Below are 144,179 nucleotides of genomic sequence, written 5' to 3'. Positions count from 1 at the left end.
GCTTATCAGTTGCCCTGAGCCAAGGTCTTAGATGAGCCCGGGGCGCTCCCTGCAAAATCCATTCTGCTAGGGGCCCCTGAAATTGCAGCGGTTCGGTTCTTGCTGCTCTAAGTGTGCTCCTCTTGGGCACAACAGCTGTGACCTGGAGGGTCAGGGAGACCAGGCACCCACCAGAAGCTGAAAATCACATACTAAAGTCTGAAAGCCAAGCACTACCCCACACGGTGCCATCCCTCCCACTCTGTCCTCTGTGCCATGCCTCTCATGGTCTCTGCCTTTCCCTGCACTTTCCCCAAGGTCTGCTGGGGACCAACTCAGTCACTGCCTCAGCTTCCATTGCTGTTTCCAACTCAGTGTCTTTGGGGACACCCAGGGAGGGGTGGGCAGAGGATGAGGCCGAGATGCACCAACTAGTGTAAATGCTAAAGCAGCTGGCTTCTCTGTTCCACTGGCCCACCCTATCCCCAAAGTCAGCCTTTGTAGATTAAAAAGAAATGTGCAGACACAAATACATTGGAGGGCGACTGAAGACAATGAACCATCAGGAACACCTAGGAGCCTCTTTGATGGCTCATATCCTTGGCTGGCTTGAAGCTAATGTGGGTCAGCCTGCAGCAATTCTATGTTTTGGTTACTTACTAAGTCAAAGAAAAATGGATTCCCTCCACCACCTTCGTTCACAGAAGGCACAGATGGAGGGATGCGTGTGAAAGCGCTTTGTAACCACCAGAGTTAGCAAAGAGCATGGAGGTAGTGGGCCCTTCCTCTTTCCATAAGGGCATGCCCAGGTGGAGGAGTCCTCCTGGGCTTCCTGGCATTCAGGATCTAGACACAATCCACAAGTCTTGAACAACAAGAGATGTGTTAACTGTTCTTTTTTTACCAACTTGGACACTGAGGCCAAGCAGGGGGGTACTCTCTCTCTCTCTCTTTTTTTAATGCTGCTTGAAGCTATAGGTCAGCAGAGAAACTCCATCCAATAGGAAGGACACTCCTCCTATAAATAAGTTGGGAGGAAAAACAGTTGGTAGATATTGGCACAGAGGCTTCTGAGCAAGGGGATCTTCTATTTCGAATCTAGTAGAGAATCATCGACAGCCAGACTGCCTGGGAGTCAAACCCAAGTCTGCTTTTTCCTGCTTGCATGACATCAGGCCTCAGGAGCTGGCTCATCTGTAAACAGGGGTTAGCAATACAACCTACCTCATAGGATTTGGCTGAGCATGAAATGATTTAGAACTGGCTTAGAAGAGTGCCTGGCACATAACAAGTGGCCAATGACTGGTGCCTGGCATATAAGCACTCAATACATGATAGCTATTTTCAAAGACACCCTGGCTCCAAAGGAAGGAATTTCGGTCTTTGCCTTTGCCTGAATTTAGACAAACAAATCTATAGAGGCTACCGCACACTGATGGAGCCATGCGAAGAGATGCTTTGCATTAGGTGTTGTCTAGAAGGGCAGTTTGGAGCCTCGCCTCTCGAGTCAGGGGGCTGTGTGTCAATTTCAGCTCTGCCACTTACCAGCCAGGTGACCTTGAACCAATAGATACTTAATCTGTTTGTGCCTTGGTTTCTTCTTGTGTAGATGATTTTAGAAAGATAGATGTGAATCATTTATTTCAGTGCCTGACATTCGGTAAGAGTTCAATAATGTTCGCTTTTATTCCTTCTTAGTACAAAAACTGCCATTCAGAAGCTCCCAGTATAGGGGGAGATGACATAATTGGTCAATGCACTGGTAACTGCGTTTCATTGCTCCAGGACAAGGACTTTAGGGAGGGGATGAGTTCAAGTCTGAGTTGGGTGGCCTTGCACCAGTCACAGCCCGTTTGAGTCAGCTGCCAGCTCTCCAAGGAGGATAACAGTATCCACTTAGCGGCAGAGACTCCAGAATTTCCCAATAGGAAGGGCCCTGGGGTTTGGGGGCAGCTGGAAGTGTGTCTTCAAGCTATTCTGGCAGAACAGCAGGCTCTAGACTTGGTGTGTTCTTATGATCCACGGGAAGCGAGGCTGTAGGCCATGGTGCTTTAGCTGCCCTTCGCTGCCCGGCCCACTCATAAAGGGCAAAATGCCGTGCATTACAGTCTGACTGAAGGGGGCACTTGCTACTTAGTCCTCATAAAATGCCTGCACGGGCAGCATTCAAATGTGTTAGTGGCGATCAGAGATCCATATTACATTACTTACACCTTATGTGTCACTTACGGTGTACCTTTGAGGCACGAAAAGATTCGCTGGCTTCTGCACCTATGGAGTTGATGTAGAGTTAGAGAGTGTAAAAGGCTTGGCCATGTGCCTAGCACACAGTGCTGGAGAAATGGACGTCCCTATTATTAAGTCAGATCATAAAAGCCTGCAATAAAAGGGCCTAAGCAGGACCTTTTGGGACATATTCGCAAGAAGGCTGGAGGTTTATTTTTAAGCCTTCCCAGAAGAGCTTTTGAAAAGCCTGCGGTGCAACTTTGGTCCATGTCACCGAAGAGCATTCTGAAGCGGAGACACCTTTTCCAGCGGAGATTTTCCTCAGATCTGAGGCTATCTTAGGGGTTCAGTTCGGAAACGGTGAGGCTGGGGTCTCTGGGCGCCGCTGCCCTGCTCCTCGGTGCCCAGACCCTGCGCGCAGGAGGGGAGTGGAGACCTGGGCAGCGGCCGCACCCACAGCTTCTTTCGGCTGCTCTGCGTCTGCGCCCGCGGTTCGTTCTGTCCGTGGTCCCTGTCCCGCGCTGGTGCCCTGCCCAATCACTTCCACGCCCAGCCGGACCCGAGGCGGGGAAGAGCCAGAGGGGTCTCTGGGCTTCGGGCTGCCCCGTCAGGTTGGCAAGGGCCGGCCTCCGCCCCGGCGCCCAGCTGCGGGCTCCTCCCTGCGACCTTTCCCTCTGACCCGTGTGGAAAGGCTGATGGCAGGAGGGGGGACCTTCCGCTGCGCTCCGAAGCAGGGTAAGGCCCCGCTTTCTGTAGGGGACAGCCACCAGGACAAGCTGTTTAGGCTCATCAGGTCAGCTATCGCATCCGTTCTAGGTGGGAGACCTCGTTATTACCCACATTTTACAGAGAAGGGAACTGAGGCACAGGCACTAATTTTTTTTGTGGTCCTCCAGTTAACCAAAGGGTGGAACACGGATTTGGACCTGAACAGCTCGAGTCTCTAGCCGTGCCTCCGTGTGGCTCCCGGCTGCTCCCTGGGGCCCACAGGTTGCCTACCCTCTGGTGGGCGTCACTGGTGTTTGTGGGAAGAGGGAGGTGCTTTATCCTCATGTCCTCAATGCTGAGCGGATGGAACTGCTGGCCAGCCCCGCAGGGAGGGAACCGGGCCGCGTTGGGGTGACTTCTCCCCCGAGACCCAGGTGACCTGGGTGGTGGCTAGCGCGGTGGCAGGCCGCTGGCTAGATACCCCCTCTGCTTGAATACCCGGGGGTTGGGGTCCCAAGCAGAGCACGAGAGTCTGTGAATGAGGGCTCTCGCCTCCAGGGCATAAAACGCTGATTTGGTTTTATTTCCTGAGCGCTCCCGTCGGAATGTCACCCCATCACCACCGACTCGCCGTCCTTCCCCAAACAACCCCACAAACAACGCGCCCATCCAGGGTGCCGGAGGCTAAGGCGCGCGAGCTGGGAGTGCGCGGACGAGGGGGGCTGAGTGGGGGGGACCCGGCGGCAGCCCTGGTCCGGCCCGCGGCCCCCTGCGCCCGGGCGGAGGACTCGGTAGGAATCCAGTCGGGCGGTGGCTGGGGTGCCCGGCGCGGGTGGGTGGGTGGGAGGGTGGTCGCAGGCCCGGTGTGGGCTGGATGGGAGGGGGTGCCGGGTGCAGCCTAGGCCCTCGAGGGGGTCACCTGGCCGAGGCGCCCCAGCCAAGCAGTGCCCCTGCCCTGCCCCTTCTATTTCCCCTTCTATTTCCAGGAGTCGCCCGCCTCTGCCCTCCAGGCTGGGCGCGCTCTCCCTGCTGCGGGAACCCCAGCAATCCCAGTGTGCTCGGGAGCAGGCGGAGGGGAGTCGGTTCAAGGACATGGGAGCCGGATCACTGAATCTTCCCAAACCTTAGCAGCGCCGCGCCCTGCTGGACGCCACCCGGTGCTGGGAGAGCCCGCCCGCCTTGGCGCCCCACCCCTCCGTAGGCTGCAGGTCCTACTGTCAGACAGGCTCATCATGCCCCCCTCCTGCGAAGCTACAGAGGGGCGAAGGCGCTTTCCTAAAGGAAAAGGCTGCGGGCGGTGCCAGGGCCCAGCAAACCTCCAGCTTCAGCGCGCGGAAACCTTGTGCTCGTTTCAGTGGGGCCAGGGTGGGGCCCGGGAGCCCCGTTTCCACCCTCGGGTGGTCCTGGTGCGCGTGGTGCAGGGACCTCACAGGGAGACGCCGGGAGCCGCGGGCCGGGTGGGCAGGGGAGTGGAGTCTGGCCTTGGCTGGATCAGCCTGTGTGTGAGGGGCACCGGGACGCAGGGGCGGCCAAGAGCTGCGCCGGGGAGGTGACAGGTTAGCGGTGGAGAACCAGGCCTGAGACCCGCACTTCCTCCAGCGAGGCTGCCCGGCGATGAAGCCCGCAGCGTCCACGCACCGCCTCGGGCTCCAGTTCCCCGCGTCGCTTTGGCCTCTCGGTAGCTTTCGCCCCGTCGAGTCTCACGGTGCACGCCGTGCTGGGTCCCAGGCAGCCCCTGGAGCCCCAGATCCCCGCAGGGGAGACAGCGGCCACGCGCGGTGGCTTTGCTGGGGCTCCGAGCGATTGGCGAGCGTCCTTGCAGACACCCACTCCAGCGATGAGGCCTCTGCCAGCTTCGGGGTGGGTGGGTGGGTAGTGGGTGGGTGGGACGCGGTTCCACAGCTGGACAGTGTGGGGGGTCGAACTGATCCTAACTCGGGTCTTGCAGCGGTTTGCCCCGAAGCCCAGGAGCAAACTGGGCCCCCGAAATCTCCCCGGGAAAAGGGGCGTCGCTTCCTGCCAGCTTTGGCGGGGGTCAAGTCAGGCTGCCCGAGCAGGCGGTCTGCGCCGGCCTCGCTGCCAAGGAGAGCCACCTGCGGAGGCCGCTGGCGAGGACCAAGCTGCACCCCCACCTGGAACTTGCCCCTCCCCAGTTCTCCTCCCCAAACCCTTCCCTGCGCGGTTTGAAATGGAGCGAGAGGCTCAGCCCCTCCCTGGGGTAGTAGGCAATGAAGTTGTCAGGGATCCACAAACGGACAGTGTTTGCTTGCCTTTGCCTATCCAGGTGAATTATTTGCGGTGACTTCTAATTTCCTTCCCCCAAAGAAAACCCTGTCCTTCCATCTCTCCACCTCCGGCTTCCCCCTCCCCCCCCTTTAGCTTAAATGCCTAAGAAAAATTGATGGAAAAAACATCTTCAACGGCCTTTGGGTTCTCCTAGAAAAACAACACAAACCCGGACCTCACTAGTAAAAGCAAAAACTTTAAAACCCGGCTCTTTATGCCAGGCTCCCCCAGTTCTCAAATTGACAATTCAAACATGTTTGGACTTCAAACTTGATATCTGGCTGTTGTACAAAGATGGCTTGGCTGAGAAATAACTGAAAATGTAAAATGGCAATTCCCACTGATTCAGAATGCTCCGTTTTCCTTTGCTAAGCCAACTATCACCTTGCTGAGTGACCATGCTGTGATTGAAAGTTTTGTGTCAATATATTAGCAGTTTATTGGGGAGGGGGGAGGGTGTAGAGGGCAGAATATTGAGCTAATGAAATGGAACAAGAATACCATTAGAATTTTCCCTTATTCGTCATTCCCCCTTGGTTTCTTTTACGTGGAATTTTATATAAAATATAAACTATTTATATAAAAGTTTGCAGAGTGTTACATTAACCAAAAATACAGGGAATGAAACAATTAAGCAGCACATATAGGCATATTAATTACCCCACCTTGCACATGAGGCTACATGTTGAACATAGCATTTTTCATTACTACATGAGCTGTTAAATGTATAAAGTAGGTACATTTGTGGGCACATTAACACACTATGAGAACTTGAACTTGTTCATTTCCTGGCTTTTATGGGCCTAGTTGGGCTGCATGGGCTTGCTATACACAGGCTCACATGCCCTGAACTCCCAATGACTTCTAGAGTCCTTACCTCCGGGGATGGAGGGAAGCAAGGAGAAATGGTGCAGTGAAGTGTACACTGGCCACATCTGCGTTGTCCTATATGCCTGACATTAACTGCATTCTACAGTGACCCTGGCCCAGGACAGAGGGAAGCTCCTGACTCCTTGTGCCTTTCTTCAACCAGTCTTTCCAGAGACCACACGGCAAGTCCGTCATTACATGGGAGGTATATTTTTGCCATGGGACTGTCCTCCTAACTTAGTCTTCCAAATATGAAACCTAAATTAAAGCTGTCCTGCTCCCTTAACCAGAGCACCCAATTCTCTCCTTAGTGCAAAGAAGTTTGAAATCATTCTCACCCACACAGTCAGCCACCTGAGGCTTTTCTCTTGGATTTCTATATGCCTTTATTCTTAATCATAAAGTTGGAAATAATTTTAATAGGATCATTAGATTCCTAGAAATGGGTATCTTGGTAAAGGAGGGGTAGATTGGCATAGCAATAAATAATCCTGAGTCCTGATGGGTGTTGCAATGTAAAAGAATTAATTTATATCACTTATATTGAAAAATTGCTTATGTATTCAAGAGAAGTGGGAAAAAAACTGTACGTCCGCTTTCCATATATATTTTCCTTAGCTTCTTTTTTATTTTAAAGATTAATTATCCAGCAAAAAAGTAACTTGTTTGAGTCTGTAATTAGAATAAAGAGCAAGGCTTGAGAGTTCTACTTGCCAGTGGACTATTTTGAAAAAAAAAAAAAATTAAAGTCAGCTTCAGGATAAATCTTGAAATAAATGTTTAAAATATGTTTTCCTTCTTATGCCATGTGCATAAGAAGGAAAATATCACAAAGCAAAGGACTTTGAAGAAAAGTAAAAAATGCCACTTGTCACTTGATGTCCTGTTTACAGGAACAGATGTCCAGATATTTTGGAGGAAAAAAAACCCCTGACTTCTTTGGGGGGGGGGGGGATGCAGTTAGGGAGAATGTTATATGAATGGTTCAGATGTTCACATTTTACCTAGTGAGTATAGGCAGTCAATGGTAGATCAACTGACATTTAAACTGAACATTGATAAAGCTTCGAAAGATGTAACCAGCCATTTTGATCTAAAACTATTTCATTTATTTTTTTTTTAAATTGTCAAATCAAACATGGAGATAATAGCTACCATTACTGAGGGCTTCTCACAATCTAGGCACCATGCCACATGGCTGGCAAACATTATTTCATTTGCTGCTATGAAAATCTTTGATGTTATCTTCACTAAAATTGAGGCTTCCAGAGTCTAAGCAACTTCATTACGGCCAAATAGATAGTAAAGAGTAGAACCGCGATCCATGGGCTTGAATATCCAAATGTTAACCATCACTCTAAGCTGTATCCCTCTATTGACATAATAGCCACATTTCACCGAACAGACATGAATTAACAGAACCTTGAATAAAAAAAAAAATGTTTACTAAATTAAATGGTTCAAGTTGAAATGGAAGAATTGGCTATGAACTTAGACTTTGAGAAAAATTACCTGGCACTCAAGAAGGTGGTCTTACTTGCTAGTCCTAAAATGTTTTACTTTACTGTTCTGTTTTGAAATGTTATGTTTTGGCACAAAACCAGTGGTGAGGTTCAGAAATGGAAATGCCAATATAAAGGGTGAAATGCTGGCACTCATTCAAGCTATAAACCCGAGGGAGCCCAGTGGGGGGAGTTCATGTTATCTCAAGTCTATATCAGACAATTTGGTACGTCTGAGACATTTCATGAGGCCTTTTTCTGTTAAAAACATTTCTCTTTAACATTTGTTTGCTAAAAAGTGTAAGTCCAAGGGGCAAATTCCCTGGCTTGTGTACTGAGGAGCTTCAGCATTTTGAGTGTTAAGAAGAGCTGCAAATTAATCCCCAGGAAAAATTCCTTCCATTTCCAAGTCTGCCAATGCAGGATTTGCAGAAAGGATAGTTGACCAAGGAAATTAAACTCCCTTTTACTATGCAGATGTCAAGAAAGAGCATGCTCTTCAAAGCAAAGCTATGAAACAGGAATTTTTTCTTCACTTGGAAACACATTTTCTTCTTGGTGTTGGTATCTAAATAAGCTTGAGTTTCCTATGAATGTTTTAGTCCCTTTATTCTTTGTTACTGTGTGGTACTAATGTTTAATAACCCAGGAGACAGCATTATGTAAAGGAAATTTTAAAGTTCAATTACAATCTCCAATTCCCTAAAATTGGGAAAAAAAGTAAACTGAAATTAACATACATGTCATTTTTGAAGGGTGGAATTTTAAATGTGGTCGTAAGAGTCCCGATACTTAGAAATAGCAGGATTATTCCGTGGCTGAAGATTCTTTATTGAATAGTATTTATAGAATGCAGTGCATACTGCTTGAGCAGGTTAATGGGCTGCCTTTTTAATAGGCAGCTATTGCTACTGGCTTACCTTCCATAAGGCTTGCACTTGGAGTTGTTTTTCAGTGCTGTGAGTGCTAATGAAGGCCAATTTAAAGCAATTTTCTTGCAGATTGCTATTCAGGCCTGGCTGACTTGTAATTCTGATACTCATGTCAGGCAGGAGGGTGTAGCGGAAGGTTGGTAAATACAATTATATTAATATTGGTGTTATTTTAGTTACTTAGAGTTTGATTATCTTGAAGGCAAGCAGTGAATGAATGTAGGCCTGATATATCCAATGCATGTATTAGACCAATAAACCTAGTGTGTAAACAGACATTGAAACTAAGTGTGGGAGAAAGGGTGAGCATGGAAGCATTCACGTTTAGCCTGAGCTTGCTCTGGACTGCTGAATGAGGGTGAGAGATCCTCCCCTTTAATGCTAAAGTGTAGTAGGCGAGTCACTGGCATGTGTTATCTTAGCTATATCACTGCTGTGTTTACCATAACATTATTATCGTGTCATTTTTTGGAGAAGGGGAATTATTTTCCTCTGTTATAGATAGTATGTCTATGTTTTTGGAGCAGGGTGTACTCTTTCAGAATACAGACTCACACAGACTCCAGGAGCTCGAGGTAGATGTCGTGAATATACAGAATTCAGATAGAAGCTGGTTCAGTGATCTCTACAGTGAAAACTCAGTAGGGTTCCTCTCATTCAGTGACTTCGTTATTAGGAAAATAAAAAGGGAGAAAAGATGGCTTTTACATTTTTCGGTCATTTTGTAGCCTTTCAGCCATTTTCAGGTTTCACTTTTCATTTTAAAAACAAAATTTCATAGGCTCCCTTCCAAACTATTTAATTCACTTCTGGCAACTAAAAAGAAAAATGAGGCATAAATTGCTTTTGAAAACTTAGAAAGGAACCTGTGTTACTGAATATAACATTGCGTGGGACTTAATTTGGTATAATACAATATTTTATAGCTTTAATTCCCTTGAGACCAAAATGAAAAAAATGTTCTCTTCAGGGCAAAAGATGAAAATTATTTCAAATACAGTAACTAAAAGGTAATTATACAAAGTAGGGTAGGGTGTTTTTTTTTTTGCTCTCTATTATTTTTTAATTATGTCATCTTGTCTAAGAGAGGATAAGAATTTTCAAAGTGTTAGGATATTAAATTTGTAGGTTGATATTTGTAAATTATTTTGCAACTTTTGACTGGCAAAATGGAGATTATTTGATTTATGAAAGACATTTTGTGGGACTTCAAATGAAAAGAAGATGGATGATGAACACTACATTAATTTTGACATTTGAAAAAAAAATTGCTTAACCTCTTTCTTCTCCAACTCTCAACTTATACCAACATTTTTCAGTGTGCCTTTTTTATGAATGCCACAATTATAGAGACAATTTAAGTGAAATCTGAAATGGGGCCATTTGAATTTTCAAGTTTAAGTCAGTAATTTGCATTTTGTTAGCAATTTAATTTTTCATATTTGAATAATGGCAAGGTAAATCAGGAAGAACTGTCCACGTTGGGCCTTTCCCCACAGTTTGCATTTTGACTTGCATACAAAACAAATGCATTCTAAAAATTAAGACTTTGGGATTGGCCTTCAAAGCTTTTTCTTCTTCTTCTTCTTTTTTAAAAATTCTTTATTCTTTAAGGTATTACATATAGTATTACATATGTCTCATTTTTTCTTCATTGGCCAACCCCACCCAAAGCTTCTTTAAATACTAAGAAATATTAGATATTTTGCAAATGTCATGAGCATTTTTCTGGTGTTTGCTTGAAAAGAATGTCAGGCTCATATTGATAACAAACAATTTGAGGAGATTTCATTGACGTGTGGCCCTTCTAACGTTGTGAGAACACATCTACCATCTCAGAGTTTCTCTTTGTCTTTCCGTTTACATGGAGAATGAGGAAGTGTGTATAATTTATTACTATTAAGGAACTTTATGAACGGTCCTTCTCATATTTCCCCCTTGGAAGCCATTAGATAATCTGTTTTTGTAATACTGAGTCAAACACTTGGTTTAATATTCTTTTTCAGAACAGACCACATAATCATGGGATTATTAGACATCTCGTAATTTTTAGAGGTGTCTTAAACCCATGCACGTTTAGCCCTGTACTGCGTTTCCTAAAGTTACAATCTTTAATTCTTGCTCTCAAAAGCAAACAAACAAGAAAATGTTACCCAAGATGCATATAAAACATGCATTAAAGGCGTTTCCTACTCTATGTTTTTTTATTATCCCTCTCCCTTACCACCCACCAGTGTGTGGATTTAAGAGAGTCGACATAATTGAGTAAGTAAATTATCCAAAACCGAGGCAGCTGCTGCAGACACCTAGCAATTGGCGTTCCTTGGTTCTAATGTTCTCGTATTAGCACATTAAAACAGGCAGAAAGGGGGCTCTTAATTACGCCTTGCTTTATGGGAGCACAATAAATTCCTTTTGTTGACCTTGCTGCAAACTCAATGGTGTTTTTGTGCAGGGTTGAATTAAGAGATATCAAAAGTCGTAGATTGAAGGATTATTCTGAGTCTTTAAGGAATGTGTAAGTAGGTAGTAATGAACCCCCCAATACAACTGAGTCTGCTCCTCTGAATGCGAAAGGTCCAGTTATTCCACATTTCAAACTGACAGCTTGTAAATGTAAATTTTATTAAATGCACAGCAGTAAAAATTTGTAGGTTTCTGTCACTTTGAATTTTAGTGGCTCAAAATGAGGCCTCTAGCCTTTTAAATCACAGCAGGTAAAAGCAGAGCTCTCAAGCATTCAACATTTTTAAAACGAGCCCTTTTTAGGTTTCACTCTGTGCATTTACTCGCATAATATCCTTTGCAGGATTCAAGAATGGATGTGTTATGTCACTTAACAGGCCTGTATTTTCCATCACCTCCATATCACAGTTCACAAAGTGTTTCTCTTACAATCCTAGAGGAGAGAGAGGGAGAAAGAGGAGGGAATGAGAGAAACGGAGATCAAAAAGGAACTAAATAAATGAAAGAGATAAAAAACAACAACACTGGAAACAACCTAAGTGTCCAACGTAAGTGGATGAATGAATAAAGAAGTGGTATATATAATGGAATATTATTCAGCCATAAAAGAAGCAAGGAAATCCAACCATTTATGACAACATGGATAGCCCTCAAAGGCATTATGCTAAGTGAAATAAATCATAGAAAGACAAATACTGGATGATCTCACTTATATGTGGAATCTTAAAAACAACAACAACAACAACACAACAACAAACAAACTTATAGAAAACACACACACACACACACACACACACACAAACACACACACACACAAACAGGTGAGACTTGTGGTTACCAGAAGTGGAGTTGGGGAGAGATGGGAAATTAGAGGAAGGGTTCAAAAAGTACAAACTTCCAGTTATAAGATAAATAAGAACTAGGGATGTCATGTACAACGTGACAACTATAGCTGCATGATATAAAAAATTGGTTAAGAGAGATAATCCTATGAGTTCTCAAGGAGAAAATTTTCCCTTTTTTTTTTTTCCTTTTTACTGTATCTATATGTGAAGACACACATTAGCTGAACTTATTGCAGTAATCCTTCACATTATAGGTAAATCAAACTATCATGCTGTGTCCCAAACTGATATTAATATATATCTAACATATATGTTAAATATTTCTCAATAAAACTAGACGTTTTTTAAATAAGGAAAAAAATAAAAATTTAATTAAAAATAAATGAAGAAATAAGAAAGTATTATATAATACTTCGTAATATGAATTGATATTGAAAATGCATTTTTAAACTAGTCAGGCTTATTCTCATGGAGATTATGTAGTATATCAAATTGAAGTCATATAAAATAAGCATATGGTGAGAATATATTGTGGGGAATAGAATTTTGGTAAGGATTTCCTAAAATTTCTAAAATATGGAAGGAAAATTAAGAACATGTATATATCCAGGCTCAGTTTATTGGACAAAATGATCATTGGTTTTTCATTTAAGGAAAACCCAACGCTAGATTTAAATAGCAATTGTTGCCTGTGCCCTAAGCTTGCTGAACCACAGAAGCATTTCCTTTCTCTATTTATTGTCCTAGAGAGAAGCAGTTTCAATAGATACCTGACAAATGTCAGGGTTGAAACATCGTAATTGAATATGCAGTTTGTCAGGTAATATTACTTTACCTCAGTGAATATTGTTGCTATAAATGACTTTTCTGATGAGACTTAGGAGAAAGCAGTTGGCCACCTGCAGCTATTAAATGTCCCCCTGGCACTTTTTCTAAGAGTTGAAGTATTGCCTTGTGTTTTGGCCACATTCCAGCGTGGGCTAATGGCATTCGTTCTTTCGAAGTTTCCTTTGCAGATTTAATTGGGTCTGACCCTTTTCTTCACTTTCAGGAGCCTTATCCCCTAAACATTCCCATTCTGGCAGAAGGAGACAGTCATTCCTTCTTTGGCTGGATTTCTGGAGAGTGTTACAACGTTCTGTACATGAGCAAAGTGGTTAAGGGTGAGTTTCAACACTGTGCCTGCATAAGTGTTAGAGGCCTTTAGCCTTTATAAGTTATAAATATTATTTGGTGCATGCATAGAATCTTTCTTCAAAATATTCCACTGTTAGGGTACATTAGGGGTGACATGCAACACTTACTTTAACTGCAGTGTTTTAACAGCTTATTTTTTAAATGGTGGCAATCAAGAATGCCTTACGACAAGAATTTACACATATTTAAAGATTATTATTATTATTACCAAGTTAGTCGTCGCATTTTGGGGGCTAACTTTCCTTTTTGTATTAAAAGTCAAAGTTCTTTTCTCCGTGACCTGTGTGGATCAGCTAACATGCATTTGAAGCTGTTCCAGTCTTAATACCTCTTGCTACTGCTACAGCCATCGAATCCAAACCAGAGTTAAGTTTAGAGGACATATCAGTCAAGTGGTTTTTAAGGTTTCTTTAGCTAATACGTCTAAGTTTGAGAAGCAGCCACTGTTAAGATTATTTCTATTTCTGGTTTCTCACCTCCCCTCTATCACTTCTGGCTAGATCTGCTGCCAAGGTCAACTCCTGTCCTGTTAGGGTTGTTAGGATTACTGGTATTTTGGTGGGTGGCTGTCCAAGGGAGGGAGGGAGAAGAAAAATAGCACAGTGGCCTTAAAATTTCAGACCTGGAATCTCAGAGCTCACATTTAGTCACCTTATATTAATCTACTTCATACTTTTTTCTTTTAATTTCAAACTCCAAAACTAATATGTGACTATTAAAAATACATGTTATATAACATAAAATAATTCACTGTCCTTCCTTCCGTAGTCTGCTCTTCCTCAATTCTAGAACCTTCACAGTGGTGATCACTGATGCTACTTTGGTGTTGACCCTTCCACGCATTTTTGTACATAATTTTGTTCTGTGTGATTTATTTCAAACATACCTCTCAAGCAACCTGCTTTCCCCTTCTCCTGCCTTCTGATGTTACTTACAGAGCTTTCCAAACTAGTATGTATAGATATACTTAACTATTTTAAGTTCGGGCTTGTAAATCAATATTATTAAGCACCTCTCAAGTGTTGAATGTTTCATTATTATTATTTTCTTAATCTTCACCTGAGGATATTTTTTCCATTATTTTTAGGGAGAGTGGAAGGGAGAGGGAGAGACAGAGAGAAACACGGATGTGAGAGAGACATGTTGATTGGTTGCTTCCCATATGCACCCTACCAGGGCCTGAAGCCTGCTACTGAGGTACGTGCCCTTGATAGGAATTGCACCTGGGACCTTTCAGTCAGCAGGCCAAGGTTCTATCCACTGAGCCAAACCAGCTAGGGCGAATGTTTCATTATTATAACCACCTTCCTTGTCCCTCTTTATGTGTATGTGGGATTATTGCTCCAGAGCAAATGCCTGTGAACTATGCTGCAATCCTCTTATGTTATAATTGAGGCCACCATGGTCCATAGAGATAAAGCAATCTGTCAAAGGACACACAGTTTTGGCAAAGCCAGGACCAAAGCCCTGGCTTTTAGGTTACTGACCTTCCTGCGATACCATATACAGTGACTGTTCTGATGCTCTGCCAGATCCTGTCTTCATGGTAAATGTTCTCATCCTCAGAGGCTGGGCATCAGCTTCCAACAGCTCACAACTACATCCTCCACTGAGAGCTGCCCTTGGCTGCAGGAAACTGCTTTGGCTAAGGCTATGCCCCCTCTCCCAGAGTGTCTCATGGTTAATGATTGGCTGATGCAGGGACACAAAGACCCAGGTCCCATGTTTCAATCTGGGACAACTCTGAAGAGCCACCCCAGCAAACCTGCTGCACGCAATTCTCCTGCTCAGAGTCTCTTACCAGGGAATCCAGTTCAAGACACCATATGTTTTCCCATTATCTTCCCCAAATGTGAAGTTAGAGGCTGAGAGGCAGGGCAAGAAATGAAGTTCAGAAATGAGTATCAAATGGATCCATAATTCCTGTAGGCAACAGGACTAAGTCTGAGCATTTAAGGCTAGCCTTGCACATAATCCTACTGGAGGCAAAGGTACAGAAAGGGAAGAAGGAGTGAAGATGAAGGTGAGAGATGGGGAGAGCTGCCTCCAACTGTCTTTGAGAAGAGAGAGGATAAACATCAAGGATAAATAAATAAACAGATGTCTTAGGATGGGGAAATTTTAGTCACCCAAATTTCTTTTAGGTATAGGACCATCTTTTAGGGGTGAAGAAATGATACGTGTGATGCTGCCCCCTTTCCCAGCCTCCTCACCCTCCCTGCCACACTCGACCCTAACATGCTGACATAGGCTGGCACCAAGAACACAGAGCACAGAGGGAGGGGAATCTAAAGTTCTAGGGAAATCAGGGAGAAGCAAACAGAAGCCAGGGTAGCTGGATGTTACCTAGAAGAAAGAGACAAAAGGGGGAGAACCAGGGGAAAAAGAGGCAGGATGGATTTTGAAACATTAATTAATTTAAGTTCAGTGAGCATGTACTGTAGATACATTTCTTTAATCTTGGACAGAGGTGTTTTGCCTTAGCGAAAAATTTATACTTATAACATTCAAAGTTATCTGGCCCTAGCCAGTTTGGCTCAGTGGATAGTGCGTTGACCTGTGGACTCAAGGGTCCCAGGTTTGATTCTAGTCAAGGGCACATGCCAGGGTTGTGGGCTTCATCCCCAGTAGGAGGCGTGCAGGAGGCAGCCAATCAATGATTCTCTTTCATCATTGATGTTTCTATTTCTCTCTCCCTCTCCTTTCCTCTCTGAAATCAATAAAAATATATTTAAAAAACAAAACAGAAACAAAGTTATCTGCACTCTAGTCTTAAATCTGTTCTTAATTCACGCTGACCTCACTCCTTTGTAACATTAAACAAGTACAGTACACAATGCCCAAATCCCATATGCACATAGAAAGTGTTCTGTTTGTTGATGTTATTTATTTATTTATTTAAATTAAAAATTTTGGGGTGACAATGCTTAATAAAATCATATAGGTTTCAAGTGTACAGTTCTATGATACATAATCTGTATATTGCATTGTATACCCACCATCCAAAGTTAAATCTTCTTTCATCACCATATATTTTATCCTCTTTACCCTCTACTAACCCCACAACACCTTTCCCTCTGGTAACCACCATGTTGCTGTCTGTGTCTGATTTTTGTTTGCTTATTTTTCATGTTGATTTGTTGCTTTTAGTTTTATATCCTATATACGAATGAAATCATATGGCTCTTAACTTCTTCTGACTGATTTATTTCACTTAGCATGATATTCTCAAGATCCATCTATGTTGTCATAAATGGCAATATTTCATCTTCTTTTATGGTTGAGTAGTATTCTATTGTATATATGTATCACATCTTCTTTATCTAATTGTCTATTGAAGGACACTTTAAAAAGTATTTTTATTTATTTTAGTGAGGAAGGGAGAGAGAAATATTAATGACTAGTGGCCTGGTACATGAAATTCGTGCACTGGGGGGCGGGTGTCCCTCAGCCCAGCCTGCACCCTCTCCAATCTGGGACCCCTGTGGGATCGGGCCTAAACCGGCAGTCGGACATCCCTCTCACAATCTAAGACTGCTGGCTCCCAACTGCTCACCTGCCTGCCTGCCTGATTGCCCATAACCGCTTCTGCCTGCCATCCTGATCACCCCCTAACCACTCCCCTGGCAGCCTGATTGGCACCTAACTGCTCCCCTGCCAGCCCAATGGCCCCCAACTGCTCTCCCCTGCTGGCTCGGTTGCCCCCAACTGCCCTCCCCTGCTGGTCTGGTTGCCCCTAACTGCAATCCCCTGCTGGCCTGGTCCCCCACAACTGCCCTCCCCTGCCGGCCATCTTGTGGCTATGGGCACCACCATCTTTGAGGGTGTGGCAGTCAATTAGCATATTCCCTCCTTATTGGCTGTGGGCACCGCCATCTCTGAGAGTGTGGCAGTCAATTAGCATATTCCATTTTTATTGGCTGTGGGCACCGCCATCTTTGCAGCCTGCTGCTCAGTCATTTGTTCATCCCTCACTAACCCCCTGCCAGCCTGGTCACCCCACGCAGCCTGCTGTTCAGTTGGTCATCCCTCACTAACACCCCCTGCCGGCCTGGTCATCCCACACAGCCTGTTTGGTCGTCTGTTTGGTTGTGATGGTCATTTAGGCTTTTATATATATAGATGGGAGAATCATTGATTGGCTGCCTCCTGCCTGCCCCATACTTGGGATTGAGCCTGAAACCCAGGGTTGTGCCCTGACCAGGAATTGAACTGTGACCTCCTGGTTCATAGGTTGATGCTCAACTACTGAGCCATGCCAGCCAAGCTGAAGGACACTGATTGTTTCCATCTCTTTATTTATTTATTTATTTAAAATCTTTATTGTTCAGATTATTACAGTTGTTCCTCTTTTTTACCCCCGTAGCTCTTCTCTACCTGGTTCCCACCCCACTCTCCGCCCTCACCCCCCCACCACTGTCCTCATCCATAGGTGCACGATTATTGTCCAGTCTCTTCCCGCATCCCCCACACCCCTTTCCCCTGCAAGAATAGTCAGTCCACTCCCTTTCTATGCCCCTGATTCTATTATAATCACCAGTTTATTCTGTTCATCAGATTATTTATTCACTTGATTTTTCAATTCACTTGTTGATAAATGTGTATTTGTTGTTCATAATTTGTATCTTTACCTTTTTCTTCTTCTTCCTCTTCTTAAAGGATACCTTTCAGCATTTCATATAATACTGGTTTAGTGGTGATGAACCCCTTTAGCTTTTCCTTATCTGTGAAGCTCTTTATCTGACCTTCCTTTCTGAATGATAGCTTTGCTGGATAAAGTAATCTTGGTTGTAGGTTCTTGGCATTCATCACTTTGAATATTTCTTGCCACTCCCTTCTGGCCTGCAAAGTTTCTGTTGAGAAATCAGCTGACAGTGGTATGGATACTCCCTTGTAGGTAAGTAACTGTCTTTCTCTTGCTGCTTTTAAGATTCTCTCTTTGTCTTTTGCTCTTGGCATTTTAATTATGATGTGTCTTGGTGTGGTCCTCTTTGGATTCCTTTTGTTTGGGGTTCTCTGTGCTTCCTGGACTTGTAAGTCTACTTCTTTCACCAGGAAGGGAAGTTTTCTGTCATTATTTCTTCAAATATGTTTTCAATATTTTGCTCTATCTCTTCTTCTGGCACCCCCATAATTCGGATGTTGGTATGCTTGAAGCTGTCCCAGAGGCTCCTTACACTATCTTCGTATTTTTGGATTCTTTTTTCATTTTGCTTTTCCAGTTGGGTGTTTTTGCCTCTTCATATTTCAAATCTTTGACTTGATTCTTGCGATCCTCTGGTCTGCTGTTGGGAGTCTGCATAATATTCGTTATTTCAGTCCGTGTATGCTTAATTTCTAGTTGGTCCTTTATCACAACATTGAGGGTCTCACTAGATTTCTTGAGGGTCTCATTAAGTTTATCGGCGGTTTCTAGAAAATTCTTGAAAAACCTTGAAAGTCTGGTTTTGAACTCTATATCCAGTAGTTTGCCTTCCTCCATTTTTGTCATTTGTGTCCTGTTTCTTTGTCTCGGCATTTTTTATGCTTTGCTGTGTCGATAGAGTGGCTTTGTGTGCTAGGTGTCCTATAGGGCCCAGTGGCTCAGCCTCCACAATTACCTGAGGTAAACACTCTTGGTGAACCCCCTTGTGGGCTTTGTGCACAGTCTTGTTGTAATTAAGCCTTGATTGTTGTAGGTATCACTGGGAGGAATTGACCTCCAGGCCAATTGTCTGTGAGAATCAGCTGTGTCTACAGTGTGAGAACTTCTGTGCTGAAGACACCCTTATGGGGCAAGACTTGCTTCAGTGGGGCTTTGGTGCTCACCGAGTCTTCCCCCCCTGAGTGTGTCCCTTATGGATCTGAGGACTTGTAATTGGATGGTCCCACTCTGACCACTGGGTACACTGGCTCTTGGATCTAAGGAGGTGCTAATCTAGCCTCTTCCTGAGGCTACCCAGGAGAAGCCAGCTGTAAAGCAATGCAAGTTGCCATGGGGCCTTGGGCCAGCTGCAGTTTGTTAAGTAATTTTCAGATTACAAAGGGCCTGGCCTTTCATATGCAAAAGCCTCTCTGCACGGCTTGGGCAGGGGGGGGGCCCAGGGGATCAACAGGGCAAGCAGTATGGCTGCTCTCAGTTCTGCCCTCAGAGGCCCCGGCAATTGCTGTGAGCACCTCCGAGAGAAAGCTGCCCTTGCGTTCCGACTGATGCCAGACAGTCCTGTTTCTCCTGTATGAGTCTGGGTCCCCAGAGACTCACCCGGAACTGGAGCTCAGAGCTTGAGACTCCCTCCTGATTGAAAAAGACAATCGTGTTCTCAGCCGCCAGCCCTCTCCGCATGCACCTCAGCACCTTTGTATTTTACTTCTGCACCCCACCTCCTCTGAGTCTCGGTATGCTTTTCTCTTTCCTTCTAGTTGTAGAATGTCCACTCAGCCAGCCTTCCTGTGGTTCTGGATGATGTCTGTTCCGTCTTTTAGTTGTATTTTTGAAGTGGTTGTGTGAGGCAGCAATCTCCGGTGTTTACCTATGCCTCCATCTTGGTTTCTCCTTGTTTCCATCTCTTGGCCTTCGTGAATAATGCTGCAATGTAATTTGCAAGTAAATGTTTTCAAATTTTATGGGACGATACCGAGAGGAGGAGTTGCTGGGTCATATGATAAGTCTATTCTTAATTTTTTGAAGAACTTCAATACTGTCTTCCATAGTGGATTGAATAATGAAGATTTCTCCAACGTGGGATAGGAAAGTAGCTTGATTTTGTTACTTAAAGCCATACAGACTTGACTAGTCATGATTAGAATAGAAAGAAGAAACTTGTTAAGGAAAGACCATTTAACAAAAACCCAAGGAGACCCATAGAGGTAAGAAGTGGACATGTAAAGAAATTATTCCTGTATTCATCAGGTTAAAGTGAATTGATAACAATATTTTTGTCTTCAGATGAAGAAAATGTTATGAAGAAATAAAGCTAATTTTACATTTAAATATGATGAAATATGAGCACATATAAATGAAAAAAGCAAATTGTAGAATGGTGTAAAAAAAAATAGAGGGATTGTGTATTAGTTTCTCAGGGTTGCCATAGCAAAGTACCACAAACTGAGTGGCTTAAAACTCCAAACATTTATTTTCTCATGGTTCTGGAGGAGAAAATTAAAGAATTAAGGTGTCTTCAGAGCCACATTCCCTCTGAAGGGTCGAGGGAAGAATCCTTCCTTGCCTTCTCTGGCTCCTGGTGGCTCTAGGTATTATTTGGCTTGTGGCAGCATCACTCCAATCTCTGCCACCATCTCCATATGGGACTTCTTCTCTGTGTGTCTCTGTGCCTTCACATGGCATTTTCCTCTCTTTCTCATTCTCCTCTTCTTTAAGAGTACCGGTTACATTGGAAAGTTTCACCACAATGACTTCATCTTCACCTGATTAACATGCGAAGACCATATTTTCAAATAAAGTCACATTCATGGGTGCCAGGGGTTAGGACTTTAACATAGCCTTTTGGGGATATAATTCAACCCAAAACAGATTGCATGTAAATACATGTTTCATAAGTCAATAGAGAAATGCTTTTCAAACTGTGGATGTAGTAGATCTTATTTTCAAAGAGGGATGCAACAATGTCTCTCACCCAAGGTACTCTTCTGCAATATGACCTTGTCTCTTTCCATGGACAGATGGAGTATTAATTCCCTTCCTGTGGAATCCAGGCCAGCTTTAGTGGCTTGCTATAACCAAAAGAATACAGCAGAAGTGACGCTCACGTGACTTACAGGCTCCAGCAAAAGAAGCTCTACAGCTTCTGCCTACGTCTTGGATGCTGCATTCTTTCTGTCACCCCTTCTCTGGATGCTCTCTTGGGGAACACAGCCATGATACTGTGAGAAGCCCAAGACACACTGAGAGGCTACAGGTTGGTGTTTCTGTTTATAATCCCTGCTGAGCTAAGTCTTCAAGTCATCCTGGTGCAGGATACAGACATTGAGTGAGGGAGCCTCCAGATTATTCCAGACTGAATGCATGTGCATCATTCCATCATTGAGTCTCTCCATCTGTGGTCCAGACATTGCACAACAGAGACATGCCACCCTGCTGAGCTCTGCCTAAATTCCTGACCTACAGAATCCCTGAACATAGTAAAGTGGTTGCTGTTTATGCCACTGGTTTGTGGTGATTTGTTATGCAGTAACAGTTGTTGCAACAGTGGGTCCTAACTCAGTGGGTTGTAAAATGAACATAGTGGGGCACTAAAAATTTAACTGAACATTAAAGTGTCTTGTATTCTATATCTTACAATTTTGTGGAAAAGTATAAATAAGATACATTTGTTATTAGAAATGATCACCCTGTCAATGAGGTTTGGAAGGTTTTGCTCAAAAGACTGGGCCTAGTTTGAATCTCTACTCCCCTGATTATATCTGGGGAACCCTAGAAAAATTATATCATTAATCTAAAATTTAATATTTTTATGTGTAAACTAGGGATAATAGTACCTACTTCAGAGTAGGTTAAGTTGTTAAGACATTAAATAAGCCTAGGTACATCACCTCTTAAAAAGGTCTAGTACATAATATGCGCTAAAATATCTAATCTAATAAGAGAGAAACATGCAAATTGACCGCACTTCTGCTACGCCCAAGCCACGCCCACCAGCCAATCAGAGCGACTATATGCAAATTAACCCAACTAAGATGGCGGCCGGCAGCCATGGAGCTGGAACAAGCAGGAGGCTTGGTTGCCCCAGCGATGGAGGAAGCCAATCTTCCTGCCTGCCCTGGCCGGCTGAGGCCTCCACTCAAGACAACAAAGTTTAAATTATAGAAGCTAAATAATTCCCAGATACCTGCTTCTAGCCAGCCTCCACTGGGAGCTTGGGTGGTTGGGGGCCATGACCAGCCTGCAAACAGCCATCAGCCCCTCACCCAGGCTGGCCAGGCACCCCAGCGGGACCCCCACCCTGATCCAGGACACCCTTCAGGGCAAACTAGCCGGCCCCCACCCATGCACCAGGCCTCTATCCTATATAATAAAAGGGTAATATGCAAATTGACCCTAACAGCAGAAAGACTGGGAATGACTGGTCACTATGACACACACTGACCACCAGGGGGCAGACGCTCAATGCAGGAGCTGCCCCCTGTGGTCAGTGCACTCCCACAGGGGGAGCTCTGCTCAGCCACAAGCCAGGCTGCCAGCTGCCAGTACAGCAGTGGTGGTGGGAGCCTCTCCCACCTCCTCATCAGCGCTAAGGATGTCCAACTGCAGCTTAGGCCTGCTCCCTGCTGGCAAGTGGACATCCCCTGAGGGCTCCTGGGCTGCCAGAAGGATGTCTGATTGCCAGCTTAGGCCCAATCCTCCGGGGAGCGGGCCTAAGCTAGCAGGTGGTCATCCCCTGAGGAGTGTCAGACTGCGAGAGGGCACAGGCTGGGCTGAGGGACTCCCCCAAGTGCACAAATTTTTGTGCACTGGGGCTCTAATAGATAAATAAAATGCAGAACACTCAGCATTCTAGCTTAATTCTAAATAATTGGGGCGAATTAGTTAGTGTGGTAGGCAGATTTATACAATGGTCCCTATGATTTCTACCCCTTGGTATACTCACCCTTTATGTAACTGTGATAGGCGAATCACTCCAATGATGAGGCTAGGCTATATGTAGTGCAGTTGACTTTAAGAATAGATTTTCCTGGGTAGAACTGGCCTAATTAGATGAACCCTTAAACCTGACTGGGCTCTTCCTAATGAAAGAGATTTGAAACACAAGAAAGATTTGGTCAAGAGACATACTTGGTTATTGGTTTTGAAGATGGAAGGAGCCACATGACAAAGAATGCACATGGCCTCTGGGATTTAATTTATCAATGGTTCTTTTAGATTTTCAATGTACACAATTATATCAACTTCAGATAATGACAGTTTTGTTTCCTCATCTTTGGTTATTATAATTACTTAATTCTCTTAAGTTATGGTGTTAATACATCAATGAATAGTTATCAGTGATAGTGGGAATCCTCTTCCCAACCTCAGACGGGAAACTGCCAACATTTTAACACTGTGGATAATATTTGCTGTAGGTTCTTTGTAAATTTCTTTCTTTCTTTTTCTTAAATACTCACTGGGTATATATTTTTTAATCATTTTTTTTATTTGTACGTTTCTTTATCAGATCAGGAAATTTCTTTCAATTTCTAGTTCACTGAAAGGATTTCTTTAAAACATGAAAAAATGTGGAATTTTATTGAATTATTATTATTTTTTCTTCTATCTACTCAGGTGGTCATAATTCTTACTCTTTAAGTGTAGTATAATGCATTATTTAATTTTATAGTGTCAAACCAATCTTACATTCCTGGGATAAGCCCTGCTTCATCATGACTTTAAGCCATTCTACTCAATTTATACTTTCCTTTCTCCGAAATCTATTTTATTATTGTTATGTATTTTAATTTTACTCTTTTAAACACCACAGAATATTATTATCTTATATATTCTTATATGTTTTTGTTTACCCACATATTTATCACTTTCTTTGCTTGTCTTATGTGTCAGTATATATGGGATCATTTTTCCTGCCTAAATTGTGTTCTTTAACATTGTCTTTGAGTAGATCTAATGGTGCCAAATCATTTTGTTACCCTGAAAATAATCTGTAGTATCTCTCCTATCTTGGGCACTATTTTCTGTGTATATGGAAATCTTTTTCCTGAAATTAAGGTAAAATTGGAGTCATAATAGTCTCATGGAAAGGTATGTTTCTTATTAGAGGCATTCATAGCAGGGAAGCTAACATGGTCTCTTGGCAAAAACACAAATCAACTTCAGAGCTGACATGACATTATTGACAGTACCAAATGCTGAAGGACTGCACTTCCACATCGAACATGAGGACATGTTTGTTATTGTCCTAGAAGAATTGGGGGGGGGGGATAAACCTAAAATAATTACAGAAGAGTCTGAAAACTTTATGTCCAGCATGTGCTCTGGTACAAATTTTGTGCATTTTGTGTGTGTGTGTGTGTGTGTGTGTGTGTGTGTTAAAGTGCCATTGTTTATAGTATTTAAGGTGTAGCCTTTTCTAATTTTTCATATATTATTTTTCTTAGTCTGAGATATAACTTTGTATTTATAAATATTTCCCTCTAGAATGGTTTTATCTGCAAAGTCGGAAACAGATATGGTGCCACTAACTGTCAAAAGATGCCTACTCAGTAGCTCAGAAATTTAGCGAATTTTCTAAGTAGAAAATGACTTTCAAGATTTCTAGGATGGGTATTAAATTGCCATTACTCTCTGAAAGCAGGCATCCCCTTTACCCATGGGGAGTCACCTTCACATGCATTCTCACCAGGAAGAATATTTTCTCATTGACTAACCATAAAGTTGATATTGGTGGTGAGGGTTGTGGAGGGCAGGTGCAGGCATCTCTCAGGTGAGCACATCATATGGTGGAGCTCAGAGACAGGTATTTTCCCCTTCGGTGCTCAGCTGTGACCTGAACTACAGGAGTTCAGCTTCAACCTAATTGCAGCACAGCAAGGAGTCCCTTCTGGAAACCAGCTGCTTGATCAAGGATTCATTTATCAGGAGGATTGTGACTACACACATTTTCCTAGACTGTGGTGGCCATTTAAAGGGGGAAAAAAGAGAGGAGTCTGGGGAACTAATTAGGAAGGAGTGGCTCCCTCCGAGCCTTGACCTTAACCCCACTGAGAAAGTATGGGATTTACTTTACCGAAGTAAGGAAAGAACAAAAATAGTTGGCAGCGTGCTTCGTGGTAGGAGTTCTAGCACGTAATGAATTGGCCTGATAGAAAGAGAAAGAGAGAAAAACAAAACACACAAAAAACACTCCAAATGCTTTAAAAACAACAATTAAATGTATCCTATAGCAGGTTATTATTTTGCACTTTCCTGATTATAAGAAAAGACATTAATTTCAGTCTGTGATTATCATATACAATATATGATATAGAGAACATAGTTTTGTTGGTCATTGGCAGGTTATGAAGTGTTCCCACAATGAATCTAGATGTGACTTTCTATTAATTTACTTAGAAAACTGTGCTTTCTCTGTCTTTTCGTTCCTTTCATTAGTTTAAAAAATCGTTCAGATTTACCTCGTAGAATACCGCTTCTTCTGCAGCTTATCTTGCCTCTATTCCTCCAACTCTAGTTGTATGCTACACTTTCTCATATTATTCTCCATGTTTCTTAATTCCTCTCATTAAAAAAATCTCCTGATATATAGGGGGTCCCCCAAAAATGTACGCACACACTTTGAATAATTACAAAGGCAGTGTTTATTAAAATACATATCACTTTAAAAATTCATCTATCAGCTGTTACTGTACATATTGTTGTTTTTTTTTTGACAACCCGTATTTGTGTTGTGTTCTGGGTAATTTCATTTTACCTATCTTGCATTACTAAACTTTTTCAAATGTACTATTTAATCCATTCACAGAGACTTTAATTTCAATGATTATAATTTTCATTTATTTTTTTAAGATATATTTTTATTTATTTCAGACGGATGAGGAGAGGAAGAGAAAGAAACATCAATGATGAGAGAGAATCATTGGTCGGCTGCCTCCTGCATGCCCCACAGTGGGAGTTAATCCAGCAACCCAGGCATATGCCCCGACCAGGAATGGAACTATAACCTTCTGGGCCATGCCGACTGGGCTGTAATTTTCATTGCTAAAAGTTCCATTTACAAAATCAGAGTATTAGTTTTTGAAAGTCTTTAGTTTTATGTTGGGAGACCTTTATATAGTTTACAAAACTGCTAGTATCAGAAATTTAGTCTTTTTTCAAGTCTATCTGCTATAATAAGTAAACTGTAGGACAAAAGAAAAGGTAATATCTAGGAAGATCAAATTAGCAAAAGCAACAAGTACTTGCACATTATTGTATAGTTTCCAGAATTCTTTAAAATAATGGTATTTAATTTGATCTTCACAGTACTCTTGTGAGTTGCTTACTCTTATTTCAGTTTTCTAGGTAATGAAACTGAGGCTAAGAGACTTACTGAAGTCCTCCAAGTAATAATTAGAGCTGAAATTAAACCCATGTTTTATGAATCTCATTGTACTCCACACTTTTCCCAGTATCCATCCTTAAGTAATTTTCATGTATATGCTACAGGATAGTGGAGGGCTGAGTCATCAGGGAAAGGTGTGCTTCATTTCACTATGTCAAAATTAAGCTTTCTTTGGAAAAATAAAACTACCTAGGTTTAGCCCAAGATAACTCAAAATGTTTTCTGAGTAAATGTTAATGGATTTTCAGAGTGTTTATCTTTTTTTTTTTTCTGCTTATTTTTTTTCATTTTCACATTTTCTTTACTTTCTGCTTTTTAAAATATTTATCTTTATTGTTGAAAGTACTACAAATGTCCCCCGCCCCCCGCTTTTAAAAAAAATACTTTTACCTCCCTTTTTAAAAGGGTGTTCTGTTCTGTAAAGCAATGCATAAATTGTTATTTATAATAATTTAAGATCTACTTTTTAAATTGTTGGTTCATTCTGAGGATGAAATTAGATAATGTATATCCAAGTTATTCACAAAGTGTCTGGTTCATAATGGGCATTCAAAAAAAAAGAGGAATTGGTAAATTCTTTTTATTTGCAAAGATAGCATAAATACTGGTCCAACAGAGTCATAATTCATCTTTTTATCTCTCACAGTATATATAAGGGTTCTCCAGAGAAACAGAAACACTAGCTGTGTGTGTGCATGTGTGAATGTGTGTGTGTGTGTGTATGTGTGTGTGTGTCTATGTGTGTAGAGAGAGAGAGAGAGAGGGGGAAAGAAACAGGGAGACAGAGTGAAACTGGTTTTATTGAACTGGCTCCCATGGTTATGGGAGACCAGTGCCTTTGAAATTTTTTAGGGTAGACCAGCTGGCTGGAAACTCAGACAGGTTTCTATGTTGCCATCTTGAGGTAGAATTTCTTCTTCTCCAGGAAACTTCAGTTTTTGAAAATTAACCATCACACAGCCTGTAGTATTAATCCATGGGTTTGTATATGCAGGGTTTATATCAAATGTTTTATTGAATTCAGTATTTTTTAATATATTTTTATTGATTTCAGAGAGGAAGGAAGAGGGAGAGAGAGATAGAAACATCCATGATGAGAGAGAACCATGGATCGGCTGCCTCCTGCAAGTCCCCCACTGGGAATCAAGCCCACAACCCAGGCATGTGCCCTTGACCAGAATCGAACCTGGGACATTTGAGTTCCCAGGCTGACGCTTTATCCACTGAGCCAAACCGGCTAGGGTTCAGTATTTTTTTTAAGGAAAATATTTCTCACACATCACACCAAATTTTAATTTATCCATTTAGTCAGAAAGCTTACTCTCTTTCCCTTCACTTACCTTCCAGAAAAGATATTTCAAAAATACTTGCATAACTGGCTTAACTGTATAGCTTGCCATGGTGACTGCTTTATAGGCAAAATTCATTGGAATATTTATATTCTAATGTGCTTAGTTGATATGAAAATGAGGCACTTTAATAATAAGCTCTAACATAGATTTGGTGTTGTACCAAGCACTGTGTATGTATTATTGATAAGAACCATAACCCTGTGGAGATTATATTACTATAATCTCTATTTTGTAGATTAAGAAACTAAAACTCAGAATTTAAATTACTCATCTAAGGCCATAAACATGACTATAAATGAAAATTACATTTACTTGAATTAGGCCGCTGCTTCAAGTAAAACTGCTTGAGCAGCTCTTCATGTTCTTATGATACTAACATATTTTAGTAATGATGACAAAGGCTCTGAGAAAGCTTCAAATACATTCTGAGTCAAAACACTTGTGGATTATAAACTTGAACTCTCCATTTATGGAGGGAGAAATTGAGACCTTTTGCATATGAACCTTTCTATAATGAGGAGTGAAGTATTGGAAATCTGTTCCTTAACTACTTTGAAGATTTCTTTTGTTCCTGGAATGCTTTAGTTTTGAAGTAGGGTTTCGGAAATAATGTTTCATGCAACATTAGTTCTATAGGAGGTCAGTAAATATTACTTTGGTTAAAGCAGTTTGGGAAATTTTGGGTTAAAAACGTCCAAAGAGATTGTTTACTGCCCCAGAGTGTGATATGCTCAAGTGCATTGTCACTTTCCAAAAGCGGGGGACCTATACCTGTTTCCAAGCTTTCTTTGAACAGCAATTCATGGGAGTAGTGTCCCAAAGAACTGTGTCTGGGGAATGCTATCCCAAAGTTAACACTTTATTATAACATCCCACTTGTCTGAATGTCTTAAACTTAACTTTAACAACATAGATGAACTGGAAACCCAAGTGACACAGCTAAGGTCCACCACAGGCAAAGCAGTTATGCTATAGAGGAGGGTTGTGTAAAATAAGGTTTTAGAGGGATCAAAGTAAAGGATAATATGTCTTGGAGAACATTTATGCCACTGCCAGGCCATAGAATCTGGAAATCCATAGTTTTCTTAAAATCACTGAGTTCTCTATGCTGGTTCTTAATGGTCAGGGAAATTCACATCCCAAAAGTGCCATTATCAAGTTTCAAATAATATTTTGCATTTGTACCATTACTTCCATTTTTCTCCCAAAACATTTCTTCTTACCTTATTTAACCATGCCAGACTCACTGGTAAGTTGTGATAGGTCTGGTTTTCACAGCTGTTGAGGTGATTTGAGAACTCTCCTGCTTTACAAATTTTTGGTTTTGTCTGGAGCTATGCTTTAGGAATCAATGAAACACATCCCCAAGCAATGAGGCAGAACTGTGGGCAGCTGGGAAATTGCAGCTCACGCACCAGCCTGGGGTTCTGTTACAAGTAAGTTGCTTCCCCCCCCCCCTTTTCAAAGAAAGGTTTCTATATGATTGTGAAACTAACAGGTTTTCTATATTTGTGGAGTCTACTTATCCCACGACAAAGTTCTCATCTGCCCACTATAAAAAGAACTTTAGGTAGCCATTTAGTCTTTTGTTGTTATTAATGTGCTTTTCATGTTTTACTTCCTGATTAAAACACACATTCACTCTCACTGTAAAAACTTTATACAATATAGAAATATATAACATGGAAAGTGATAGTTCTCTATAATCTCATTGCTATTAATGGCTATTAATAATGTGGCTTATATTCTTCTAGATTTAATTTTATTATGCATTTTTCTATCAACCATGTATGTAAATATTTATAATTTTACTTTAGGAATAACATACAGAAAATTGCACTAATCTCAACGCTATACCTTAGGAAAGTGGACATACTATGTGACCACCACCCAAGTAATAACATAGCATAATACCTATACTCTGAAAGCTTCTCTTGTGGCTTGTTCTTCATCACTATCCTCTTCGTCCTCTTCAGAGGTAACATCATTTTGAGTTCTAATACTAGAGGGTTTTGGGGAGGAACTTTATATAAATGGAATCGTAGAAGATATACTCATTTGTGTCTGGCTTCTTTCATTCCACATTTTATTGATGAGATCCTTCCATATTGTAACATGTAGTAATTCATTCATTTTCATTGCTGCTTAATACCCCATTGTGTGAATATACCACAATTCAACTGCTGATGGACATTTGGATTGATCTCAGTCTTGAAGAGTTATGAATAATGCTGCTGGGAACATTCTTGTACATGTCTTTGATTATATCTTGGTTGGCCATATACTAAGAAATAAAATTATTAGACTACAGAGCATTTATCCAGCTCCAGTAGATGATGCCAAACAGGTTGCTGAGGTGGTTACCGAAATGTATACTCCTACCAGCAGTGCATGGAAAGTTTACTGGCTCCACATCTCCAGTACTTGGCAATGTCAGTCTTTGTAGTTTTAGCCACTCTGGTGGGAATGTAGTGGTATCTCATTATAGTTTTCCTTTGCATTAACTTAATTCCTAATGGAATTAAGAACTTTTTAATATTATTGGCTATTTTGTGAAATGTCCATTCAAGCCTCATGTCCAATATTCTATTAGGTTGTGTTTGTTTTTTATTTAAATAGGTACATTTTCCAATTCTAAATACAAGTCCCTTGTGAATTATATGTATTGAAAGTAACTTCTTCCACTGTGAGGATTTTATTTTCTTAAAGATATCTTTTGATAAGAAGAACTTTAAAATTTTATTGCAACTCATTTAACCAACTTTAACCTTAAAGGTTGGTTTCTTTTGTGTCTTTCTTTAAGAAATCTTCACCTGGCCCTGGCTGGGTAGTTCAGTTGGTTGGAGTGTGGTTCCAATGTGCCAAGGTTGTGGGTTTAATCCCCAGTCAGGGCACATCAAGAATCAATCAATGAATGCATAACAAGTAGAACAACAAATTGATGTCTCACCTCTCTCTCTCTCAAGTCAATGAAAAATTCTTTTGAAGGAATCCTTATATCTATTCCAGTGTCTGTTCCACAGTTTTAATTACAGTCACTTAATAATATTTTAAAAAATATGGAAATTCTAATCCCTTTTTCAATACTTAAAAAATTAGGCAAGTACACTTATTTTTCTTTTAGATATTGCTATGGACTGAATTGTGCTCAAAATCTGTTTTAGTTAGTTTGGGCTGTCATAACGAAATACTGGGTAGTTTAAATAACAAATGTTATAATAATCCCCAACCTTCTCTCTCTGTGTGGTATCTTTTGGTGGAGTAGTTTTTAACTTCAATGCAATTTTTAAATATATATTTTTATTGATTTCAGAGAGGAAGAGAGAGGGGAAGAGAGATTGAAACATTAATGATGAGAGAGGATCATTGATTGGCTGCCTCTTGCACATCCCCTATTGGGGATCAAGCCCGCAACCCGGGCATGTGCCCTTGACCAGAATCGAACCTAGGACCCTTCAGTCTGCAGGCCGACGCTCTAGCCATTGAGCCAAACCGGATAATATAATTTTTTATGTTATCTTTTATGATTAATTCTTTGTATTTTTTTCAAGAAATCTTTGTGTATCCCAAGATAAGAAAAATAGTCATCATAAGTCATTTAAATTTTTTTACATTTAGATTTGTAATTAAAAGATCCGTAATTCCACTGGAAATTTTTCTTGCATGTGTGTATGTATGTATGCGTGCATGTGTGTGTGATCAAATGTAGAATTCCAATTTCATTTCTTTTTTCTATGTGGTTTCTAGCTATGCTTCTTTTCCCCTTTTATTTACTATCATCTATGCTCTGTTGTACACCAAAGTTCCATGTATATGGGAGTCCATTTCATGGCTCTCTATTTTGTTATAATGGTTCATTTGTGTCTATTCCTGAAACAATAAATACACTATATCTTAATTATTATAACTTTATGCAAAGTCTTGATATCTGGTCAAGCAAGTTCTTTGCCCTTCTTTTCCTGGAATATCTTCAATATTCTTGGATCTTTGCCTTCTGTATGCATTATTTCAAATTTCATGAAAAATTTTATTAGAATTGCATTGACTTCATAGATTTTTTGATAGAATTGCTACATTTTACAATACTATGTTTCTACGTATGGACATGAGATATTTCTCCATTTATTTAGTGTTTGAACAAAAACGTTCAGGTATCTTTAGTGCTTATCCCATCTATCATCTGTTGTTTTTTTCAATCTGAAATCTGTATGTTTGATTTATAAAATTTCTGTTTCTTCTTGTATTAGTTTCCTGTGGCCATTGTAACAAATTACCATAAACTTGGTGGATTAAGAGAACATACATTTATTCTTTCACAGTTTTGGAGGGCAGAAGCCCTAAATCAGTGTTCATGAGACTGAAGTCTAGATGTTGACAGGGCTGTGCTCTTCCTAGAGGCTCCAGGGGACAAATTCCTTCCTGACTCTTCCAGTTTCTAGTGGCTGGCAGCATTCTTTGGCTTGTGGTTGCATCACACCAGTCTCTGCCTTTGTGGTCACATTGGTTCAAATCTCCTCCTCTCTCTCTAAGGCAGTGGTTGAGAACCACTGCTCTAAGGATACATATGTTTGCATTTAGGGCCTACCCTGATAATTCAGGATAATCTCTCCATCTCAAGAACCTGAATTTAATCACACCTGAAGGGTGCTTTTCCCAAATAAGGTAACATTTACAGGTTCCAGGAATTAGGACCTGATACCTTTGGGCAATCATTGTTCAGTCTACTACACACCTCTTCACCAGATTGTTAAGTTCCATGGGAGCAGAGCCTCATATGCTTTGCTCACTTGTGTGTGTGTCCTCATTACTCAGAAGAATTGTACAAGAATTCTTGGCACACGGTAGGCATTCACTTAATATTTGTCAAATCAATCATTAATATAATGAACCATTTTGGAGACCTTCTTTTAGAATGGGGGGCGGGTGGTTCTGTTTTACTCCAGAAGACACAGCCAATACTATTAGTTGAAATTTACAGTGGGAGACTTCAGCTAATCTCCGAAAGAATATTCTAATAACCAGGCCATCTTCGAAGTTGCTTCATGAGGGAATAAACTCCTTGAATCTGGAGGTATTCCAACAAAAATTGGATTTTCATATGATACCGATGCCAGAGAGGTATTTTAAAATTAGGTGGGAAGTTGGTTTTACAGATAGCAGTCAGGTTTATCTAAAGAACCCTGATCTCTTGTTTCTAGAATTCTTCTCTAAACATTTTGTTAAGTTACTAGTTTTAAGAATATGGGAAAAGATTCCCCTAGTTTATGGCCCTGCCTGGGCATTTTACAGAGGATCTACAGACACGCCTTTGTTTTCTGTGGATCAGTTCTGTTTCTCTTTAGCATGGTAAAGCAGCATACCGGAAGCTTTCAATGCCAGCCAGCAAGGTACTCCAAACAGAGGAATATTTATTTCTTTTTAATTTACAAATATGGCTCCAAGTTTTCAAATCTAATTTTCACCCTGGAATCTTGCCATAGATATGTAAAATGTGGTCACTAACTTGATGCAATTGGCTTTTTATTTCATGTCACAGGGATGAAGGCAGTTGTTTAGAAAATTAATGACTGGAAAATGCAAAGTTTTCCTCTAGATCTCCCTTCACATTAAACTACACATGAAAATCAGTCCTATGACTTTAGCTAAATCTAGTTTTTGGCCAAAATAGTTTTGCCAGTTGGGAATTTTTTTGTCTTCAAGTAATGGAATACATCACTAAGTGCCTTATTATTATTCCCCATATGAAGCCTAAGACTGAGCAGTTCCAAACATGTCCTCATTCAAATATTGAGCAAAGGAAGGGAGGTGGAGATCTTTCCTTCTGCATCTCTCCTTTTTCTCCTCCTTTTCTTCTTCCTTTTCCGATCAGAGAGGAAAATCTTTCCCAGGTTTCTCCCAAAGGACACCCTCTTCCAGCTCATTGGTCAGTAATGGGCCACACAACCATCTTCATTAAGGAAGAGTGGAAAAGCAAGTTTCTGCCACATTAACTCCCCTTGTGGACAAAAAGGGGTTAAATCTATCCTTATTAGATACGGATTCCCAAAGCTAACATTTACCAAGCATTTTGCAGACCCTTTCACATGCATTTTTTCTTCTAATTTTCATGAACACACCTAGTGATGCAGAAAGGTAGTGGTGGGGAGTAGAGGAAGACTGGAAATATTAACTAGGTAGCTGTTATTATGGACCACCCCGATCTACAGAGGAAGCGGTAGCCTAGAAAGCAGAGGTGTTTTACCTCAGGACAGATGCTGAGGGTGGTAATCACATTGGTTAATAATGAGTGCTTACTATATGCCAGGCGTTGTGCTCTGTGACTTTACATTGATTATTACATTGAATTCTCAACCCTGTGAAGGAGGTAGGGCCATACCTCTATTTTATAAATAAGGAAACTGTGGCTCAAGTAAGTGCAGTCTGTGATCAGAATTCCAGGGCTGCCTCCAGGCTGGGCACTTCTTACACTGTACCGCTTTCGCTTTCCCATCCAAATCTCATTCTATGAAGGACATGGCCTCTGAGCTCAGCTTATTGTGACTTAAGCTTCTTCATCTGTAAAATGGGATAATTCTACCTATTCTTTTTGGGGTTCCCATGAGGAGTGAACATGTCAAATAATTAACAATGAGACAAACATAGTAGGCCGGAATTATTATTGTGGATTTTATCTCATTTAAAAAAAATATATATTTTATTGATTTTTTACAGAGAGGAAGGGAGAGGGATAGAGAGAAACATCGATGAGAGAGAACATTGATCAGCTGCCTCCTGCACACTCCCTGCTGGGGATGTGCCCGCAACCAAGGTACATGCCCTTGATGGGAATCGAACCTGGGACCCTGAGTCCGCAGGCCAACGCTCTATCCACTGAGCCAAACCGGTTAGGGCGATTTTATCTCATTTTATAAAAAAAAAAAAAAAAAAAAAAAAAAATTGTGATGTCTTTTACCTACCCTACTGGAGAGCAGTTCCCCAAATTTTGGGCTCAGGGCCCCTGACACTCTTAAGGATTACTGTGAACCCCAAAGAAAGTTTGTTTATTTAAGTTTAGCTATCACTACGGCCTTGATATTAACACTAAGAAATGTTTGAAACAGAATAATAAGCACAGGCTCCCTTAGCTGCCAGAGTGATGTCATACACCTCATCCATCCTCTGGAAACTCTGTATACCTGCGAGACAATGAACATGAAAAAGGCAAAAAAAAAAAAAAAAGGTGTATTACTATGAAAATAGTTTTGATTTTATCTGCCCCCCCTCTCCTCCCAGGGTTCCCCGGACCATGCTTTGACAACTGCTACTTTAGGGTTTGGGACTGATCAATGAACCATCCGATTCTGGGGTTCCAGCTCCAGGGCCTCGCCCCTGCGCACTCCCCCAGACAAGACGTGTCCGGGGCGCCCCGACACAGGCTCCGTCCCTCCGCCTGGCTCCCATGGCAACCGCGGCGCGCAGCCCAGGCGTCACCCCTCCCTCGGGCCAAACCATTCGTCTCGGGGGTCTTCTCCGGGGGTGATGGCTACAAGAGAATTTGCTAGAACATCTGCCAGGTACTCGGTACCCATTTTCCTGCCTCGTTTGAGTGATACACTCCCCCCCATCGCCTACGGTCCCTGCGAGGGTAAGGCCGCGGTCTGGCTGCTCGCCTCGAACGTCGCGCCCGTCCCAGGCCCGCGAATGGGCCGGCTCGGCCGGGGGGCTCGGCGGGCGCAGGTCGGCGCTGACGCTGGGGGGGGCGCGTCGACGTCACGCGGAGGGGGCGTGGCCGCGCCGAGGGGGCGGCAGGGCGGGCAAGATGGCGCCCGGCGAGTGATTTGCGCGGATTTCTCCGGTGGTGGCTCAGGCACCCGGGCGGGGGGTTCTGCTCCCACTGCCGTCCTTCCTCCTCTCCCCGCCCCCGGAGCCCCCTCCTGCCCTTCCTCCCTCGGCCTCGGGGGGTGGGGGGAGGCAGGCCTGGTTCCCGGGACAGCATGTCGGACTCTGAGGAGGAGAGCCAGGACCGGCAACTGAAAATCGTCGTGCTGGGGGACGGCACCTCCGGGAAGGTCAGTCCGGGGCGGGCTCGCCGTCCTCGCCTGCAGGCCCCTGGCGCGGCCCTGGACCCCGCAGCCTCCTCCCCGCCGCCCTGGGGCCTCGGGCCCGGGCCCGCCAGGTCGTGGCCTGGGGCCGGGCGCGACGCCGGCGCTTGGTAATGGCTGGCGAGAGCGTTCCACCCTCCCCTGAAATGATACCTATTTAAAAAGGTCACTTCTCAGCTCCCCGATGCAGCGCGAACTCCTGCTTGTCCTTCCAGTCTCCGCCGGCCTCGCCTCCCAGGAAGCTGTCCAGCCTCCGTCTGGTGATGGGCAGGGATCTGGCCAGAGCCGCGCATCTCGTTCCTCAGTTCAGGCCACACTTCGCTCCCCCTCCCCCTCCCCGTGCCCGATGCCTCCACTTACTTCCCTGGGGGCTCCCACGAGCGTGGCTCTGGAATACGACCCCCCAGAATCACTTACTGGTCAGGTCCTCGGAGGGCACATAGCTCACCTGGTCCTGCTTCCTCTGTGAGGGCGGCGCGCGCGGCGGGGGCGGGGTGTGCACAGGGGTCGCCTCCCAGCCCGAAGCGTGCAAGTGCACACTCCACGTGAACAGCCACAACTAGCTCCCAGCACGCAGCGTGCACCCCATCAGCGTTCGTTGCTGTTTCCCAGCATCATGCCCGCTCCTCTCTCTTTCCAGGACAGCACCTGTCAGCTCAAGCATTCATCCCCCAAATCCCTGCTGAGCTCCTTCCTATGAGGGGCTGGATGCTGGGGGGAGAGCTGTTAGCGTGACCCGGGGGGGGGAGGGGGCGGTGGTCCTTGCCCGGAAGTCGAGCCTTCCGCGAGGCTCGGTGGAATGAATGGGAGCCAGGGCGTGGGAATATTCGGCGGCGGCCGGTCCCCAGACTGACGCCCGCCCAAGGCCAGGCCGGGGGTTTGTAATCCAACGCTGTGGAGCTGCTGAAATGGAATAAACATCGCCCCGTGTTTGCTCTTCGGAGAGCTCCAAGGTGCTGTGACCGCCCCCCCCCCCCCCCCCCCCCCCTTTCTCTGCCGGGTGCCATCGCACCTGTCGCTTCTGCCCGAGGCGCCGACACTGTTGCTGGGAATACCGCTCGAGCTTGTCTCCTTTCTCCTCCCCTCCCGTCCCCCAGCCAGAGCCTTCAGGTTATCAGCACCAGCTTCCCATGTTCGTCCTCGCTGTTCCGTGCTCCCGGCATGGTTTGGACCCTGCTGTCCGTGTCTTTGGTTCTGTGCTTTGGGTTCCCAGGGCCTTTGGGAAACGTGTCATTCATGTGCAGAATTTGGAGAATTCTGTTAATTTCTTTCTTGCCTTCTGTATTTTGTTACTGATTTTTACTGCCGAGGAAAACCCACTAAATATGCTGTTGCCTTAAGCATTTTGGGGATGAGAAGAACTTGGGATCACTTTTCGTTATAAAGTATTAATGATAGGAGTTTTTGTACACTTCAATCAACTTTTTGAATGTATGAATTGAAACCACTTAGCATTGTTTCTAACACCGTTATTCAATAAAAATCTAGGTTACATTTTAGTTTTCTCATTCTTCATATTTTCTTTTGAAAGCCTTGTAATTTTTCATTTTACATTTTTTACAGTCAAATAATTTATTTCCTGCTTAAAATTGTAATGACAATCTATAACACTAATACACTTGTAAAGACAAAAAATTGCCCATTATCCTACATTCTATCATAATTCTTTAAACTTTTATTTATTTCTCCCAGTATTTATCTATTATCATAAGTGTATTATTCAGTTGCAATTTGTTCATAATTCTGTATTTAGGTTTTTCATTTAGCCTGTTATACATGTGTTCCTCTTGTTAATTTAGTGTGAATAATTATGGTTTTTCATCTCTGTCTAAAATTTTGTGTAGGACAAAGCATATTTTCTCCCTTCTGTATTGTGGAAGGCCTATCATTCTGCTTCAAAGGATAACAGTGATATTCATTATGGTGTTTTGACTTAGTTTTCAACATCTTGAATCATCTGTTTTTAAACTGTAAGAGTGTTTTGGTCCAAAGTTTTCAGATACAAGCATCAGAAACCTGACCTTTTATCATTATTCATGTATCAAGTTTTTTTCTTCATACCCTATTCAGTTCTCAAATTATTGGCAGCTACCAACATTGCCATTTTACTTCCTTTTCTTTTATGAACTCAGCCTCTCTTTCATTCTAATTTGTATCCTGCTTTAACTCCTGGCCATTTTTTCTAGCATGAGTGTATCTGCTAGTTGTAACTCAGAGCATTTTGATACAAACGGAGAGAATAGATTGAGATCACCACCCACAGTCTCTCCAAGAGAAATTTAGCTCCTCCCCCTAGTAACACACGTTTCTACCTCTTTCCTGTTTGGATTCTCACTTTTGATTTCATTGCATATTTTTAAAGATTTTTTTAAGGCAAAACATTCTTTATGGTGTCTTTTCAGTATTAATAAGTGTAGTGTGGTTAAAAATTGTTGGCAAAATGTTCACCAAACCATAACACAAACAAAATCCCCACAGAATGAGATGAAATATTTCAGATATGGTAGATGGTTGCTCACTTTATACTTGTTTAAGACCCATATTTATACAACGATGTGTGAGAAATTATTGGATCTGAAAAATAGTAGAAAGACTACATAATTGAGGAGGAAGTGCCTCCCATTGATTTGGTTGATCCTGTTTAATTTTATAGTAATTATAATAAAGTGTCCGGAGATGAAACAAGAATCCATTCTAATATTTTGTGTGCCCAATGACCGGTACTCTTGATAGATTATACTTCATTTCACTTGAAACCCTAATTTTGCCTCAAAAGTGTGGGTAGAAGTTTCCAAGAAAAGAACCTTAGAATTGTTCTGAATATTCATTAGTATAAAAACATTGAACTTTGAGAATCTTAAAGTGAAAAATTACCTTAAAAGACATTATGCTGATGTTACATATGCTCTGAGTTTCTTTTTGACTTAAAATATTTCAGCCATCCATGTATTAAACATTTTGAAATATCTGTAGCAGTAGTGATGATAGTTATATCTTTTTCTTTAGAACTCTGAGCTTCTTCACAGATGAGTTGTGTTCTGAATTAAGTTCAATGGCATAAATAAGTCTAAAGTTTTGAAAAAAGGTCTAAAAAGGAGTACTTTACCTTTTTAATTCTGATTTCTCAGTTTTTATGGTATTGTTATATGCTTCAGGGAAGCCAAATAACTTTTCATTTTGGTGTAGTGAGTTTATTTCTCATTATCTAGCAGAACATCTTTCTCGTAGTGCTCAGTAAATATTTGACCAAGTGTCTTCGAAATTTATTATGAATGCTGAGTATTTAACTATTATAAAGGAATTGGAGCTAGGCATGCAAGTTGCCATTTCTGTGAGAAATATGTTTCTTGTGTCAAAAGGAGTTTTAGGTTGTTTTGTTTAAAGGAATTGAAATTGATTAGAATTTCTTTTGCACTGCTATACTTATGTCATAATTATAATGCGCTATCTAGGAAATTTTATCTTAATTTTAAATATTTAGGAGTTGACATCTAGTTTTAACTTTTCAAACCAAAGTGCCATTTTTCCTTAACTTTGGGAGTCTTGAAGTACATAAAATCTTCATGAAACTGTCTTTCTCTTCTGTTTGGGAAAGTTTACAAATAAATGGTGCATTTTAAGATGTTTAAGAAGCTTGTAAGCTGACTTATTTTACTTGTTACCAGAATGATTAATTATTCTTTTGCTTTGATAAGAAATGGTAAAACCTTAGAATTTTGAATACAACTTTTGAGCTTTTAAAATAATGTAGATACTGTATATATTTGTTCTGGTTATAATATTCTTATGACTTTTAAGGTTCATGGGTGGAAAACATTTATTTTTACCTGCTTAATATTAATTTAAAACTATCAACTTTTTCATTTAAGGACTATATATTATCAGAGTTATTCTATAGAATTATTTTTATTTAACAGCTTTAATATAGAGACAAATTAGATATTTAATGATACTTTTCTTGTGGGGAGGGGGAGAAGAAAAGAAATTATATAAACAGTCTTTTCCCTCCTTAATCATTTTTTATTATTGGCTGAGGGCACAAACTACTCAAATTATTTAACCTCAAAAATGAAACTTAAGAGTTTTCTGAAATTTGAATTGAACTGATATATATGGATATATAAGATTCAGATCTTTTATCATGATGCTTTAGTTTTCTCTGTTGATACATTTCAAATTCTAATTTCCAGCTAGGAAAAGGAGCTTGACATTGCAGATTTAAAGAGATCTAGCAGTTTGTTGTCTCCACTGATAGCTGTTGGCAAGTGAAGTTTACCTGGTGGCGTGTTAAGTTCCTCTTCCTCTTGAAACTGATTAGAACAGCTTAAAGTTGTTGGATTAATGGGAGCATGAATATTAATATTACTTAATAAGTTTTAGTAGTGATGTGATGTTAAATTTCTAAAACAAAGACATTAATTTTGATATTATGTGCATTAATTTTTTAGACCTCCTTAGCTACGTGTTTTGCTCAAGAAACTTTTGGGAAACAATACAAACAAACTATAGGACTGGATTTCTTTTTGAGAAGGATAACATTGCCAGGTAAGAGACTAAAAGTTTAATATAGAAAATTGTGCATATTTTATAATAAGAGACATAGGCAGAAATGTGTAAAATAAATTTTGGGGCTGCTTCTACATGAAAATATGAGTAATCAGTCTGTTTATTTAGGGAGATTAATTTTCATCAGCATCTACCATGAAGACATTGTCCATGGTGTGAGAATAAAGTTTATATATGAATAGTTATCTACTCTCCTACTATTTTTGACTACTACAGATTTTTCGAGGATAAACAATAGTTGCTTATAAAATTCTAAAACATTTTAAAAAAAATCAAACGCTATACTATTATCAACAGATACCGTATAAAGTAAATGGAAAAGACTGGAAAGGATTATTTTTTTAAAATATTATTTTGATTAGCCTCTGCTTCAGTTTTTTGTTTGAGAGAAAGTTGGACCAGAAGTATAATGTAGCTATGGAACTTCTGTGCTCTAATATGTGAATGCTGTTTTATGCAAGGCAGCATGAAATTGCTGGCATTTAATAGACCACTAAAATTTAGGGTCCCTAGGCACTCATAAAAATACAGTTTGAGCATTCAAGATGTTTCAGTTCACCATGCAAAGAAACTATTTAGATGCCAGTTGCAGCACATTTTGTGGGAAATACAGGGAAATAATAACAAAAAAAGAGTGGTTTCTGTTTTAAGTTAGTTACTGAACAATTGGGGCTTTAAAATTTTCTGTCCATTCACTGTGATGGTTAAATTATATGTTTAAAGTATTTTATTAAAAGCAGTTTATCTTGATTAGCCTTATAAACTAGTGTATCTCTCTTCTCTCTGAGGAAACCCATTTGAATAAAAACAGTTGCAAGTGTAGTGTCAGAATCCTATGCTGGGATATGAGTGATAGTGGAAAGGGTTTAGTAAAATCTAATATTATGAAAATATTTTAACCTCTCAAGCACCCCATCTCTCAGCTCTCCATGAGAGTTCTGGAACAGCTAATGAAAACTCTTGGTAATTTAAGGTATTCTGCAAATCTTACTAGTAATAGGCTCTTATATTTTGTGGTGGTCTGTATTTAGAAAAAGAAATTAGAGGACATAGTATGAGAAAAGAATTCTAATATTCTATTATGGAGTTATTTTTCAACAAGAGGTTTAAATGAGAAACATATGCATATTTAGTTTCACTTGTATTTTCTTTTAATGTATTCAAAACCAAAAATCTCATTTTATTTTCATCATTCCCACTCTTATGGGTAGGTTACTGCTACATTCATAATATTTACAGCAGTCACTAGCGGAATACATGCATTATCACATAATATACATGCTGAAAACATACTTTTAGAGCATTTTTTTCAGAAGTGCCAGTCGTACACAGGGAATCCCAGAATGTACTTAGTTATTGACTATGTTCTTTTGATGCTAATTAGCAAAAACACCATCTTTCTGTATCATTAATATTGTTTAATTTTTCTGATTTTTTAGTTCAGAGGTTTAAATAAAGGAGCAAGTACCTACTCAAACATTAAAAACATTTTAAGACTAATTTTGGACATTTTATATATTTGATAGATGTGATGGTTTCTGATCTGTTGCACAATACTAACCAATTTTTAAATTTTGATTACTTTGCAAAAAATATTTGGTATTTTTGAAATTCAAATTTATAGTTTAATATTTTAGAGTTAGAAAGTACTTAGGTTAAAAAATGATGTTAGGAAATGTATATTCAATGAATGTATATTTTAATTTTCCTGATTCAGTTTTATTTTGATGGGCAGAGTTCCAGAAATTTCCTTTTTTTTGAAAAGGCAATTGGATTTATGTCTATTAAGTAGACATTATGGTAGAAATTTCAGTCGGAAAAAATAGTTTTAATGTATCTTGATTTTATATAATTAATAGGTAAATTAAGAAATAATTTACCTATTAAGGTGAGTAAATTACAAAGTCATAGTATATCCTTAATATACATTTCCTTAATTTTAATTCATTGTAACTGTTAAATATAGTATGATCAATATTTGTATGCTTTGCTAAAACATTGCAGGTAGCATTATGGGATTTATAGTAAAGAAATTTATAGTAAAGAAGCATAGTAATCAAATCTAGAATTTATTAGTATTCCAGTAACTCTTATGTCCATTCAGATTGTTAGCGGTGTAATACCGCCTGTCCAGCTATTCACATTCTCTTCATGCACGTTTTCAAAGTCATTACTTTGCAAATACTCATCCATTTTAGTGTATTTCATGATCTGGTATGCTGTATAGTCTGGATGCAACCACTGTGCAGATTTTACTGCTTAAAATAGTCTATCTGTTAGTCAGAGATTCTGCTGATAGAGCTTCTTAAGAGCCTTAGTCAAAATACTTTCAGGAAGCTTGTGGGTACAGTCCAGTAAACAGCGTTCTACTGTGAAAAGGATTTCTAAGTCTTTAGTACAAGAAGTGGGCAGACTTGTGTTTTTAGTTCCATCTTGACTATGCAGCACTTTAAGTAAGGTTAACCAAGGCACCAAGTGTACTTTTATAAGGTCACTGTTGAATCCTCTTTGTGGCTTTGATTCATACCAAAAGAAACTTACCTGTATTTTGTCACCTCATTTATTTATTTTTTTTCTCTAGTTACATGTCTTTTCTTACAAAGGAGCAGGAATTTTGTACAATTTTGCATTTGGGATTAGATTGCTGGCAATTTTCTTAATGCTTTTTTTATTAGGAAATTAGATTCTTGATTTTTAAAAATTTTGCAATATTATTTAAATATTAGTTATTTATATAGCTTCATAAGTATGCTATTTTGAAAACATACTGGGAGACTTCATGTCTATGTGTGCAGAAACTAAAGTGATGTTGATTTGAATTCCATGTTTATGTGATTTCATTTTTATTTTTATGTGTTAATCTCAGATTCAAATGTGGCAATTAAAATTATATTTCTAGATATATGAAATAACTAAAAGTTAATATTTGTTGAGGTTATGGTAGTAGAAATTTTCTTTTTTGCTTTGTTCTTTTGCTAGCATTGCATATTAATGGGTTATCAGTAATGCATAGCAGTTTTTATTTCTGAAGCACTAGAATATGTATGTTAAATAAACAAGCCAACCACAAAAGAGTGCTTATTCGGAAAGGTATGGATTTAAAAAATACCCTCAACACATAAATACAGTATAAACCTCTTGGAGACAGTTGAATAAATGATTTAGAGTCTTCAGGTGATTGTCCTCAGAATTTGAAACATGTCATGAAGATCATGTTCCTAAAGTTATAGTTGAAGTATTCACAACACTTAATTCAGATAGGACCTGAATATCAGAACTTAAAGGAAAAAGGCTTAGTATATCTTCATATGAAGTTAAGTGATAGGTTTTACTGTCCTTGAAAAAAATGGGAGTAGATGTATTTTATTAAGTGTTGCCAAAAACCCTACTGTAAAAATATTAATATTTTTAGATACTGATTGTAAAGAGTTTTTCCAAATAAAATGAGTGGAATACTGCCTGTTTACCTAAGGGCTTCTGAAATTATTTGATATAATTCTAATGATGGCTAGCCCTGCCTGCTTAATTTGAGACAGCAGTATAGGGGAATGAGTTCAGCTTCGAATTTTGAAAAATTTAGATTTTTTAGAAATTATGTTTTTACAAGTTGTTGGACAAGTCTTAGTCTGTGACATTTTGGTTTTCGTATTCATAGAGCTTAAAAACATTTCTGTCATTACTCTGTGGACGTCGAAAGTGAGTGTATGTGGGAATGATGACAGGTGATAAACTTCAGTAGCTCTCATTAATGCTAATGGAGGTTCCTCATGTAAATCCTCTGCATGTTGGCAGATGAACAGACCTACATCCAAATAATGGAAAGATTGTAATGCATACCCAACACCCAACAAAACTCAGAGTTAAGGGCAAAACTTGGCTGGTTAGTCCAGTGTTGTGCTTTCCTTTCAGTTGTAAAGTTGAATGGTTTGACTAACATTTTCCGATTTTAATGTTTTACATTGGTATAAAAATTCATATATTTTATAGCCCTTTTCTGTTATTTTTTTTTGTGTGTTTGAAGTGACACCATTTTTTTAGTTTCTAAGTTTTTATTTTGAGTTTTTCTGATTTGCAAATTTTTCAGGAAGATACATTATTGGTGAGGGAACTCATTTTGAAGATACTGAAATTTTGCCTACCTTTGGAGAAAACGGCATAATTTTATTAGAAGAAATAGTTTGAAATGTTAAACTACAAAGCATATTGAACATGGTCTTTTTCTAGTCATTAATTGTATTGATTAGAGAGAGTAGCTTATCAATAATTTGCAAAATCAACTACAAAATTTTAAAGATTGATTTGTATTTTTATAATGTTTGTGCATGGAAGAAACATTATAAAGCCGATTTTATGAAGGCTTTGAAGCACATATAATTTGTTTCAATGGAAATGCTTTGAACAGGTATAAATGCATCATATTTAGTGATACATACGGTATATACCCTACCTCACTTCTGAAGAGGGTAATTGATTGTGTTTGTATTTTATAAGTTAAATTGGAAAACGTGTTTTTTTTTTTTTTTATTATGTTTACTATTGCATATAATAGCTGACATTCAAATTTAAAAAATTTATTCGAGTTGAAACTGTGGATTCATTTTGTTGTCTATTATCATTCTGTGGGCTTTAGAACCTTTAGGGTGTGGAACTTAACAGTAAAATTCATTATGTGCAACAGGGTAGGTTAGTATATAAAATTCAATTTTTATTTTTAAAGTATCTTTCTTGTTCCAGGTACAAATACTATATTCTACTTCCTGTTCAAGAAAAATTTTTTAAGATTTAAGAAATTTGCCCTAGCCAGTTTGGCTCAGTGAGTAGAGCGTTGGCCTGCGGACTGAAGGGTCCCAGGTTCGATTCTGGCCAAGGGCACATGCCTGGTTTTGGGCTCTATCCCCAGTGTGGGGCGTGCATGAGCCAGCCAATCAGTGATTCTCTCTCAACATTGATGTTTCTATCTCTCTCTTCCTGTCCCTTCCTCTCTGAAATCAAGAAAAATATATTTTAAAAAAAGATTTAAGAAATTTATGAATTAATGCTTTATTTTCTTTTGTTTTAAAGGTAATTATAAATGTGGTTCCATGGAAATGGGGTAAAAGTATAAGCCTAAATTTCCACTATGATTTCTTTTGATAACATTACTTTATACTTTCTTTTTTTTTTTTTTTTTTTTTTTTAATATATTTTATTGAGTTTTTACAGAGAGGAAAGGAGAGAGATAGAGAGTTAGAAACATCGATGAGAGAGAAACATCGACCAGCTGCCTCCTGCACACTCCCCACTGGGGATGTGCCCGCAACCAAGGTACATGCCCTTGACCAGAATCGAACCTGGGACCCTTCAGTCCGCAGGCCGACGCTCTATCCACTGAGCCAAACCGGTCTCGGCAACTTTATACTTTCGAATATCTGACTACATGAGTCTGTATAATAAAAGGCAAATTAGGTTCAGAGTTTATGATTGTGATTTAATGTTCTGTGAAACTGGATTCAGTTGTTACATTGTTACTTAACTTTTTTGTATTCTTTTATTTTCCTTTTTTTGTTTTCCTTATTTTAGGAAACTTGAATGTTACACTTCAAGTTTGGGATATAGGAGGGCAGACAATAGGAGGCAAGATGTTGGATAAATATATCTATGGAGCCCAGGTATGACATGAATTCTGTGATTATTCTGATGCTGAAAATACTCTTCTCACAAACACACTTAACTGGGTACACACACACACACACACACACACACACTTTTTTTGGACATGATTTCTATTTGATATGTAGAGAAACTAAATTTATATTTGTGCTAATCCTTTGGTTTCATCCTTCCCAAATTGTTCAGAATGATTTGGATCAAGGAACTGCTGTGACTCTAATAGCTTTCATATGCTACTTATATTACATGATATTATTATCAGCAGTTGAATAAATGTAGTGATAATTGTTACCGTGATATTTATTAGCTGACTTCAGAATAGTGAAAACTTTTAAAATATATAAGCTGAATGAATGAAAAATATAGAAAAGGAAAATTTCATTTCATTTAAATTATGAGGACAAAAAGCATATTTGTATGTCTATATTTTTGTTATATGAACTAGTCTGCTAAATATTTATAGTTCTACAGATTTAATAGATATATCACTATATTATATCAGAAAACTAAGTATGACTAATTATATATATGAAGCACATACAATATTTTAACATGATAATGATGTCTTTTCAGAAGAAAATGTGTTTATTATATAACAAAAATTATTTGGCAACATGAGCTTATATAGACATGTTTTTAAATTAAAATATTGTACAAATAGGGAATGTGCATGGTAGTAGTATACTTTAAAAAGTTAATTATGGACATGCTATTAATTTTTGCTTTTTCTTCCACTTTTAATTAGCGTGTCTCCTTCACATCATCTTGGGCACTGGGAGGAGTCTGATGTTTTTAGTGGGATAATAAGAACTTGGTTATGTAGAACTATGTTGCCTATAAGAAATGAATCTAGAATATGAAGACAGATAATGTTAAGCACTCTTCTTCATGAAGTTTGATGATTGTTAAATACCATTACTTTAATTTTTGATGAAAAAGAGATTCTCTGAATTATTTTTAACATAAATGAGGCTTGTATGGTTCTGATCATGTATAAAGGCCCTACTTTTGCTTTTTATATGATTGATACATTGATTGGGTTCTTAGAGCTCTTTCTTCTTTGCCTGTTCTTCTACACTAGAGGCCCGGTGCATGGATTTGTGCACCGGTGGGGTCCCTCCTGTGGGGATCAGGCCGAAACTGGCAGTCCAACATCCCCTGAGGGATGAAGTAGTGTGCGAAGTGGCAGCCGACTGGGGAGGAGCCCAAACCCAGGCTGGGCACTGTGCCGCTATTGCTCATCCTGGCCCTGCTGTGTCTGCTGCCTGCTGCCGCTGCTGCTGCTGCCGCTGAGTAGGCTTGCTGCTGCTTCGCTGCGGTCTCTGCTTGCCTGTCCTAGGGAGATACCGGTGTGCCCATGACCGAGAAGCGGCCACGGCCTTGCACCCAGTCAGTCCTGATGCTGGTCCCAATCCCAGTCCTGGTCCAGATAGGGGAAGGGCATGCAGCGGGAGTGTCCATGGGAGAGGCTCGCACCACTGCAGCAGCACTAGCCAACTGTGAGCCCGGCATCTGGCGCCCATCTGTGGGGTGCACTGACCACCAGAGGGCAGCTCCTGCATTGAGCGTCTGCCCCCTGGTGGTCAGTGCACATCATTATGACTGGTTGAACGGTCGAACAGTCGCTTAGGGTTTTATATATATAGATAGATTGTTCTTTGTCTCCTGAAAAGCCTTCCTGCTCACTTAACGTTTTCTCTTGTGACCATATGACTTGATACTTTATGCATGTTTTTTTTTCCCTTAAAAGGTACATCTCAGGTTTTGGTTTCTGTCTTTATTGTTGTTTAATTTTTTGTTTTAAACTGATTATGTTTAAAGTAGATATTAATCTAAAGAAAAATTGCTGAACAGAGATTTGTGGAAATCAACAGTCCTTGTTTCACATAGTTGGTAAAATGGGATTTGAAAATAAAAATCTCTATCCTCTTTGCTCCATTAAGATCTATCTTCAAGGACACATATTGGATTAAAAAGAAGAAAAGAAAATTAGATTAGTCAAGCTTCTTATGATATTTGATTCTGAGTGTCAAATAAAATCTTTATGTTTTATAGATGTAGCTAGAGTTAGTGGAGAACAGGAAGATTTTATGCATCTCAGTGAAAATAATATAAAATTTAATTAATTAATTAATTTAAAACTTAGGGAAATATTACACTCATGTATTGGAATCTTTTAATTTTACCATATGTAAAGTCATTAAAAATTATTATTTGATATACTTAAATTATTTAAAGTTTGTTAATGTTATAAAATTATGGTATTATATAAAAATTAGCCCTAACTGGTTTGGCTCAGTGGATAGAGCGTCGGCCTGCGGACTCAAGGGTCCCGGGTTCGATTTTGGTCAAGGGCATGTACCTTGGTTGTGGGCAAATCCCCAGTAGGGGGTGTGCAAGAGGCAGCTGATCGATGTTTCTAACTCTCTATCTCTCTCCCTTCCTCTCTGTAAAAAATCAATAAAAAATATATTTAAAAAAAATTAATATTGTGAAATTCACGTAATATACAATGAATCATTTTAAAGTATATAATTAGTGGCATTTTGTACATTCATAATGTATGACATCCCCTCACATCATCTTTTGTACAGTGTATGTTTTATACTATTACATACCTGCTTATAATTAGTAGGTATCATGGGCAAATTTGTAGAAATTTCAGAAATTTCCACCTTTTTTGAGAGTACTTGAGGTTAGTAAAATTTCTCTATTCTCTTCTAATTCACCTCATATCTTGGGAGGAAGAGAATGCTATATATTTTTTAGAACTTGTTATGTAAGATTTCTATTTTGAAGGTGGTCTTTTTTCTCTTTGATGGTGTCTTATTTATATTTTACAATTTCTGTGAATGTTGTAAGCATATACCATGTTTTATTAAACAACAATATAATGCAGTACTTCTGAGAGGTCCATTAACATTTGCATGATAGTGTCTCAGGAAACTAGTAATTCTGAGATGATAAAATGAATTGTCATAAATTAATGATAATATAATAAATTTTCTCTTCTTTCCAGAGATTTTAAATTAAATGCTATGTAAAATGTATGAAGTGCGTTTACTAGTAGTTTCTTGTTAAAATATGTGTAAATTTTTTATCCAGGTCAGAGAAGCTCTAACTACAATTCACTACCATAAATTAGGGGAAATGTTACTTTTCAAGAACAATACTTTCAAATAATTCTAGTAGCATTTAAATATACTTAACTTTATATTATATCATATAATTATTCTTCAAAGTGGATCAATATTTTTTCTAGAGTTGTTGATGCTATCTGTTACCTATCTCATGAATACTTTATATTTTAGCACGCACGTTACAGGATAGAACTCTTCATAAATAATGTTTTGATGAACTGTTTTGAGGACATCAATTTAATGTATTATTAGGATTTTATTTTAAATTCTCTACTTTATATATTGGGTATAAAAATAATTATCTTAAAACCATCAGAGCTATTAAGTTAGTGAATCTTTTTTTAAAAGCTTTTTAAAACATCCATGAAGAAGCTTATTTGTTGTTTGGAAATTGATTTAGTTTCAAATAAAACTGATTATTTTATCCTCTTCACTCCCCTCCCCCCCCAGTAGCATTAAACTTTAGTATTAAATAGTCTGTTGAATAGTATTGTGTGAAACAAAATTGAATTGACACCCAAGAAAGAATTAGTGGGATATTTTGACAAGAACTGTTCTAAGAATTGAAGTATATCCCAGTTAAATTCCCAGATTTAGAATTGCCTTAAATTTTTCTAGGAGTCTTCAGAAAGATGTTATAGACTATTTTTCATAGTGGTTACAAGCAAACACACAGTGCATAGTGTTTAGTCCTTGTAACCTGTGGCTAACAGAGGCTAATAACAAACCTCAGAGAAGAACTGCATGTTTCATTTTTGTAGCTCTTTCCATCCTGGAATCTAAGTGGTTAGCAAACACTGCCCTACTGAGCATAAGCTCAATGAAGCATAGTCATTTGTGAGTTAGAACATAACTACTATTGTGTGCCAGTGCCCCCCACAGATGAGCCAGCCTGTTAACCACCAACAAAAGGATTTGGTGTTGGTATGACAACTGAGGAGAGATCACATCTGAAAGTGGGATTCCCTGAGCCCCTCTGCTATCTTTTATTACGAAATTTTTAGTTGGATTTTTGCCAACTTATATCTAATTATATTTGCAGACCTCTCTTGCTTTGCTATTTCTTCTTACAGACTGTAGTTATTTCAAAGTATATGTTGTTATGACCATTGTATATCTATATGATTTATTTCTATATATAATTAAAAACTAAAGTACATTATTTGTCATACAAATCAGGGAGAAAAATCACCTGCATTTTGAGAATAGGGAACTTTTCATTTTAGGGAAGGTTAAATTGTATGTGTACAGTGCCTTATAAAATTTAGAAATAAATCTATGAAATACCTTCTAAGACTGTTGTGTTCCCACCAGTGTTTGTTTCTTCAAGACTCCTACCAGTTATTCCTTTGCAAATGGTATCCATTTGACTTACTGACTCATCATGCTTATTAGATATGGTGATAAGTGAAATAGATGAAAACAATATACTATATGAAGTAATTTTATATAATATTTACTAAACGTCTTGAGGTTTACAAAGAGAAGGGAATTGCAGGGGAGAAAGAGATGTTAAGATATAGAAAATGGAGGAAATTAGTGTTGAAGAATTTGAAAATATAGCAGGATTTATTAAACTTGAAATCTGATTTCCAAAAGTCATGGCAGAAATATTTGGGAAGAAGTGGGGCACTGGTAGGGCAAATTGGGAAGAGGAAGCACAGGGTAGTAAGGGGATAAAGACAGGAAAAGGATGAATAGTGGGTAGATGGGTGGTAAAAGAGGGTACCAGGGACATGACACACGGTGATGGGTTTAGATATCTACAAGATAACCAAGAAAATTATTTCCAGTATCCCCAGTTGATTCTTTTCAGATTTTAGTTGTTACCAAGATGTGTTGGATTTGTGAGGGAGTTGTATTTTATTTTGGCTGAGAAGATTCTGATAGAATTCTGGAAGGAGTCAGAAGAGGTCTGGATTGATCCATGTGGTGAGAGACTTAGGGCTTTGAGGTGCTTGTATAGACTCCCAAAGAGATGAGTACTTAGAGGTCTGGCTTTGGTGTGCTGAAGCTGGTGGGCAGAGGCCCTGGGAGTCAGTGTCTGCTTTTATGATTTTGGTAGTTTGTGTCTTTTAAAGAATTGGTCCATTTCATTTAAGTTGTCAAATTTTAGCCATAGAGTTGCTTATAGTCCTTTATTATCCTTTTAAGGTCTGTGGGATCAGTAGTGATACACTTTATTAATTTGTCTCTTTTCTATACCTCCCTTTTTGGTTAACTTGGCTAGAGAGTTACCAGCTTTTGGTTTTATTCATTTTATTTATTGTTTTCCTCTTTTCAGTTTTATTGATTTCTAGGTAATTTATTATTATTATTATTATTAGCTAAGGTATTACAAATGTGTCCTCATCCCCCCTATTAACCCCCAACCTCCCCCCCACCCCGCCCTGCACACTCATGCTCCCATCCCCCTGTTGTCCATGTCCATTGGTTTGGCTTATATACATGTATACAAGTCCTTCGGTTGATCTCTTCCCCTTACCCCCGCCCTCCCCTACTTTCCTTCTGGGGATTGATAGCCTGATCGCTGTTTCTCAGTCTTTGGATCTGTCCCTTTTCATCAGTCTATGTTGTTCTCTATAATCCACAAATGAGTGAGATCATGTGGTATTTATCTTTCTCTGACTGGCTTATTTCACTTAGCGTAATGCTCTCCAGTTCCATCCATGCTGTTGCAAAAGGCAAGAGCTCCTTTTGTTTTTACCGCAGCATAGTATTCCATTGTGTAGATGTACCACAGTTTTCTAATCCACTCATCTGCTGATGGGCACTTAGGCTGTTTCCAAATCTTAGCTATGGTGAATTGTGCTGCTATGAACATAGGGGTGCATATATCCTTTCTGATTGGCGTTTCTGGTTTCTTGGGATATATTCCTAGTAGTGGGATCACTGGGTCAAATGGGAGATCCATTTTTAGTTTTTTGAGGTAGCTCCATACTGTTCTCCACAGTAGCTTCACCAGTCTGCATTCCCACCGGCAGTGCAGAAGGGTTCCTTGATCTCTAGGTAATTTTTATTATTTAGTTTTTCTGCTTGCATTAGGCTTAAGTTGCTCTTCTTCCTTAGTTTCTAAAGTGGAAGCTCAAGCTATTGATATTTCTTCTTTTCTAATATATACATTCAGTGCTACACACTTTCCTATAAGCACTATTATTGCTCTATTTCAAAAGTTTTGATAGGTTGTGATTTTATTAGCTTAAGGTATTTTTTAACTTCTCTTGATACTTTTTTTTTGACCCATGTGTTATTTTGAAGTATGTCGTTTAATCTCCAAATATTTTGAGTTTTCCAGCTATCTTTCTATTGCTGATTTCTAATTTAATTCCATTGTAGTCTATCTGCTAACATGCTTTGTATGATTTCTATTCTTATAAATTTGCTGAGGTATATTTTATGGCCCACAGTGTAGTCCAAGCATGTCAAACAAGGCCCACAATAAATATTTTTGTGGCCCAGCCAATATAATGGTATGTAAGAAACGTTTTAATAAAAATTTCATAACTTAATTTTTACAATATCCTGTTATACATAATTATTAATAATGAACTACAACGTTTGCTAGTGACTGATTATAATAATTGTATTGCATTCATTTCCCTTATGCGCCTTACTTGCAGGTGCATCATTTCTCTCCACTAATGCTAGCAGCAAATATTTTAGCAGCCGATTGCCATGTCATTAGTCTTGTACTGACTTGTTTGGTGTGCGCAACAGAAAATATTTCACTTTTGGAGAACAAGAAAAACTGGTTTATTTGCGTTACACTTATTAATTTGTGCAGTTATTCAGTGTCTGATAAGTTAATGTTCAAGAAAAATATTAATTTTTATTAAAATGTTCTATTATTTTATGTTAACAACTAGAGGCCTGTTGCACAAAAAGATTTGTGCAATAGGCCTTCCCTTCCCCTGGCTGCCGGCACCGGTTTGCCTCTGGTACCTGGGACCCAGGCCTTCGCTCTGGCTGGAGCCACCTTCAAGCCTTCGCTGCCCCACCCGGCCGCCCTGGGTTGGGTCGCACACGGGACACGCATTTCCCCGGGTTGCAGATAGCAGGCCGGGCTGGTGGCAGGGCAGGCGGGATGGCGCTGTCCCGCCCCACTGCCCCGGGTGGCAAATAGCAGGCCCGGATGGCGGCCAGGCAGGTGGGATGGTGATGTCCTGCCCTGCCTGCAGTATGCAAATTAGCCACCATCTCTGTTGGTGGTTAATTTGCATATCGTGCTGATTAGCCAGTGGGAGGCGTAGCAAAGGTATGGTCAATTACTATGTTTGTCTATTATTAGATAGGATTACCCATTTATTTCAGCATGTCTTGGTGAGTGTCTCATGTGAACTTGAGAAGAGTGTAAATTCTAATGTTGTTGGACAAACTGTTCTGAAAATGTCAATTAGATGACACTGATTGTTAGTGCTGTTCCGTTCAACTTACTGGTTTTCTGCTTGATGTATCAATTAATGAAAAAGGAGTGTTGAAATCTCCAATTATATTACTGGATCTGAGGATTTGGAATTTCTTATAGTTCTATCAGTTTGGGCTCATGTATTTTGATACTCTGTTATTAGGTATATGTACATGAAAGATTGTTATGTTTTCTTGGAAAATTGACCACTTTATTATGATACCAATTTTTATACTTTAAACTAGAGGCCTGGTGCACGGAATTCATGCACGGGAGTGAGGGGTGTTTGTCCCTCAGCCCGGCCTGCACCCTCTCCAATCTGGGACCCCTTGGGGAATGTTCGACTGCCGGTTTAGGCCTGATCCCACTTGGCCAGGGCTCCTTTTTTTTTTTTTTTTTTTATTCTTTAGAGTTTCCATCTCTTTGCTTATGTTAGTCACCTATGTTGTCTTACCTTTTTATTAGAATTTTTAACATATTAATCATAGTTATTTTAATCTTGGTCTGACGTCCTAGTTGGTTTGGCCCAGTGGGTAGAGTGTCAGCCTGCATGTGGACTGAAGGGTCACAGGTTCCATTCTGGTCAAGGGCACATGCTTGGGTTGCAGGCTTGATTCCCAGTAGGGGGTGTGCAGGTGACATCTGATCAGTGATTCTCTCTCATTATTGATGTTTCTTTCTCTCTCTCTCTCTCTCCCTCTCCCTCTCCCCTCCTCTCTGAAATTAATACAAATATATTTTAAAAACAAACAAAAATTCTTGGTCTGATAATTCCAACTCTATTATATCTGAGTTTGATTCTAATGATTGCTTTTTCTTTTCAAACAGCCTTTTAGTGTTCTAATTTTTTGTTGAAAGCTAGACATGATGTATTGAGTAATAAGAACTCAGTCAAATAGGCCTTTATTGTGAGGTTTTATGTTAACATGGCCAGGAGTTAGTCTGAATTTAATGTTAACTGAAGCTGTAGGTGCCAGAGACATCAAATTCCTCTATGTCTTTGAGTTTTTCTCTCCTTTTTTTCTGGGTGTCTTAAAGAATTCTTTCTTAGTTGGAGTTTGTGTCTTGTAGCTTTTTCAGCTATAATCCACTACTATTATACTGCAGCTGTGTTGGTGTTTGGTAAAGTATGAGGGAGGGGAAACATTCTGTACTCTTATGATTAAGTCATGGCCTTTTGGTGGCCTGTGACCCTGGGCTGTGACCTTCACAGGTGTTTCTTAGCTCTTCCCACTTAGGTGATACAGGGTGATAGAAGGGGCTGTAATTAGGAACTGCCCTTCCTCCATGTCATCAGGTAAGACTCTGATTAAGCCTTTTCTCTTGGTGAGAATATCTCTTTTTATGGATAAATGCTCTGTGCATATTTTACAATGGTTACTTTCTCCCTTCCCATGCCAGAGCCAGGAAGGAATCTTTCTTGATTCTTTACGAGGATCTGGTGGGCTTCTTGGAAATAAAATTCACTCCCCCAGGAATTTTCAAGCTAGACCATACTCAACCTTCAGCATTTTATCAAATTTATCATTTAAATGTTTCTACCATGTACTGGCTCTGATGGTTTCTGCTCTAGGTAAGCAGATTTGGGTTATGACTCTCTGAATTTACTTCTCTTCCCAGATTTCAGGGTGGAAATTACCTGCCAAACTCAGCTCTGTTATATCCAAGAAAAGTAATTTATTTTCCGTTTGTTTAGCTTTCTTTTCTGATTGTAGGACAAATGTGACAACTTCCAAGCTCTTTACATGTTGGAGGTGAAACCGAAAGCTCTGGAATTTTTTTTTCCCCCTTTATTTTTTAAAAAATTACTTTTCAATTACAGTTGATATACAGTATTACAGTAGTTTCAGGTGTACAACATAGTGGTTAGACATTTATATACTTAATGAAGTGATCACCTGATTAATATAGTACCCTTCTGTCCTGGAATTTCTTTTGTATTTTAGTGTTTTTGGTTTTCTTGTTTTCCCTTCTCAATTTTTCACCATAGAGGTGAAGGTCAAAACTGGTACAAAATTGTCATCTTAGGAGCAGAGATAAAATCGTAGTTTTTACATGAATGCTGTTGAGAATTGGTATATGAACAGATAGATTATTGAGTTGATAGATAGCTAGTTTAATGAAAAAGGCTTATCCTTCTATCTTTCTTGAGTCCTGGAAGATATATAGGTATCGCTGACTGGGAAATACAGGACATATTGGTCTATATCAGGAATTGGTAAACTTTCCCTTAAAGAGCCAGATAGAAACTATTTTAGATTCTGTAGGCCCTACTGTCTCTGCTGCAGCTACTCAACTTTGTGGTTGTAGTGCAAAAGCAGTTATTGGTAACAATGAATATGAGTATATTTCATTAGAAGTTTATTTAAAAATATGGGGCCCTAGCTGGTTTGGCTCAGTGGATAGAATGACGGCCTGCGGACTGAAGGGTCCCAGGTTCAATTCCAGTCAAGGGCACATGCCTGGGTTGCAGGCTCAGTCACCAGTGGAGGGTGTGCAGGAGGCAGCTGATTAGTGATTCTCATCATTGATGTTTCTATCTCTCTCTGAAATCAATAAAAATATATTTAAAAAACAAATAAATAAATGAAAATATGGGATGTGGACTGTATTTGACCTGTGGGCCATAGAACCCTGGTCTAGATCAATGGTATTTAATTGTTATTACTTAACTCTGTCTAGTACTGATTATTAAGAGATTGTAGCCATGTTTTATTTGCATGTGTTCTATCATGTTCAAATATTGACCCATGTTGAGATGAAGTTTTGCATATATTAATTAGAATGGTTCCTCAAATCTTAAGGTTTAAGAGTCATCCTAGGTCAAGGCTCAATTTATGAGTGTAAAAACTACCTTTAAGTTGCTTTCAAACTGTGATTCTTTTTCACTCAGAATAATAAAAATAATTTCCAGCAATTGTGTGTGTTAGTTTTAAAATAAGTCTATTTTTTATTACTTCACTTAGTCACTTAGGCATGGCAAGTATTATGAAGGTGGTGATAGAAGCATTGCCCCAAAGCAGTAGATAGTAGGGCCAGGACTGCAACCCAACAATAATTTGACTTCCAGGACAGAGCTCTTTTACCACATGTGTTATCACTCATGACAACTGGAGGCGGAGTTAGTAGATTGAAGATTAGCTTTCTTCAGAGGTTAGTTCTGGGTTTTATTCTTAATAAGAAAAGTGGGATTCTGCTCATTATTTCAAACTAGAGGCCCAGTGCACAACATTCATCTACTGGGAGGGTGGAGGGGAGGGGTGGTCCCTCAGCTCAACCTGCTCCCTCTTGCAGTCCGGGAGCCCTCAGGGGATGTTCTGCTGAGGCTGTCTCCCGCCACTGCCACTTTGCTCACCCACGGCCAGCTTCTGGCTGAGTGGTGCTCCCCTTGTGAGAGTGCACTGACCACCAGGGGGAAGACAGCTCCTGTGTTGAGCGTCTTCCCCCTGGTGGTCAGTGCACGCCATAGTGACCGGTCATTCCGCCATTTGGTCAATTTGTATATTAGCCTTTTTTATATAGGATAATTCTGTGTTGGGCATTATTTCAGTGCATTTGGGAAGACAGAAATAGATGTCTAAGTTACTAAAATGAATCAGGCAAGTGATATTGCATAATAATTATAGAATATTTAAACTGGAAAGGATTTAACTCAGTTATCTAATTTCAGAGGCAAATAACCCAAGATTCAGAGAGAATTAGTGACTTGGAGGCGAGTGTAGTTTAATAAAAGAGCATGATACTGGAAGACCATAACAGCAGTATGCTAGAACCAGTTTGGAAGAGTTATTGTTAAGTTCAGGAATTTTTGTGAGCCAGTTGAATACATTTATGGTTAAAAATTATATAAACTTACAAATTATATAAAAAACAAATATATGCTCACTTACTAATTATTTTGCTATATATATACACACACACATATATATATATTTAAATATATTTTTATTGATTTCAGAGGAAGGGAGAGGGAGAGAGAGAGAAACATCAGTGATGAGAGAGAATCATTGATTGGCTGCCTCCTGCACGCCCCTACTGGGGACCGAGCCTGCAACCCAGGCATGTGCCCTTGACCGAAATCCAACCCAGGACCTTTCAGTCTGCAGGCCAATGCTCTATCCACTGAGCCAAACCAGCTAGGGTTATTTTGCTATATATTTTTGTTATCTATGCTTTTGAGATTATTTATGTTTAGTGTACCTGTGTGGTAGAGGTGCTATATAGTGATGTCCTACCACACTCTGTGATCAGTGAAGTTACTTTGATAACTTGAAAATGGCCACACAGTATTTACACCACAGAAATGGGCAAATGCTACAAACTACACTCTTCCGATCCCCACCCGTACCATTCCCTGAGCCAATTGGTAAATATTTACCAAGATATCACTGTCCGTGACTCCTGTGTTGGTATACTTGTCTGTTTTTGTGCTTGGCTTTGATGCAAGACTGTGATTTCCTGGAGGTTTGGAATTTATATACCTAGCACCCAGCACAGTGCTAGGCATATAGTTGGCAGACAAATGTTTGTGGAATGAATGAGTGAACTTTATATTTGTTCAATCTTTGATTCAAATTCTGGCTCAATTACTTAACTAGCTGTGTGACCTTGGTTATTTTAACCTCTGTTTATTAGTAAAATGAGAATAATAACACCAGCTTTGCATGCTTGTTCTGATGATTAATGAAAAGATCTAGAGATGTCTAGTATATTATCGGTGCAAAAAAAGTAGTCAACATTTATGATTATAACTTAAGAAGGAGACATAAATGCTATTAGGGTCCAGACTTATATTGTATGCAGAGCTTTGTATTAAGTATTTGACCACAAACTGGATAAGAATCAAGAATCTGGCACTGTTATTTTTGTGTGTACATACTTCTCCTTCCCCCACAAAATAATGGGATATATTAAAAGGAATATGATATATAAGAGGCAGGAAGCAATCCCTCTGTTATATTTGGCTTTGTTCATGCTCTTATTACAGTATCATATCTAGTTTTACATTGCTCATTTTAAAGAGGATGTCAAAAAATTGTATGGAGAGTGTCCTGGGAAGAACCAACAACTATGATTAAAGGGGTAGAAAATAGGTCCTTTGAGGCAAGTTTAGGGAATTGAGTTTGTTTATTCTGGAAAGGAGACAGTAAAGGAGTTTCTTAACTATCTTCAAGTACATGAAGGGTTATTACAAGGAGGATACTCACATGTTGCTCTCCAAATGCACAGAGGACCAAAAGAGGAAATCGATTTATTTCATTTAAAGAAAATTGTGTTAAAACACTGAAATGGCCTATCAAGGGATGTCATGGAATCTCCATTTAAAAAATATTTAAAAAGAGCAGCAGCAGATGGTTTTTTTATTGAAAGGTTTAAATATTTGACCTCATGAAAGTAACAGACAGGATTGTAGGCCTTGCAGCTTTTTTCTACCTCTGTCATATTTTCTGACATTGATTATAACTTTCCAAGCATATCCCAGATATCTTACTAGAAAACCACTTATAACTTGATAAAATTATTATTTAGCTTGCTTTACTTGGTTTGGGTTTATCTTGAATGAAAAGATTCAGTATTATCTGTCTGCTAATAGCTTAAGTCAAAGTAAGTTTATATATAGAATAGCCCTCATTTGTATTTTTACATGATTCTAGGCATACCTGAAGCATTACTTAGAGTATTTAGTATTAATATTATTTTCAAGTAGTGTATTACAAATATTCTGTAACTCTTTTGTGACAGGGAATCCTCTTGGTATATGACATTACAAATTATCAAAGCTTCGAGAATTTAGAAGACTGGTATACTGTGGTGAAGAAAGTGAGCGAGGAGTCGGAAACTCAGCCACTGATTGCCTTGGTGGGCAATAAAAGTAAGTTATTAATGTTTATCAATATATAGTAAACTTTATTTGCCTATCCTATTGTTTTTATTTCTAAAAATGCCAATGTTTGGAAACATGAATAGATACAGCTTTCCTGGAGTAAGCAAATTGCTTGAAGAGGAAATTCCTAAAGATGTGTACAGTCTTTTCAATAACAGTTTTGATGCTGATCTATCTTAACTGCTGTGCTGCTTTGGCCAATTCCTGTTAAGGTAAGTTCTGCTCTGACTGTGTGTTTTGGCTTCCTGAGGTCTAAGGAAACAGCGCGGCCTATTAAGAACAGCAACACAGCTGCAGATTTTATGATATTGCTCTACAGTTTCTCTCTGCCCCAGAGATTTTGGGAGATACATTTCATTAAATGATCCCCTATTCTAGGGAAGGAAGCAGTGTCTTTGTGGAATTTTGTGTGCATTGTTTCTTGCTCCCATAAAGTTCCTTTCTGAATCTTTTAGGCTCTGAAATAGAAGTATATATATATTTTTTGAGAAAGCGTGTTATAATGGGGAAAGAGTAGTGCTTGGTAAAAATGATGGGTAAGTAGTTTTTGAGATTTGTCTTTTGGGCTACGACATATAGCATATAAAAATTATAAGACAATGCAGCACAAGACTATTACTTGGTTCATCATCCTCCAATGCAGTTACTTGGAAAAGGAGTCCTTACTAAGGATTTTCAAGTATATAAAATACTATGATATGACCTAATCTTTTACAACTTATTTGAGGACAGAAAAAGAGAAAATGAATAAAAATTATACAATGAAAGACTTCGGTCAGAAACTATTTCCTGACTATAAGCATTGCTAAATCAATATCCAGGTATACTTAGGAAGAGAATTATCTTTGCCAAAAGTCTTTAATAGTAGAGTGCATTTATTTTGTCTGTGATTGTTTAGGATATAGCACTTCCTGAAAGATTAAACCAAGATTTCTTCATTTTGTGGCTCTGCACACTTAGATGAACATGTAATAAATCCAAGCCTTATTTTAAAACCATTACAAAACAAGTGTGACTATCATTTCTCTGAAGAGTTAAAAATACAAATTTTATATTGTTTGTAGGAAACAGTATTACATATCACAAAATGTATGGGTTGGATAAAAGATAGAGTTTTTTAAAGCTTTAGTAAAATTTGCTCATCTGTTTTGTATATAATTATAATTGAGTGAATTAGATACTTTTCAACCCATTGAAATCCCCCTTTACAAATCATGAGTTTTGATGAGCTAAGATTCTATTTCTACGTTGGACTTTCATTTTAGGAGATCATTTCTTGGTTACTATGTTACCAAAGCATTGGCTTATTTTATGGTAATGTGTGCTTTGAGGTTTTCCATCACCTTTTGGGAAATTGTAGAGTAGGGAAGGGATAAGGATTCTGATTTGTTTTCATTTCTTTCACGATATCATCTAACCACCATCTGGAGTAATGGCGTAGTGGTACATAATTATATACATTATGTGTTTATGCTGTCCTGTGAGGCATCCAGAGTTGGTCGCTGTCAGAGGCAGGATATCAGACTAGATAGGCTATTGAACTGTGCTTGGTTGTGCCATTCCTAGTTATATAAATTTATGCAAAAAATGATTACAGTATTTGAGATTTCATAGCATAAAAGTCAAAGAATTTTTTCACTTTTGGCTTAGCTCTAACCCTTTTCTTGTATTTATAATACTCTCAGAATGAGATCATATAATAGAGTGTGCAGTCACACAGAATGTTATATATGTAAAATGAAGAGATTATAGATGAACATTTTCCTGAATATTATTTCATATGATCATGTAATGAAAGAGCTTATAATTTGTGTTTCTAAATTGATGTTACATTTGTATGGTAATATGCATTCATTTTCTTTTTTGGACATAAAATTACATTAAAAAGTAAAGACTTCACCTACTGGTTAAAAGCAAAGAGAAAGAAACATGATGGGAAGGCATTTGAAACTGTACTATTCCAATTATCTACACAAGTCATCTTCTGCCTAAATGTGCAATTTAAAATTCATCATTGTGTCCTATTCTTTGCAACTTTAATAGAAAGCATATGTTGAAGATAAATAGGTGTAGGCCCTGAATATATTGGCAGCAGTAGCCAGCTTTTAGCCAAAGTTCAGTAGAAGGATAGAAAATTTCAACACAGGGTGTGTTTGTTTGTGCGTGTGTGCGCATGCACAGGCATGTGTGAATTTGTTCCATAGTAAGACCTTATGATTAGAAAGATATAAAATCATTTGCTTTTTATTAAAATACTAGAGGCCCGGTGCACAAAAATTGTGCACTCGCAGGGTGGGGGAGTTCCCTCAGCCCGGCCTGTGCCCTCTCGCAGTCTGGGACCCCTCGGGGGATGACCACCTCCTGGCTTAGGCCTGCTCCCCGGGGGATTGGGCCTAAGCTGGCAATCAGACATCCCTCTGGCAGCCCGGCAGCCCTCGGGGGATGTCCACTTGCCAGCGGGGAGCAGACCTAAGCTGCAGTTGGACATCCTTAGCACTGCTGAGGAGGCAGGAGAGGCTCCCACCACCACCGCTGTACTGGCATCCATCAGCCTGGCTTGTGGCTGAGCAGAGCTCCCCCTGTGGGAGTGCACTGACCACCAGAGGGCAGCTCCTGCATTGAGCGTCTGCCCCCTGTTAGTCAGTGTGTGTCATAGTGACCAGTCATTCCCAGTCTTTCTGCTGTTAGGGTCAGTTTGCATATTACCCTTTTACTATATAGGATAGAGGACTGGTGCACTGGTGGGGGCAGGCTGGTTTGCCCTGAAGGGTGTCCCGGATCAGAGTGGGGGTCCCCACTGGGGGCCTGGCCAGCCTGTGTGAGGGGCTGATGGCTGTTTGCAGCTAATCACACCCCCTTCAGGGTGGGGGTCCCCACTAGTGTGCCTGGCCAGCCTGGGTGAGGGGCTGATGGTGATTTGCAGCTATTCACACCCCCTTCAGGGTGGGGGTCCCCACTAGGGTGCCTGGCCAGTCTGGGCGAGGGGCTGAGGGAGGTTTTCAGGCTGGCCAGCGACTGAAGCTCCAGCCTCTCCTTTTTTTCTTTCTTTTTTTATTCTGGGATTTATTTCCTTCTATAATTGAAACTTTGTTGCTTTCGGAGCTGTTGCTTTCAGAGCTCAGAGCCGGGCCGCGGCAGGCGGGGAACCTTGGCTTCCTCCATCTCGGAGCAAGCAAGCCTCCTGCTCGCTTCAGCTGCGTGGCTGCCCGCTGCCATCTTTGTTGGCGGTTAATTTGCATATCGCCCTAATTAGCCAATGGAAAGCGTAGCGAATGTACGGTAAATTACCCTTTTTGTCTTTTATTAGCTAGGATATAGTAAACTCAGGAATTTGGGCTGAGGATTGAAGATAGTCTTAGGTAAGGGTGAATTATGGGTTTATTTTTGTAAAAAAATTGAGTTTTATTATGTTTAAATATAAAGAGTAACAAGAGTAGGTTAATAAAGTAGCCAGCAGAGGAAGGGACTTGCTTTAATGACATAGACAGAATTGGTAATTAGTAAGTTATTTCAGTATATGATACTTAAAAGTATATAATGTTTAAAGAAAATTTATTGAATTTATTTCATTCTATATTCTGAAAAGCTTTAAGAGATTAGTGTTCTTTATACTAATTAAGATTTTAAGTGAAGTATTGAGTGTGGTTGAGATCACAGGAATTTGATTTTGACAGATTTTTGTTTTCAAGCCCAATTTATTCCCTTTACAGCACTGTGCCAATCAGAGAAGCTACTTTATATTTCTAAGCCTCCATTTCCTCTTCTGGAAATAAGGGTAATGGTTTCTGTCTGATAAAATTGGTTTAAAGATTAAACGAGATATTCCATGAAAAACACTTAGCATGTGGTCTTATCCAATGAAAGTGCTCAATATTATTATTATTCTTAAGCATAGTAGCTTTTAAAAGCATTAACTATGTTGACATATTGAAAGGCATCCAAATTGGAAAAGAAAAAGTAAAATTGTCATTATTCACAGATGACATGATATTGTACATAGAAAACCCTAAAGATTCCATAAAAAAACTACTAGACTTAATAAATGAATTTGGCAATGTAGCAGGATACAAAATTAACACTCAAAGTCCATGGCTTTTTTATACACCAATAATAAATTCACAGAAAGAGAAATGAAAAAAATAATCCCATTTACCATTGCAACAAAAAGGTTAAGATACCTAGGAATAAATTTAACCAAGGAGGTAAAGGACCTATAATCAGACAATTACAGGACGTTAAAAAAAAGATAGAGGAACACATAAACAAATGGAAGACTATGCCATGTTCTTGGATTGGTAGAGTCAAGATCATTAAAATGTCCATACTATCCAAAGCAATCTATAAATTCGTGCAATCCCCATTAAAATACCAAAGGCATACTTCAGAGACCTAGAACAAACTGCAAAAATTCATCTGGAATACAAAAAGATCCCGAATAGCTGCAGCAACCTTGAGAAAGAAGAACAAAGTTGGAGGGATCACAATACCAGATATCAAGCTATACTACAAAGCCACTGTTCTCAAAACTGCCTGGTACTATCACAAGAACAGACATATAGACCAATGGAATAGAACAGAGAACCCAGAAATTGACAGAAGCCATTATGCTCACTTAATATTTGACCAAGGAGGCGAGAGCATAAAACGGAGTCAAGACAGTCAGTCTCTTCAATAAATGTTGGGAAAATTGGACAGACACATGCAAAAAAAATTACCAACTTACACCATACACAAAAATAAACTCAAAATGAATAAAGGAATTAAATAGAAGATGGGAAACTATAAAAATTTTAGAAGAAGCCATAGGCATCAAAATAGCAGACATTTGTCATAGCAATATCTTTACTGATACAGCTCCTAGGGCAATGTAAACTAAGGAGAAAATAAACAAATGGTACTACATCAAAATAAAAAGCTTTTTCACAGCAAAAGAAACCATCAACAGCACAAGAAAGCCCACTGCATGGGAGAACATACTTGCCAATGTTATCTCCGATAAGGGTTTAATCTCCAACATTTACAGGGAGCTCATACAACTTAACAAAAGGAAGACAAACAACCCAATAAAAAAATGGGCAAAGGAGCTAAATAGACACTTTTTGAAAGAGGACATTCAGAAAGCCAAGAGACACATGAAAACATGCTCAAAGTCACTAATCACCTGAAAGATGCAAATCAAAACAACATTGAGCTACCATCTTATACCTGTCAGAATGGCTATCATCAACAAATCAACAAATGACAAGTGCTGGAGAGGATGCAGAGAAAAAGGAACCCTCTTGCACTGCTGGTGGGAATGCAGACTGGTGCAGCCACTGTGGAAAACAGTATGGCATTTCCTCAAAAAATTAAAAATGGAACTGCCATTTGATCCAGTAATACTACTTCTAGGAATATATCACAAGAAACCAGAAACACCAATCAGAAAGGATATATGCACCCCTTTGTTCATAGCAGCATAATTTATAATAGCTGAGATTTGGAAACAGCCTAAATGCCCATCAGCAGATGAGTGGATTAGAAAACTGGTACATATACACAGTGGATACTATGCTGCTGTAAAAAAGAAGGAATTCTTACCGTTTGCAACAGCATGTATGGAACTGGAGAGCATTATGCTAAGCAAAACAAGCCAGTCAGAGAAAGATAAATATCACATGATTTCACTCATTTGTGGAATATAAAGAGCATCATAAACTGATGAACTAAAGTAGATGCAGAGACAAAGAAGCATCAAACGGACTGTCAAACTACAGTGGGATCACAGGGGAGAATTGGCGGAGCGGTGGGGGGGGGGGGTTTAAGAGATCAACCATATGACTGGTATGCATGCATATACTGGTAAGCATAACCAATGGACACAGACACTGGGGGTGGGGGTGAGAGCATGTGCTGGGGGGTAGGGGAGGCCGGGGAGAGGTCAATGGGGGAAAAAGGAGACATATGTATTACTACTTGTAATATTTTAAACAATAAAAATAAAAGTTGGTCCGCAAAAAACAACAAAATAAAACAAAAAATAAAATTAAATAAAAGCATTAACTATAGCTTCAATTTGAACAATCATAAATTATAAATTAGTAGAGCTGAAATAGAAGTTTCATAAAAGTGGCCTGGAGGAAATGGTTCCTAGAGAATTCCTTTGTTACCATCTTATTCCTTGTTTTTGTTTCAGGTTGACAGTTCTCAGATTGTGTGTTGGGTAGGGAACTCATTCAGCAAATATTCTCCAGTGCCAGCTATGTGTATTCAGCTAGTCATTGCGAATTTGCACAAAGGTTGAGCCGGAGAGAGTGCTTAAGGAATGATTTGACTTGCTAATGTAGGTCTTAATTTAAATCTTTTTTTTTTTTTTTTTTCTTTCCGAAACCGGTTTGGCTCAGTGGGTAGAGCATCGGCCTGCGGACTGAGAGGTCCCAGGTTCGATTCCGGTCAAGGGCATGTACCTGGGTTGCTGGCATATCCCCAGTGGGAGATGTGCAGGAGGCAGCTGATCGATGATTCTCTCTCATCGATGTTTCTAACTCTCTATCTCTCTCCCTTCCTCTCTGTAAAAAAATCAATAAAATATATTAAAAAAAAACCAAAACAAACAAACAAACAAAAAATAAATCTTTTTTTTTTACTGCCATATTTAAGTTTTCTAAAAATGTTGACTGCCCTTTTGCTCTGTTTGGTAGTTGATATTAATAAATCAGTTTTGTCCAAATCTTCACTGAAGCTCCCACTTTCCCCTAGTGAGATAAAAATAAATATTTGGTAGGTAAGTTTCAAAATGAGAAAGAGTGTATCATTTACTTATTCTGTATATTTTATGGTAAGGTCATTGAAGTTGGATGATGACTACAGCCCATGTGTGCCGGGAGCCAGTCCATGCTTGATGTTTCAAGGGACCTGGCATATATGGCATACTGTTCTTAATATGTTTGCTCACCTTCTTGGCACTATGTGTTTTAACCAAGGTCTCTGAGAAAGGTTGTTTCCCCAGGTAGGGATTTTCCCCTGAAGTCAGGGAGGGGATGAAACTCCTTAACTAAGTGCCAGGCGGGTAGTTAATCACTACAAACAATCATGCTTAAACTACATAATCTTTACTCCCTGGAATGAAGATAAGAAACGCCCTAACCTTTGTAATAGAGATTGATAGGATTGAATCAACTGGTATAAATACAGATGTAATAAGACAGCAAGACACAGAACTTAGAATACAGAACTCAGAACACAGAACTAAGAGAGACGGAACCTAGGCACAGAACCTACACAGAACGTTCTCTAGAGACAGAAGAACTTCGCTGGAGAGAACATGGCAAAAGATCCTGGACAGAAACTGGCCTCAGAACCTAGAGACAGAACCTAGCGAGAGAACATGGCAAAAGATCCTGGACTGAACCTGACTACAGAAACTGGCAAGAGAACCTGACTAGAACCTGGTAACTGAACCTGGCTGGAGAACCTGGACAGAACCTGGCTGGAGAATCTAGCAAGGGAACATGGCTACAGAACCTGGCTGGAGAACCTAACAAGAGAACATGGACACAGACCCTGGCAGGAGATCCTAAGCAGAACCTCTCTGGAGATCCAGACCAGAACTTGGCTGGAGATCCTGGCTGGAGATCCTGGCTAGGCTGCTGATCGGCTGAACGCTGTCTCTGTGTCATTCCTTCTTCGCCGACTCCATCCACACCTTTGGGGACCCCTGGACCTGCTGGGGTTGGACCCCGGCACATGTGGAATGAGATGTCTGACAGGCTACAGATACATTCACATAAGCACCCAGAAACAAGTATATTACCAACTGGGGTAACTACTGCAATCCAGAGATCCAAGGCCACCAGACCTAATACTTGGTTTCCTGGCCTTGAAGATCTTGCTCTCCTAGCCTCGGGCCACTCTCGTTTGATCAGAGCCTATACTGAAGAGCCTAGGATTTTCAGTTTATATGCACTTAGGGGCTTATTACAGGTGGACCCTGGCCATGGCCTAACATACCACCACCACCTCTCATGTGAACTGCTGCAGTAGTTAGCCCATTATTGGTCTTCCTGCTCCTAACTTTGCTCTTCTACAATCCAGTTCCTAAGTGGGAAATCATAATATATGACTCTGCAGCTTAAAATCCTCTAGTGCTTTCTCATGCTTAGAATGAAATCCAAGCTCCTTTTCCAGTTTTGTCAATCACTAGGTGGTCTCAAACCTCACCTTCTATGACGTGTTCCCTTGCCCACTGTATGCATAAGGCACATTGTCTGTATGTCCATTTCGAACACACTCCAAGTTAATTTGCACCTTAGGGTTTGCTCTGCATGAAAGACGTTTTCTTCTGGTCTTTGCCTGGCTGGCTCCATTTGATCATTTGGATCTCATTTTAAATGTCTTCTCTTCAGAGTTGCCTTCCTCACCCACTCAGTCTAAAGGAGCCATCTAGTCCCTTTCTGTCAGGACATTCTGATTGTGTTATCTGTGCAGTCTCATTGCCATCTGATACTGTTTCTTGTTTGTTTCTTGTCTCTTTCCCCACTAAAATCTAAGCTCTGTGAGAGCTAAGGACCTCATCACTTAGAACAGTGCCTGAATGAATGAATAAAAGCCTTTTCATGAAGACTGTTGAAATTCGAAGTGTTTATGGCCTGGGATGTGTTAATCAGGGAAAATGGTTTTCTTAATGAGGAAAAATACGTATATAGATACAGGGAATCTGTTAGATGGTCTTCAGAACCAATTGGGCTACTGAATTCCATCCTGGTGCATAATGTCAGAGAGAGTTTCTTTGGAAATGCATCGAAGTTATACAATACTGGACCATGTTTGAGATAATGTCATAGGTTTTATGTCATGATTTTAGGGTAAATAAACATAAAAGAATTAAGAATTTTGCTTCTTTTTCCTAGCATGTGACTTCACATAATGGTAGAACCCTACACTTTTGCCTTTTTATTTATAAATTTTTTATTTTTGCATTTATTTAAAAAATCATAATCTGTATTAACATACAGTTTTAATCCCATCCCTCCTCCCAGTGTTTCAGGAAAGTTTCAAATTGAAATGAAATGAACATTTAGGAATTTTTTTTAAAGAATAATTTTAATTTTAACCCATGTTTTATAATCCCATGACTCTTTAATTTGTCATTTCGTTATTTTCTATCTTTAAGCTGTTATGTTTTTCTACTATCTGATCCATCAGCTAGTTTCTCCCCTGACTAGCTAACATTCTCAGTTGGATAGATTGTAAACAGAAATTAACAGGGGTTGCATAGGAGCTGCCCTCTTCCTGATTTATAGGTTCTTAGTTAGTGGAGGGGTGGTGGTTATCCATAGCTTGTATTGGGGATAGGAATTATCATGCTCAAGGACAGAGTGGATGGATGAATGATTTCTACTCTTAAAGATATTAACCAGATCCTTTCCCAAATAAAGACTAATAACTCAGATTTTTAAACAATCTTCATGACAGATGAGGGCATAGAGAAGAGTGCATCAACACTAATTAACAATGTTGAGTGTATATTCTTCTTAACAGTGATTGATTGTTCTTGGAGTACTATCTCTGCTCAGGAAGTGATGTTTTACACTGCCAGGTTCAAAGGTCACATTTTAATGTACCCTGTAAATTGTGTTCTCTGAACTCAGTGGAAATGTATTAGTAAAACAAGTAAATTTCAAGTTGAAAATTTTACTGATGCACTCAATAAAATTATCACAAAGCTTTTAAAAAGTCTTTTCTTTTTGTCTGTAATAGAGGAGTATAAGAGGTGGGCATACATCCATTTTGAAAAACCTAATGGGAATTTACATGAAAGTCCTTGCCTATAGTATGACTCTTTTGAGTCTTCAAAATTCTTATTTTATATGGAGAGTAGAAATGTGAAACTTGGATTTTTATTTTGAAGGATTCAAATTAACTTCTACAATATTATAACAAAGTGAATGAGTGAGTCATTATCAGTTTACTTAAGAGAATTTAAAATTTATAAGGCATAAACAAAAACTTTTGAGGATTTGAAAAGTTCATTTTGTTTATACATTCTAAATTAAAACATTCTGCTCCTTGTCCATTTGTTTTAATACTTTGGTTCTTTTTCCTGGGAATAGTATCCCAAAGTATCATATCCAAGTGTCTTTTTCAGATGGACCTAACATTTTGGTTTTGATTGCTTTCTTGTTTTTGCTTTTTAATTTCTTTACATGTAAATTTGACAAATACAGCTATGTTAATTTACTTACTGGAAGATGCTGATATTCTTATACTAAAAGCATCAGTATTCTGTACACTGAGTGAGAGAGTATTTTAATGTATGCACTCAAAGCTGTTCTCTTGTATCATACCTCAACTCCTACTGTACTTTTAGAGCATTTTGATATAATTCCAAGTTTAATTGGTTTAGTAGTTTTCTCAAATTAAAATTAGATATAAAGAGGGACAGACCTAGGAAGAAGATGGATCAGGAAGAGCTTTGTAGGCCATTGTAAGGGCTTTGACGTTTACTCTGTGTGATGGAAAGCCACTGAGGGCCTTGATCAGAGTGAAGTGGGTTAGCTTGAAAGGATCACTGCAATTTTGTTTTTTGAGAATATACCATAGTGGGTAATTCAGGTGAGAAATAATGGGGGCATGGAGCAGGGTGGTAGCAGTGGAAATAGTGAGAAGAGGTTGGCTTCTGGATATATTTTGAAGGCAGGGGTGATGCATTTTTTCATAGAATAGTTGCAGAGTAGAGGAGAGAAGATAAAGCCAAGATTTTTTGCATAAGCATCTTGAATGTTGAAGTCCAATTTACTGAGATGAAGAAGAATGTGGAATTAAAAGTTTGATTTTGAGAGAGAGAGAAAGCGAGAGAGGAAGTAGATAGAGATAGATATTCAATTTGTTATTCCAATTATTGATGCATTCATTGGTTGATTCTTGCATGTGCCCTGACCGGGGATTGAACCTAAAACCTGGGCATATCTGGATAACCCTCTAATCAACTGAGCTACCTGACCAGGGCTATTGTTACATTTTAATATCTTTTATATAGAATAACAGTATAAGCACAGACTTCTGATTAAGACAACTTAGGTTCAGATATGGGCTCACTTATAAGATACTTGTCCTCTTTATAACTCAGTTTTCTCATCTATAAAGTAGGAATAATAATAGCTCCTACCTTACAGGAAGGTTGTTGTAAGAATTAAATAGATATAAAGCTCCTAGAACCATGTCAAGTATATATAATAGGTGCTATATGTGTTAGTTGTAATTGTGTTCCTCATTCTGTCTTCAAATCCTGTGTTCTAGTTATGGGTAATCAGAGGAGGTACTGCTAAGTCAGCCAATCTATTTTTAATTAAAAGATTTAAAAATAAAAAAAAACATTGACAGTGTTTTGAAATGTCTTTGAAATATATAAATATTGATTAAAATGGTTATAATTAATGTTTGGAAGCCAACCTTCACTTCACTTGTAATTTAGAAGTATATTTTTCTGAAAAGTTATTTAAATTTAATTGATGGAGTTGATATAGTTTTAATATTCAATCTGAATGGTGAAAGCTGGTATACAGTTGCCATGAATTTTTATCTCAAGTTTATTTTGCTCTGTAGACATGTGCCTAATAAAAAAAAAGATGCTGCATAAACCATCATTTGAGTTTGAATGTGCTTCTGTTTTTGGTTGAGGTATAAATGTTATTTCTGGCTGTGTCCTTCATACTTAGCTCTTCTTACAACAAATGGAAAGGCCTTAATTGTACCTAAGGGAATAGTTAATTCACAGTGGACATACATATGGTGGACAAAAGCCGAGTCTAGTAAATGAAATAAAATTATAAATGATAAACATATGAATGCTTACAAAGTCTGTCTGGCAGCTATGAAAGATAGAGTGTTGTTTGAGATTAGCAAATTTTGTGTGTAGCATAATAATAATAATTCTTTTCTTGGCATGTTTGTTATGTATATATAAATTTGATTACAAGACAAACTCTCAACTTATGTAAAGCATATTTGTCTTCTTTTATTGTTCACTAAGCTTTGTGATGTGGCTTTGATGTCAACAATAGAGGCTGATGATCTCACATTTTTGGAAAGTTACTGCTCTTTTGATTGGGAGCAGTTAATTAGCATTAACCCAGAACAGCTCTTGGGCTTTATGGATATGTGGTTACACTGCTCCAGCAAAAGGTTAAGTATTAATGGAAAATGGTCACAGCCCTTTTACTTAAAGAAAACATGTTACTTGTAAGTTTTCTTTTGATTTTACTTTTACAGTTACATTGAATGTCTTCATTCATTTAGCCATCCATAAAGCAAATATTGTTGCACATGCAGTGGATAATACGTCTTTTTAGGACTACTTGTGTGGTATGTCACAGATCATTAACTGCAAGTAACCACCTGACTTGAGGGAAGCCTGGAAGCATCATTATAGTGAACTAAGCTTTTATTTAGGTATCACTGCAGCACATTGATTTATTGAAATGTCACCAATTGCTACTATGAAAATATATTCTCATTATCATTCAAGGAATGGGAGAGATTAACTGTTGTATACAGTAAAAGAGATAAATATTGTTAATAATGGGAAAACATAATAAATGTGGTCTGTATTTTATCTAACAATTACTTTTAAAGAATTGACTTGGTGATTAATTAACCTTAATTAGGTGATTCTTTAGGATGTTTTCAAATTTACCTGTGATTCTGTATGTGTTAAAGGTATGTTCAGAATTCTCCCTAATTTGAAATACCTTAAAATTAAGCAGCATAGAAAGGCAATAGTAAACTTAATATAATTATTTAATCCATAAAGTAATACATTCTTTCTGTTAGCACATGGCTACATGCTAGGTACATATATTATGAACCCAGTCTTGAGGAAATGTGTTGTTTCGTTGTGGAAGTAAGATTAACATAGTGGACAAAAAGTACAGAAGAAAGTCAATATGTAATTTAGTTATATCAATGGGAGGGGAAAATTGTCAGCTGAGGATTAAGAAGAATGTGGAACTCAAATTTAGTATTTGAAAGTAAGGTTTGGATATATAATGGAAGGACTGAATTTCTGGTAAAATGTAACATATTAAGATAAAATGTATTTTGAGACATTGACAAAAATCTTGAATCTTTAAGTATTTGATTCATTAAATAGAGTCTATGCCAAGTATTTACTATATTTTCAAAGCCAAAGGAAGGGTGAAAGTGAGTTGATTTACAGAAATACAGTATTACATATAACTTTTGGGAGCATACCTAACAAAATGAATTCTCTTTTTTTTTACTGAGTGTGGTAGGTTTAATTCCAAAAGCTTATTTTACCTCTTTTTGAACTAATTGACTTTTTTTCTATTGAATTTTCTTAAATTTAGTAAATATGCACATATGGAACTATCAACTTTAAATTATTTTTGGAAAATGATGAGGTACAAATGAACTACCTGATAATCTATTGGACACATATAAAAAGTAACTTTTTTTGGGGGGGGGGGTTATTCTACAGTATAATTTTATTTTATTTTATTTTTAATAAGGGGCTTTACTTAGTATTGTTATAACCCATCAGTCTCTGTATCATCAAGGATTTTATATTGATATCTTTTTTTCAAGAGGAATGTCAAAAAATTTTCAGGTGCAATATAGTAGTCATGTCGCAGTTGATGTGATTAGTTGGTCTCTGTATTACAAATCATTTAATAATAATAAAGTAAATATATGATAAATATGTACTTTAATGTGAGTTACATATCTACATATCTATATATATCTAGCCATATATACAAGGGTGGGCAAAAGTAGTTTAAGATTGTATGTGTAACAGTTTGTTCTTGTATTATTTATTAATCATTGTATTATTTATTTGTATTAAAACTGTAAACCTACTTTTGGTCACCCATATATATATATACATTACTTTGTATTTTGATATGCTTTCTAAAGAGGGAGAGAAATTGATAGAGATACAGTTATATAGTCAGTGCGTGGGGAATTGTACATATATAATTGTGTTTGAGGCCATTATTTATTGTGTGTTGTATTGCAGAAAAATTTATTCTAGTGTTGGGAAGATATAAAAATTTTGTATGCATGATGTAAAGTTTTGTTGTCCATGAATTAATTTAGATTGGTAAGATAGTAATCAGAATATTTCCTATCATCACAAGAGACTTACCACTTTTAAAATTTTATGATATTACTAGTAGCCCGGTGCACAAAATTCATGCACATTAAAAGGGAATTAATTGCCCTAATTGGTTTGTCTCAGTGGATAGAGCATTGGCCTGCGGACTCAAGGGTCCCAGGTTCGATTCCGGTCAAGGGCATGTACCTTGGTTGCGGGCACATCCCCAGTGGGGAGTGTGCAGGAGGCAGCTGATTGATGTTTCTAACTCTATCCCTCTCCCTTCCTCTCTGTAAAAAAAATCAATAAAATATATATATTTTTTAAAAAAATGGAATTAATTAGCAAACTGGCCACCTGTCGATTCCATGAGGAAAGGGTCTCCCTCCTCCCCTCTGTCAGGGTCCGGGGTGCAGGAGAATGGGGTTCCTGGCTGGTAGGCCACTGACAGCAAGCTATCCAACAGTGGATTCTGTGAGGAATGGGGCTCCCTCCTTTCTACTGTCAGGGCCTGGTTTGAAGGTCGGCCATGCCCCCTGTTGGGCCAGACCCAGAGTTCTACCATGCCGTGGTCTCCACCTCAGCAACCCAGGACTGACTGCTGCTGGGTGCTCCTAGTGCTCTGAGGGTGGGTTCTTCCCTCAGGCCAAACGGGAAACAGCTGGGGAGGATGCAGCTCTTGGCAAAACGACTCAGGATTCAGTGGGTCCATTCTCCAAGGGCGGGTTCCTGCCTCAAACCCCGCCCTCACCGGAAACAGTTCCAGGAGACAGCTTGGGGGAGGGCGCAGCCATTGCCAAGACAACCCATGCAGGACTGAATACCTTCTGCTTAGTCATGCTTCTAGCTTGATGTTACACCCAAACAGCTCTGGGAAACAGCTCGGGGAGGGTGCAGCCCTTGGCAAAGCGACCCAGGATTCAATGGGTCCATGCTCTGAGGGCAGGTTTCTGCCTCAAACCCTGCCCTCACCAGAAACAGCTCTGGGAAACAGCTTGGGGGAGGGCACAGCCGTTGCCAAGACAGCCCCTGCAGGACTGACTTCCTTCCACTTGGTTGCGGTGGTTCAAGTCGGATAAACACCACCCATGGTTTTTATATAAGTAGATAGTTATGGGATCTTTTTATCAGGATATACTTTACATAGCATAAAATTCACCATTTTAAAGTATACCCACTAGGTTGTGTAACTGTCTAATTCTAGAACATTTTCATTACCCCCCAAAGAATCCCTATACCCATTAGCAGTCATTACCCCTTTCCCTTCTTTCTCCTCCTCCGTAGCCCCTGGTAAGTACTAAACTACTTTCTGTCTCTATGGGTCTGCTTATTGACATTTCATATAAATGGAATAAAGAAATATATGGTCTTTTGTTTCTGTCTTCTTTCACTTATGTTTTCAAGGTTCATTCTTGCTGTAACAGGTATCAGTACTTCATTTATTTTTATGGCTAAATAATATTCCATTGTATGGATATGTCATCACATTCTGTTTATTCATCAGTTGATGGATATTTGGGTTGTTTTCAATTTTTGGCTATTATGAATAGTGCTGTTATAAACATTTGTGTACAGGTTTTTTCTTGGACATAGGTTTATTTATTTTGGGAAGATAACTAGGAATGGAATTGCTGGGTCATAAGGTAATCCTGAGTTGTCCAGACTATTGTCCAGAGCAGCTACACCACCCAACATTTCTATCAGCAGTGTGTGAGGGCTGCAATTTCTCTACATTCCCCCCAGCCATTGTTTTACTTTTTAAAAATTATATTCATCCTAGTGTGTGTGAAGTGATATCTTATTGTGGTTTTGATTTGCATTTTCCTAACAGTTAATGATGTTGAGTATCTTTTTATGTACTTAATGCCTATTGTATATTTTCTTTGTAGAAGTGAACATTCAAATCATTTGTCCATTTTTAAATTGGATTGTCTTTTTATTGTTGAGTTGTAAGTGTTCTTTTTTAAAAAAACATCTATTTTTATTTCAGAGAGGAAGAGAGAGGGAGAGAGAGATTGAAATAGCAATGATGAGAGAGAATCATTGATCGGCTGCCTCCTGCATGCCTCCCACTGGGGATCAAACCCGCAGCCTGGGCATGTGCCCTGAGTGGAATTGAAACCGGGACCCTTCAGTCCTCAGGCCGATGCTCTATCCACTGAGCAAAACTGGCTAGGGCTGTAAGTGTTCTTGTTTATCAGATAGATGATTTGTAAACGTTTTCTTTGATTCTGCAGGTTGCCTTTTCATTTTCTTGGTAGTAATGTCATTTGATACATAAAAGTTTTTAACTTTGATGAAATCCAATTTATCTTTTTTTCTTTGTTTTGCTTATGCTTTTGGTATTGTATCTAAGAAATTGTTGCTTATCCAAGGTCATGAAGATTTACAACTATGTTTCAAGAGTTTTATGGTTTTAACTCTTAGGTTTAGGTCTTCAATTCATATTGAGTAAATTTTTTATATGGTGTCATTAAGAGTCAAAATTCATTCTTTTCATGTGGATATCCTGTTGTCCTAGCACAATTTGTTGAGAGACTATTCTTTTCCCATTGAACGATCTTGTCATTCTTGTCAGAAATCAGTTAGCTATAGATGTATAGGTTTATTTTTGGACTCTTCACTTATTTTCATTGATCTGCATAACTATCCAGTACCACACTGTCTTATTAATGTAGCTTTGTAGTAAGTTTTGAAATAAGGAATTGTGATTCCTCCTGTCTTGTTCTTTTCCTAGATTGTTTTGACTATTCTGTATTTCTTTCATTTCCACATGAAATTTAGGATCAGCTTATCCTTCTGAAAACAAGTTAGCTGGGAATTTGATGGGCACTGTGTTGAATCTGTAGATCAATCTGTGGAACATTGCCATCTTATAATATTGAGTCTTTCAATCCATGAACATGGGGAGTCTTTCCATTTAATTCATTTTACTTTATTTCAACAAAGTAGGTTATAGTGGTATGTTGTTTTAATTTCCATTTCCCTGCTAACATGTTTGGAACATCTTTTCACATATGTATATCTTGCCATCTGTATATCTTCTTTGGTGAGGTGTCTGCTAAGGTCTTTGACCCATTTTTCAACTGGGTTGTTTATTTTCTCAATGTTCAGTTTTAAGAGTTTTTATATATATATATATTTTTTGGATGACACTACTTTATCAGATGTGTCTTTTGCAAATATTTTTGGCCAGTCTGGGTCTTGTCTTCTCATTTTCTTGACATTGTTTTTAGCAGAGCAGTGTTTAATTTTAATGTCCAGCCAGAGCGGGAAGAGATTGGAGACATGGCGATGGGGTGCTTGCCTTTATTTTCTTTGTCCTTCATTTCATTATTGACTATTTTCTTGAGGGTCAACAGGTCTGTAGCCTTACATTCATGTTTTTGATTCTTTAAGATTTAAAGACTCTTGCTTATTCCTATTTAAATATTAAGATAGGATTGAATAGTATTGGTAGCTGACCTGGTTTTTAAAATTTAGGATGAAGGTCATTATTCGATTTTGTTAGCAGTTTTTACTTTGAATGTGTGCACAAACTTCAGGAATTGCAATATATTTCACCCCAGCCATAGAGTATTGATGGCGTGTTGATAGGCTTTTAATATGGGTACATATATAGACAGTAACTGAGATCCCCTATCCATTGTAGAAGTTTGGAAGGGTTACTTTGGAGTGATGTTGAGAATTTGATCACTCTGTACAGCTATCCTTCCTTCCTTTATACCTTTGGCACAGTTTGAGGTTATGTGAAGGCACTGACCTGTTTCTGTGGAGGCATTGTGCTATGTCAACTTGGCTAAACTGGAAATATGTTTCCTAAAAATTCCTTCCCTGTATTGTTCTCATTAACAGTGGTCACAGGAGACATTTTGACTATGTTTTAAGGAGGAAATGAAGTATCAGGCATGCATTTTGACTCTTGAGGGTCAGAGCTGAGTCAGGCACCGTGACAGCTCTTACACTGTGCCATTGGTTTGCTCCTCACCTTCTAGGTGTGCTTCTAGGATAGCTCCTGCCACATTTCCCCCTTCACCTTCTCTGAATTTTTCCGTGTATGTACAGCTCCCTAGTGAGGGGTGCAAGTTTCTCTCATAGGTCACCCTTGGCATTGTGTTTGGAGTTGGTGAGAGACAGATGTTCCAGTTTGTCACTGCCATTTCCTGTTGTCCTCACAGATTAAAGTTTGTTCTTGTGTATTTCCATTGTTTTTATGAGTTACCACTCATCTTCACAAGTTACAGTTTGTCCTTGCTCTTTTCTTCATCCAGTTCTCTTTTTAACTGCTAGTCTGGCTGACCTATAGTGATTGCAGGCTTAAAACGAGATGCGAAAACAGGGCCTACATCTGCCATTCTAACTGCACTCATAGTTATGTCAAGTCTAACCCCTACAATAAATCATTCCGCCTTATCACCCATCCTGGTTCTTCTGCTTGATCGAACCATAATTGATCTATACTACCTATTCCAGGGTTCATAGTCAAAACTTTTAATATTAGATCTGTATTTAGAGAGTTGTTCCTACCAGCTCATTAAAATATGTATATATATATATATTTTTTTTTTCACACAAGGTTTTTAGCCCACATATTTTTTTTGTTTTGCAGATTTTATATATATATATATATATATATATATATATATATATATATATATATATATATATATATTATTGATTTCAGAGAGGAAGGGAGAGGGAGAGAGAGAGAAACATCAATGCCCCACACTGGGGATCTAGCCCACAACCCAGGCGTGTGCTTTGACCAGAATTGAACCCTGACATCCTGGTTCACAGGTCGATGCTCTGCCATCTCATTTAAGTTTGCTGTTTGTCTTCTGCTCTTGGCCCTTTTCCTTATTATTATTTTTTCTTTAGTGTTGGTTTGTATTCTCATTTTTAATATTTCATCTGGCATACTGGTGTTATTTTGAACCTTAAGTAATAGTTTTGATTAAAACATCTTTTATTGTGCTTAGATGTTAGTTTTAAAAACATTTAAACAGACATAACAATCTTTTAAAACCAGTTGAAGTCAGAAACTAAGATGGCGGCATAGATAAACACCGGGAAATTGCTGCTTCCCACAACAATCGATAAATGCATCAAAAACACAAGGTGGACATCATCCAGAACTACAGGAGGGCTGGCTGAGTGTAAATTCTACAACTAGAAGGAAAGAAAAGCACACTGAGAGCCAGAGGAGCTGCGGAAGTAAAGTGCAGAGGTACGGGGGCTCGAGCACGCGGAAAGGGTCTGGCACCTGAGGACGCGGCTGTCTTTTTGAATCCAGAGGGAGACACAAGCTCCCGACGGCTCTGAAATCCGGTTCCGGGAAGTCTCTGGGGACCCAGGGCTCATACGGGGAGAAACTGGACTGTCTGGCAACCGGCGAGCTTGAGGGCGGCTTTCCCTCAGAGGTGCTTGCAGCCATTGCCGGGACACTGGGACTCACGACTCCTTAGGGCGGGGCTGAGGCTCCGCCATAGCTGCTTTCTCCACCCTTTGATTCCTTGAGACCCCGCCCCGCCCAGGCTGCGGCAGAGGCTTTTGCATATGAATGCCCCGGCCATTTGCAACCTGTAATTACCTAACCGCAGCCGGGCCAGATAGACCCAGAGCTTCCAAGAGAAGGCCCAAGGCCCCACAGCGGCTTGCATTGCTACACAGCTGAGCATCATCAGGGCACTTCCAAACTCCAAAAAAAAGAAGGGGAATCTGCAGTTCTCTTTGTAGTTCCTGCTGTGTAACCTCAGGCAGAGACTAAATTAGCACCTCCTTAGATCCAAGAGCCACTGTACCCAGTGGTCAGAGGGGGACCATCCAGATCACAACTCCTCAGATCCATAAGGGACACACTCAGGGTGCAGTCTCAGTGAGCACCAAAGCCCCACTGAAGCAAGTCTTGCCCCAGAAGGGTGTCTCCAGCACAGAAGTTCTCCCACTGCAGACACAGCTGATTCTCACTGCCAATTGCCCTGGAGGTCAATTCCTCCCAGTGATCCTACAACAACCAAGGCATAGCTACAACAAGACTGTGCACAAAGCCCATGAGGGGGTGCACCAAGAGTGTCTACCTCAGGTAACTGGGGAGGCTGAGCCACTGGGCCCTACAGGACACCTAGCACACAAAGCCACTCTATCAACACAGGGAAGCAGCCAAAATGCGGAGACAAAGAAACAGGTCACAAATGGCAGAAATGGAGGAAAGCAAACGACTGGATATAGAGTTCAAGGCCACGTTTATAAGGTTTTTCAAGAATTTTATGGAAACCGCCGATAAATTTAATGAGTCCCTCAATAAGTATAGTGAGACCATGGAGGACATGAAAAAGGACCAACTAGAAATTAAGCATACACTGACTGAAATAAAGAATAATCTATGGAGATCCAACAGCAGACAAGAGGATCCCAAGAATCAAGTCAAAGATTTGAAATACAAAGAAACAAAAAATACCCAACTGAAAAAGAAAAAAGAAAAGAGATTCCAAAAATATGAAGATAGTGTAAGGAGCCTCTGGGACAACTTCAAGCGTACCAACATCAGAATTATAGGGGTACCAGAAGAAGAGAGAGGGCAAGATATTGAAAACCTATTTGAAGAAATAATGACAGAAAACTTCCCCTACCTGGTGAAAGAAATAGACTTCCAAGTCCAGGAAGCGCAGAGAACCCCAAACAAAAGGAATCCAAAGAGGACCACACCAAGACACATCATAATTAAAATGCCAAGAGCAAAAGACAAAGAGAGAATCTTAAAAGCAGCAAGAGAAAGACAGTCAGTTACCTACAAGGGAGTACCCATACGACTGTCAGCTGATTTCTCAACAGAAACCATGCAGGCCAGAAGGGAGTGGCAAGAAATATTCAAAGTGATGAATAGCATGAACCTGCAACCAAGATTACTTTATCCAGCAAAGCTATCATTCAGAATAGAAGGTCAGAGAAAGAGCTTCACGAATAAGAAAAAGCTAAAGGAGTTCATCACCACCAAACCAGCATTATATGAAATGCTGAAAGGTATTCTTTAAGAAGAGGAAGAAGAAAAAGGAACTCTTACCATTTGCCACAGCATGGATGGAACTGGAGAGCGGATAAATACCACATGATCTCACTCATTTGTGGAATATAATGAACAACATAAACTGATGAACAAGGACTGATCCAGAGATGGAGAGGCATTGATTGGACTGTCGGGCTTTGGAGGGAGGGTAGGGGAGGGGGGGGTAAGGGGGAAAGATCAACCAAAGGACTTATATGCAGGCATATAGGCCTAACCAATGGACACGGACAACGGGGGTGGGGGGGTGGGGGGTGAGGGCATGAGCGGGGGGCGGGGTAGAGGGTAACGTGGGGACAAGGACACATATGTAATATCTTAATCAATAAAAATATATTTAAAAAAAAATAAAACCAGTTGAAGTCTTTTTACCACAAAACCTGTGTAACAAAACAGTGAGGTGGAGAGTGTACCAAAAACCCAAGGACGTTCTTACATTTAGATGGTATAGAGTGAAACAGAAGGTGAAGGGATTAAGAAAACACACACACAAAAACCACAGACAACAGTATGGTGATTACCAAAGGGAAGGGGTTTGGGGGAGGTGGAAGAGGGTAAAGGAGATAAATGATGACAGAAAGACACTTGACTTTGGGTGGTGAACACACAGTACAGTATACAGATGATGTGTTATGGAATTATACATTTGAAACCTATATAATTTTATTAACCAGTGTTACCCCAATAAATTTAATAAAAATAAAAAAATAAGAATTCAGCTGTTACAAATCAGATGACAGTGAGGAGAAAAATATGCTCAGAAGGAATATAAATAAATGTGCATCAGTAATTTTATATGTACTTTACAAATAAAATATCTCTGAAGAGTAACAAAAACTCCAGAGGCATCATTTTAAATCAGTACAATGGCAAAGGGGTGGTGAGAAGTGTTTGACAAACAACAGGCAGGCGTATTTTCACATTATGCTGTCGATGTATCATGCAATGGGGTGTGATCAATTATAAAATAAGGTCTCAAACTTTTCTTTTTGGCAACTTTAAAGTTTGTTCAGCTGTTTCAATGACATGCGATTCTTTATTAGTATTGGTTTCTGTGTCTTTTTTTCAGCATGCTTATTTAATATCAGAGATAGTATATTTTGATACTTGGGATTGACTTTTCTGTTGGCAATAAACAGAATTGGTCCCAAATGAGGTTTTACTGCAGTGCTTTATTTTCTTCTGAGACACTTATCTGTAAAAGACAATGTGCCAAAACCGGTTTGGCTCAGTGGATAGAGCGTCAGCCTGCAGACTGAAAGGTCCCAGGTTCGATTCCGGTCAAGGGCATGTACCTGGGCTGCGGGCACATCCCCAGTAGGAGATGTGCAGGAGGCGGCTGATCGATGTTTCTCTCTCATCGATGTTTCTAACTCTCTATCTCTCTCCCTTCCTCTCTGTAAAAAATCAATAAAATATATTTAAAAAAAAAAAAAGACAATGTAATACAAATTGTTAACGAATTAATTCCTAATGGGGAAGATAAAAAAAATTACTAAATTTTAACAAAATATATTGTTAAATATTAGTGGAGTAACTTTATAACGTCTTAGAGTATAAGATACTATTGCTATACTTGTTTTAAAAACATTTCTTTTATTTCCATATATTTATCTCATATTGGAGTATTAGCTTAGTGAATTTTTAAAAATATATCATTTGTGTCCGGCTGTTGTATCTCAGTGGTTGAGTGTCGACCTATGGACCAGGAAGGCACGGTTTGATTCCTGGTCAAGTCACATGCTTCAGTCCCAGTGTGGGGTGTGCAGGAGTCAGCCAATCAATGATTCTCATTATTTCTATGTCCCTCTTCTTTCCTCTCTGAAATCAATAAAAAAATATTTTAAAAAATCACTTGTGTAATGCATTCTAACACATTATAGTGGGAGTTATTCTATAATTAGATAGTGGACATTTTTAAGGGTTTAAAATAAAGAATGATCATTATATACTCAATTTAGAAAATATGAAAAATGCAGAAATCTTATGAAGAAAAAAACACTAATAGTTCTACCTCACAGAACCAACCATATTGTTAATATGTATATGTATTCTTTCAATCTTTTTCCACACATAAGTTTTTTCACACAAGGTTTTTAGCCCACATATTTTTGTTTTTGTTTTGCAGATATTTTAGAAGCTTTGTTTTTAAAAACTACCTAAAACATACTGATTGGATGCTCAATAGTCTACTCATTTTCTTTTTATTTTTGACTAGAGACCCAGCGCATAAAATTCTGCATGGGTAAGGTCTGTAGGCCTGGCTGGCAATCAGAGCCAATCAGGTTCCCCACCTCCCCACCTCCCCGCCTCCTCCTTCCCTCCCTCAGCGCCCAGCCACCTCTGCTGGTCACCCGCCATGTTCCACACTGCCCCCTGGTGGTCAGTGCATGTCATAGTGAGCGGTCGAACTCCCATTCTCCCAGTCGAACTCCTGAGGGGAACACTGCATATTAGCCTTTTATATATACAGGTGATTTCTTTGTGATTATTTCTGACTTTAAAAATACATGATTTTACAGTGTATTATAAAGAGGGAAAAATGAACCAGGAGTCAAACTTAAATGAATAATAGATCCCAGTAAGTTGAGAAAGTAATAGATTTGCCAGATAAAAACAAGAGTGGAAAATTCTTATTAGTGTCTAACCTGAAAAGCTATAATGCTTATTCATTCTAAATTTTCATGGTGTAGTCTTCATCTGTTCTTCAAATAGTGAGTATTCTAGAAGAAGGCCAATCAGAGTTTAGGAATTTCCCTTTTCATTGTTTTCCCATAATTACAATATTTATTAAGAAATCTCAGAATTTTATTCATAAATGCTAATTGTATTTTTGACATGGGAAGAAACAGTGTCAGTTTCTGATTAAAATTTTTTTCTTGGAGTATTCAATAAAATAAGTATTTTTGGCAATCTCAGAATCAGGTGATTCATTAACATAACAGTTATCTACCTATGAATTGTAGTCTTCAAGTGGATTTTCTGTAGTCTCTTGAAATATATGAAATATATTGTCATATAGACTGACAGCTTTCTTCTGCCTCTTTTGGGTATAAACTCATGTGTTTATTGTTTTAGCTTTACAGAACATATTGCACCCATCAGATATACTTCCGAGGTTTAATTTTGAATTAGGAGCACCATGTGCAGTATTTGAGTGCACTTCAAAGTTAAAGTGTATCATCTAGTAACACCCCCCCTATAAAAGACCACTAGTTGTAAGTCAAATATTCTTAGATTTGGGATTTTGGCTATGTGCATTTGTTTTCTCCTAAGCTAGAAAATTTTCAGTTTATCTTCTGACACCAGCTATTTACTTTTCAGATGTATGGTTTTACATGTTCATTAAGAAACAGATTTTTTTATACAAGAAAGATGAATCTTTTGAAAATGAAAGCCTCTTTTTGGAGTTTTAAAAATCTTGTCAAGAGTGGTTATTAAATCCCATTTTAGAATTTTCTGTAGTTTGGGATTAGCCAAAAAGTACAGAGTGGTCAGTTCAGTTTAACAAAAACAAAACAAAATGTCAGGTATCTGAAAACAAATAAAAAACTAGTTAGTGTTAAAACTTATCAGCTGAATTTTGTTTTAGTTTCTGTAAAGAAACATTTTTTGGTTTAAAACTGGACACCAAAGATGGTTGTATAATTTTGTTTCCTTCTTTATCCCAGCTCTTTTCCCAACACTGCCATTTATATCCATAGAGTTATAATTTGATATGCTAATATATTGAGACCGAACTAAATTCTTTGTGAGTGGACATAAATGTTTTCTAGGCCTCTTCAGGATCTCATCTTTTTTAGGTATGAAAGACTACTGATCACTATTCTGTATTTTAATATAAATTGATAAAATTGATTAAATTTTACATTTAAGTCTTAGGTTTAGGAATGAAGTTTTCCTCTCAAAAGTTGTCTATTAGGAATCATCTGTACTTATGCCTTTAAATTGATCCATTATTATTCTTTTTTAGAGGAAGCATTTTTTTTGACAGTTGTCTTACTATTTATTTCTTGGCTTATTGACATATTGGGCTAACACCATCTTCGCAGAGTTTGTTACATCAAAGTTTACTATCAAAGTCTAAGGGACATTTTATAATTAAGAAAATGCTTTCTGTTTTATGAGAAATGTTTTACTTTTCTAAAATCAGTTTGGTTAAAATGCATATTGATGGCCATGTAAACATAACTACATGTGAGAATTTACTGTTATTAATATTCTTGTGAACATTTGCCAACATTCAATTTTCTCTTATGTTTTAAAGTATTCATTCATTCATTCATTCATTCATTCGTTCATTCGTTCATTTGTTCATTCATGGCTTTGTTGTACCAAGCACAATGATAGGAGGGACAGGACAGTATGATAGTATTATTCTAGCAGAAGTAAATGCTTAAACAGAATCTTAAGGGGTATGCGGGAATGTGCCCTACAGAGAAGGGCAAGAAAGAGTAGACCAGGAAGAAGTAAAAGAATGAATAAATCCACATAAGTTAGGAGATAGTCTGAAATAAAGGGAAATTTAAAACATTTTGTCACAGTTGGAGTATAGGCATACTCCATCATAGTGATTTGAGCAGTAGTGTAGAGCAAGGGTCAGCAAACTAGGCCCATGGCCTCTTTTTGTATGTCTTGCTATCTAAGAATGGTTTTAACATTTTTAAATTGTTGGAAGGAAATCAGTTGTCCCCCCACTTCACCCCCCCCCAGCCCTCCTCCCTTTTGTTATTATAAATCATGTTCTGTCATTCCCCTCTCCCAATATATCTAATTTATGGTTATTGTGGGCAATTGGAAAATAGAGGAAAGTATAAAGAAGAATTAAATAGCCAGAATAAAATTGCCACTTGAAGCAGTTCTTACTATGGCTTCTGTTCATTGCCAAATCCCAGGATATGCTGGTGTCTAGGCAAGACAAATACTTTTTTTCATGCAAGTCTGTGTTTGAAAGGCATAAGTCACCTTGAACCTTATTATATTTGTCACGCAGAACGTTGCAAATAAACCTATATAGGACTATACCAATATAAAATTCTTAATAAGAAAGCCCAAAACATGATATAAAGTAAGGAAGGCAGTTTATTAATTTTCCAGTTTCTTTATGCTTTTGGCATGTGGGAAAATGCTAATCTTTATGATTTATGCACAAATGTTATAGAAAGCAATAGAGTTTGCAGATAGTCACAAATGTAGATAGATTTACTTACTCTCTAGTCCTCATTTAAACCAATTATTTCATTTTAGCCTGAAGTTAGAGGACAAGTAATTATCTATTATCCATGACCAGAGGAAATTTACATAATCTAATTAATTATAACTAAATAAATCAAAGAAATAATATGATTCTTACATACTGCCCTCCTGTCCTTTTGATACTGACTATTGTTTGTGTCTAGTGACTCTACAGAGTTAACAATATTTATCATTATTGCTTCAGAATCCTTACAGGTCATTTTGTGGATATATATGACTGAATAGAAATACAATGCAAATTGATTAGGCAAATCTTGTAGCGTGGAGAATCTATGAAATTGTTGGAAAGTTACCAAAAACAAAGTAGCAAATGAGGATCTGGCAGTCAGGTGATAAATAATTGAAGTGAAAATCCACAAGGTTCATTACATATACAAATAGGTCAAAAGAGTATGATTTGATAAGATCTCACTCATTTGTGGAATATAATGAACAATATAAACTGATGAACAAAAACGGATCCAGAGACAGAGAAGCATTTATCAGATCGTCAAACCTCAGAGGGAAGGCAGAAGAGGGTGGGGGAAGGGAGAGAGATCAACCAAAGGACTTGTATGCATGCATATAAGCATAATCAATGAACACAGACACTAGGGATGTGAGGGCATGAGCGGGGGTGCGGGTAAGGGGACAATGGGGGGATAAAGACACATGTAATACCTTAATAAATAAAAAAATATATGTGTAGAGCAGTAAGAAATAAAAAGTATACCCAGTGTAAAAAAAAAGAATAGAGATCCTTGGGAAAAATTACAAAAACCATGAATATTTTTCCAACTGTGACCCTTCTTTATGATGATATGAAAAAAATTAGGTTTGAAGAGAAGACTGTCAAGTTATTATAATAATTTTAATAGGAATTTTTAATACAGTGAGATATATACAGAAGACTATGTAAAAATCTATGTGTAATTTAAAGGATATTCCTTGGTCAGGAAGTAGAGCATTGTCAAGCACCCAGAGGCCTTCTACCTGGTGCCTTTATCAATCCTTTCTCTTTAGAGGTAACTTATCTTGTGTCCTGATCTTTTCCTCACAGTTTTTTTAGTTTCATCATCTCTGTATGCTTCACTAAGTAATTTATAATTAGTCATTTTTAATTTGCAAGCATTCTTTTGTGTCTTGCTGCTATTATTTAACACATGTTTGTGATATTCTCATTGTGGTGTGAGACTCTAGTTCAGTGATGGCGAACCTATGACACGCGTGTCAGAGGTGACACGAGAACTCATTTTTTGGGTTGATTTTTCTTTGTTAAATGGCATTTAAATATATAAAATAAATATCAAAAATATAAGTTTGTTTTACTATGGTTTCAAATATCAAAAAATTTCTATATGTGACACGGCACCAGAGTTAAGTTAGGGTTTTTCAAAATGCTGACACGCCGAGCTCAAAAGGCTCGCCATCACTGCTCTAGTTCATTAATTTCAGTCCTGTGTTGTATTCCTGAGAAATGAAGGAGTATATATTATTTTTGACACAGTTGATATTTTGTATTTTTTCCAAAAACCTAAAAATATTTTTCTTTATCCAGCAAACTAGAGGCCTGGTGCACAAAATTTGTGCACAGGCAGGGGGTGGGGGTCCCCTCAGCCCAGCCTGCACCCTCTCCAATCTGGGACCCCTTGGGGGATGTCCGACTGTCTCTGGGATCGGGCCTAAACCAGCAGCTGGACATCCCTCTCATAATCCTAGACCGCTGGCTCCTAATCGCTCACCTGCCTGCCTGCCTGGTGGCCCCTTCCCCCCCCCCCCCCCCAGCCTGATTGCCCCTCGCTGTCTCTGTATGCTGGCCTGATCGCCCCTAACTGCCCCCCGCTGCCGGCTAGGTCGGTCCCAACTGCCCCCTCCCTGCTGACCTGCCCCGCCCTGCAAACCTAGTCACCCCTTACTGCCCCGCCCTGCAAACCTAGTCACCCCTTACTGCCCCCCCCATACCAGCCTGGTCGCTCCCAACTGCCTCTGCCCCCCCTGCCGACCTGGTCGCCTCTTACTGCCCCCCCCCTCTGCTGGCCTGGTTGCCCCTAACTGCCCCCCCCACTGGCCTGGTCGCCTCTTACTGCCCCCCATGCCGGCCTGGTCGCCCCCATCTTCCCCCCTCTGCCGGCCTGGTTGCCCCATGCAGCCTGCTGTTTGGTCATTTGGTCATCCTTCACTAATCCCCCCCTGCCGGCCTGGTCGCCCCACACAGCCTGCTTGTTCAGTCATTTGGTTGTCCGTCACTAACCCCCCTGCCGGCCTGGTTGCCCCACCCTGCCTGCTTGTTCATTCGTTTGGTTGTCCCTCATTAACCCCCTGCCAGCCTGGTCATAGGTAGCCATTTTTTGAGGGTGAGGGCGTGAGGGTTAATTTGCATATCACCTCCTTATTATATAGGATAGTTTGTAAGTGGCTGTTGTTCTATGTGCTTTTTTTCTTTTTTTTTTCAGCTGCATGTGACAGAAGAACCAAATAAGCAAAGCTTAAACCAGCGGTTCTCAACCTGTGAGTCGCGACCCCTTTGGTGGTCGAACGACCCTTTCACAAGGGTCGCCGAAGACCATCTGCATATCAGATATTTACATTACGATTCATAACAGTAGCAACATTACAGTTATGAAGTAGGAACAAAAATAATTTTATGGTTGGGTCACAACATGAGGAACTGTATTTAAAGGGCCAGAAGGTTGAGAACCACTGGCTTAAACGATAATGAACTTAGTATCTTAGTGATTTCATTTCATACAGTCTTAATTTCTGTCTCTTACATATAATGAAACTTAAAAGGAAAATTCTAACCAGAGGGGAAGATTCAGAACAAATATGGCAAATGTCCTTACCTCTACACATGATAACATAAACACTTAAAACAGTATAAAATGATAAAAGATAGGAAGAGACATTTCACAAAGAAATAGAAAAACTAGTATGCAAGAAAAATGTTAAATTGCATAGAGATTTTAACATTTGCACTAGAATTAAAGTCGTTTCTTTTATGACACCTTTTTTTTTTTTAAAATCTCTTTGTGGAACCCAGTAATTTCCAAGCAGTTATTTTTTAAGAAGGTTGGTTCAAAAATCTACAAAGTCAAAGTCAAGTTCTGGTAATTTTTAATTTTCTTGCATTAGCAATCCTTCTAGTACAGTATGATTTACTATGTCATCATACAAAGACAGCATTAGAGAGTGTACATGGCAGGGTAAAATTAAACACATGCTCACAATCAAATTAATGTATTTCATCTGTCTTCAACTAATAACAATCTGTCATGTTATCTATCTGAGTAGGGGCATAAACAGTTTATTTTGTGTTTGGAGTAACTTCCTGGAGGTAGTTAATGTGACAAGTAGTTTGTTTGAATTGAGTATAACCAGATCAACACTCTAGATGTTTCCTTGATAACCTAAAAATTACTGTGAAAATCTGTGCAAGTGCTATATTTGTATTTTGTTTTTACTTTTTTAAGTTAGACAGTGACATATTTTATAATCATTTCACTGAGAATATTCTGTTTCTGACATCATACGTGGACTGAGGAGCACAAATAGTTACTTATCATGTTTTTTTCCATTGACAGAATAGACAGTGAAATAATTAATTAGCACCATTTTTTTAAAAAAAGTGTGAAGTAATGCAATCTGGTGTGAATAAAAAACTCATATTCATTATAGAATATGTTCTTATAGCATGTTGAAAATTAATATTTAGGAAGATAGGAATGTTATAAAGTTCAGGCCAATATAAAAAGTGGTATCAGCCCTAACCGGTTTGGCTCAGTGGATAGAGTGTTGGCCTGCAGACTGGAAGGTCCCAGGTTCGATTCCGGTCAAGAGCATGTGCCTTGGTTGCAGGCACATCCCCAATAGGTGGTGTGCAGGAGGCAGCTGATCGATGTTTCTCTCCCATCGATGTTTCTAACTCTCTATCCCTCTCCCTTCCTCTCTGTAAAAAATCAATAAAATATATATTAAAAAAGTAATATCAATATTATTGTGAAGTTTTTAAGAATTTTAAATTTTACTCAAAATTTTACATCAGTCTGATAAGTAGCCCTGATTATTGTATACTTGATATATCTAGTTTTTAAGCTATTTGTTACAGTTGGTACTGTATTTTTAAAGACTATTCTGTTTACTATATCTAAGGGTGGGGAATCTTTTTTCTGCCTAGGTTCATTTGGATATTTATAACATTATTTGTGGGCCATAAAGAATTATCAACTTAAAAATTAGCCTGCTATATTTGGTCAGTCATTTAATTAACTCTCCCCTTATGCTTTGGCAGGGCCAGACCAAATGATTTCAAGGGCCTTATCCAGCCCACCTGCTGTACATTCCCCACCCTTACTATGGATAGATGCAATGAAGATGCCTGAATGCCAGTAAACAAATAGGCCTTAAAAAGAGAAGCTTTCATAGGAAACCATCAACAAAAGAAAAAGACAACTTACTGAGTGGGAGAAGATATTTGCCATGATACATTGATAAAAGGGGTTAATATCCAAAATTTATAAAGAACTCAGACAGCTTAACACCAAATAAACCAAACGATTAAAAAATGGGCAAATAACCTGAATAGACACTTCTCCAAAAAGGACATGCAGATGGCCAATAGACATATGAAAAGATGCTCAATGTCACTAATCATCAGAGAAATGCAAATTAAAACCACAATGAGATACCATCTCACAGCTGCCAGAATGGCTATCACCAATAAATCAACAAACAGCAAATGTTGATTTGGAGAAAAGGGAATCCTTGTGCACTCTTGGTGGGAATGCAGACTAGTGCAGCCACAATGGAAACTGGATGTTCCTCAAAAAAAAAAAATGGAACCGACTTATGATCTAGTGATTCCACTTCTGGTATATTTCTAAAGAAACCCAAAACACTAATTGGAAAGAATATATACACTTCTATGTTCACTGCAGTATCCTATATAATAAAGAGCTTATATGCTAATTAGACTGAACAGCAGAATGACCTTTCGAAAGCCGGGGCTGCGAGGGGTTGTGAGGGCCGGCCGAGGCAGCCGGGGCTGCAAGGGCCGAGCCCCTTGCATGAATTTCATGCATTGGGTCTCTATTCCTATATAATAAAAGCCTAATATGCTAAGTGTCCGTTCAGCCAATCAAAGTGTTATATGCTAATGATATGCTAAGGCTGCTCAACCGCTCGCTATGACATGCACTGACCACCAGGGGGCAGACAGTCCACTGGTCAACCAGTTGCTATGACGTGCACTGACCACCAGGGAGCAGTCGCTCTGACTGATAGGTTAGCTTGCTGCTGAGGTCTGGCCGATCAGATTGAGCGAGATGGGCCAGACACACCCTGGAGTCCTCCTGCGGTCCCTCCCCAGCTGACCAACTTCCTGCGTCCCTCCCTGGCCCCAATCGTGCACCGGTGGGGTCCCTTGGGTTTGCCTGTGCCCTCTTGCAATCCAGGACTCCTCAAGGGATGTCGGAGAGCCGGTTTCAGCCTGATCCTGAAGGCCAGGCCTAGGGACCCCACTGGTGCATGAATTTGTTATTTATAATAGCCAAGATATGGAGACAACCCAAGTGCCCATCAATAGACAAACGGATAAAAAATAGTGGTACATTATACAATGGAATAGTACTTGGCCATAAAAAGAATGAAATCTTACTATTTGAGACAGTATGGATGGATCTAGAAGGTATTTTGCTAAGTTAAATAAGCCAGACAAAGACAAATATATGATTTCACTTACGTGTGGAATCTAAAGAACAAGATGAACAAACAAAACAGAAACAGACTCATAGACAGGAAGAACAGACTGATGGTTGCCAGAAGGGAGAAGAATGGGGGTTGGGTGAAGAAGTACCAATTGGTAGTTACAAAATAGTCATAGAGATGTAAAATAAAGTGCAGGGAATACAGTCTAACTGTGTATACAGTGCCAGGCAGGTACCTGAAATACTGGCATTTAATACTGGCATTTGTGAAGTACATGATTGCCTAATTGCTGTGCTGTACACCTGCATCAAATACAAAATAATGTTGAATGCAAACTGTAATTGAAAAATAAAAATTGTCATAGACTTGCATGATTAGCATGTGTGTGTTTTAGAAGTGAAAATATATACATAATTTTAACACGTAAATTAAATTTAATAAATTATTAAAGTTATTAAGCTCATTATTGATATTTCTATCTCTCCCTCTCCCTTCTTTTCTCTGAAATTAAAAAAATAAAAAAAAGATTCAAATAATCTGTGAGTGGGGATATGGATGAAATAAGATTGGTCATGTTTGGATAATTGTTCAGGCATCTTTCCTTGTATTTTCCAACAAAACGTTTTGACAAGGGAAAATGTATTTCAGTTTTCAGACTGTTTTCTATGTATTACTTGAGCCTTTTAATGACAGAAAAAATATTTCTACAATTGTAAATTTAAAACATTTTCCCTAGTAAGTAAAAATACAAAATATTCTTCTCAGTTTATAATTAAGTTTAATGTAATTTTGTGACTATTAGATTGAGTATTGCATAACCCAAATTACAGAGACAACTATACTATAATGCTTAGGTTTTTATTACCTTTCTAATTATAATTTCAAGTTATCATTAGTGAATAACTCAAGACTTGGTATATAAGAGGAAGAGATTCATTTTTTAACAAGTAGATGTAGATCTGTATTTTAAATTGTTTTTCTGTTAGTTAAGGTAATGCTAGATGCTAGACAAACAGTCCCTAAAATTTCAATATCTTAGTGCCTAGTAGTGATGCACGTTAGTTCTTCATTGCATTGGTCAGAAGTTTGTCTCATGGTCACACCTAATTGCAAACTAATCTGGGAAGTGTAGTGTTGCTAACCAATCTGCCCATCTTATCATTATATGTCTACTAGAGGCCCGGTGCATGCATAGGTGGAGTCCCTCCTGGCTGATCAGGACTGTCTTGCTCAGTCCCGATTGGGGCCGATTGGGGCTGGGGGGAGGGACTGTGGGAAGTTGGCTGGCCGGGGGAGAGACTGCAGGAGGTTGGCCAGCTGTGGGAGGTTGGCTGTGGGAGCTCACTGACCACCAGGGGACAGCTCCTGCATTGAGTGTCTGCCCCCTGGTGGTTAGTGCACATCATAGCTACCAGCTAGTTGTCTAGTTGTCTGGTCATCAGGTCATAATGGTCACTTAGGCTTTTATATATATAGATTTTTCTCTTTTTGTTAGAACAGCAAAGGATCTTAGGTTTCACCCTGCTTGAAGAGAACAAATTAGCTTACTACCTCCATGGATACTGGCAGAATGTATGAGACTCCTGGGTCAGAGATGAAAGACTTTATTACTCAAAGCAAGCAGGATGAGTTCCATATTTGCATTGGTTCTCTTTGCACCCCAAGTTTCACCTGGGCAATGTGACCTCCATAGATGATGTGCATGCAGTGATCTGTATTACAACTGAGGAACCCAGAGTTAAGGGAACCTAAATCTTTTATAATAGGTCAGAAGTCAACCTCTGACCTTTGCTCTCAAGGGAGATATTATTATTATTATTTAATGATCTTAAATATAATATTGCATGCAAGATGGGAGATACTGTTTTTATTATACCAGTCAATAAAGAGACTTGCAGTTTGTGTCTGAGGGAGACATTAGCTGTATGTATGCTGCTTGCCATGCAAACATCTTTGAAAGGATAGTTTAAAATTCTAGTATATTTTTCTGTCATTTACACATATATATGCATATATAATATGCTTACAAAGTAAGAATTTTACCATATGCATAATTGTGTACTCTACATTTTAACATCCTAAAGTATTGTGTATTTTACCTAGTATTCTTTTTCCAGCTTTGTTATGTACTAGAGGCCCAGTGCATGAAATTTGTGCAAGGGCCTTGGCCCTGGCCCCCACCCGCTGTGGCTTTGTCCGGAAGGATGGATGTCCGGGAGAATGTCTGATCTAATTAGCATATTATGCTTTTATTATTATAGATAATATAATTGACATATAACATTGTGTAAGTTTAAGGTACACAGTGTGTTGATTTGATATGCTTATGTACTGCAAAATGATTACTCCAAATGGTTAGCTAACATCTGCACCATATCACAGAATTGCCAGGGCTCAACTTTCTTCTTAATCAACTTAGATTCCTTTCTTCATAAATGTAATTACTACATTGCATTTACTGTCTTCAACTTCCCTGTCCTTTTCATTTATTTTAAGTGGTTGAGAAAACCTTAGTTCTACTTTAATGCAAATCTCTATCCACCCATGCAGCTAAATGAATGTGGCTGCAAAAAATCCACCAATACACTGTGTCTCATTTTAAATCTAGGGGTAACTATTTTCAAATGACTTTTCGGTATTTTTCAAATCTCATATTAAATCCATTAGCGTATTCTATTTACTTTTTATCCTGAACATATTTTGAGAGTCTGCCCCACTTTTTACTATTTCTGTTGCTACCACTCTTGTCCTAAGTAACATTCTCTCTCACTTAGATTATAGCCCCCTCAGTGGCTTCTCTGCTTTACATTTGACCCTCTATAGTTTATTCCAAAAGAAAGAGCCCAGAGTCTTTTAAAATGTGAGTCAGATTATAACTTTTTCCCCTCACAACCCTCCAGTAACTTCCCATCTCTCTTAGAGTGGCCGACACACACTGCACAATATGGCCCTGGCTTTTTGAACTTCATTTCACGCTATTTCCCTTTCCTGCCAACTGATTTTAGCCACTCTGGCCTCTTGGCTTTTCCTTGAATATGCTAAGAATAATCTTCATTAGGACCTTTGCACTTCATTTTCCTCTGCTTGGAAGACTTTCTCCCAGATATTCTTGGTCCTTAGCCTTCTTAAGATTTTTTACCTAGCTGTTTAAAATACCCCTACCCCTTATGTACCCTTTATCTTTCTTCATAAAATCTATTATCAGCATTTGTCATACTATAGAATATACTTGTTGGTCCTTTCCCCTTCATTAAAATGTAAGCTCATTGTTAAATCTGCAGCATCCAGGACAGTGCCTGACACTCAGATATTTGTTGAATGAATGAATGAATCATCAGTAAAGTTATACGTTGAAATTGTTAAGCAGGATGTAATATGGTTGAGGTAAAAGAAATGGCATATACACTGAGTGGCCAGATTATTATGACCACCTGACGTTTGTAGACAAATTAGCTATAATTTTGTGCTGAAGTTGCCAGAGGACCAGACCATTATAAATAGGGAAGCAGGTTGTTTACCACGACAGTAGAAGTGATTTTTTTCTGAAGATATGGGTAAACAATGTAATTTAACAGCCTTTGAATGTGGGATGGATATATATATATATATTTATTACAACCTGCTTCCCTATTTATAATGGTCTGGCCCTCTAGCAACTTCAGCTCGAAATTACAGCTAATTTGTCTACAAACGTCAGGTGGTCATAATAATCTGGCCACTCAGTGTATACAATATTAATGCCTTTGTCCTTCATATTGTTTAGATGTTGGAAGGATATATGCCAAAATGTTAATAGTAGTTGTCTTTAGTTAATGGCATTTTAAATTTCATTTTCATAATTGTTTTTCTGAATATTTGGGAAATGAGCATATATTACTGTTATTAGGGTGGCTTGGTTGGTTGGAGTGTCATCCTGTACACCAAAAGATTGTGGGTTTGATTCCTGGTCTGGGCTCCTGCAAGAGGCAACCGAGCAAGAGGGCTGCGGGAGGGAGCTTCAGTTATTCGGGGGGTTGGAGGGGTGGTCTTCTTTCTTTCTGTCTGTCGGGATTCTGCTTCCGTCCGTGACCTCCTTCCTTCCTTCCTTCGGCCTTCCTTCCGTCCTTCCTTCTTCCTGCCGTCGTCCTTCTTTTCCTTCCAGGTGCTGGCGGCAGGCTTACTTTTCTTTCGTTTTTCTTTTTCTTTAGTGGCTTTCTCGTGAGTGGTCTTTCTTTTTCTTTCTTCGGGACTTTTTCTTCTTTCTTCCTTCTTCTTTCCTCCTCCTCCTCCTCCTCCTCCTCCTCCTCCTCCTCCTCCTCCTCCCCCTCCTCCCCTCCTCCCCCTCTCTCCCCCCCTCCTCCTCCTCCCCCTCCTCCTCCCCCCTCCCTTCCTCCCTCTCCAGTCCCTTCCTTTCTCTCTAAAATCAATAAAAAAACAACATATCCTCAGGTGAGGATAAAAAAAAAATATATGTATATACACATATTAACACCTTGAAAAATGATGTGCTTTACTGAAGGACATAAAGGAAATTAAATCATGTAGCAGTAAGTGTTATCACATGTATGATAGGTAGATACTGGATAATAATTTTAAGAATATTCTTAAAAATAGAAGAAAAGAAAGATTTTATTAGTACTCTAGTAAATGAACTCTCTTAATGTTAAATTCTAAGACAACAAAAGGAAACTTTGTAGTGAAGTTGTGTGTTTTTTTAATCTCTGCTGTCTCATTTGTCAGAATCTCAGTCATTTAAAATAACTTTGATATCCTTAATGGTCTTTTATATTCATATACTGGGGATGACTTTTTGAGAAATGATTGTATCTTTTTCATCTGTGGGTTCTTACTACCTAGCACAGTACTTGGTATATAATAGGTACTCAATAAACGCTCTCCCCCACCCCCCCACAATTGATCAGTGACATACTGGTCTTTTATTGCTATCTTCATTAGGAAAACTTTGGCTTGGATAGTAAATTACCCAATGCTATAGATAACTTATGTGATAGTTGGGGAGTTGTAGGGAAGGGTGGAGGGAGAGAAAAAAAGAGAAAGAAAAACGTTGAACAGTGATAGATGGTTCCATTTGAAAAAATAAGTACACACACACACAAAATGACAAACTTGCTTTTTAAAAAAATTGGTAGTTACTCATGGGGGATTTTTCCTAATGTCAGGATTTGTTCTTACTCTTGTTGAATTAGGAAAGTATTTTAGCTTTAATATTATGATAACCTAGATATATAAATGTCAGTGCTAATAGCTTAGTATTTTAGTCTTGTATAAATCGATGCCTGTGGTATCTGTACATTTTTTGGCCTTTTCTTGTAAATAAGGTCTTAGTGATGTTTAAGGAATAGCAACTTGTGGTCATAAAAGAAAAACTCCAATTATTCAAGCTAAGCAATATAAATGGGACTCAGAATCCCTGACTAAATAAAAAATCTCCTAGAGAAAAATCTCTTGAGCCTACAAACTAAAGACCTTCAATATAATTTTAAATAAAACCTTTTATGTAAAATGAGAGCACTTTTTAGTTGATAATCAATTGACACTATTATGTAGGCTCACTAGATTTGCAAATTTACAAGTTTTTACAAGTCAGTTGGGTCCCTTCCTCAGGAAATCAGTTTAACTTTTTCCCTCCTATATTGACTCAAAGAACCCAGTTGTCCTTAAATCCTGTGAATATATTTGCCTTATAATTTGACGGCATTGAGTCAACACCCTTATAGGGTTTCTAGTGTTGTAAAGAGAGAAACTGTTCAATAAAGGGTCACATTTGAAAAAACAGACTGTGCCAGATGAAACCAGTATTGGATATGAATACTGTGCTTTGCTTTAAAGAACCTACAAGTATTCAAGGAAATAAATGCTTACCCCTTACTTTCGAAATGCATACTTTAGGTTTGGAAAGTAGCTGAGCTGTCTCCTTGTAAAATTAAACCATGGCTTTAAATAAATTAAATACACTATGAAATATTGATATCTTTTAGCAGAAAATTAATTACATATTTGTTGAATGTTAATATTTATAAAACTTGCAGAACTATTCTAATTATTAAAGTAATTAAACTGTTTCAATTAAATATGAATCTTTCAATTAATCTCTGTTTAAAAATATTATATGAAGGAAATCTTTTTGAGCATCATCACTGTTCCAGAAGCTATATAGATAATAAGAATGATAGCTTTCATTTTTTGAGCACTTATCAGGTACTGGACATTTGCACTATACATGGATTAATTCTCAAACACTCCATATAAGGTAGGTATATGTGTTATTCTTAGTTTTTAGGTTTAGAGACCGAGGCATAAAAAAATTAAGGAAATTGCCTAAGATTACGCAGTTAGTGCCCAAGCTGGGATATAATACTGGGAGATAAGTCAAACTTAAACATGTTAAAGTATATTGATTGACTCTGATATTTTTTCTCTGTTTCTGTTCACCTTTCTAGTTGATTTGGAGCATATGCGGACAGTAAAACCTGAAAAACACTTGAGGTTTTGCCAGGAAAATGGTTTTAGTAGCCACTTTGTCTCAGCAAAGACAGGAGACTCTGTAAGTAACAATGAAAATGGATCTTATGAGTGAGGTTTTACGTTTATTTATTAATATTCATAGGAAGTGATTTCCATTATTTTTTGCAACAAATTAATGCTTATTGAAGATATAAAATAGACTAGATTAGATGTAACATGTTTATTCTGTTTATATTACTTTTGTAATTCATTTAACATAAGTTTATGGTTGTTTAAGAGTTTAAAAAGAATATAAATCCCCATAATTTCAGCATTCAGAGATGACTGCTAATCTCATATGATGATTCATTCCTTCTAGTCTTCTTTTCCTGATCCTCACAAATATTAGTGCTCCTGCCAGCAGTTTGCATTTGCTGAGTGCCCACTTTGTGTATTTCTTTTTCTAAACTTTTTTCCTTAGTGACCTCATCTAGTCTCGTGGCTTTGATCAGACTCAGTGTTCAACTGTCCACCTAAGACCTCTGCTGAGATGTCTGATAGGCAGTCCAAGTTTAATTCAGGTCCATTCTGAGCTGTTGGTATTCCTTCTTCAAATCTCTCACAGTCTTCCCACTTCAGTAAATGGCAGTTCTATCAATTACTAAATCCAAAATTATATTGGAGTTATCCTTGAACCCTCCTTTCTTTACACCTCAAGTCCTCTTGGCTCTACTTTCAAAATATGTCCAGAACCCGGTGGTTATTTCTTATATTTGCACTGCTACCACTTTGTTTCATGCCCTCATCATCTCTGACATTATTATCTTCGCTGATTTCTTTTTTGTACCCTTGATCTTCTCTAGTGAGTACTTAGTACAGCAGCCGGGTTGAACCTATCAAAATAGAAATTACAACAAGCCACTGTCCCAGGGTTTCCATTTTACTCAGAGTAAAAGCCACAGCCCTTCTAATAGCCTCCCAGATCTTACATGATTTGTAATCTCTGCTTATTTTCTTGTACAATCCATCTCTTCCTCTCCATTCTACCACACTAACGTTCCTGTTTTTCCTTAAACATTGGCTATCAGTGAACTATAATATATATTACTTTTTGAGGTGCAAATGACATAAGCCTTTTGGAGTATGTATCTCTTTTTGATTAGAAATCAAAATTAGATTAATAAAATTGTGATAAATATTCAGTAAGTAATCATGAGGTAAGTAGGGATAAGAAAATGATAGTACACTTATGAAGCAAAGACAAGTTATACCTTACAGGTGAACTCTGGATTGGAGTGCTAGAAATCATAACATAAGCTAACAGTGTATGAAAAGTCTGTTTATAGAGAAGTGTTTGTAGACTTTTGCGTATTGATAATGGAGTATACTGCTCCTTCACTCTGAATTGATAAAATACAGTAGGGATTTCTAAGTTGTTCTGCTCAAAAGATGTGGAGAGTTTATTGACTTGAGAGCAGCAAAGATTTTTAAGGTATAAACTAAAGCCAGGTCAAAAGACCAATTTAAAGTTGGCAGTGAAAAACCCAGGTAGCATACTATATTCTCATTTTCTTCAGCACCTGTAGGTGTTTGTTTTGCTAGTATTTTTTGAATGTGGTCACTGTAATCGTCTTATGTTAAAATCTTTAAAATGTAAGTTTTTAGGGATTTATGTTTAGATCAATTTACTGAATTTTATGAATTTGTTCAATTTATGGGTTTAATGACTTAAAAGTTTATTACATTTAAAATTTTGTTGTCTGTGACAAATAAAGCTATTTTTGGAATAACCTGGTGCATCATATTTTGTAATTCTTGCTATTTATCATTGTTTAGAAAGTTCAGTTTATTTGAAGGTAACTTAAGCATGCCTGTTTTAAATCATTTAAACCTATTTTTGGTATGTAGGTATTCCTGTGTTTTCAGAAAGTTGCTGCTGAAATCCTTGGAATCAAATTAAACAAAGCAGAAATAGAACAGTCACAGGTGATTACATTGAACTTTATATTTAAAGAGTAATTTATTTCTTTTTAGTAGTTGGAATAATTAAGTTCTAGTCTCTTCGTGGGTTTGATGATTATTCACTGTACTGCACATTATATCTCTGGCTTTACTACTCTAGTGTAAGTTTGTACCCTTAACCGTATCTACCCTGTCCTCCCGCCCCTCATTCCCAGGTAACACCATTTTATTCTCTGTTTTTACAAGTTTGGCTTTTTAAAGTTTCACATATAAGTGATATCCTGCGGTATTTATCTTTCTCTGTGTGACTTACTTCACTTAGCATAATATACTTAAGTTCATTCATGCTGTTGCAAGTGGCTGAATGTCCTCCTTTCTCATGGCTGAATAATATTCCTCTGTGTGTGTGTGTGTGTGTGTGTGTGTGTGTGTGTGTGTGTGTGTACACACCACATTTTATTTATCCATTTATTTGTTGTGGGATAGTTAGGTTGTTTCCATATCTTGGCTGTTGTAAAAAACACTGTGATGAACATTGTGGTACATATATCTTTTTGAATTAGTGTTTTCTTTTTTTTTTTGGACAAATATCCAGGAATGGAACTGTTGGATCATATGATAGTTCAATTTTTAGAGGAACCTCCATAGTGTTTTTTATAGTGGCTGTACCATTTACATTCTTACCAACAGTGCACAAGGGTTCTCTTTTCCGCACATCCTCGCCAGGACATCTCTTGAGTTCCTGATGATAGCCATTGTGTGAAGTGATAGCTCATTGTGGTGTCAATTTACATTTCCCCGATGATTAGTGATGTTGAACATCTTTTTCATGTGTTTGTTGGCCATTTGGATGTAAAGGACTAGGGGGGAAAAAGACAAAGAAGTTCAGGTTTTATATTTTTTGTTTATGTATACAAGGTGTATATTAAAACCAAAAATATATATGGAAAAAGAGGAAGGAAGGAAAGGAGGGAGGGAGGGAGGGAGGGAAGGAGAGAGGGAGGAAGGAAAAGGAGGAGAGAGAAAGAGGGAGAGAATGGAGGGAGGGTGGGCAGGCGGGGGAGAGAGAGAGAAAAGGAGAGAGAGAGAGGGAGATGTGAATGGTTTCTGTGGGTTTTATGCCATTTAAAAGATACCTGAGGGGATTTGGTGTAATGTTTGAAAGTGTTTTTATTCATTTTATAGGAGATGGTAGACTCACCGAGTCACGTGGAAATTGATGCTACAGTAATTTAGTTTGTGACAAATATTTGTAATAAGGCTGTAGTCTTAATTCCATTCACTGATTTATTGAAAGAGATTCTGTTATTTTAGTTCTAACCGAGATCATTACTGTTTGGGAGTCATAAAATGACTTAACACATTGTGCAAGTTTTATAAGGAAGAGATAGGGGAAGAAAGAAATGGAATGTAGTTTCTGAATACAGCCAACATGTTTTGAGGGTCTACTTTGTGCCAGGGACCACAGAGATGAATAAGTCCTTGTCCTCAAGGAACTCCCAGCACAAATGGGCAGACAGGTATTTAAACAATTAAGTACACTCTAGTTGCATTTCTCACAATTCCCAATTTAGTTGATAGTTTCATTTTCATTGTTTATTTGTTCTCTTTTCTCCCCTGCCCCAACCATTCTCCTCTAAGATAGTATAAAAGTTGGGAAGGGTTGTTAACAAATGTCCTAGTTTCTGAGATTGTTCAGAATTTTTTGTTTACAAAGTAGTCAAACCTTTACGAGAAAAAATAAATTTACTACTGCTGTTCTCTCGGAAGTTTAAAATTTAGCTCCTTAATAATGCATTAGGTAGTCTGAAACGAAAATGTACTATCTTGTATGTTATCTCTCTCTGTCTGAATTGCAAGGATGTTTTGCCTTCTATACTTGGTGTTCAGAGTTCTTAATACATTCTTAATACATTTTAAATCATGACAGTTTCACTTGCCAGTTAATAAACTATGAATTTCTGTTTGGTTTAAATTAAGTATGCATTAGTTTTTTCTAAACAAAAATTTCATATCTGAGATACTCACTAAACTTGCTAAAAATATATATTCTTTATGTGACCTCTGAATACGTTCATACTCTATATAAAAGTTTCTAGCATAGGGCATATAGTAGGCATGTTTAAGATTTTAATTCTGCTTTACTTAGTGTATAACTATAAACACAAATGCCTTTTAACCCCTGATACTTCTCTTTTCTGTTTTATCTGAATACTGACCTTCCTTAAGGAGCCATAAGGAACTTAGATTCTTCTTACCTAGATGTTAATATTTTTGTATCATTTTGTCAAATAAGTTTACAAAGACTGCACTAGTGTTTATTTTTTATCCTAAACATCACCTGTCTTCCTTATAAGAACATATTTACCCACTTTGTTCATACTAATCTAAACCTCAGATATTGAACATTGCTTAATGAATTTCTATATCATATCTTTCTCTAATCACCTTTTAAATTTATTTTTTCATATAGTTTCAAAACTAGATGGGACCTTAGAGACCATGTAGATAAACCTTTTTTTTTTTTTAATAGCGTAGTCCATCATGAAGAACAAAGAGGTGAGTAACTTGCCTAAAGCGATGAATGTTAGTGGCAGCACATTTTGTGGAAGAACAGGAAGAGTAGCTGTCTTTAAGTTCCTACAGTGTACAGAGTACCATAGTTTTAAATTGCTATATCCATGCTTTAAATGGTAATCTATAATCTTGTTATACTTTATATTATGGATGTATAGCAGACATATATTCTTTAATAGTTTACACATCTGTTTTCCATGCTGGACTCTTACGCGTCTCAAAAACAGAGATCGTGTATTATATTATTTATCTGAATGTCTTCAGTACCTAGAATAGTGATTGTCTTTGAATGAATGATAGTGGCAAGTGTTTTTAGCCTTCAAGGTATGTTTACTCTATATCCTGAGCGTGACAAACTATGACTTTTCAGTGATAAACATGTAACTACTATCTGTATTAAGACACAGTTGCAGAGTAGACCAAATTTATTTTTTGTGTCTTCCCAAGAGTCCATCTCTACTCCTTATACCTTACTTCCCCAGCTCCAGGGTTGCTTTCTTGCTTTCCGTCTAGATAGCTACCACTTCCACCTCCAGGACCCACCGCAGTTATTCTCTACATAATAAGGGCTAAGCTGGTGTTCAAATAAAAGTTGATGTTTTGTAGGTAACATTTTCTCTGAAAACAAACATAATGACTTGTAAACGGACTGACTCCTGTGAAATCACGTACCATGAAGTTTATGGCCTGGCTATTCTGTTTTGCTACTCCTAAAAAGCAAAGCCTTGGTTCTGGCTGCTAGTTCAGAAACTTTGTATAAAGCTTTATGTCAAACAACGAAGGCCCCAAAGAAAGAAAGATGTTGCCTTTTTAGTTCTTCATTAATTGGATGAAAATTAATGCTGAATATCCAAGCCATTTATATTAGTCAGTACATTGACCAAATATTTTGACCGTAGGTCAGTAACCTGGTTGTGTTTATAGGATAGGGTTTAAACCAACATTTTGGAGGATTGATGAGTTGCTTACTGATTATGAAAATCCCTTTTCTTTATTGTAACCCACAGTTTGTCATGAAACAATTAGGTTCGGTGGAGGGCAGATAATGGTGTTCAGTGTTTTACTGACATACTCCTCTTGCAGCACCTCACATTGCGGTTAGCAATGCTTCTGCCCAGTAAATCGCAGTCTTGTCCAGCAGTTAAGCTGCTGCTGGGAATTGGGGCAGAGCCTGCTTAGGCCAATATACTGTACCACCCTACTCATTTACTCCTAGTTCATTCAGTCTTTATACGTGCCATTGCAACCAGCAGCCTTATTAACATGGTTTTCTCTATTTGTTAATTATTAAATGCTGTTATGAAATAAGAGTTTTCTGAAATAAGATATTTGAAATTATGAAAGAAAAAAAAAGCCAGGATAATTTAAAGTTGAACAATTTAGAGAGCATGTTATCTCTGTCATACTTGTCACATATAGTCTTTTTAAGGGTTATTGCAAACAAAAACCTAACACAGTAGTTTTGATTCTTTAGTTTAGCAAAACTCTTAGTTGAGAAAATAGCTGTTTGCTTAAATACTGTATGTCATTTTTTTAAATGACAGAAAAGTGCATTTTGAACTTGTTTTAATTTTATATGAAATACTAGAGGCCCGGTACACAAAATTCATGCACTGGGATGGGGGGGGGGTGTCCCTCAGCCTAGCCTGCACACTCTCCAATCTGGGACCCCTCGGGGGATGTCTGACTGCTGGGGATCGGGCCAAAACCGGCAGTCGGACATCCCTCTCACAATCTGGGACTACTGGCTCCCAACCGCTCGCCTGCCCGCCTGCCCGATTGCCCCGAACTGCCCTCCCCTGCAGGCCCGGTCACCCCCAACTGCCCTCCCCTGCTGGCGCAGTCACCCCAACTGCCCTCCCCTACTGGCCTGGCCACCCCAACTGCCCTCCCCTGCTGGCCTGATTGACCACAACTGCCCTCCCCTGCTAGCCATCTTGTGGTGGCCATCTTGTGACTGCATGGCGGCAGCCATCTTGTGCGAGTGTGTGATGGTCAATTTGCATACTACCTTTTTATTATATAGGATTGGATGACCATGGACATTAGGGTTGTGAGGATTGGGGCAATTAGCATCAAAAGAATATCTTTGAGCCATAACCGGTTTGACTCAGTGGATAGAGCGTCGGCCTGCGGACTGAAGGGTCCTAGGTTTGATTCCGGTCAAGGGCATGTACCTTGGTTGCAGGCACATCCCCAGTGGGAGGTGTGCAGGAGGCAGCTGATCGATGCTTCTCTCTCATTGATGTCGGACATCTCTCATCGACTATCTCTCTCCCTCCCTCTCTGTAAAAAAAAATAAAATATATTTTAAAAGAGAATATTTTTGACAAATAGTAAATGTTATTAAATATAAAATTTGTAAATCCTACATGTCTTCCTCCGATATATATATGCATTCTCTTTCCTACCTTCAAAGAAAAGTAATTACTCCTTCCTCTCTATTACCATAGCATATAGGTCTACTAGTACAGCACTTATTCTTGTATGACAATTATCTGTGAATGTATTTCTCTTCCCATGGGTCCCCAGCAACTTGTGAACAAATGCTGTGTAACTTAGCTGTGCATTCCCATTACAGAGTGACTGGCACAGGGTAGATCCTCAGTAATGTTTGTGGAAGGAAATGGAATTAATACTTTTACTGCATGTTAGCATAGAAAAGCACCATAATTCTTGGTTGTTCTCTGAATACTGGGAATTATATATATTATGTGTAATTGTGATATCAAAACTAGAACTCACAACTTGTCTGGGAGGAGCAGACAAGTCTATTTTAACAATTAAGTGGAATTATAAAGAATGATGTTTCTTGGATCTTTGCTTGCTTTCCTTCCTTTTATATGTCTATATTCTGCTGTTTTCTTTTGAGACATGTTTAAATTTATGTGTATATTCCTTTTTCTCCTTTGGTGTTCCCTTCTATTTTCAGTCATTGAACATGCTTTCCATTTTTTTCTTTCTTTCTTCTTCATCTCGTTTATGTTGTACGGAATTGACAGCGTATTGTCAGGGCAGACATAGTGAAGTACCCGGAAGAAGATAATCAACATTTCACCTCTGCTCAGACTAGACTCTGTTCAGTACAGTAGTGCAGGTATAACGGATAAATTACTGCAATTTGGGGGAGGAGGGTGGTGAGAACTAGTGAATGCTATCTTGTTCTTTTCCCCTTATGAATAGAGAAGTTCAAATGATTATTGTACATTATTGGAATTAATATTGCATACATCCTGTTTTAGAACTTTGAAATATTGATCCTTTGCCAAGAGACTTACGAATGAAATAAGGAATTGGGAACAAATTAAAATAACATTTCAGTTACTTTCACACGTATTTGTCTTTATGGTTGTGTTTATTACATGTGCAGTGAAGTGGAGAATTGAGGCAGTTATTTCATTATTCATTCCTTACCATTTTTCCTGAAATAGCCTGGTAATTGAAAGAGTACTTTTAAAATTTGTCTTGAATTACTCTTCTTTGTCTGCTTGTGTGTGCAGACTTAGTAAAAGAGTTGAAAACAGTAAAGGATTTGTTTTAATGTAAATTATTACTTAGAGATGAATATTAGGGCATATTGCTAAATTTATCATTATCCTTGAATGTGGCTCAGAAAGAAGGAAGGAAGAATTAAAACTATCTTTCAGTTTAAATTATTTTAAAAATATGAGTATGCAGTAATTTTCTAAATTCTCATTCTGTATTTTGTTAGTCATTATTTATAACCCATTAGTGAGCAATTTGGAAGTAAGTTAGGGTTTTGGGCGGAACGTTTTAAAAATTGGCAACATTTTAAATATTGAGTTGCTTAAAACATTTCTCCTTTTCTATGGGACTTTTAACATTCACACCTCTTCTCACTAACTCACTAATTACTATAAACATTCTTAAAAAAGCTATGGCTGGGGATAGTGGTTTATGGAAGTATTAATAAATAATGACTTTTTTACTTTGAAATAACAAAATCTTGTCTATCAGTTAAACTATGTAAATGATTAATTTTAAACCTTTGCTTTAAGTTTTAACCAGGGTTTAATATTTTATATTAATTTGTCAGGTTTTTATTAGACTTGTTATAACTTCAAGCTTATGTCATAAAACCAGGAAAGACTCAATTAAGGACTTGCAATTAGATACTTAAAACAAAACCCAACAACAACAAGAAAGCCCCCTTGCCCGCCAATCCCAGCTCTGCTCTAGTTTGTTCTGGTTGGTTCTTTTAATATCAGCTCCTGCTTCATTTATGGTGTCTATCATCAAGGGTTCGCCAAAGTTCAGAAAATGAAAATATACTGTAAGGAGCCCTTTCTGAATGTTCTGATGCCCTGATAATGACTCTGTTTTCTTTTATGACAGAGGGTGGTGAAGGCAGATATTGTAAACTACCACCAGGAACCCATGTCAAGACCTGTGAACACTCCTCGGAGCTCTATGTGTGCAGTTCAGTGAGCGCGTGGTCCTGTGTTAGTGTGTTGGCTGCCCTGCCTCTGTGTGGGCTGAGGACCTGGAGGAGCTGATTTATCAGGGGCCATCTCTGTAGCTCAGTTAACCCTTCCCTCCCCGCTGGCTTTCCCTGCGCGTGCTGCTCCCGGCCACAGGCAGCTCCCGGACTGGAGAGAATTCCACTTTGGGACCACACACTTGGAATTCAGATGGAAAGCCCATTCTCTGGAGTTAGACTGCCTCATTGAAAGAGAGTATGTCGGCTCTCTTTCATGTCTTCACTTCTTTTTTCCCAGATGGCAGTTGTTTAAAACAAGTATGGAAGCTATCCAAGTCCTGATCCTCAGCCAGGATTTTGCCACAGCACAGTTTCATTCTCTTATCTGAACTCATACATGGCACACATGCTTCAGAGTACAGACGGTTAACAAGTAATACATTTTATCTACAGATGCTAAAGAAGGCGACCTTTTGCTGTCTATCGTGAGAGAAAATATATAAAGCTGTATCTAACTGAAAATGCTGGAAATAAAGCTGTAATAGAAATATTTTTTCCATTTTTTTTTTTTAACAAAGGACCTAAACTGTTTATAGTGTAACTGTAGCTCACAGAGTGGTGAGTATTGCTGTTGTACTTTATCACTGTGTCATGGTCATGTGCATTGTGGAATACTCAGGTCCGATGCTGAATGGACTTGGATGGATGCATCCGAGTACCCCAGGACAAGTTAGGCCTGTTGTTGGATCATTGTGGATCAGACCTGTACCTGATGTTCAGATATTTTTCTCCTGCAAATAAATTTATTTAAATTACTTTTTGGGGGCGAGTTTTCTTTTAGCTATCTTCCTTTTAGTATAGAACCAATGTGTATTTGGCTGTAACATCAGTGATCATGTACTGATTCAAGCCCAGACTCTGCAGCCTGACATTCCAGAGGCGCCACGGCAATGTGCGCCTCTCTCCCTTTCTCAACCTCTGTGCAGAGAGCCCTAGCCTCCCTCCTGTGAGCTGTGTGATGCTCTGCCCTCCTGTCTCTCTGCACAGGCTCCCCCCATCATCCGGAACCCCTCCATCCCTCCCTCCAAGTGTCTGCTTCTGCCATCCAGCCTGTGGTCACCATGAGGGAGGCTCTGTGCAGGGCACGCTTGTCTCGTGTTTTCTGAGCTAAGGCGCAGTGCCTGGCCTGGTGGGTGCTTAGTATTTGCCACATTGAAAATGAGTGAATGCTGCCCCTCCACAGTCTCCTCATCTCCGCCCCCACAAGTTTTCCAGGAGCCACAAGTTCCCCACGAGCACCTCTCGATGGCCATTGCCCCGCCTGCCTGAGTCACAGTCATTCGTGTCCTTGCGGTTCACTGTCTCCTAGGGCACGAGCTTGCGCAGGGCGGAAAGGGTCTCAGGAGTGCCCGGGCAGGGAGCCTTTCACAGGGAGGTTTGCTAAAGTGTGTGCAGAGATTTTGGACACCCTCACTTTACAGCTGTAAGAAATTTTAGAAAACTTGTTATTTCATATCCTGTGTGACTAAGAAAACTGAAGTTTAGAGAGAAAAAAGAACTCGCCGGAGGCCATGGAATCACAGAGCCAGACCCCACGGAAATCTCCGGTCTCTGGACCAGGGTGGCACTTGTCAGGAGTGATTTGAACTTAAGCAAGTTTAGAAATTGTGACTGCTCTACTCATTAGGCAGTGGGTCCAATCCTATTCTACTTTGGTTTTTATATTTTTCAATGTATAGCAATTAGGCATCCCTTTCATATGCCTTTCAAGGCTATAATCCCTTCAAGGTGGTTCAATTTATCCTACTCGTCAACATCTCCCCAACGCTGGCTGGTCAGTTTCCAGGGAGAACATATAGTTCCTCTATCCTTCAGGAGAATACAAAGTTGGATGAAAGAGATCTCTACCCTCAAGGATCTTACAGTCCGGTAGGAGAGGTGTCTGTTTGTGTGGTTGCTGCAAAGGCTGTGCTCAGTTGAAGTCTACTGTTAAACTAAACTGCCCAGGGCCTTCCATTCAGGAAGAGGCAAGCCGTGCTCTTCTGCTCATTTGTGTTGTTTTGCATCCATGTGAAGACTTGAGGATTTTCCTCTTTCTTCAGTCCAGTCATTGCAGCATTCACATCCCTGTGACTGCAGGTGAGTGCTGCGGGGATGCTGGGGAGGCAGAGAGAACTTGCACAAGGCCTTCGGTAGGACCAGGTGCTTCCGTGGTGTGTTTATATAGCCAGAGCCCCGAATGGAACTGGCCAGGGACAGGGGCCTGTGTGGAATCGCTCTGTCCTGGGCATTTCTAGGCATTGGACACATGAACTATGTGTTTTCTCCTTCAAACCTATGACAGGGGTATCCTTGTCCTCATTTCACACATGAACACCAAATCTGAGAGTCTGTGGTACCACCAGGTTGGAGTCAGAGGTAGAGCCGGGATCCACACAAACCAGTTCTGAGATAGGACGGAGGAGCCTGGGTGCCGATCAGGCTGCCTTCCTTTGGCGAAGATCACACAACCAGCCTCCTTCCTGGGACTCCACCAGGCCTGGGTGTTAAGTTGTTCTTTTGGGAAGTGGTGATGGCTCTGCTGAACCACCCACCGTCTCCCACCACTGACCACCTAGACCAGCAATGGGTGTCCAGAGTCTGGTGGGGGTAAGTTTGCCCTCTGCTCACTGAGGTGAGGATGGAAATGGCCGCCTCCCCCCCCCCCCCCCCCCCCCCCCCCCCGTCGCCTTTGGCCTCATTGGTTTTATGTCTCCCAGCTATACTTGCCTGGGCATTGAGACCTTCTGGCTCGAGGACAGCAGGCAGAGCGAACATGCAATATAGCATATGGCCAGAGCAGACTATTCCATATTACAATTTTCCCCATACCTCGGGTTTTATTTTGAAACAAAAACATGGGAGTCATGCTTATTTTACTTTGTTACCTCTCCTGTCTACAGTTTTTAATTTAAAAAATTACACGTCTTTCCAGCTAGTTTTAGGTACTTTGTCTCCTGAAGCATGCTATAGAGTTTCAAGCTCATTGTGGTCACTTCTGCTGCTTATTGAACTTTTGAAACACACAAAAGTTTTCAGCCAGAACTGGTCATTGGATGTTGCCTTTCAAGTGCACCCTCTATTATGTGTGGCGAACCGCTGCGGAGTGGTTTTTGGAGTGGCCCAAAGAACTCCTGTGACTGCTTTATTATTCCAGGAGGAGGTAAGCCAGGGCCCTTTAAAGTCGATCACTGAAACAATGTAAGGGAGCATAATAATTTGTGTGTCATGTAAAAATAGAAACCTTTGCTGGCCATACCCATGCTGGTGATTGCTGTGATGTTGGACAGCCTGAAAAACAGTTGCAAGATTCAAAGGAAATGGAAATGCAGACCCGTGGAGCATTGTGGTTGCATCTGTCCGCTGCCTCCCCAGCACCCAGGTCGCCACTGCTCCCAACAGTGCCCGTCTTCCTGCTGGAGCCCTCCATGCTCAGCCACTCCTGGCCTCAGGGATGGGCTCAGAACCGAGGGAATAAGTCCATGAGAGCTAGTGTAACCAGAGGGGACATTTGCTGATGGTTCTGAAATAGGAAAGAGAAGAGAGGAAGAACAATAGCTTCTCTTCCCTGAAGTCCAGATGACTGACTATTGGGCTTGAATGAGAAAGACTGGCCCTGGGCAATGTTGGCAGCCACCTTGGGGACACAAGGAGGGCGGGCCCAAGCCCAGAGCTGAGCCAGGGAGGCAGAGGGGAGAGGTGGAGGGAATCCGGCTCCTGACTCAGCCCCAGAGCCCACCATGCCGCTGGACCTGTTGAACAGTGTAACTCGGTTGTTTTTTAATCCTTTCGACCAGGGTTGGTTTATTTATTTTTTGTTACTTCTTATGTAAGACCATTATGTATCAGGGTTTGCTTGGCACCAAAGACAGGTGATCATGATCTGTGTTTTGTCCCCAAGATCTTAGTCTAGGCACATGTATAACTCAGGGACAGGTAATCAGACCGTTGTTGCCTCAGTGAAACTATACTGTAGGAAAGGTGTGGCTTAGCAGTGAGTGTGAAAACATGGGTTTCAGAGAACTGGAGTCGGGGGTCACCAGTTAACATAATTGCCTCAGAAGCTCATGTAATCTTAACCAGATAATGCAAACAAGAGTCTGTTCCCTGAGTTGGTTTGTGCATGTGAATCACCAGGACAATCTTGATTCATTAGATCCCAGGTCGGATTTGAGATTCTGCATTTATAAAAAGTTCCCACGGGCTTTTGCTGAAATTAAGAGAAAATGATTTGACCAACTTTTTCAGACAGCAGAATCCTAGTGTTCAAGCGAGGCCCTGGGGACACGCAGTGCCTACGGACAGTGTCTGCCCACATGTTAGTGGGGTATCATGGCATCCTAGGCTGCAAGAGAGAGTCCGTCCTGCAGACAATGTACGGGCGCTGAGGGCAGGTCAGTCCTGCCCAGACAGGGCTGAGGGATTGTCAGAACAGATTTGACTGGGCAGTGAGGCTGGACTGACATCCTTGAGTGAGACCAGCCTCCCTCCTGACGCCCGGCCTGGGAAGAGAGGCTTTCAGCAGAGCAGGGCCTACGGCTGTGCTCAGAACTGCATGCATTCCACCCGGGCTGGCCCTTCTCAGCTTCAGTTTTCCACACTGGAGAGCTGGGAACGAGGAGAGGCAGACTATTTGTTTTAAAGTTCTGCTTCCAAGTCATGCCGCATGTTCTCAGGCCTCCCACACCATACACTGAAGTCGGCTCAGGGCTGGAGGTCAGGCCGAGGGAGGCAGATGCATTGCACTGCACAGATACCAGCTCGGCCAGCCACTCTGGCCTGAGTGTGCTGGCCGGGCCTCCTAAGCCTTCACTCATCTGCATCCCCGGACAGCTCCTGGGTGGGCTCTCGGCCACGGTGTCTCCGTCTCCTCTCCACATGGCTGCCCTCTCCCCCTGCTGTGCAGATTGCTCCAACTGCCTGCCTTCTTAGACACCTCCACATTCAGCTGCACGCACAGCCCTGAGAATGAACTGGACCTGAGGGTTTGAGTTAAGTCACGCTTGTTCCAAACCCCCAATGGCTCCTCATGTCCTTTTCCAGCAAGGAAATGACTTCCTCAGCCTGAAGTGTAGGATCCTCCTGCTGCTTCCCCATCCCTCCTTCTGAGATGTCTGAGTGTCTTCAGTGCTGGTGACTCACCTCTGTGTCTCTGTGGGACCTCCTCCAGGGAAAGAGGGGCCTTGAGGAGGCAAATTTAGGAAACCTGCCTCTCCCCTGGGCTCAGAAACCCATTGGCTGGATGACTAGTCCCACTGCTTACTGTCCCTGGGCTGTGTCCTGGGGCCTGGTGGTGGGGAGTGGTCACATTTCCTTTCTCAGCCCGGTGCAGGGCAGGGATACCAAGCTCTTCCTAAACATCTCACATCCCACATCTGATGCACACGGTAGGCAGCCTGGGATCCTCGCCCGTGGTGTTCCCACCCAGCACTGTCCCCTCTTACATCGAATCAGGGTGAACTACGTGACCCACAGAATCTGCAGACAAGATGGGAGGCATTTTCAGGTGAGGTCATTAGAGGCGTTGCAGCCTCCACGTGAGTCCCTCAAATTCCTCCTGGGGGAAACAGGCCACCCGCCACGGGGACACTTCATTCAGTAGCCACGTGGAGAGAGCCACCTGAAGGACACATCCCGCCAGCACCCAGCACCCCATGCCAGCCCTCCTCTGTGGCAGCGTGGGCGTGAATCCCCTGGCTTTTCATTGGACTGCAGCCTCACCAGAGGCCTCGAGCTAGGAGCACTCAGCCTAAGGGCCCCCAATTCCCGTTCACAGAAACCATGGGAGAGAAGCCATTGCTGCTGTTTAAGCCACTCAATTTCAGGATCATTTGCTTCCTGGTGATTAATACCATCGGCGTTTGTATTCTCTCTGACAGATGGGGAAACAGGCTCAGGGCAGTTGAATAACCTGCCCATTTTTTTTTTTTTTTTTTAAATAAGATGGCTCAGAAATTTTATCTTTCTCCCCCAAATGGAGAAAGCCAATTTTATTTTTTTTTAAAATATTTTTATTTCAAAGAGGATGGAAGAGGGAGAGATAGAAACATCAATGATGAGAGAGAATCATTGATCAGCTGCCTCCTGCACACCATCCACTGGGGATCGAGCCCACAACCCAGGCATGTGCCTTTGACCAGAATTGAAACTGGGACCCTTTAGTCTGCAGACTGACACTCTATCCACTGAGCCAAACCAGCTAGAGCCTGCCCATGGTTTAACAATCAGGGTGTGATGGGACAGGGACCCAAACGTAGGTCTGTCTGGCACAGCAGTGGGGTCATGGACCTGCTAGTCCCCCTCAAGGCAGTGATGGGCACGGACTCTCGTCAGATCTGACCTCTGTGGTCACAGAGACTGGAACTCACAGGGATGTTTCTTTGATGCCTCTATTTTGGTCTTAACATATTTTAGTAATGTCACATTGTTTCTTATACACCCAGGAAATAACCTTAGGAACCTTTAATTCAACACTGTTTATTCTAACTTGAGTTGTATACAGTCACAGCAAGCAAGTGGCTCATTAAAACAAAAGTAACCCGCCTTCCATATAAGGAGCCTTTGTTTTCCTTGTTTTTCACTCCCTTCCTCAGAAGCCCCAGTTCCTCCCCACCAGCCAGCACCCCCTCCCTTTCAGGTGGAGCTTATCAAGCCCTTTTGTGCCCTCCAGCTTTCCACCTGACCACACCTCACTGGAGACACAGGGCTGGAAGCACTCAGCTGCAGGAGCCCCATGGTGCCACCCTGCAGCCCTCAGCCCTCACCCCCTCAGACCATGAACTCTCTAAGGCCCAGAACCCTGTTGTTTTTATCTGTCTCACTGGTGCCTGGCACCAACGAGGCACCCAATAAAGGTTTATTGAATGAATGGAGCCTATCTATGTTGTAGGTCGTCATGGCTAACTGTAAACAGCCTGTGGGTGAGCAAGGACACACTCGTCCTGGAGACTGTCAAGCAAGGCACTGACCTTGTCTTAGCCGCTAACCAGTGATGTGACCTTAGGCAGACTCCTCTGCCTCCACCACGGCTCTGCTTCCTTATCTGCAGTGAGTTCACCAGGTGCTGTGTCAGTGGTCCCCACACCTGGCTGATCAACTGGACAAACTCAACTCTCTGTGTATCTACGTCTCCCTTATGTGACCAAACACATATTGCCAGCGATGAAGCCTCAGTTTGCAAATCTGTAAATGGGGGTCATAACCATGGTGACTGCCCTGAAAACTTCCTGGGACTAAGATGAGGCTCTAATCATGAGGAGAAGGACCTCAGACACTTCTAACAATTCCAAACAAGTCTGCGAACCATTGGTCTTTTTATCTGCTTTTCTGAGTGTGACTTGGAGCTCAGTTTTGGCTACCCAACCCCAGTAGAGTGATAATGGTGCCCTCCCCCCGCCCTGTTTTGGGTAGGAAAGCCCTGCCCAGGCCTGCCTTTTGCTTCTCCCACCAGCAGCCCAGAGCCCCTGGAAACCCCTTCACTTGTATCTAACTTGGGGGCAGGCATTGTCTCTTTCCAACTTCCCCCAACACCCTTGGCTTTTGAGTCAACTTAACCATTTCTTCTCATCCCACCTCCACCCCCTGCTCTGTCCCTTCTCCCAGTCCTCTGACACTTTCTCAAATTTGTCTTCTACATTGGCAGGTGGCCCACTAACAGATTGGCCAGCGTCCCTGTGTTAGGGTCAGAGTGGAGAGATGATGCTGTAAAGAGCTGACAGAAAGCTGAGTGAACCAAGATGTGCGTGCTGTCTCATCCCTCCGTCCACAGCCCTGTGCAGAGGGGACAGGCCTGGTTTGCTTTCGGTGCTCTCTTTGAGGCCCGCTGCTGAAGATGGCTGGTGACGAGGACCAGGGGAGGGAAGACAGAGGGAAGGGGTCAATCATTTATTGAGCAGCAACTCTGCTCCAGGTAGGCACTTGGTACCTACTTCTCATGACAGTCCAGCTTCATAGCACCTCTACTTTGCTGTGCAGGTTTCATAGGCCATCTACGTTATCCTTATCCCGGCCGCAGTGGGAATGGTGGCTCTCAGCTTCCACATCAGGAAGCTGGGCCCTGGGGAAGTACAATGTCTTGTCCAGCATCCCAGTCAGGAAGACACAGGACTAGGATTTGAACCCTGCTCTTTGTGACTCCAGAGTTTGTCCTTCCCAATGGAAATGGTGTTTATTCTCGCCCCATGGCGAGCATTTAAATTTCCAGCGAGATGTCTGAACCTAGGAGGAGGTTTCTTTTAAGTTTTTGGAGCCAAAATTATTTAAATTTTATGGCTAGGAAAAATGTAAACTTACATGTTCAGCAGACCAGAGATGATAAAGTATGCATTTGTCAAATAAAATTCTTTGCTGTGATAAAGTAAATCATTCCTTGGCCTTGTAAAAAATTAGGCCTCACTTGAACTGTTTTCACTTCAGCCTTTGCTAATATTTCTGTTATCTCCATTAGGGATTACAATGATGAATGCCTTTTACTCGCATCGTTAAGCACTTCAGCGAGTATGTGAACACGTGGAGCATCATAAGTCATGGGGAAATGAAACCGCGCGGTCTCCTGGAAAGAAGAAAAATCTCGAGTGTCTGACAGGTCAGCATCCTGTCTCAGCCACACTCGCTCTGCAAACTTGCTCAAATTCCTTCGCTTCTCTGAGCCTCACCTTCCCAGTGTGTAAAACAGGGATGATAATCCTTATCTCTCTGCATCATTTTCGGGGTGAAATGAGATGATGTACTTGTAGCACTTTGCACTGTTCCTGCCATGAAGTAAGTGCATAATAAATATCACAGTTATTATTGGAAGAGTTCTCATGGTAACTAGTCATTTTATGACATGCCCGGGGCTCACTTTAGTTAGGAACCCCTTGGGCAGCAAGACGGAATGTAGACCTTACTGTCAGGTGGGCCTCACCTGCTGATGTGCCTCTGGCCCTGTTAGGAATAGGCCTTGCAGGACACAGGTGAAGCTCATTCATGGGTGTGCCTGTTGGCTGCACAGAATATCTCACTTAAAGTGTCTTAAACAATTAAGAATACTGATCACCTCTTACAACAAGTATTCTCATGGCAAGATGATTCCAGGTTGGTTTCAATTGTTCAGGGATACCATCAAATTTCCAGATTCTTTCTTCTGTCACCTTTAGCCTGTTGGCTGTTAGGTTGTCTCCCTCATAGTCCCAAGATGGCTACAATACCTCCAGGCATCACATCTGTATACCACAGAATGCAAAGGTCAGAAAGAGGAAAGAGGACCCACCCATCCTCATGTCTCCTTTAAAGAAAGAAGAACTTCCCCAAAGTTCCCCTCCCATGATGACTTTTCAGCCCTTTTATTGGCCAGAACTTTATGAAATGCTGATCCCAGGCCAGTGATAAGGGAAGTGGTTAGGTAGGGCCAGTGATTTTCAGCTCTGGCTGAGAAAGAATTAGGGAGACTTTAAAATACAGATGTCTAGGTACAGTTTGATATCATTGGGATCAGTTGGGGCCTTTTGCATGTGTGTGTGTGTGTGTGTGTGTGTGTACACATGTGTGTACATACTCCAAGAAGCTCTGGTAAGCATCTACGGCTGAGAATCATTGGTTTAGACTCTCCAAGTCTCACCCCCTGGGATGGGGAGCATCTTAGTGTTCACTGAAGCACGTGACCAAAGGCTATCTGAGCCAATGAAGTTCTGGACAGTGGAGTGTGGACATTCCAAAAGGGACTATGTAAAAATTTGACCAAACCAAGTGAGAACTCCAGGTCTATCACCTGTAAATTGCATACATTTTTGTTAAGTCAATCTCTCTGACTTCAGTTTCCTTATCCAAGCAATAATGAAAGCACTACCTACCTCTTGGAGTAGTTTTAAGGCAGGGGTCCTCCAACTTTATAAACAGGGGCCTGTTCACTGTCCCTCAGACCGTTGGAGGGCTGGACTACAGTTTAAAAAAAAACTATGAACAAATTCCTATGCACACTGCACATATCTTATTTTGAAGTAAAAAAACAAAACGGGAACATATACAATATTTGTATTTGCATGTGGCCTGCGGGCCGTAGTTTGAGGATTCCTGTTTTAAGGTTAAATGAGAACAAGGAAGTGGGAACAGGTGACACAAATTAGGGCTCAGTACACGTTAGTCAATGTCCCTGGAGTTCACATATTCCTATTCCACATCAGAAAATATAATTGGACCTGCCTGGGTCCTTTTGGCCTTTCTGAGGTGGCAGTGACCAGAATCATTGACAAGAGCAGCAGCGGCAGAGTTCCTTGTGTTGCTTGGATGGGAGCCTCGCACAGACTTGCCCAGAAGGAAGCCCCAGGCAGGGTTGGTGGAAGGTTTTTGACGACTGTGAAGGAAAGAGTGAGGCGTGATTCTGGCTGGATTCTAGGGTCTATCAGAGCCTGCAGAGCCCATGCTTAACTGCTTAATGGAAGCCCTGGGCATGGCCAGCCTCCTCCCTGTCAACCCCGTGGCCTCTTTATCTGCCTACTGTCCAGGAAAAGAGTTAAGTGTAAACTAACAGTTCAGGGAAATGGGTTGTCAGGTCACTGAACCAACATGTTACAGTTAATCTGTTAAAAACGGCACGGCTCCCACTTGTAAACACCTCCTTGATAAGCTCTTTATAGCATATACAACCCAGGAAAACGAATGGCATCCTACCAGCTGCCTGGACTCACTGGCCCCTGCTCTTGTCCAGATGACCTCCCAGTTCAGCTCGGTTCAGCTCACCCAGTCCAACCCACCTGGGCCCACTTTGCGCTGCTTCTGGACCGGGACCCAGGACTTCCAAGACGAAGCAGGTGGGGACCTCCATCTTTTTATAAAGTATTTTTATTAATTTCCGAGGGGAAAAGAGAGGGAGAGAGATAGAAACATCAATGATGAGAGAGAAGTTTCGATTGGCTGCCTCCTGCACACCCCCTACTAGGGATCTAGCTGGCAACCTGGGCATGTGCCTTGAGCAGCAATGGAATGGTGACCTCCTGGTTCATAGGTGGATGCTCAACCACTGACCCACACCAGCTGGGCAGACCTCCATCTTTAAAAGGTTCAGGGAATGGGGGACCAGGTCACTCTGGAAATCTGCCTTGTGTTGGGCTCAAATCCTGGCTCTCAAGCTCCATGCTGTGTGGCTTTGGAAAGCAAATGAGTTGCATCCTGTATGTGTTTAATTTCTGTAGATTTAACTCCACAGACTTGGTACAAGTGCGTGAGAAGGAATGGCTATCAGTAGCCCAGGTGATTTTGCCTGTCAGGCTGTTAATGAGCACCCCACTCCCATCTCCCTAGTGAGAGGGACAGTGGGACTCTGCACTATCAGTTTGGGCCCCGCCTGCCTCTCTGCCCTGAGCATGTGGCTGTGCTGGGCTGGATTCAAGTGTTAGGCAATCATAGGCAATCATATTTGACTGTAGACCAGTGGTTCTCAACCTTGGCTGCACATTAGAATCACCTGGGAATCTTTTTAAAATCCTGATTTCTGGGCCTCATCCTCCAGAAATTCTGTTTCTTTGTTACTAATGTTGTGGCCTCACCCCATAACAAAGAAACAGAACCACTGCTGTAGACCGTTTTGCCTTGCTTTCTGGCTTTGGAAGCCAAGCCCTGTGTAAGGTGTGATTCCATTCTATCTACCTACCCAACCTGGCATGGCCCCGCCTGGGCCGGAGTATATCCTTGTCTCCTCCAGAGTGGGAGGAATCTGGCTCTCCCCCAACTGCTCTTCTCTCCTCGAACCCGACAGAGACCTACACTTAATAAATACTAATTAACACTCGGCACCAACCTCCTCTCTCCTCCTCCTTAAATGGGAGCAGAGGTAGGGATGCTCCACTGTGACTCACCCCTGTAGCCAAGGCAGTCAGCTCCGCAGTGAGCTCCTGCCCCAAACAGACCCTGAGTCTCGGCTCTAGGATTGCTGAATGCATAAATGGAAAGTGGCTGAGAAATAAAAGCTGGAGACAGAGGTGTTTCGATGGCATTCAAACCCCTGGTTATAGTATGTCCTGGAGGCCAAATACCTGTCTGTCCTCCAGCGAGACCTAGCATCCCGATTAGAAACTCATGTGCGTACCTAAGCTTGTTCAAGCTAGGTTTTGGCCCCTTGCCACCAACGTGGTTCTGAGCAACACAATAATTTACAACAAAAAATGCCCCATGTCACTCAAAGATTCAAGATAGGCTCCTTCGCCTGGCTGGCGTGGCTCAGCGATTGAGCATCGGCCTATAAACCAGGAGGTCACAGTTTGATTCCTGGTCAGGGCACATGTCCAGGTTGCAGGCTTGATACCAGTGTGGGGTGTGCAGGAGGCAGCCGATCAATGATTCTCTCTTATCATTGATGTTTCTATCTCTCTCTCCCTTCCTCTCTGAAATCAATAAAAATATATTTAAAAAAAAAAGACTTGGCAATTTGGACTCCGTTCCATCTCATCCCAACACCTGGGTTCTCCCCCTAAAGCCCCTGTCTCAATTACATTTTAAGAATCAGGCGAGACCTTAGGCAAAGTATCCGATGGAACCTATGCTGACTGCAGGGCTGGCTCGCACCTCGGCCACCTGCCCTGTGGTGAGGACAGAAGCTGCCCTGTGGGTTGGAAGCAGTTCTTTGGACATGCCAGCTGAAAGCCTGTATGCATGCCAGTGGCGGCCTGCAGATTCCTCAGGGGAAGGGCTGTGAGGGAAAAGGTGAGGAGTAAATTATGAGGCAGGAATGGTCCCACCACGTGTAACTCACAGGATGAGAAATGCTGTCCAGAGCTGTAATTCTTGGATAACTTAACATAGAAGAATGAGAATTATTGTCTAAGGAAAAATTTGGCTATCATCAAATAAGTTCTACTTTAAAGACAAAGTACTAGGCAGCACCCACAAAATCTTCATACCTTAACACAAGCATAGATAGTGTTAAGATCCTAGACATTATTCTGAAGTTTCTCTTAAAAAGAATGTCACTCTTTAATTGGGAATCAACCATATTTTTCATTTAGCATCATTTTAACTCATTTTTTAAAATGTGGCTACATAGTTTTATATGATTATCTTTTACTAGAGGCCCAATGCATGAAATTCCTGCAAGGGGCTCAGCCCTTGCAGCCCCGGATTAGTCTGGAAGGTCGTCCAGAAGGACATCCGGAAGGTCATTTGGCTGTCTGGTCTAATTAGCATATTATGCTTTTATTATTGTAGATGAGGGCAAAATATTTCCTTGGGTAGATGTAATTATATAACCATTTACCTGTTTGTGGATACAGAGGGTTTGACAGCCTTTCTCTGTAGTAAATGATTCACTGTCCCATCTCTGCACTGACAAGGGATTCTCTGTGCCCAGCCTGCATCTCCTCAAGTCTCAGAGTAAAGCCCCTCACCCATTCCCCCCACTCCTCACCCTCTCAGAGTGAAGCCCCTCACCCATGCCCCCCACTCCTCACCCTCTCATAGTGAAGCCCATCACCCATTCTCCACCCTCCTTACCTGCTGGGGTCCTGCCCCAGCAGGTCCAGGGGTCCCCAAAGGTGTGGACGGAGTCGGCGAAGAAGGAATGACACGGAGACAGCGTTCAGTTGATCAGCAGCCTAGCCAGGATCTCTAGCCAGAATCTCCAGCCAAATTCTGGTCTGGATCTCCAGCGAAGTTCTGGTTCAGGATCTCCAGCCAGGCTCTGTGTCCATGTTCTCTTGCTAGGTTCTCCAGCCAGGTTCTGTCCAGGTTCTCCAGCCAGGTTCTGTAGCCATGTTCCGTCGCTAGGTTCTCCAGCCAGGTTCTGTCCAGGTTCTCCAGCCAGGTTCAGTCACCAGGTTCTAGTCAGGTTCTCTTGCCATGTTCTATCCATGTTCTATCCAGGTTCTGTAGCCAGGTTCTGTCTCTAGGTTCTGTTGCCAGTTTCTGTCCAGGATCTTTTGCCATGTTCTGTCTCTAGGTTCTGTCTCTAGGTTCTGTGTAGGTCCTGTGTCTAGGTTCTGTGTCTAGGTTCTGTATCTAGGTTCTGTGTCCTGCTGTCTTGTTACATCTGTATTTATACCAGTTGATTCCAATCCTATCAATCTCTATTCCAAAGGTTAGGGCGTTTCTTATCTCCATTCCAGGGAGTAAAGATTATGTAGCTTAAGCATGATTGTTCGTAGTTAAAGTGATTAATTACCCGCCTGGCACTTAGTTAAGAGGTTTTATTCCCTCCCTAACTTCAGGGGAAAATCCCTACCTGGGGAAACAACCTTTCTCAGAGAGGTGACCTTGGTTAAAACACATAGTGCCAAGAAGGTGAGCAAACATATTAAGAACAGTATGCCATATATGCCAGGTCCCTTGAAACAGCAAGGATGGACCGGCTCCCAGCAAATTCCCCCTTTTTTATTTTTTAAAAGCAGGCATTAAAAAGAAAAACCCCAAATGCTCTCTTGTATCCATTTTAAGAGTAGGATTGGTGCTTTCCGCTATTACCTGAGTCCTGATCTATCACCCCAGGGAGAGCTTGCCAATCCTGCACTTTCCCGGAGTGGAAAGGCTGCAGTGGGGTTAAGGATAAGGCTCCTTGGGCCTACCTCCTCCCATGCCTTTACATTTACCTTTCCTTCCTCAGAAAAGCATGAACATACTTCTTGTATAAAACGTTCTGTCTGACTTGGAGTAACCTTAATTCCTCTGCTAGCAAGCATATGTGTTAAAAGATCAATACAGAGTCTTATTTCTTTAGACTCAGTATGGCACATCTTCTTAATCTAAAGATCAATACAGAGTCTTCTTTCTTTGGACTCAGCATGGCACATCTTCTCAATCTAAGTTCTGTACTATCTACCTTCTTACCCTACTTATCCTCTATAGGGGGGTCTGCAGTACCCTGGTGGAGTCCTATCCGTCCCGAGTGTGGGATTCTCAAAGGGGGGGGGGGGCTTACCTAGGGGAATCCTGTTCCAGGGGTTCCCAAAGGTGTGGACGGAGTCGGCGAAGACTATCCACCCTCTTCCTATGGTGGAGTCCTATCCGTCCCGAGTGCGGGGCGCTTACCTAGGGGTCCCTGTTCGGGTGCCAGATGCTGGGGTCCAACCCCAGCAGGTCCAGGGATCCCCAAAGGTGTGGAAGGAGTTGGCAAAGAAGGAATGACACGGAGACAGTGTTCAGTTGATCAGCAGCCTAGCCAGGATCTCTAGCCAGGATCTCCAGCCAAGTTCTGGTCTGGATCTCCAGCCAAGTTCTGTTCAGGATCTCTAGCGAAGTTCTGGTTAGGATCTCCAGCCAGGTTCTGTGTCCATGTTCTCTTGCTAGGTTCTCCAGCCAGGTTCTCCAGGTTCTCCAGCCAGGTTCTGTAGCCATGTTCCCTCTCTAGGTTCTCCAGCCAGGTTCTGTCCAGGTTCTCCAGCCAGGTTCAGTCACCAGGTTCTAGTCAGGTTCTCTTGCCATGTTCTATCCAGGTTCTGTAGCCAGGTTCAGTCTCTAGGTTCTTCAGCCAGGTTCTCTCGCTAGGTTCTGTGGCCAGTTTCTGTCCAGGATCTTTTGCCATGTTCTCTCCAGCGAAGTTCTTCTGTCTCTAGGTTCTGTGTAGGATCTGTGTCTAGGTTCTGTTTCTAGGTTCTATCTAGGTTCTGTGTCTAGGTTCTGTCTAGGTTCTGTGTCTAGGTTCTGTGTAGGTTCTGTCTCCTAAGTTCTGTCTTCTAAGTTCTGTCTTGTTACATCTGTATTTATACCAGTTGATTCCAATCCTATCAATCTCTATTCCAAAGGTTAGGGCGTTTCTTATCTCCATTCCAGGGAGTAAAGATTATGTAGCTTAAGCATGATTGTTAAAGTGATTAATTACCCGCCTGGCACTTAGTTAAGAGGTTTTATTCCCTCCCTAACTTCAGGGGAAAATCCCTACCTGGGGAAACAACCTTTCTCAGAGAGGTGACCTTGGTTAAAACACATAGTGCCAAGAAGGTGAGCAAACATATTAAGAACAGTATGCCATATATGCCAGGTCCCTTGAAACAGCAAGGATGGACCGGCTCCCAGCACTTACCCTCAGAGTGAAACCCCTTACCCATTCTCTCCACTCCTCACCATCTCAGAGTGAAGCCCCATCACTCACTCTTCCAATTTCATTGCCAGTCCCCTTCCTGAGCACCTCCTGTGCGATCCTATAGAGTAGATGATCACATCTCTCTCTTACATTTTCAACTCTTCAACAGCCATGCGTAAGGTCCTCCTGTTCTAAAACATTGCCCCTGTGCCTGGAGTCCCCAGTTATCCTATCCAGTGTCCCTCTCTTCACCACATGTTATAGCTCAGGGTATTCTGGCATCTGCCTCTTCCATTCCACTAGACTTGCCCTTGCAAAGACCCCCCGGTGGCTCCCACACGCCTTTCCCAGGGTGTATCTTTAGGGCCTTGCTTCTCCACCGGACTCCCTTGGCTTTTGTGCTATCCCTGTCTCAGTCTTTAAAGAATCTGTGTTCTCTCCACCTCTATCTCCCTGCACTGCTCTGTCTCTCCCATTCCTTTCAGGTGGGTGCTCCTGAGGATCTCATTCTTGACCTTCTTGTCATTGTAGAGACTCTCTTTCTCTGAAATCTCATTCATTCTCAATTTTAACAACTTTCAGGAAGTTGTTAAAATTGAGAATCTTTAAGATGGTTGACCTACAAGCAGTTCAGTGTTACAAAGCATCAAGTGTAAGGCACAGAATGGCAGAAAAATAGTTGGAGGGTAAGCAAGGGCCAGGCCACATAGGGAATTGAGTGCCTGGAAGTCGTCCCATAGGCAATGGGGGTGGGGCACCAGAAGTTTTAACTACAGGGTGATATCCCATGACAAGGATCTTAGGGACTTTCAGATGGTTCCTAAATACCATCCAAACCCCTATTTCTACCTCAAACTCTTCTAAATTTATTCAGGCTTCCAATTCACAGATACTTGTCAAGAGCTTTTTGTGCACTGGGATTTGTTCTAGATTAGATTTAAGGATGGACAAAGCATGGTCTCTGAAGTCTTATGTCCATTTTCTCTTGGCAATCTCCACTTGGATGACACACAACTTACACTTAACCCATCCTGAGGCTCCTCTCCCTTCCAGCCCAGCTCCTGTGCCTGTGCCTGGTCATCACCATCCAGCCAGTCGCCCAAGCCAGACACTTGGGTGTTATCCCAGACCAGCTCCAACCTCACCCCCATGTCCTATGACTCCCTTAAGGAATATTTTGAATCTGTATGCTAACCCTCTCCCTTCCCACCACAACTCCATCCTTGGCCCTCATATCCTACCTTTTGCAATAACCACAGTTCTATCCTTGGCTCTCATCTCCTAACTATTCTTTTGTGATAACTTTTCCATGGATCTCAGGGACTTTCAGATGGTTCCTAAACACAAACATGGCGACGTCACCCTGTAGTTAAAATTTCTGGTGGCCTCTTATTACCTATGGACAACCTCTAGGTACTCGACTCCCTAAGCCGCCTGGCCCTTCCTTACCATTCTGTGCCTTATGCTCAATGCTTTGTAGCACTGAACGGCTTGTAGGTCAACCATCTTAAAGGCTTAGTAGGTGCATTGTTCCCTTGCCTGTCATTCCCTACCCTAATTTCTCACTTATTCACTTCAACTTTTGTTTTCTTTAAACCTAAGCATCATCATTTCAGGAAAGATCTCTCCTTCCCCACCTCCCTCGGCTTAGTCCTCCTAGGTTCTGTGCAACTCTAGCAGCTTATACTTGTTTTTTTTTCCACTGTGTAGTGAAACATCACATTGGTTTATCTGTTTACATGTCCATCTTCCTTAGGAATTAAATGCTGAACAAATAAATGTTAAAAATTCCATGTATGTTCCTAGTCATTCTGTTAGTTACTGATTGCTCTAGTTCAGAATAATTTGTGGGGTTTCTCCTCATAACCCCAGGGGAGAAATGTGTCCACAGGATTGTCCGAAGTTTCCCAACTGGGCCAAGAATTAGGATTTCACCTCTGACCTCCTGACTTGCCCATCCCAGGCACTGACTTTGAGACCACAGCAAAGCTTCCAGAATTTCAAGGCACCGGACAAACTCTCTGGCCCACAGATTAATTTTAGAGTCATTGAAATTCTGCCAGCTCTGGGGGAAGTGATTGGGAGCCAGGCTGACAACCAGCAAAGGAGGAAATTACTCTGTGTCTATTTCAAGATGAGAGAGTGGTAATCACGGTCCTTCCCCCAGTGATGCTATTCGAAAAAACATAAATTTAATACTTGCATGAAACTCAATCTCCTGACCATAAGTGTTTCAGGGCTCTCTTTGATGTTCAGGAGAGAGCGCCTGGTGCCAACGTCTTCTGCACATCTGGTGTGAAAGCTGCCTTACACAGGAGTCCAGCATCCTGGGTCCCCAACTGTCTTGAAGGAAGAGTGCAGATTTGTTGCAACAACTCAAGAAATATTTATGTAGTTCCCACTATGTGCAAAACACATTGTGTTGCTAGAGAATGAGCACAGACTTCTGGGTCAGATGGAAGGGTGTCCCAGGCCTGTATGGGCCGCTAACTGGTCTCAGATCACAGACAAGCTGTACTTTCCCTGAGCTTTGGTTTTCTCATGTATGAAATGGGGTGATCATATTTACCTTTCAGGGATGCAGGATGGATTGTGTGAGGCAGAATAAGAAAGAGACTGCCTAGCACAGTGCCTGGTACCTAAATCTTTACTGAAAAAAAATAATTCAGTTCTCGAATAATATAATTTGAGTTGATGATTGTGGCTCTTATCTTACTATAAGCCACATTAAAAACCATTAGGGATGCATTAGTTAGGAATGTATTTGGCTGCAAAAACACAAAGCAAGTGGCAGGTCAGTACATGATGAACAGCTGACTCCTTGGGATCTGATTTGTAGTGTTTGCCAATGTCCATGGTGTAGATACTCCTTCCATGGCTGATCTCAAGCTCCTGTGCGATGGGACTGGATGTGGGCTGGGAAGATGTGTAGCATCTCCCATGGTATAGCCTGTGTGTACAGCACGGCGTTGGGAGATGCATGGCATTGCCACCTTCAGACACAGGTGATTCGTACAGCCTGGAGAGCATGGTCAGATTCATAAAATATTTAGGAATTGATGAGTTCTGAGTATTTATTACCTTATTTTTAATACAATTTATTCTTTGTGAGATTATAGAACCTAATTTTTTAAAACATTTTTATTGATTTCAGAGAGGAAGGGAGAGGGAGAGATAGAAACATCAATGATGAGAGAGAATCACTGATTGGCTGCCTCCTGTACGCTCCTCACTGGGGATCATGCCCACAACCCAGGCATGTGCTCTTGACTGGAATCGAACCTGGGACCCTTCAGCCTGCAGGCTGATGCTCTATCCATTGAACCAAATCAGCTAGGGCTAGAACTTAATTTTTTAATAATGCTTAACAGCTGGACCCCAGAGTTCCTAAAAATTGAACCATTTCCTCAGAGTAGCTAGTTGGGTCAGTGCCAGCACACCATGGCCCAAAGTTCTACTACAGGGGCTTCCACACATCATGTTTCACTCATCTCCTGTGACGAGAGGCCAGGGCTGGTGCCTGGGTAGAGCCCTCAGGGGCCTAGCGCTGTTCCGCTGTTCCGTTGAGCAGGGGTCCTCAAACTTTTTAAACAGGGGGCCAGTTCACTGTCCCTCGGACCATTGGAGGACTAGACTATAGTTTAAAAAAAAACTATGAACAAATTCCCATGCACACTGCACATATCTTATTTTGAAGTAAAAAAACAAAACGGGAACAAATACAATATTTGTATTTGGATGTGGCCCGCGGGCCGTAGTTTGAGGACCCCTGCTCCAGACTCTGTATCTGAATCCCAAGAGCAAGGAGGAGGAAGGAGACAAAGGATGACGTGTGCTTATTTGGGGAGAGAAGCTGTATTAGTTCCCCATGGCTGCTGTAACAGATTACCACAAATGTAACACAGAAACACCTGTGGCTAAAACCACACAGGTTTATTACCTTATGGTTCTGGAGGTTGGGAATCTGAATGATTCTCACCGGGCGAAGTTCGAGGTGTTGGCAAGGCTGTGCTGCCTTGCACCGGCTCTGGGGGAGCATGCTTTTCCTTGCCTCTTCCTGTTTCTAGGCACCCACATTTCTCTGTGCAGCCTTCTCCCTTCAGAGCCAGGACGGAGGTGGAGATCAGAGTCTCCTCACGTGACTCCGACAGCACATTCTCTGACGCATCTGCTTATGAGGAGCCCTGTGGCCAGCCTGGCTAATCCAGAACAATCTCCCTGGTTTAGGGTCCTTACCTTGATCCCTTCTGCAGAGGCCCTTTTGCCAGAGGAGGAAAGATCTTCACCAATTCCAGCGATGAGGACATGCACAGCTTTGGGAACCGTGACTCTGCCTACACAGTCACCTTCCTCAGGGGCTGTGTCCTGCTTCCCACGGGCCGGGCCGCAGCTGGATGTCTCCTGGTGCCAGGGCTGCGAGGGACAGGGGGCTCCCCCTGAGCCCGGCCACGGAAGCTGCACAGGCTGTCACCGAGTAAGTCCTTCCTTCCCTTTCTTCCTCAGTGCTGGCTGTTTCCATTTTGCTAACCTTTCTGGAGATAAGTGCTTCACACATCTTGTGGGCAAATTAGGTGAAGCAGCAATACATGTGTAAAAGGAAAGACTGGGCAAAGCAAGGGGACAGCTGGGACATGAGCTCTGGGAGCCCGAGGTCTGGGCAGAGAAGCCGTTTGCAGGAGGAGGCCCAGCCCCAGCCCCAGGGGCAGGAGCCTCTGGGTAAACACTTGCCGTCTCTATATAGTGCTGAGGCCCGAGGAGGCCCGGAGGGATTCCAGGGCAGGGATATTCTAGGCCGAGGACTTCCTTTCTGAGCCTCTCTAAACAAGGCTCACAGATGGCTGGGCGAGTGGTGTGGTTTCTGCTGCTGCCGCTCCTCTCGGTGACCGCCCTGTGCATAAGGGAGGCTGGCTTCTTGAGGGGCTGGGAGTCGGCATGGTCCCCGAAGGCTCCCTCCCGTGGGGACACAGGGCCCTGTCACGGGACACAGGGCCCTGCCATGGGGACACTGGAGGCCTGTGTTTCTCTGTCTCTTCCTGTTGCCTGCCACACGGGGGTACCCTGGGGGGCACAGAATCCCGTGGACCCACTTAGCTGTGACTGCAGTGTAAACTGTGTTCATTGGGGTGATGTTGGCCATGACCTGTGACAGGGCCTTCCTCTTTTTTAAAAAATATATTTTTATTGATTTCAGAGAGGGAGAGAGAGAAACATCAATGATGAGAGAGAATCATTGATCGGCTGTCTTATTCACACCCGCTACTGGGGATTGAGCCCACAACCCAGGCATGTGCCCTGACCGGAATCAAACCTGGAACCCTTCAGTCCACAGGCTGACACTTTATCCATTAAGTCAAACCAGTTAGGACAGATCTTAACTTTGATGATCTTTAGATTCTTGCCATTTATCTTGATTATTTCTGTACATTCTTCCTCTAGAGCAGTGGTTCTCAACCTTCTGGCCCTTTAAATACAGTTCCTCATGTTGTGACCCCACCATAAAATTATTTTCGTTGCTACTTCATCACTGTAATGTTGCTACTGTTATGAATCGTAATGTAAATATCTGATATGCAGGATGGTCTTAGGCGACCCCTGTGAAAGGGTCGTTCGACCGCCAAAGGGGTCGCGACCCACAGGTTGAGAATCGCTGCTCCAGAGTCAGCCTTTTACTTCCTTTATAAATCTTTGCATTAGTTTATTAGATTATTTTCTAAGTTATGCACTAAAAATAGGTGTGCATATCTACTTTAGTGGCAGGAGTTATGCTGGGCACTGCGGGAAGTGCAGTGATGAAATAGACTTGGATTCTTCATTTAAGGAATGAGAGTCTGGAGGGGAGACCAGGTGAGACCTGAGTCTGAATAACATCACCAGATCGGCACGGTTGCCACTGCTGCTAGCCCTGAATGAGAGCTTATTTTGTGCCAGGCTTTGGCAGAGAGCTTTGCATTGCATTGGCATTGTATATTAATACATATATGAATAATGGGTTTAATGCATACAGTAATGCAACCAGGGGAATAGTGTTCTTATCTTTATTTTATAGAGGAAGAAACTGAGCACAGACAGGCTAAATGAATTGCTCAAAGTCACATAGCTAGTCAGCAGTAGAGAGATTTCTAGCTGGGATCCAGAGCCTGAATATTTACTACTTATCTCAGTTAGTTTGGGGTGCTGTAACGGAATACCATAGACTGGGTGGCTTAAATGGTAAACGTTTATTTCTCACAGTTCTGGAAGCTGGAAGGTCCAAGATCAAAGTGTCTGGTGGGGGTTCACTTCCTGCAGGTGGCTGTCTTGTGTCCTTACATAGTTGAAGGGGCAGGGAGCTTTTGGGGGGCCTCTTTATAAGGGCACTGATCCCATTCATGAAGGCCCCATTCTATTGACTAAATCACCTTATTTGGGGTTGGGATTTCAACTTATGAATTATTTTTTTGCGGGGGACACACAAACATTTAAGTCTGTAGCCACTACCAGGAGAAGAAGAAATGAGAGACTCTGGAATTTCACCAAGTGGCTATCTGACTTTCATAGAAAAGACTGTGGCATTTATGATTGTGAACTGAAAGAATGAGCAGGCTTGGAGAAATAGAAAAGGGAGAAAGGAGGCTTTAGGCAAGCACCACCCAGTAAAAACTCCTGCATGTTAGAAATGTTGTGTATCTGTGCCATTCAATGTGGATAACTGGCCACATTTGCCTATGGAACACTTGATTTTGGGCCAGTGTGACTGAGGGAATGAACTTCTAATTTGGTTTAATTTTTTTATTGTCTTTTTAAAAAAATCTTTATTGTTGAGATTATTACAGATATCCCTTTTCCCTCTCCTCCTATTGCCCCTTCTACCTGGTTCCTGCCCTGCCCCAGAACTTTGCTACCCTATTGTCTGTGTCCATAGGCAATACATACATGCATATTAGATTTTTGTTTAATCTCTTCCCTCCTCCTCACCCTCCTCCCTCTGAGAATCATCAGTTTGTTCCATTTCTATGCCTCTGATTCTATTTTATTCACCAGTTTATTCTGTTCATTAGATTCCTTATTCGTTTATTTTGATTTTTATATTTAATTGTTGCTAGGTATGTATTTGTTGCTATTTTGTTGTTCATATTTTTGATCTTTTTCTTCTTCTTCCTCTTCTTAAAGAATACCCTTCAACATTTCATATAATACTGGTTTGGTGGTGATGAACTCCTTTAGCTTTTTATTTCTGTGAAGCTCTTTATCTGACCTTCAGTTCTAAATGATAGCTTTGCTGGGTATAGTAATCTTGGCTGTAGGTCCTTGCTATTCATCACTTTGAATATTTCTTGCCACTCCCTTCTGGCCTGCATAGTTTCTGTTGAGAAATTAGCTGACAGTTGTATGGGTATTCCCTTGTAGGTAACTAACTGCTTTTCTCTGGTTGCTTTTAAAATTCTCTCTTTGTCTTTAGCCCTTGGCATTTTAATTATGATGTTTCTTGGTGTGGTCCTCTTTGGGTTCCTGTTATTTGGGACTCTCTGTGCTTCCTGGACTTGTAAGTCTATTTCTTTCATCAGGTAGGGCAAGTTTTCTGTCATTATTTCTTCAAGTAGGTTTTAAATATCTTGCTCTCTTTCTTCTTCTGGCACCCCCATAATTCAGATGTTGGTATGCTTAAAGTTGTCCCAGAGGCTCCTTACACTATCTTCATATTTTTGGATTCTTTTTTCTTTTTGCTTTTCCGGTTGGGTGTTTTTTGCTTCCTCATATTTCAAATTGTTGATTTTATTCTTGGGATCCTCTAGTCTACTGTTGAATCCCTGTATATTATTCTTTATTTCAGTCAGTGTATGCTTAATTTCTGACTGGTCCTTTTCCTTTTTTTTTTTTTTTTTTTTTTGGCGTTGGCACTAAGATCCTTGAAAGTCTCACTAAGTCCCTTGGAGATTTCTAGAAAATTCTTGAGTAACCTTATAACCATGGTTTTGAACTCTATATCCAGTAGTTTGCTTTCTTTCATTTGTGACATGTTTCTTTGTCTCTGCATTTTGGCTGCTTCCCTGTGTTTGTTTCTATGTAGTGGGTAGAGCTGCTATGTCTCCTGGAATTGGTAGAGTGGCCTTATCAGTCACCTGAGTTTGGAGCTCTAGGTGCACACCTTTATGGGCTGTGAGCACAGTCTTATTGTATTTGAGACTTGATTGCTGTTGATGTCACTGGGAGGAATTGGCCTCTAGGCCCCCACACGTCCTACCAGTCTCAGTGTGATTTCTTCTTTATTTCTCTAGTTGTAGGACTTCCATTCAGCCAGCTTTCCAGCAGATTAGATGATTTTATATATTTCAGCTGTAATTTTGATGTTGTTGTGGGAGGCAGTGAGTATAGGCGTTTACCTACTCTGCCATCTTGGTTCCCTAAATGTTTTAATTTGAATGATCTGAAATTTAAGTGGCCACCTGTGATTAGTGCAACCATATCGGTCAGTGTAGCTCCAGGGAGCTCCTGAATTGTGGTCACGGTTAAGAGCATCATGGTTGTGAGGCCTTCATTTTCCAGGGGAAAGTGGACCAAGCAAAAGGGGGTAAAAGACGTAAGAGAGGAGGGTGGATGGTTGTCAGATGATGGGTTTCACAGAGAAACTGAGCTTTTTTTCCCAGTCATTGAAGAACTGGCCAAATTCTGGGTCTGAGAAATAACTAGAAAAATGGGAAGACACAGAGGACAGGATGAACTGGAGAAGGGGCAGTTGGGAGCCTGCGAGGCCAGTTACACTAAGCTATTGCAGTCAGAATTCCTTAAGAAGAATTTTAGGACTATTTTTAGGACTATTATACAAATCAGGAAAAAAATAACTCGTCAATAAATTAACTAGGCTCCTCTTTTTAATCATATGGGACAGTGCCGCCTCATTTGCTCAGCTGTAATTAGAACCTTTAATTCTATGTGTTGCAAGTAACCAGTTTGAGCAGAAATGAGTCATTATAAGAAAGATACTTGGGCAGCTCATGTTGTCCAAGAGCAAGAGGCCTTTGCAGGGGGGGAGATGTAACCAAGAACTGGAAAAAGGGCAGAAACCCAGGCAGTCCTCTCTCTCCTCATCTCTGCTTCTTTGTACATGTTTCTCTCTGCTGACGTCCTGCTCCCACGACGGGCATTAGATAACTCCCTTTAAGGTCTTGAGCGTGTATCTCCTCAGTTGCCACCACATGCAAAGATTCATTGACCGTCCCAGGAATCCAGCTCATAAACAGGGAGCTTGGATCAGGTGTCCTCTTCCATTCAAGTGGCCACAGCCAGAGATGTAGGGTCAAATGGGTAAACATGTGGTCAGGGGAAGTGGGTGGGGAGGGAAATTCCCAGAGATGGAAGGTCTCTGTGACCTGTACAGGCCATAAAGGGTGGTAGTCACAGGGAACTCTTGCTGCTGCCATGTGAAATGCGGATGGAACCTGGGTCCCAAGTGAGAAATGCGGCAATGACAGGCTTTAATGCTACAGCAAACACAGGCAGGAGTTCAGACGGTGATTAGAGATGACAGAATGTAAACAGAACCCTGCCCGGTCAACTTTTCTAATTGTTCTTTCCTGTGTAGCTCAGCAGCTTCTTTTAGGGACATCTTCTGTAGCATGTGCTCTGCACTGAGAATCAGAAGTACTCCCTCCGCCCCTCTGCGCCCCCTTTCCTGGAGGACAAAGGCTGCTCTCTTCATTATGTAAGGCTGAGGAAATATCCCGGGCCCTTAGCGGTAGAATGCACTGGGACCTGAGATGATTGATTCTTTTTTGCAGCACAATGGAAGAAGTGTAAAAATGAATTCCACATGTTGATAATCACTCCTCATATTCTTGACCACTTTTTTTAAAAAGGTGCTGAAAATCAATGATATAGTAATAGTAGTAAATGCAACAAGAGCTTTTCAAATCACAGTTTGGCAAGAGTGAAGGCCATACCAGTGTCAACAGAGAGTCATACCTCAACCCTCAACCTCATGTTCTTTTGCAGGAGAGGGGGGGTGAAACAGTCACTCTGTCATTTAAGAGGGGCCCTGAATCCTTGTGGGTACCAGGTGGTAGAGGGGCTACATTTACCACCCATAGAGTTAGTGATTTTTTTTTTTAATCAGAGAATGTAGATTTTGAAGATTTTGAAGATGTAGGATCTGTAAGAGTGAGGTCAAAATAGGAAGGGAAAAGGATCAAGGAGTGAATGCCAAGGCCAAAGGACCAGCATAGCTCTCTCTGCCATCCTATCTAATAATAGACAAACATGGTAAGTAACCGTACCTCTGACACACTTCCCATTGGCTAATCAGGGCGATATGCAAATTAACTGCCAACCAAGATGGCGGCGGGCAGCCAGGCAGCTGAAGCGAACAGGAGGCTTGCTTGCTCCAGTGAAGGAGGAAGCCAAGGTTCCCCGCCTGCTGCTGCTGGGCTCTGAGCTTGCACTCTAAGAAACAATGTTGCAATTATAGAAGCTAAACAAACCCCATGCTTTCAGCCAGCTGGCCCGAGCTGGAGTTGCAACAGTGTTTCAATTATAGAAGCCAAACAAACCGAGGTCTCAAAGCTGGAGCCGAGCCTCAGAGCTAAAGCTGGCTCTCAGCTCCAGTGACAGCCATAGAAGGTAAATAAATCCCAGAATAAAAAAAAAGAAAAGACAAAAAGGAGCGGTTGGGAGCTTCAGTCACCCGCCAGCCTGAAAACGGCCCTCAGCCCCTCACCCAGACTGGCCAGGCACCCCAGTGGGGACCCCTATGCTGAAGGGGGTGTGACCAGCTGCAAACAGCCATCATCCCCTCACCCAGGCTGGCCAGGCACCCAAGCGGGACCCCCACCCTGAAGGGGGTGTGACCAGCTGCAAACAGCCATTATCCCCTCATCCAGGCTGGCCAGGCACCCAAGCGGGACACCTACCCTAATCCAGGACACCCTTCAGGGCAAACCAGCCGGCCCCCACCTGTGCACCAGGCCTCTATCCTATATAGTAAAAGGGTAATATGCCTCCCAGCACTGGGATCAGCAGAGCTGTGAGGCCTCCAGAACCCAGGATCAGCGGAGCCGCGAGGCCTCACGCCCTGGGATCAGCAGAGCCGCGAGGCCTCCTGGCACTGGGATCAGCAGAGCCTCCCAGCACCAGGATCAGCGGATCAGTGAGGCCTCCCAGCACCGGGATCAGCAGAGCAGCGAGGCCTCACTGCCCCTGTGTCAAGTGGAGCCGCGAGGCCTCCCAGCACCGGAATCAGCGGAGCAGTGAGGCCTCCTGTCCCCTGGAGCAGTGTGACAGGGGGCAGCGCCCAAAACCCATGATCGGCCCTGCTCTGTGCCTGATAGGGGGGAGCTCCCCAACTCCCTGATTGGCCCTGCTCTGTGTGTGACAGGGTGCGGCGCCCCAACCCCCCTGATGGGCCCTGCTCTGTGTGTGACAGGGGGCAGTGCCCCAATCCCCTGATCTGCCCTGCTCTGTGCGTGACAGGGGATGGCGCCACAACCTCCCCATCGACCCTGCCTTGAGTGTGACAGGGGGTGGCGCTCCAACCCCCCAACTGGCCCGACCCTGAGCGTGACTGGGGGTGGCATCGCAACCTCCCAATCCGCCCTGCTCTGAGCCCGACCAGGGGCTGCACCTAGGGATTGGGCCTTCCCTCTGCCACCCGGGAGCAGGCCTAAGCCAGCAGGTTGTTATCTCGCGAGGAGTCCCAGACTGTGAGAGGGCACAAGTGGGGCTGAGGGACACCGGGCCTCTAGTATTTACATAAAGGTTATTGTAGTTACAATCTTTATCTATTTCTGATTTACTTGGTATTTGGCAAGTATTTCTTGAGCATCTACTGTGTGTTATTTGCACATCTAAGCCATTGTTACCTATCGGTGAGTAACACATTAAGATGTTTACTTACCTCCTATCTGTTTTCATGGCAGTGTGTGTTGGCCCAGTGGGAGGAAACAGACAATAAGCATTATAAATACGTCAGTTGTCTGGCATAACAGGTGATGCTGTGGGAAAAGGGAAGAGTAGGGCAGGTGAAGGATCAGGTCCTTGGCTACTTCGCATGTGTACCTCTTGGAGTTTGAGGCTGGTGGCTTCTCCAGCAGCCTATCTGCAGTTTCTGAGGCAAAGAGAAACAACCTCACTGCCCTGTTGTTTTTCTGGGGCCTGAGGTCTCACCAATCCACCTTCTCCTTTACATCTCTCAGGTCTTCTTATGTTGTTTTATGTATTATGTCCAGTGTCCAGGCTTTATAGCTGCACTGAGAGGGGGGAATGGGGAAAAGTACATAAGCTACATCTTAAGAAAGAGAATGCATTTAACATATACATTTCATGTCATACAATTCTCTGTGATGATTGCTTTAGCTGAATCCTAAAAATGTCGATGTGTTGTGTTTTTCATTATCACTCGGATGGAACTATTTCCCCCTCTTATTTTGATTTCTTGTTAAACCTGTGCATTATCCAGAGACAATCAACAAAGATTTGGTGGGTGGTGGATTTTCTAGATTTCCTTTGTTATTTATTCTAATTTAGTTCCAATCTAGTCAGAGTACATACTCTGATTTCATGCTTTTATTTCTTTGGAATTTGTGAGTCTTGTTTTATGGCCCAGCGAGTAATCTATTTTAGTTAATGCCCCCTTTGTACTTGAAAAGAAAGTATACTCTGAAGTTACTGTGTGTAGAAAACACAAATTGGGTCATATCAGTTAACTGCCTTGTTCAACATATTGACTATGTAGATTGAAATTCAAATAATAAGGGTGATGAGATGTTGGTTTTTGGCGAATTGGGTTACATGGACTCTGAGCAGTTTGGATAGTGCTCGAGGGGTTCCAGGTCTCAGTAATCACTGCCCATCTGAAGTACAGTTGCCAGGAAGCTCTCTCTATGAGGGTCCGCCACTTATCACTCTTCATTACATTACATGCCTCCCACGTGGCCAGCTTACCTGTGTCTCTCCAGCCCCCATTAGTTGCACTGTCCTGCTCTTTTAAATGACTCACAGGTCTCTGCACTTCTCCTGTGGCTCCTTCCCCCAGGTCTTTGCTCGGGCTATTTTGTCTGCCTGGAGGGACTTCCTCACTAGAGAACACCTCATCTTGCAAAAGCCTGCTTAGCAGAGACCTCTGCGATGCCCCATTGCAGGATGCATCTCTGTCTTGATGATATCCCTGTACTTTGTTAATATCCCCATTACAGAACCTCAGCAGATAAGCCAATAAAGTCTCCAATGTGTGTGGGGCAGAGTGCCAGGTGCTATGACAGGTGAATAATATTCAGTTTCCTCTCTCAAAAGTTCGCAGCCTGTACTGGAACTTTTAGTTCACGTTCTGTTTCCTGCTAGACTGTCTCCTGCTTGATTGTCTCCTGCTAGACCTCCTGAGGACAGATATATGCCTTCTCCTGTTTATGTTCCACATGGACCTAGCGTCAGACGTGACACATAACAGGGGCTCAAACACTTGAAAAATCAAGCCATACTAAGAATAGGTCTTTCACTCTTGGAGCCAATTACCATCAGCAGAGCTTTTGGGATTCCATGGATACCAAAGAGAGGACTCATCACCATGGATGGATGAAATCCCAGCCGCAATGCCGTGCCCTCAAGAATTCAAAGCAGCTCCTCTGTGTCCTGGAGTTCCACTCAGAATCATACACTGTAGGGACTTATCTCAGGATCCGTTCATGAATCCAGCATCTCCCCAACGGTGCATATGTTTGACTGATGGAACACAAGATGTCTTTTAGTGGTAGATGGGTGAATTTTTCAATAGCTATGTATTTTGAATGTACATTAGAAAAATATACACAGCACACCCATGCCACTATTGTTTCACTAGAGAGTAAGGATAAAGGCACATTTTGGATACTCATGTTTGAAAGGACAGGATAGGTGATATGAAGAAGTGGCAACACCATGAAAGTGGTACATGAATGGGAACAGTTTGCTTATTTCACAGACCACTAAACCAAGGTGAGGAGGAGTTTCGCGCAAGGTCCCACAGCTTGTGCGCGGCCGGGCAGGAATGAAGACTCCAACCACCTTGGTATCCAGCTGGGGAAATTTCTAGGTCGTGTTCCTAGCTCCAGGTGTCTGTACAGAAGCACAGGAATTTGGGCCTGGGACCAGGTGGCCCTTTTGGAGCTGTAGAAGAGTGTGGGAAGAAGGAGGAAACCAAAGGGAACAGAGAGGACTGGAGGCTGATAATAAGCCTTCAGTTCAGTCTGGGCTGCCGCCGCCGGTGGGTGGCCTCGCCCTGGTTACTGCTCTTCTTTGCGGGGGGCAGGGGGGCAGCCTCACTTCAAGAGAGGCTGCTGCCTTTAGCTGCGTGTTGATGCCAGTGGACCCTGGGACCAGAAAAGGGCCAAGTCAGGACATTTTTCAAATTCATCTGCAGACAGTGTCTCTTTTTTATTTGGTTATGCCATGGAGTACTCAGGGTGCTTTGGGGCTGGAGGTATGTTTTCATCCCACTGGGAGAACTTTCCTTTGGGAACTGGATTGGAAGGGATGGGAGAAGAGAATCCTACTGTCCTTGTATGTGTTTCTTCCCATCCACCCCTGCCAAGCAGCACAGCAAAGAACAAGCTGGACTCTACCCCGAATCTGAGAGAACTCTGACCTTGTGCAGGGCAACCTGAGAGCTCTCTGTGCGCTGACGCCTTATCTTTGTGAATGGAGGACTTTCCAAGGCAGGATTCAATGCAAGAAAGCCTGACCTCTGGACTCTTATTAGAGAGCCCTCGTTTTTTCCATTGGCTCTACAGATACATGTTGGGCACCTACTATGTGCCAGATGCTGTCTTGGGCCCTAGGGGTGTGATGGAGGAAAACTAGGTAAGATCCCTGCCTTCCTGCATTCTGTAGAAGACAGCAATACTGAGCACAGATGGGGGTGAAGTCTGTGCAGGTTGTGATCAGCACCATGGAGTAGACGGGGGGGGGGGGGGGGGGCGAGCTGGAGAGTGACAGAAGAGGCCAGTGTAGAGGGGTGGGCAGGGTAGACCCATGGGAGGAAGTGAGTGTAAGTTGAGACCAGAAGATGAAGGAGGCAGCCACCATGTGAAAAGCTGGGGGTGGAGCCTTCTGGACAGTGAGCAAGCGGAAGGGGTTGGAGGTGGGAGAGAGGTTGGCGCCTTTCCCAAGGGCCATTGTGGTGGAGTGTGGTGGTGCCGAGTGGGTGTGAAGAAGCCCGGGGAGTGGGCAGGAGCCTGATCTGCTGGCCTCTGGGGCCATGTAAGAAGGTTGGACTTTCTCGGAAGAGCAGTGGGAAGCCACTGAAAGCCCAGCAGTGGGGCCAGCATTTGCACTCACAGTGAGGAGGTGGTCAGGCAGCCCGCTAGCCAACCCAAGGCCAGGCATCAGGAAGTGCACCCAGGCTCTGTCCGCCTCTCTGTGCTGCTGGGTTTTGAGTAATGCTTTTATCCTGTGTAGAGGGACTCCAAGTAAGCACCTTGTAGACCTCATCATAGGTAACAAATCCTGTTCACGATAGAAAGCTCTATTTGAAATAACTCCAATGAGAAATTCCTTTATAGTCCAACGTGGGGGGCACTATCTTCCAAGGCACAGTGTGGGTTTTTTCTTTATCTCTGACAGAAGGAAGAAAAGGACCGCCTCAGGTTTCCCTTCTCCTCTGGTTGCCAGGACACTTGGGGTAAATCCATGGCCCTCAGATATATGGATGTCGCTTTCATGACCTGCATATTCTGATTTTACATCCCATGCTTGGTCTTGACTTTCCTTTGAAAAAATTCTGCCTTCCAGGTCCTGACTTTTTAGTAGCAAAGCAGGCATAACTGAAAGAACACTTGCTTCTTCCAATGGCCCTCTTACCCTGTGGTCCTGCTGGGCCCAGGCCAGTGCCCCTCCTGTTCTCTGGCCCCACATTCTCACCCTCGAGGCCCAGAGTAGAGCCCTGTCTCCCAGGAGCTCCTCCAGCCATGACTCTGCTGGAAACCTCGGCCGCTCTTCCGCGGAGGACCACGCTGTTTAGTCTGAAGGTCTGACTCACATGTTTCTGGTATGTTAGTCTCCTTCCTCTACTTAGATTATACTTTTAAATCCACGTTTAAAATCAGAATTTAGTAGAAGTACCATTGGTTGAGTGCCTCTCCAGAGATAACTCTTTACAAAGATTGGCCTCTTAATGCTCCCAAGGAACCTACGGGGATGATTGTTCCCATGTTATAGACAAGAAAACGGAGGCTTAGAAGTTGAGGGTAAATGCAACCAGAGGGCAAGTGGGTAGAGCCAGGGTTCACACCCTGTCCAGCTCCAAAGCCTGTTTCCTTGGGGCCACACAACTCATTATGTTTCTGGGCTCCCAGTGGGCTCCCCTCAGGGCAGCTTCTCACATAACCACGGGGCCATGCCCACTGCTCCGAGGCTCAACATTCTTCCAACCTTCCAACCAGAATAGGATTCCATTTAGGGTAAGAAACCAGATTTTAGTGCAAATGACGTCCTCAGATCACATTCAACACATTGGCATAGAGTTCTCAGGCACAGCATGGGGCCCCTCTCAGATGCCAGTGAGGATACAGGGGGGTCTGACCCATGTCTCTGACCCCTGAGCGCCCATGGTCAAGGACTCAGAACAGATCCTTTTGGGTGCATCTGCTTTGCTGTAGGGTCAGTGCTTGTTAAAGAGGCAGGCAGGGAGGGAGAGAAGATGCTGTTCAAGGACTGGCTATTCTTTGACTTAGTCATTCAAGAGAGGTTTTGTTGAGTTCCTGGCACTGGGGAATGTGTTCCCAGCAGCTGGGAATCAGGGGAGGGGCTCAGGCTGGAGGCAGGATCCATGTTAGGGTCTAAGCACTAGCATTTGGAGATTCATATCACCACTCTGAGCCTTACTCTCCTCCTCTGGACGATGGGCATGATCGCGTCCTGAATGGTAGAGGGAATCAGAGGACAGAAGGGATAAATGGATGTGAAAGCACTCACAAGGGGATGAGCATTGTACAGATGCCAATGTTTGTTGTATTTCCTCAACTGGTCATTTGCCAGTGAAGGCGCATGGGGCAGTTTAAGGCTGTGCCCTTCAGTGCATCCCAGGTTCTTTCTCCATTTGAATCATCTACTGTAAAAAATGAAGATTCTCGGCCCATTGTAGACCTACAGAATTAGAGTTTCTGAAGATATGACTCAGGAATTCCTTTTTTTTTTTTTTTTTTTTTTTTACCTCTCCCCAGCCAATTTCTGTGTACCTAAAAGCTTGAGAATTAGAGGTGTAAGGGGAAACACCTCCATCAAGATAGGCATATCTTAGGTCATCAAAAGTTTACATTATCTCAGAATCTGAGTGGGTACCAGTCAGGGGTCAGCCCGAATGATCAGGAGTAAGTAGACATAGGTGGAACATACCATGACCATGCTAAATCATTAAATCCACATTGAATTCAAAAGTGAACATGAGGCTGGAAATTGCAGGGGCAGGTATTGGATGGAGCAAGAAGGCAAAGCCAGGAGCAAAGTGGGTGGGTCTAGATGAGCCCAGAGACTGGGTTAGGAGGGAGGACAGCTGGTGGCGCTGTGTTGGCCTCCATGGACAAGATGCAAGCAGCGGGCAGGGCTGGTTAACAATTGGAACATAAGACTGAGGGCCAGGTTTTGTCTGTAGGGGATCATCCCAGTGTTATCTGGCTATTAGTACAAGTTTGATCCGTATCATACCTGTCAAGCCCAACCAGGGAGGGACACCCAGTGGCTGGGGCCTCCCTCTGCAAGATCCTTTGTTCTCACCAGCCCCTGACCTCTTGCTTCTGAGTCCTCCTCACCACCACGTAGGTGGCAATTGATCCATAATGGACATGTTTTTATTAGAGTAATGGTACCACTTTTTGCAGAAAAGAGCAATGCAATTTTGTTAATGAAAGTCATGTGTCGAGACAGGGGTGGATGGGAACTTCTGGGTCTGGTTTGGCCCTGGCTCAAAACCTTCCGGGAAAACACAAACTTTCAGGACCACGCCCAGAAAGTCCCATTTACCTCTGTCAGGCCCATCTGCTTTGCATTAGAGAAATAATAACAGCCCTCTCCCCGTGCCCTTTCATAAATATAAAATGTGTAATAAAATGGTTATTAGAAGGTAATCAATGGTGCTTATGTTTTCTTTCGTGAGGACGTTGATGGTGAATTTGCACATAATCCCATGACTGATCCTTTCTGTGTGACCGGCCAAAGCCCATTTTGTTCTGTGGCCCTTGGTAGGTCAGGGGGCAGGACCCCTGAGATTCTCTCCTCTTCCAGGGCAGCATTTCTGTGAATCCTCCCACTGGAGAGGAGAAAGAAGACTGACTCTGGGATTGGCCCAGGGTAAGGCCACACCTGCTTCATAGCTTTCAGGCTAGTATTAAATGCACCAATGTTGATAAAGGGCTCCACATGGCCCGGGTTTATGCCCCTTTCCTTCACCTCCCCATAATGCCTTGTTTGAATATTTCAGGGCAACTTGTAAAATAGGAAGAAAATTAAGAGCGTTATTCAAGAAAGTCAAAGCCTTTCTCATAGAGGAAGCCCACGTGATTTTCCTTTCTCTCCTCAAGCGTTCATTGCGATCCCTCACAATTTAGAATTCAATCAAATAAGATCAGCTAGGAATGTTAGAAGGGCCTGACCTGTATGTTACTTTATAAACCTGTGTTGGATTTATTTTCAATGTATTAACGTAAAAAATAACTATCTTTATCTTTATCATCAGATTGCAAAAATCTTCGGAAATAAGAACCATGTATTTTTTCCACTTCTGTCTTTTTCAGTATCCAGCGAGTATCAGGTGCTTATTAGAGGTTAATACATGTTTGTTGATTAGTCAGTGATTGCAGCTTTGATATTTAGTTGCTAATTTATTCTTTCGTCTTTTATTCAGCGAACCTTCACTGGCAGGTACTGTGCTGGTACAGGACAAGCTAATATAGCAAAAGTAGCTAACTTCTTTTGAGAACCCACTCTATGCTAGAACCATTCTAAGTACTTCATGCTTATCAACCCTTTAATGCTCACAATAGTTCTGTGAACGTCTCAGATATATAGGCCTGATGAGTAAATGAGGCCTGGTCCCTACTCTCAAAGGGCTTCCCATCAAAGGCAGGTCAGGGCTGGGAGTGGTAGCTATGTGCCTCTAGAATGAGGGCCAGATGCTGAGGGCCCAGAATACCTAGGGAAAGGTTGGGTCAGCTGGTGTAGAAGTTCCTTAGGATGAGGGCTCCCCACCCCCTCCCTGCTCCCCCAGAGATCTTATCTTTGTCTGCTCAGGATGGGCTCTATTCCTCCCTTCTGGAGTCAGCAGGCACAGGTGAGGGAGGTACATGGGTGCCATGTTCGAATCAGACTGTCTGAGCTGTACACCTTTGAGGTGTGTTTAGGCTCCCACCCAATGCCCCAGCCCTGGGAGAATGTCATCCATCTCTGCTTACATTCTCCCAGTGCTGAAGACCTCACTACTTTACCAGGAGGCCCATTCCATCATTGGACAGCTCCAGTGTTGAACTGAAATAACCTCCCTCCAACAATCAACACAATGATGTTCTGCATTTTCCCACAGGTTAGCCCTTTTTGGGTTCCCTTAGTTGTCTTCTCCAAGACAACACTGCCAGATACTTCAGTTATTTCCCAAAGGACATGGTTTCTAGATTTCATTTATTCAAATACTGGGCTAGCTCTGGAGATGCAAAGATGATTTGAACCTTGGCCTGCCCTCAAAGAGTTCACAGTATTGAGGAAGCAAAGATTCTCTAGGCGGTGTGGTAGGAGCTATGATAGCTGCCTGTGCAAGGTCCTAGAGCAAACATGTCAAATTCAAAGGCTAACATGGGCCAAATAAACAAGGTGTAAGTTTATGTGGGCTGCAAAAAAACCAAAAGCTTCAATTTTCATAGAAACGTAGTTTTATTTTGATAGAGACATGCTAAATACAAAGGGCTGAAATAAATGAGTCATCGTTAACATAAAATAATAGAACATTTTAATAAAAATTAATATTTTTTCTTGAACATTAACTTACCAGACACTGAATATCTGCACAAATTAATAAGCATAATGCAAATAAACTTATTTTTTTTGTTCTCCGAAAGTGAAATATTTTCAGTTGCACACACCAAACAAGTCAGTCCAAGACTAATGACGTGGCAATTGGCTGCTGTCGTGTAAGACTCCCTCCACGTTCTGCGTGGAGTAGCGTTCGGTATCTGAAAGAGGAGCCGCACAACAAATGAGAGAAAAAGACACGAGATAATTTTGCAATATTGGGGGACCAGGCGGCAAGTCCCAAAGGACTTCCTCCGTGCTCAGGCCTCACCAAGCTTTTATTGATCTGGGATGCACCCATAGCATAGCCCTTAGACAGGTGACCCCCTAGTAACAAGCAGACTAGCCCATCAGCAAGGATTTACATAATAATAAATGGGGGAGTAGTTTCAGCTACCACTGTCTGGACAAACAGAGGTGGCGCCTAGCTCCGACCTTTGCTAGGGCTTCAAAGGCACCCAGCCTTGAGGGGGGGGGGGGGGCGGGGGGTTCTCTGTCTATCTGTCTATGCTTATCAGATAGTGAAGGCAATAAACTGTTTCCCACAGGCTGCTAAAATATTCACTGCTAGTATTAGTGGAGAGAAATGGTGCGCCTATGTGCAAGGCGTATAAGGAAAATGAATGCAACACAGTTATAGTAATCAGTCATTAGCGAATGTTGTAGTTTGTTATTAATAATTATGTATCACAGGATATTGTAAAAATTAAGTTACTAAATTTTTATTAAAATGTTTCTTACATACCGTTATATTGGCTGGGCCACAAAAATATTCATTGTGGGCCCCATGCAGCCTGTGGGCTGCGAGTTTGACATGTTTGTCCTAGAGAGGGTCACAGAGGAGATAACCCATCTTCCAGAGGTGTCAGCTTCTGGGCCTCTCTCATGAGTGTTCCCTGTCATCTGTCCCTCACCACTCCTCCATTCTTCTCTCTGCATCTTCTCCCTGGGTGACACCTTATACACCAATGGCTTCAAACACACACACACACACCCCTGAAATTTAACTCCAAAATCCCTCTTTCGAGCTCACATCCCTTCCCAGAACTCCACACTTGGTTGTCCATGTGCCTCTTGGACCCCATCTTTGGGAATCCCAAAGTCACTTCCAACTCAACACATTATCAACCAAATTCATGGTCTTTCTCCTGTGGCAGTCTTAGAAAGGTTAAGGCAACTTACCAGTTATCACACAGCAAACAAGTGACAGTGACCACACAGTCTATCCCTCTGGTTTTCTGTCTGTCCTCTGTGGTGCCCTCTTCTGGGTGCCACTGGTATTTTGGTGCTTCCTTCTAGAAGGCTCTCACTCAGTAGTCAATGCTGATGGCTTCCTCTTCCTTGAGGCTTTCACATGTTAAGCTCCAGCTTTGCCGTGTGACCTGTCATGGCAGAGCAGAGCTGGCGCTGACCCTCACTATAGACTCAGTTGTATCATGTGATTCTAGTGCCTTATCACCAGAGACACCATCAGTTTAAAACCTTTTTTAAAAAAGTATTTTTAGAGAGGGAAGAAGGGAGTGGGAGAGAGAA

The 144,179-nt window shown here is 41.0% G+C and overlaps 1 protein-coding gene across 3 annotated transcripts; it reads left to right on the top strand.

Annotated features, from left to right (window-relative positions):
- The first annotated feature begins 35,155 nt into the window (after positions 1-35,155).
- Positions 35,156-107,445, top strand: RAB28 (RAB28, member RAS oncogene family). 3 transcript variants are annotated; one of them, XM_036328991.1, is made up of 8 exons: positions 35,156-35,436; positions 39,918-40,014; positions 45,595-45,683; positions 58,972-59,101; positions 97,647-97,750; positions 99,559-99,636; positions 105,192-105,286; positions 106,546-107,445. In XM_036328991.1, the coding sequence occupies exons 1-7, from the start codon at positions 35,362-35,364 to the stop codon at positions 105,279-105,281; spliced, it is 663 nt and encodes a 220-aa protein (XP_036184884.1). In that variant the 5' UTR covers positions 35,156-35,361; the 3' UTR covers positions 105,282-105,286; positions 106,546-107,445. The 3 variants fall into 3 exon arrangements, with proteins under 3 accessions (XP_036184884.1, XP_036184880.1, XP_036184886.1); XM_036328987.1 differs by lacking the exon at positions 105,192-105,286; XM_036328993.1 differs by lacking the exons at positions 99,559-99,636; positions 105,192-105,286.
- Positions 107,446-144,179: the final 36,734 nt, after the last annotated feature.

This window comes from Myotis myotis, unplaced genomic scaffold (assembly GCF_014108235.1).
Source record: "Myotis myotis isolate mMyoMyo1 unplaced genomic scaffold, mMyoMyo1.p scaffold_m19_p_1, whole genome shotgun sequence".
Classification (NCBI taxonomy): Eukaryota; Metazoa; Chordata; class Mammalia; order Chiroptera; family Vespertilionidae; genus Myotis; species Myotis myotis.
Note: the sequence above shows the minus strand (reverse complement) of the source record. Positions and strands in the feature narration are given on the sequence as shown.

What these genes read in the sequence shown, in the direction of transcription:
- RAB28 (XM_036328987.1), top strand. Translation starts at nt 35,362, where the DNA reads ATGTCGGACTCTGAGGAGGAGAGCCAGGACCGGCAACTGAAAATCGTC. An exon ending in TGCCTTGGTGGGCAATAAAA is followed by an intron (nt 59,102 to 97,646) that starts GTAAGTTATTAA and finishes TCACCTTTCTAG; the next exon opens with TTGATTTGGAGCATATGCGG. An exon ending in CAGCAAAGACAGGAGACTCT is followed by an intron (nt 97,751 to 99,558) that starts GTAAGTAACAAT and finishes TTTGGTATGTAG; the next exon opens with GTATTCCTGTGTTTTCAGAA.